Source organism: Orcinus orca, chromosome 4 (assembly GCF_937001465.1).
Source record: "Orcinus orca chromosome 4, mOrcOrc1.1, whole genome shotgun sequence".
Taxonomy (NCBI): Eukaryota; Metazoa; Chordata; class Mammalia; order Artiodactyla; family Delphinidae; genus Orcinus; species Orcinus orca.
The window spans coordinates 21,484,293-21,597,036 of record NC_064562.1 but is presented as its reverse complement, the minus strand read 5'-3'; the positions used below and the strand labels follow the sequence as shown (position 1 = coordinate 21,597,036).

The following is a 112,744-nucleotide window of genomic DNA, read 5'->3' as shown; positions in this document are numbered from 1 at the left end:
TTAGCCTAATTTTTGCATTTAAAAATACATAATGTTATATTCATTTGCTACTATTAAAAGAGTATTCAATATGAGATTTTAGAAAGTACAAGAAATATAAAAAAGAAAAGTATTATTGGTAATCTCATGCCAAAGATAACACTAGTAACTGTTAGTGTATATCCATACTCTTTTTTTAACCTAAATCTATATCTAGCTATATCTAGAACCTATATCTATGTCTACATATGCTTCTATTAATTCTTTAAAAACTTTGGTATCATACATATACATTATGTATGTTACTATATATAGCATATATGGTTTTGTATCTTAGTTTTTTCCCACGTAACATTATGTGTACATATTTTCAAATCTTTAAATTTTATTTTTGAGGAATATGATATTTAATAACTACACAGTGACTCATTATATTATAAGTGTTTTTAAAAATGAACTATATGTTCATTCTTCTCCTAGTAAAATATGAACTCTAAGAAGATAAGGGTTTTAGTCTGTTTTGTTTACAGGCAATCCTTCAGTACATAGAAGAGTGTCTGGCAGGCACATAAAAGGCACTCTAAAAAAAAACTTTCGTTGAATAAATGAAAGAATTGTGTTTTTGAAATTTGTATGATTTCGTTAACTACTCCTTAGAATCAACCCAGCACTTGGTTTTGGTGAAAGTTATTGCCTCCTAAATTGAGGATCAAAATAATTGTGCAGTCTCAAATATAGTGTTTTTAAGGAATGGTTTACTGTAGTGGCTTTTTCATATAGTTAGTGATGACAATATATCTACAACTGAGGGTTTTTCAGTGAAGCCCTATCTCTTCTCTTGAGAACAGTTAAACATTATTGTTAAGAGACTGGTAAGGAATAAAGCTTTGTCTTGAGCAGAGCAACTCTACCTGGATTATGCTGGAAGCAACTCTTGGTTGCAGTGATGCCCTGATGATAGGGTCTCAGCTAGGAAGTGCTTCTTGATACTTCCTGGATGGGAACCACTTACCCAGAGTGATTGGTGAGGTTACACATATTCCTGTAGATTGCCCAGGAAACCAACCTCTCCATTTTAGCTGATTGGAGATTCTTACTGATGTTCTCAAGTGTTGGCATTTACTTGTCCAACAAGACCAAGAGGCGTGGATTGGCAGTGATTACACGTTGTTTAGATAGTTGATAGCTGGAAAGGGCAGTTCACCAGGATATCCTGGCAATATTCTTAGATTTAGCAAGGGGCAGGGCAGTGAACAGACATAGGCGGCTTCTGATTTCAGAGCAAGGACTTGAGGTGGAAGCAGCAAGAGGAAAAATCATGGAGTCAAAGGCCTGGAACAGATTTTACTTCTCAGCCTTACTGAGAGGCTAATTCTGTTTAGCACCTCATTGTTTCATTGGGTGAGGTCTTACATTAAAGCCGTGTCATTAAAAGTCATTTAAAAATTTACTAGTTTATGGGATTGACTTAATTTTCCATTTGAAAATGCCTGCTTTGTATTACAAACATTTAAAATTGCTTTCTAAGTAATAGATTAAAAGAGTCTGAGTAGGCATGTATCCATGGTTACAGCAGTAATGGTATCAAAGATTTCTGAAGATGGCATTTTTGTCCTAGATTTTTATAGAGTCTATTTATTAATCTTCCTTCTGGTTTGCTTCAACACTTTCTATATGATTTGAAAACTTGTTTGCCAGTCTTTTTGTTATTAAAAATCTTTAGTAACACTATTTAACAATTTTACTTGTATTCATTAATTCATTTATTTTACCAATATTTATTGAATACCTAAAATATGTGAAGTTCTTTAGACACGGTGGGGAATAAAAACCCTCAAAAAGTAGGGCTTCCCTGGTGGCGCAGTGGTTGAGAGTCTGCCTGCCGATGCAGGGGATACGGGTTCGTGCCCCGGTCCGGGGAGATCCCACATGCCGCGGAGCGGCTGGGCCCGTGAGCCATGGCTGCTGAGCCTGCGCTCCGCAACGGGAGAGGCCACAACAGTGAGAGGCCCGCGTACCGCAAAATAAATAAATAAATAAAAAGTATATTGATTGTATGACCTGAACAAATAAACAGGCAATTAAAATATAGCATAATATGTTTTAGGAACACATAGGAGAGGCACCTAATCAAACAATTAACATCAGAGGTTTTTGAGGGTAAGTGCCAGCTAAACTAGGAAGGGTAAAGATGAGTGGTAGTGGTGACGAGGAGTGGAGAAGGACATTTCAAGAGGCAGGAGCCGCGTGTGCAAAGGCCCTGAGGTGAGAGATCGCATGGCTGGTCAGAGACCTAAAAACAGCTTAATCGGACTAGTCTAAGTGAAAAGTGAGAGACGAGATTGGGGAGGAAAACTAGGTCTAAAAGACCTTGCAAATCATGTTAAGGACATGATGCTAGAGACAATGGGAACTATTTGAAGGTTTTTATGAGTAAGTAGGATCAAATAGTCCATTTAGAAAGCACACACTGACTTCCCTGTGGAGAACAATTTGGTGAGGGGCAATTCACAAGGCAAAGAGATTAGTTAGAGATCGTAGTATTATCCAGGTCATAGTTGATGGTGGCTTGAACCCAGGATAAAGCCAGTGGGCTTGGAGAGAGTAGATTAATTTGAAAGCCGTGGTAGAATCACCAGAACTTAATAACTGATGGCCAGATAAAATGGATAAAGGAGAAAGCTAAGGGAATGACATTGACAGTCTTAGTGCGGGATCCCCTTACATGCAAGTCTGAGACAAGGACTGGGGTTCAGGAAGTTTATTTTAGAGGCAATCCCAGGAAGTAAGACTGAGGAAATGGAGAGAGTGAGTCAGGAAAGGAGAAAAGCCAGTTCTGCGAAGGAGGAAAGCCAATCAAGTGTGCCCTACTGAACTCTATTGCTGCAGAAACTGGAGCACAGTCTTTTAGGGGATCTTCTGAGGAACCATACTGAAATCTCTCAGAAGGGTCTCTCTGGAAGACAGCATACGGGTTCTTTATTCCCTCCTGTCTCTTTGGTTTGTTGCCTCCAGGGACGTTAACTCCTAGCTGCTGAGCAAGTTCTTAGAACTCTGGAGAAAACCCTGAGGCAGAAAATCTGAGAGAACTACTTGAGGTGAAACTGGAGTTAGAGATGGGCTGCGGGGATTTGACATGGGGCTCAAGTAGGGTCTACTACAGTGACCATGTTTTTGGTTCAGGCAACTAGATGCACTGGCATATGTAAAATTCTTGAAATGTTTTTGAGACGTCCGTGTGGTGAGACCCAGTAGGCAGTGGGATGTGATTTAGTGATTAGACCTGACACCACAGGGGTGAGTTGCGGAGCCATAGCCTAATCACAGGTCATGTATTAGTTTGCTAGGGCTGCCAAAGCAAAGTTCCCCAGACTGAGGGGCTGAAACAACAGGAATTATTTTCTCAGAGTTCTGGAAGCTAGAAGTCCAAGACCACAATGTTGAGAGGGGTGATTTCTTGTGAGGCTTCTCTCTTTGGCCGTCTTCTCCCTGTGTCATCACCTGGTCTTTCCTCTGTGTCTATCTGGGCCCGAATCTCCTCTTCTTATAACAACAGCAGTTATATATTGGATTAGGCCCACCTCAGTGATTTCATTTTAATTTAATTACCTCTTTAAAGACCCTAGCTCCAAATGAAGTCTCATTCTGAGGTACTGGGGGTTAGGGCTTCAACATATGGATTTTGATGGGACACAGTTCAGCCCATAACAGGTAGTAATCGACACGAGGGGAACAGATAAGCTTCTTCAAGAAATATGAATGAGAAAAAAAGGGCCTTGAACAGGGTTTGGAGGGAAACCATCAGGTAACAGGATTAACACAAACACTAACAGGACTAACCTTTAACACTAACAGAACAGATTGAAAAGGAGTTTAGAAAAGTAGGAGGAAACCAGGAGATTGTGGCTTCATGAAGGACAGGGCCGGATTGTTTCAAGAAGAAGAGAGTAGGCAGCCAATGCCAAAGGCTGCTGAGAGACATAGAGGAGGGAAGCCAGGAGGTTGCTGAGCCCGTGGGTTGATCATTGAAAAGAAGTTGCAAAACTTTGGCTAAGAGAAGAGTGAAATAGTGTGGTGGCTCCAGTGGAGCGTGGAGTAGGGGGCTGGGTTTGAGTACTACTACTGGGAAGAACCACCAGGGAGGAAAGGGCTGTGGGTGGAAGAGAGAGAGGTGAGTCATGCCTGAGGTGGAGGAAGAGAAAAGGATTCATAGCTCAGTTACAGGACTGGCCTTAGATAAGTGTAGGGACGCCTCTTCTCTTTGTCCAGGGTGGAAGGAGTAAGTGATGGGAAAAATGACTGGAAAGTAAGGAGTGGTTATGAAGGCAGAGTTTTGGGGGAGAGAAGATAGTTTGAGTTAAACAAAGAGTTGAAGTAAGATTTCATAAAATAGCATGCAAATGTATTTTTATAAATATTTTTATGTTGTTCAATGTAGTATCACTTTCAGTCTTGAAATTTCTGGAGTCCATTTTCTTCATGAAATCAGAAAGTAGATGTATTTTGTCAGAGATGACATTAACACAAATATGATACACAGTGTCATAGAATTTTTGTTATTGTGTGTATACATGGATGATTAAATGGTATTGTTACATTACTCTAGTCCAAAAAATAGCTTGAATAAAATACATAGCGCTCTTCTTCTAGGGAGGCCTTGATAGGAAGTGAAACAATGTAGCCCTGATGTCTGCAGTTAGCAAAGTTTCAGTATGTTTAATGTGCTGCCTTATCTTGCTGTAGAGCTACTCTTTACTACTGATAAGGAGGGTAGTGGAGAAATGGAAAGACAAGTTTATGTGGATATAGATGGTTGATTACTGTGAACTATCACATCATGGACTAATGTGATGATAGTCCTGTTCACACTTTAGATAATGCATTTTATGAATACGTTTAACAGCGCTCCTTAATTTTCGGTTCTAACCCAGTTCATTGTGCAAAACTTCTGCTTCTCTTCAGAGCATTGAACTGAGCAAGGAATCTTTATTAATCGCATTTGTTTGCATAATATCTCTGATTTCATATTCCTCATCTATAAATTGCCTTAATATCCAGGAGGAAGTTATTTTTTCTCATTTAATATAATTAAGATAATAATTTAATATAATTATAATATATTTAAGATAATTTTAAATGACAATGAAATTATAAGGTGGGGTTAGTAATGAGGGATTTTAGTGGAAATTAAACTGATTTGATAGTGAAAAGCTTTTATCCAAGTTTGCATTTTATCGTTTGCCCACTTAGATGTCACAGGACAGCCTTTTGGTTCTTAAGTCATTTAATTTCCAAATCTGTAAGATAAAAGTTAAAAAAACTCCTTTCCTTAATACATAGGATGAATATGAAGATTAATATCTGCTAATAGCTTTGGAAGTTATAAAATAAAGACATAACAGTTTACCTTAGGGTAAAATATTAGTGGTAACATATGCTTGCAAAACATAAAAACCCTTTTTATTAGTAACCTTCAAATTCTTGAAAAGTTATTACAAAATACTTGCAAAATTTATTGCATCCATAAATAAAGAGTGCTTTAAATCCAAGAGGAAATTTTATGTATCACATGTAATTAATAATCTAAAAGCAAATGCATTGCACTGTTCCACAAAATTTCACTAAGAACCTACTGAGTGCCAGGGCCTGGAGCATAGTAGTGAAAAAATACATCAATTCCCTGTTCTTTTGGAACTTAGAGTCCAGTGAGGCAGATAGACAATAGCGAAATTAAGAAATAAACATACAATATTATTTGTTTTGAAGAAAAACAAAGTACAATAAGTTACTTTGACAAAAGTGGTTTTGAGGAGTGGTGGGAGGAGGTGGGGATCCTGACCAGAATAAGTGGGTTAGAAAATGTGGGGGGGGGCAAGTGAGGACAGCAATTGAAAGTAACTCTTAAAAATATTTGCTATAAAAAGGAAGCAAAGGAATAGGATGCTAGTTTAAGGGAGTTTTAGGGTCAAGGGAATTTTTAAGTGATAAGATAATGTTTTCTGCTCATTGGGAATAATTTAGTATGAAGTGGAAATGATGTATTAGTTTCTAGGGCTGCTGTAACAAAGTACCACAAATTCGATGGCTTAGAACAACAGAAATTTATTGTCTCATGTGCAGTTCTGGAAGCTAGAAGTCTGAAAACAAGTTGTTGGCAGGGCTATACTCCCTCTGAAACCCTTAGGGGAAACTTTTCTTGCGTATTCCTAGCTTCTGGTGGTTTGTGGGTAATCTCTGACATTCCTTGGCTTCCTGTTGCATAGCTCCAATATCAGCCTTCATCATCCCAAGGTGCTCTTCTCTGTGTCTTCAAGTGTCCATCTTCTTATAAGGATGCCAATAATATTGGATCAGGGCCCACCCAACTCCAGCTAATTTCATCTGCAGTGATCTTATTTCCAAACAAGGTCATGTTCTGAGTTACTGAGGATTAGGACTTTAACATATCTTCTTTTGAGGAACACAATTCAACCTACATCAAATAGAGTGATAGCTCAAGAGGTACATAGTGGGAAAGGAACTTTTCAGACATAAGAGATAATGTTTTTTTTCTTGGGAATGATGTAGTACCAAGGGAAAAACTGATGATATTGTAGGAGAGAGAAGGTATAATTGTGGGAACAAAGACCTTGAGTAAGCAAGAGAGGATGGGAACCATTGTACCAGTGGAGGACTGGTCTTGGAAAAACGGATGGGAAGTTCATTGGCTCTAACAGAAGAGAAGGCAGAGCTTAGGGATTCAGGTAAGGGTGGACTGTAGATCTGTTGGTGGGAAAAGAAATTTCTTTTCTGAGTGTTTGTATTTTTGCAGTGAAAAAGAAACAAATGTTTCTGACTTGAACTTCGGATCAATATAATAATCACAGTTAGTATTGTTTTAGGGAACTGTGGTCCCTGTGAAAGTACAGTGCAGTGCTTGAGACAAATACACACAGACCCACACATTCTTATGTCTTTATGCTAGATACTTTACATATATTATTTACGTTAATCCTCACAACATTTGACAAAGGAATTTTCTGGCAAAAGAACTTTTTCTATATACCATAAAGGTTTAAAGTATTAAATATGTTTCCATAGTAGTTCAGAGGTTATCTAAGAGCACATTGTCAGTAGGTCCTTTGAAGTTTGAAATGTAATCAGTACAAAGTTCAGAAGAATAGTTTAAAAAATTCAATAGATTAAAATATAGATTTTTAATAGATTAAAATATGGGATATAGATTAAAGATAATTAGTGAGGGCTTCCCTGGTGGTGCAGTGGTTGAGAGTCCGCCTGCTGATGCAGGGGACATGGGTTCGTGCCCCGGTCCGGGAGGATCCCACATGCCGCGGAGCGGCTGGGCCTGTGAGCCACGGCCGCTGAGCCTGTGCGTTCGGAGCCTGTGCTCCACAACGGGAGAGGCCACAACAGTGAGAGGCCCGTGTACAGAAAAAAAAAAAAAAAAAAAAAAAAAAAAAAAAGATCAATTAGTGAATATTTACCCAAAACTAAATCATTTTATTAATATCACTGTTAATCAATAATCAGTTTTGTGTTAGCAGTAACAGGACCAAGAGACCTAAAAGCAAACCAAACCAAGTCTTTTGTCATTTAAAACTTTTAGGGAACTCTATATTGCTTGTTTGTCATGTATTTTGGATAATAATTAGCCGTTAGAAGAATCCAGGCTGAGAAAACCATTAGAAGAATCCAGCCATTAGAAGAATCCCCCAACACAAAAAACAAATGAAACGAAATAAACCAAACCCATGTTAACAGCTGTAAAAGAGTTGCAAGTAGAAATGCAGTGTGAACAAGCACACTTAGGGTCCTCATAACCGATTTCATGGGCTGATCAAACACCGAAGCCTCTTTGTACTTTAACCTGGCTTCTTGGCCAGAAGCCCAGTCCAGGAGGCATTCTCTTTCTGTTTTAGGTTCTCAAACCTAGATCCATTGTTAGTAGGTAGTGGTCTTTACCATCCTTTTCAGTATTTATATCAAAAGAAGATTACAAATTTAAAATGTATACTGTTTATGATTTTTAGTGTTAGCTCTTGTTTCATTTGAGTCAATACTTAAAAACCAGTTTACTTTTCTGTATTTAACCTACCTTTGATTTATAGTCACTCCTAATATTTAAGAATATAAACTATATGTGAAGTGTTCTTGTCTGATTAAGGCAATGAATTAATGTTCCAAATGTTCACACACTAGAATTAAAATTCAAGCCAAGATTATATAAGGAAAATAACATCTGTAAGAAAATGATGGTATTTAAACAACTACACATTAATCTGGATGAAAGAGTAAGAATGCTGTTATCTTCACTGTAGGCTTTCCCCAGACCTACTGCATAGACCGCATTGTCCCGGAGAGATCATGTCTTCATACTCACTGTGGATTGGAGAGAGTAATCACAGATATTAGTTTTGTTGATGGCAGTGGAGCTACAGTTATAAATATTGAATTCTATAGTGTCAGCGGAGTCATAGATGAGTAAAAAAAATGACAGTGATATAAATGTTCTCTAATTATCTTAAAACCCAGGCATCTTTGAACCTACTCTAGAAAGTGTTTTGATATGATCTGATCTGTGGTGACTCCCAGCCCCATTCTTTAGTTCTTAAACCTATGGTGCAGCCAGGCGCAGAGTATGCTGATGGTAATGCTGTGCACACCTCCTTCTTTTCTAATCCCAGTCACTTTGCTTTATCTCACTCTCCAGGGATGGCCAAAACAGAGCATTACAAACCTCTCTCAAGATAAGAGAGCAGAAAAGACACTAGGGTACAACTTTGAGCTTCAACTTTCTGTCTGAACTTTCTGAAAGACAAACTTATTTTGGCTCCAAGTTTGTTCCAAGATTATTCTATGCCTTCTTTAAAAATTCATATCCTAGAATCACAAAATGGTGAAGAATAAAATAGGCAGGGGCCTAATAGAAATAATTTTGCATTACAAAGATTGAAAATTTAAATGTAACATTGGCAAAAACTTGCTTTGTATTAACTTTCAGTGGATTAAGTAAGAAACAACTTGAGAAGTTACTTGTTCCTATTTTAGGTACTTTAGATTAAATTTTTAGTTTTATTTAGTTGTTTTAGTATTTATTTAGTAATATTTTAGAGTAAAAATCTCTAAAATATTAGTCCTATGCAATGTTTTAGATGAAAACTTGCAAAGTGGTAGCTACCCAGAATGCATTGGACCATTTATTGTATCTTAATCCTTTGGATTTTAAAGTTTTAGTCTACCTTTTATGTAGGAGGGTATAATTGCAGTTGGAAAGTTTCATGGAGTATAAAAATTCTGGCGTTGGGGGACTTTTTTCCCTACTAAATATTGAGTTTGCTGACTCAATTCTTGTTCTTGCTGTGAGTCTGTAATTAACCACATAGACAAGGAGAAAGCAGGGTTCTTTCCTCAAATTAAAGGAAATCCCACAGGCATGATATTCAGTGGAAAGTTTTAATGGCTTTTTTAATGAAAAGCTGTTTATATCCTCATTCTACTTAACTCTCTAACTTTTAATTTTGTTGTTGCTAGTTTAAAATTAATAGTAAAAACTTAACTGTGAAATCATTTTTCAGAAGATTTAGAAAATATAAAAAATTATAAAAATTTCATATTACAACCATCCGGAGATGATCATGTTGATGATTTTGTTCATTAAATTCTTTTCTTTATGCATCTTTATTTTATTTCTTACAAAAATGAATTCAACATCACTTAAAAATATTATGACTTTATCAGCAACGTTTCTTCATGACATTTAAAACAATGAAAACTGTATTTAAAGAACAACTACAGTGGGAGAGTGAGAGCTCAAATATATAATAAACCCTCAAGCTAGTTTGGAAATTACAGTTTGGAGACGTAATTTCATTTTTAATAATAAAACTAACTGGGAAATGTCAAAGGAAATATGAACTTAATTCAGTATATGAAACATATTATCAAATTCATACCATTATAGAACATTTCCTTCTACCCTCCTTCTTTCTCTTTCCTTCCCTCAAATTCATAAATGATAGATAATAAAGAAATGAAAAAAATCCATCTGAACTCTGTATTTTCCCGGAATTAACTCCATTATACCAATTCTTTTCTATTTTGTAGATGAGAGGAACCTAGGCGATAGTCCTGGGAGTTTGGAATAAAGCAACTACTTATTCCTCCTTATTACTTATTCCTGTATCAACCTTAAAAAGACTCACAATGTTTTTGTTTGAGCAAATATTTAGGCTTCTTTTAACACGAATTTTTTTCATATCTAACTTAGTTTCCAAACTGCAGTGGAAAATAGATTTTTCACTTGTGAGAACAAACATGTTTTGGGTAACTTGAATTAAGAATTAGGCTGGGTTTCTAGAAGACACCTAAGATCTATTAGTTGTCCATAGACTTTAAGAAATACACATGTACCAGATGAAGCATTTCTAGAGATTGTGCCTGGAACATAAAAATCCTGGACATTAGTAAATCCATCATTTTCTCAGTGGCATCAGATTTTATGTCTGAGGAATATTTCTTCTTTCACAAATACAAGTTGAACATTTCCCTACAGTTTCTAGGATATTAAGATTTTTTTTTGAACATTGTTTCCTGTGTTTTCGAATTAATATCTTTCCCTGTAACATCTATCCTGCTTTTACTTTACACTTGTGTACATTTTTATTCCAAGTACATTTATCTATGTTAAGACTTTCCCATAAGAATGGCTCATATTTAAGTGTAAAGCTGCAGGTACCAAAGCTTGATTTTTCATTTGCGTATGCCAAGAATAATTTTCGTCCTTCTGAAACATACCAAACAAAGGCATCAGAATAAGAAATCAAACTAGAAAACAAAGTTTTATGATTAAATGACAAATTCCATCCAAGTTTAAAAAAAAAAAAAGCAGTGTTTTCGAAAATGGGCTCTCTGGACCATGCTGTGGCCCTACAGACCAGTAATTTTCCAGTCTAGAGAGGATGAGCTGCCTGGCCTGTTTGATGTTGTTACATGTGTCAGACAGACAAGTTGTCACAGTGCTGTCAACCGTGCTCAAGAGGATATCTCAATCTGGTTTGGCTAGTTTGAAATTTTAGTCTTCCTTGGCTTTGTAGATTATAAAATACTTTAATTTGTTTATCTCAATGAACTATCAAAACAACCCTGTGAGGTATACAAAGAGCTAAGGGACTCAAACTACACAGACTACAAAACTGTGCACGCCGTTTCCGTTAAAATGAGAACTCAAGTCTTCTGATTCTTATTCCATTGTTCTTTCCCCAGTACTGCGCTGCCGGACCTTGGGTTGGTTAGTCTATGGTGCCACGCTTAGAGATCACACACATCTTTCAAACAAGAGTCATAGATGAATGCTTCATATAGTGAGAGTTCTTCTGCAGCAAGAATGTGGTATGAATGAGCCTCAGGGAAAAGACTAGAAGTGAAGCCGGTCAAAAGGATTCTTAGGTAGATTTAAGCTCCTCATACGGCACACATGCACCGTAGAGAGAACACTCGCTCTGTTTGCTTTTTTACTTCCAATAGTCTCATTTAAACTCTTAAGTTAAAAATGCTTTGTGAACTATCACTGCTTTATGCCAGTGATAACATTGGCATAAAAATATTGCAAATAGTGCCTGGGTCAGTTATCACTTTTTAATTCTTAATCTTTTGTATTTTAATGTGAATAGAGATATTTAATGTGAGTGGAAAATAAAATATTTGTAGGAAGGGAAGGCAAGGGAAGAGGACGTGGGTCCAGGTGTTAAGAGGTTGAGAAGTCAGAGGAGAAAACAGTTCCTTACCACAGTTTCATTTCATAAATTTGCCGGAGGCTAGGCTTTGTACTAAGATCTTATCTTGAAAACAAAATTCTTAACTGTTCTCACATGATGCAATTTCCTAGCAGCTCCATTTCACTCCAGCTTTGGGCCTCTGACCCTCAAGTGTTGGGAGAGTTGAGATATGCGAAGCCCTCATTCCAAGGAGAATTATTCATGCCTATGATTCAGCTGACCCCATCCGCCATCAAAGACTTGGGGCTGTTCCGGATTCACAGAGTGAAAGGAGTTGGATGCCTTTCAGGGCTATTTTTATAAACCCATGCTATTTTTGTTAGCTTTCTGTGATGAAAAAGCACGTCAACCCCACAGCAGGGCATCTCCGTGCCGCTCAGGACTCTCCTCCCTGGGCTCATGGAAGCACCTTGATTCTAACGCCTCGAGTGTCCACTTTAGAGGCTGCCTAGAGTTCTAACACCATCTACATTTCGACTTTTTTTTTTTTTTTTTGCGATACGTGGGCCTCTCACTGTTGGGGCCTCTCCCGTTGCGGAGCACAGGCTCCGGACGCGCAGGCTCAGCGGCCATAGCTCACGGGCCCAGCCGCACCGCGGCATGTGGGATCTTCCCGGACCGGGACACGAACCCGTGTCCCCTGCATCGGCAGGCGGACTCTCAACCACTGCGCCACCAGGGAAGCCCTCGACATTTTTTTTTTCTTTTAAAGTAAGACATACCTTTTGAGAAATTCAAACTCCATAGAAGTGTATAACGAAGATACACTAAAAAAAAAAAAAAAGAAGATACATTTTTCTCATTCTTCCCTCCACAGAAAGGTATTATTCTTCCGTCGGAATCCCTGCTCCCCAAACCTACTCTTTAGGAGGAAGACGTTGTAAACCCCCAGACATTTGATACTGTAAGTACAAACACACACACACACACACACATATATTGTTTATATTGTTTTACAACATATTCTGCTTCTACTTTTTTCATTAATTTATTCAACATCTTCCTGTGAGCGTGCATAACATTTTCCAAAAATTCTAAGAATATCTTTAAAAAATTGTATGGTATTATAGGTATTATAAAGCACAGAAAATATGGTGAGGTCATTGTGAGTGAGCTGAGCTGAATGGGAACAAAAGACCAATAGCAGGGATATTGGTCCATTACGAGGAAGAAGAGCTAGGAAGAACATAGGCTGCTATAATTTTCAGTTTCATTTACTCAGTTAAATTAAAGTCACATGCGTAATGCTCTCCAAACATTGACAGGTGTTTACTTTTGGTGGTAAAATGGAAAGAGGCAGATTTAGGCCTAGCGTTACTTACCCATGTCACTCAACGCTCCTGAGTTTTCCTTTCCTCACTCAAAAATGACCAGATTAGCGTCAATGATATCTATGGTTCTTTCCATTTCTGATTAGCACTTTAATTTCCTGGAAAAAACCTCAAGAATTTATTTAGATATAAAGTAGTCTTTGTTCCAAGGTTCTGGGTTGTTTTTGTCCATTTTCCAAAAGCAGTTCACTAGGCTGATTACACAGGTCACATTACCTTACCATTTTAAAAAGCTTATAATAATACCGACATTCTGTTTTACAGTTTATAAAGAGTTTTCACACACCTTACCATATCAGATTTTCACAGTTATTCAGTGACATAGATTGAGCGGATATGACTTTCATCCACAGTTTATAGACTAAGAGTTAAATTCAGAGACTTGCAGAAATCTGATTCCTACCTACGTTGTTTGTAGCATTGGTGGCTGAAGAGTCATACAATCTGGATAGAGTCATTATCTTGCTGCCATTTGAGAATTTTATGTGTGGCATGTTTGTAATAATAATGAATGAATATTATTTGATACTCGTCGTACGGGGAAAAAGGAGGTTTAAATTCGCTGAGGAGAATTTTACCACAGATGATCAGCAGGAAAGTTTTGGAGCATCACTAGGGGAGGACCTTTTTGACCCATTGGAACCTTGTGTTCCTGCTCCAGACTCTGCAGTTCCAAAGATCCTTTGTAGCTCTCCTTGCTTTTCAGGTCTCTCAGGGCTTTTTACTTGGCACTTCTTTGTCCTGGAATGTGCTTACTCCTGTCTTTCTGTCAAACTTCTACTTGTCTTTCAAGCTCAAGGGTTATTGCTCTGTGAATTATTTGCTCAGCATCTTCTGCAGACATAAGTTCTCCAATCTCTCTCCACCGCAACCTTTAAAATCTCCGTAATAGCAACCATCTCCCTTCTGTCTAACTTGAACTACAGGCTTCTTAAAGGTAAAACAAAATGCATGTTTTCATTTTTGTTTTCCCGGACATTATGGACTATGACACAGGTGCCAAAAATATGTCTTGAATGAGTCAATTAATTTTACGGAATATTATCAAGTTGGGATTTTAGCAAAATTTTAGTATTAATTTCTGTGTAATTTGTTGCAGGAACGTTCTCCTTTCCTTATTCATACTCAATATTTTATTTTTAAAGATTTGATGCAATTACAAGCTTACAGAAAAGTTGCAAGCACAGTACAAAGACCTTTCCCCTGCAAACCATTTGAGTGTAAGTTGCTGCTCTGATGCTCCATTATCTTGGAATACTTTACATGTATTTCCTACATTTTTTGACCACTTCCTTGTTTTTAGGCACAGCAGCAGATTCCAGGTCCATCTTGGTCTTGGCCTGCTCAGTCCTGGAACCAACCCTTTTTCTAAGGAGCTCTGATTCCCTACTAGTGGAGAATAGTTCTTAGAAGCCAAGCTCAGAGCCCTGTATATGCTTATTGCTATTAGGGCATCACCATTTCCAGCCCTTCCTGGTGGACAGAGCTAGGGGTTATTTACAGCAATATCTATTTTCATTTGTTTATATACTGAAAACCATGAACTAACACTGGTATCTCCAACACCTAATCATGGGCTCATTCTAGTTTTCTCCCTCTTGATGTTTGCAACTCCCTTTTCTGACAGTGAAAAAACTGGCTACTATTATCTTTAATATATTTACTTATTTAATGGATCCCTTTATACATGACTAATCTTCTATTTCTATGCCATCTCCTTTCCTCCTGAATCCCTCCTTCTCGTCCTTGGGTCCTCCTTCTATAATTCTGAAATTCCAAATTTCAATTTGGGGGATGGGTTTCCACACACACCCAAGCCATTCTCAGATACCAGCTGGGTGTCCTACAATTCAACTCAGTGCTAACACTATCTGCCTGGAGATAGAGTCAGAGCTCACAGTTTAAGGGCTTATTCCTACAAGACGGTCCCCCCACCCATGTCAGTCACAAAGTCCAGGTTGCCACTCGTGCTTCTGATAAACTGGCTATAGATCTGAGATTCCAATGACGCAGAGAACTCAAGAGAAATGTTTTACTTCCTCCATCCCCAGTTTATTATAAAAAAAAAACTCAGGAATAGCCAGATGGAAGAGATGCAAGGGGTAAGGTTTGGGGAAAGGGGGAGGAGCTTCTTTCCTCTCTGAACACACCACTCTCCATGAATCTCCACGTGTTCACCAACCTGTACTCTCTCCCAACCCAGTCCTTTTGGGTTTTTATGAAGGCTTCATTACATAGGCATGATTGATTAAACCATTGACTATTAGTGATTGATTCAACCTCCAGCTGCTCTCCTCTCCCCAGAGGGTCAAGAGGGTGGGATTGAAAGTTCTAAACTTCTTATCACATGGTTGGTTTCCTTGGCAACCAGCCCCATCCTTAGGTGGGGGTCCAAAAGTCACCTTTAACACTTGCATCACTTAGGAAATTCCAAGGGTTTTAGGAGCTCTGTGCCAGAAACAGAGATGAAGACCAAATATCTTTTTCTCATTATAAATCACACTAGCACACACCCCAGGTCAGGCTGCCCTCCTCACTGCACAGACCCTGGTACCTCGTGTTGCTGCGTGGCAGGGTCTGCCCCCGCACCCTGTCCATCTCAGACATTCTGTGCAGGGCCACAGTCAAGCACCAAGGCCCTCCTCACCCACCCAGCCTCTGACTTCACAATCGGCTGCTTCTCTTTCTCTCCTCTGACCCAAGGATGCCCTCCAATCTTTGCTCTGACTCTTGACACCCCACATCAGGGCACTGCTTTGTGTAGATGCCCTCCTTTCCAGCTTGGGCTCTGACAAACTGTACTAGGAAGGAAGCTTCACTCATCATACTTGGGTGCTGACATTCTGTGCTAGGGTGCATGAATATACTCTTACCTCATTAGGGATGCATCCTCTGATTTCCAAAGTTTCCTCCCTCAATCTTGACACCTTCGTCACCCTGCTTGGGCTCTAACAGCTCACGCTAAATTTCCCTCCCACTTGGATACCTTCTTCCCTTGTTCAGGTTCCAACACCCTTCTTTGGGCCACTGTGACTGCCCACCACACAGACACTATTTAGTATGCTATGCTTCCCCCTGATGGCTTTAGGACTGGGAGAGAGAGAAAGAGAAAAGGGGAAGAAAGGAAAAGACATACCATTTCCTAGGTTTACTGTTTAGTCCTTCCAGAGGAAAATGAATGCATGGAAAAGTTTAAAAGTGGCCAATTTGCTCCTTATTTGCAATAGTACAAAAAGATTTGGACTTAGAAAAATTTGAAAGAGATTAGAAAAATAACATTTGATGTTAAATGCCCTTTCAAGTGGAGAATTGAACTTTTATTTATCTTCTAGGTGTTTCATGTTTTGTTCTGATGACTTCTAGATTAGACATTTAGAAATGAAAAGGCTGGAATGAATATTTGTGCTTCTATCCCAATTTTTTTTTCATAGATGAGGGAATTGAGTCTTGGTTAGGTCAAATGACTTTCCCAGGTTTCCCAGGTGACATAGTCAGAAAGGAAAAGGACATGTTTCTACATCCTGGCCAGTGTTCTTGGCACTCTCCCTTCATTATGATCATTTAAAATTAGTTGACCTTTAAGGCAAATTTCTGAGAAAAATTAGTTTTTACATTACACCTTATGTTTTTAATTGGAAGTCCTTTTCTTCAGTAATGATATTGCTGGTAGAATGCTATATTTTTTTGGCCCTAAAACATTATCTAAGTAGTACTTTGGTGATTATATCTCACTAGAGTGGAAGGAATTAGCCTCACCAATTTGGTAGTTAGTAACTTGTAATTTTCTGAATACTCTCTTTTAATTGCATGCTTACATTATGTTAACTGTTTTTGGTAAAGATGCCAAGCAAGAAGATTATTATTTATTTTACTATTTATCATCTTGTGGCGTTGATGGACTGGCAAAATGTATATATATATAGACACAAATGGCTGATAAATAAAATTTTATTTGGAAAATCCACAATATAAAATTTGAAACCCATTTACATTTGTGGAAAGTCCAACATCTTATCAATGTTGCAGTTCAACCTGGGAAAGAATAGCTTGTTGGGTGTAGGTGAACCATCTAGAGTGTTCATTGATTTCCAAGATCACCTTGAGTTGCTGGGGTCAAAGGAAAAATAGGCAACAAACTATATTCAAGGATCCAAGAAAAATCTTGAAGAGTCCCCATCAGTTGTGTAATTTAAGAGCGGAAGTGTGACCTGAACTTATTTCTGGCCCTTGGGTGAGATACTTGCCCTTTTTGCACCAATGTAATTCTGTAAATTAGTATCAACGAATACACAGATTTTATAGTTGGAAAGGACACACCATCAAGATCATTTTGTTGATCTCCCTCCAAGGCAGGAATCCTACATACCCCTGAGTTTGAATCACTTTCAATCATGGGGAAATCACTACCTCCCAAAGAAGTTGTGCCTTATTTTCTGCAGAAACTTTCCTCTTGGTAACTTTGCCTTGTTACTGCTGCCTTCTGCCCTCTGTAGTTAAAACACAGTTAAACCCTCTCCATATGACAGCCCTGCAGTTATGTCCCCCTTGGATGTTCATCCTTCTGGAATTTTCTCTCCCTGTCTCTTTCTTCCATCATCTAAGTTCCTCATGGGAAATGAGATTCTTTCCCCTGCCTTTTGTCTGGACTAAGTGCCTCTTTTAAAATGTGCTATTTTAGGAGGCTGTGCACTCTCCCCCATGACAGACAAGAAGAACGCTTTGAGTTCCTCTTATTGTCCTTAGCCATGTAACAGTGATTCGTGGTTTCACTTTATTTCTGGACAGTTGTAGCCACTAGACACAACCTTTGCCCTCAAACACCGCATTCACTTTGCACAAGCTTGCTGACCTCACACCTAAGTCAGCTTTTCTTGAACCCTCATCTGAACAAACAAACATTCATTCTGATCTGCGGATATCCCTTGCGGCGTCAGGAAGGGCCGGCTTGAGCAGTGCCGGCTCAGAGAGCTCGCCACCACCGCTACAGATTTGGTTTCCCTTTTCTCCTGATGTTAAGTAAGACAAAAAACCAATTCCTTCTAATCTCTTAGACAATGCAAAGGGTTCCAGACTCTATTCCAGGAAGTTGGTTTCAACAAGCTAACAAAGAGACCATCGAGACCAGAAAGGAGGCTAGGAATACGGACCAGGAGGTGGCATTCAGGTAACCCCCAGGGGGGACGGCGGGGAGCTGGCTCTGCCGAGGGTGGGAATGCGCCACGGCAGCCAGGAGAGACGGCCAGAGGCTGTGCGCCCCGGCGTGGACGCGCGCGGGAGTTCAGGCCGGAGAATGTGTCACCACGTGCTGCAGGGAGGCGGGGACAGAGCCTCCAGTTATCAGTAAAGAGCGCAGGGCAGGATCTCGGAGTTTTACAGCGGACTTGCCTGGGATAGTGTTAGAGAGAGAGAGAGAGAGAGAGAGAGAGAGAGAGAGACTCACGTGGACATAAACAGACGGAGAAACAAACAGACGAGGTGAGAGCTTAGCAGGCTAGTTAACCTACTAGCTTGCCATTGCAGAGAAGAGATCTGGGAGAGGGAGGGTCCCGTTTAGACACTCAAACCCCAGGACACCGGAGGGGCCATTTCCTGCAGCTTCCTGGGGGCTACACGTCTCACCCCTTCTAAGTTTGCTGTGAGGGAATTAAGCAGAAAGAAAGAAGAGGAGGTAGGGTTCTACAGCCCATGTACTTTAAGTTCTTCCTAAGAAGTGGCGCGGTGTAGGGCTTTCTATCCGGAAAGAGCATGTGTCATCACACTGCACGCTAATCCTGGGACGTTTGCGAACCCGGCTCCGGGGCAGTTGGCCCCATGCCCGGCCGGGCGTTCGAGGGCTCAGGCCTCGCAGTGCTCCCGGGGACGGCCGGCGGTAGCCGGGTGGCCTTTATCTCTGTCCCCCTTTGTCCTCTTTATCTCAGGCTCTCCAGGAGGCCCGGGGGCCCGCTCTGTCTATCGCTCCCCACCCCCAGCGGCACCGCCACTTCAATGCCCGGCAGGTCGCGGGCTGCTGCTCTTTCGAAGGCGGCGGAGGACCAAGGGCGCCCCGCGCCACCGCTGACTCGGACCGGCGCCGACGCCTGACCCGCGCCCTTGGGCACCGACTCGGGTGCGCCCGGCGCTTCCCTGTGCGCTCCAGTCCGTTTCAGGCCCGCGAGGGGCAGCCCCGGCCAGGATGGCCCCGGGCCGGGCGGTGGCTGGGCTCTTGCTCCTGGCGGCCGCCGGCCTCGGAGGGGAGGCGGCGGGGCCCGCGCTCGCCTTCAGCGAGGATGTGCTGAGCGTGTTCGGCGCGAACCTGAGCCTGTCGGCGGCGCAGCTCGGGCGCTTGTTGGAGCAGCTGGGAGCCGCCCCTGTGGAGGGCGACCCCGAGCCCGGGCAGCTGCACTTCAACCAGGTAGGGCGTGGGCCCGGCCGCCCTTCCCCGCCGGGGTTTCCGGAGACGTCCATTTGCCCAGGAACGCTGTTTAATGGGGAAAAGTGCTGGAGAAAGAATTTCGTTACGTTTCTCCAGTGTGAGGCGGGTCCTGCTTTTCACTAGACCTGGCTCTCTGGCCGGGGTTAAAGTGCTGGCGGTGACGAGGAAGCCAGAAATTGCAGTTTTATGCCCGATGAACTGAGTCCTCAGACGCTTGTGGTTATAAGGTTTTATGCAAAAGTTTATGAAGTAGTCGAGAGCGGGAAGCATCTTAGATAGGAATGGCGTTTTAGATAGGAATGGCGTCCTGAAGTCTTCCCGGCAGAGACAGTGGCTCACAGGCCACCCTCGTTAACAGTAGCTCGGTGGGTAACGACTGCTATCGAGATGTAATGTAGTTGTGTCTTTCTGGTGTACGTTACCCGAGGCATTTGGGTCTGAAGGGCCTACTGTATAGAGATAGGGAGGCCGAGGGGGGCCCTGAGACCAAGATCAAGCATCCAGTCGGTGGGTCGAACTGGGTTTAAAGCCATAGCTTTTAGTCATCTGTCAGGTCAAGGGTTTGATTCGAATTTTCATTCATTCATTCAAAAACGAACAAACAAACCTATCTTAGGACATATTCACAGTATTATACAGGCATTTGGTAATTCCTAAAATTTAAGGGTCACCATGAGTTACCTAGGAGCAATTAAGACCATACCTGCTAGTAAACTGCAAAAAGGATGATATTATAGATTCTTCGTTATTTCCGTCATAAATATTCTATGATTATTTCTTAAAATTGTGAAGTAAGCGAAGTGTGCTTTTGGCATCCTCCCCCAAACTTCTCTCTACTTTTAAAAAACTGTTTACTCAGTGCTTTGATTTTTTTTTTTCCTTCTGCTCTGGTTCCAGTGACAACTGATGATGAATGGCAGTGTTCAGTATTTTCTGTATTGTCACTTCTGTGTGATATTAGTTTGTGTTACAAAAAGTTTTTGTGGTCCAAGATGCTTGGGAAATGCTGCATACTATACTCCACTCTTGGAAATCTAGCATTTCCCGATGTACTTGACCTTAGATTACAGTTAGGGAAACTTTAATCAGATAAATTCCTTGTTAATAACATTATAGTTTGGCATTCTTTTTGTTAGAAATATCTTACCTCATTTAAAACATGCAATATTCAAGAAGTATAAGGCTCTGATGCCATGAGGGATCAAAGTGACCTCCCTTTGATCTAGAAGGGTTTTGTGGTCCGCTTATGCATGTTCTTTAGTAAACTATAGATCCAGTTCTGGCATGGCATTACAGTTGGTTCAATGTCTAAAAAATGATACATTGGAAAAACTGAAATGACCCCATGTTATACTGATATTTTAGAAAATAAAGCAAACAACTTCCTAAGTATTTTCTGTCGAGCTGCAGTCTCTTCAAGTGGGGGAAACAGCTGACCTGACTAAAGCATTTCTAGGTAGGAGTAGGGGCGGTCATATGCTTGGAAAGAAGCTTGGGGACTTGACTTGCAGCTGCGTATCTGTAGCCCACACATTGTTTTGACTTAAATTATCTCCTTATGTTGCAATGTCTGGAGGTGTTGATGAATTATAAAGGAACAAAAGACCGCTGAGCCACGCAATGTCTGGAGGTGTTGATGAATTATGAAGGGACAATAGACCGCTGAGCCACGCCTTGGCAAAGACACCGGAAAATATACCTAAATAATTTAGGAAAATTGCTTAAGTTTATTAGCAGTATGAGTCCCAGTTTATGAGTAAGTAGGACACCTCAGTAGGTAAATTATAAGTATGTTGACACCTTGTTTCTCACTCTTCTGTTTGCATATTTAACTACCCTCATTATGGCCTCTGTGGGCATCAAAAAGAGATGGGAAGAAGCCCATGGTTTGGAAATAAAGGGAAGCCGTGGAAAATTTATCACTTAATCAGACCTAGCGAACATCTGTTGGATGTTCTAAAAAGTCCTAATGAAAACACCAATCATCAGTTAAATGGTGTCGAATGAAATGCCATTCCAGAAGAATCTATTAATTTGCTGACATTTATTTCTGCTCCAGTAGGAAGTCATCCAGTTTGGAGGAAAATTTAGGGCTGTTAATATCTCCATACCTTAAAGAATGCAATTTTAGTTTCCTTACCTGCAGCAAAGTAGAATAATAATATATGTGAAAAGCTTGATTTTCTGACTTTGCAGAAGGTTGAAAAGATAGAATTAATTTCTTTGGGCCAGGGATTTATTGAATCTTCTATGATATCTGTTTACAGATGACATTGTTCCTTTGGATGAGGGCTTAGGTCAGCTTTTCCCATGTAATAGGACTATTGTACTAAAAATTGAGACAATTTTGGAAGGTCTTCTAGTATTTTTTCAGTGTCCTTAAGTACTATTAAAAGAACTTGTTGCTTTGGGATATCAAAGTGACCTGAGTTCAAACTGGAAACAATAGAATAACTGAGTTTACTGTTTTGCTTCTTATGGTTTCTGAGGGTACAAAGAGCAGGTAGAAGAAGCAACCCAAACAAGTGAGAGGAGGGAGTTCTTTTATCTAAAGGGGTCTCTGGGGCCCATGACTGAGTGTAAGTCTGCTGTATCTCAGGGATTTTCTAAAATACAAAGGGAAGCCCCAGCTGAGTGAATGCCCTGAGTGATTAATTTAGGGGATTTAAGAATGGGCTCAGTGCCACCTTTTGTTTGTTCAGATGTTCCTTTCTCATTCTCCAAGTGGTCTTTTCTCTTAATTTCTCCTTCAGAACACCTCACCTCTAAATGATCACACTAAGCTGCAGTGGAAATGGCTCCATTTAAATAACTCAGTCTCCTGAGGAGGCTTAGTGGGCGTGATGGAGATGTGGGTGTGGGTGTGGCAGGTTGGCATGTGCGGCAACCTTTGTTTCCCACCATCACTCAACCTTAAGACTTTTGCTTCTCTCTCCTAACTTTATTTTTTCATTTGATACGTATCCTGCAGCGCATCTTCTTTTTTTCTTTCACAGGTTGCCTGAACTTTGTTTTTAAATCCCTTTCAATTCACCTTCAATCTTCCTAAAGCAATACTTGGAGTATGCCTCTCTTCTTTCAGATCTCCTCCATGAACTGTCTCTTGGCTGGTGAAATCTAAATATGAAGGCTGACTTCTGAGGCTCTGCACCGCAAGGTTGACCCTGAGACGTTAAGCTGCCTGCCCAGACCTAGCACTCACTCAATTAAATTATTCATTCTTCTATGAAATCACTTATACTTCTACTCAACCACTTTTCTACCTCATCATCTTCCTTGCACCCTTCCTGTTTCCAACTGCAATGTCCTATTTTTCCTTGAATTGCCCTATCAAAATCTTAAATTTTAAAAAAACCCAGCTAAACTCCATAAAACCTTTCTGGGGCATCACAACCACCACTGATTTGCTGTCTTTTTGAATTCTTGAAATTTTTTATTATGCTAACGACACTTAGCTATTCATGTGTTCAACAAATATTTCAAATAACTACTATACTCTGATTAGAGTGGTCCCTTAAAAGTACAAATCTAATCATATTGCTCATTTTATTAAAACAATTAAATGCCTTCAAGATAAACTTTAAACACTTTAATGTGGCTTAAGCCTTTTTATGATCTGATTCCTGTATATTTCTCAAGCTTTATCCTTTGCTATTATTCCAGTCTTCATGGACTGCCGGTAGTTCCTGGTTCGCCATATATGTGTGCTTATGTTTTAGGTATCAGTTTAGACATGACTTCTTCCGAGAAGCCTTTCTTAGCCTGCTCAGGGTTTAGTAGGAGCCCCTTTTTATGTGACCCTATATTAATTGGTGCCTATGAAATCATAACATATTATATATTGCAATTATAATATGGACATAATTTTATACATATTATAAATTTCTGTTTATATGGCTTCTCCTCGACCCCAACACACACACCCAATATGATTTTGAACAGATTGAAGGGATTGATCTGACTCATCTCTCTAGGGGCTAGTGTAGTGCCTGGTACATAACATGTATTCATTATATATATTTTTGAATGAATGAGTGAAGACGGTTTAATATGAGTAAGGCAATTTGAGCCCTCACATGACTTTACAGTTAATAGGTAGACGTATGACATGTGCACGCGTAACTATAATGCACGATAGAAGGATATGTCTGATTAAAGAATTTCAGAGACAATGGAATGGGATCAGGCTTGTGTTTTTGGAAAATTCATCTGCATGAGGGTGTGGAAAGTGTCGGAGTGGGTCCAGAGAGGAGCTGAGGAGGAAACTGCAGTGGTTTGTAGGAGATGTAATGATTGCTTGATCCTGGAGGCCGTCAGGAGGTACATAAAAGCTCTGCCTTCTTCTGGAAGAGCAGCCGTGACTGAAGAGTAGGCAGAAGCCCCAAAGGTAGATATTTTCTACTTCAGTCTTTTGCCTGTAGCAGTCAGTCATTTAACTATTGTTAGATCTTTCCTTTCATTAGTTTATGGCCCAAGGATGCCAGAGGGAGAGGCAGTGAGGTAACTCTTGGCTTATTTCAATGGATGGCCAGGCTACCGGTCTGTAGCAAACAGAAGGGGTGTATGTGTGTGGTCATTACATGCATGTTGTGCGCATAGCTTGTTGTTGCTCAGTGTACTTTTTCTTGGGTTGGGGGGTTAACGGTGCATTAGATGAGGGAGGTTCTGGGAAGCACTGATCATGGAAGGAGGGGAGAAAGAGCATCTCTCTCCCTCTTTTTTTTTTCCTTTATATTCTGAGAAATGGGGGGGTAAATCTTCTAGGAATGCCTTCCAACCTGCTCGTTCAGGTGAGAAACTGGCAGGAAAGGCCGGACCGAAGGGCCAGGTTGTGCTTAGGTCTCCGGTGGCTTTTCCTTCAAGACAGTGGATCTATTTTGATATATTATATCACTCTCATTTAAGTTGACTGTGTACAGTGTGATCATTGTTTCCAGAAGGTTTTAGGAAAATGAGAGACACTCATAATTCATTTAACTGTGACGTCAAGAGCTTAGTTTGCTTTCGTGCCAGGGATGATTGAGACCCATATGAGAAAATACCCTTCATTCTTTCCATCTCTAACTCCCAAACTTGCATCTTTACCCACTACCCTAGGAGTCACATAGACCCTTTTGTCCATAACATAATTATATCTAGGATTTATTGGATTTTTCCTGTGCGACATAACTCTTAACCACTTTATCTGTATTAACGCATTTCAAAATCACAACAATCCTGTGATACAGATACCATTATTAACTTAATTTTACACATGAGAAATATGTGATGCTGAGAGATTAAGTACTTGACCAAAATCACACAGGAAGTGGTAAAACCTCAGGCAGTCCTAAATCCTAGAGTGGATTTTTTGAATTATAGTTTAGAAAATCATACTCTCCCTAGCCAGGGCGACTGTTAATCTCAGATTTTGATCTATGAGTAGAAGTTACAAATCATCAGTCGCTTATGTAGCTCCATTGCTTAGTCATGTTAAGGGAACAGTATTAAGACTACAGAAACTACAATGATGATAACAGGTCCTTGTCCTCAGAGAGCTTATAATCTAATTAAGAAATAAGGTGGAGGGCTTCCCTGGTGGCGCAGTGGTTGGGAGTCCGCCGGCCGATGCAGGGGACGCCGGTTCGTGCCCCGGTCCGGAAGGATCCCACATGCCGCGGAGCGGCTGGGCCCGTGAGCCATGGCCGCTGAGCCTGCGCGTCTGGAGCCTGTACTCCGCAACGGGAGAGGCCACAACAGTGAGAGGCCCGCGTACGGCGAAAAAAAAAAAAGAAAGAAGGTGGAAACTTGTGAAAAGTATGCAAGGCAAACTTCAGTAGTTAAGTAATCACTGAAAGAAATATTACAAGACGTATCACTAGGCTGCTGCCAAACAAATACTTTTGGGAGCCATGTTCTGTGGGAGGCTTCTGGGAAACACCTTGTGGAGGAGTTACAAGTCAGTCAATTCTCCTTTTGGAGGATTTTGCTTGTTTGTTTTGGTTTTTAAAATACTTACTGGATGAACATCTGCTTGTGCCAAATGTGTCTGTGCTGTTAATCACAAGAGGAATTTTCTTGTGGGTTACATGAATTCTCTTTTATAGAATGAAAATTTCTTTAATTCTTTCTTATACAATGAATTTTTCTTGGAGAAAATATTTTGGCAACAATAGTTTTCCTAATTCTGAGTTTCAGAAGTTTTCCTGGAGAAAGGCATATTAATCAGCTTCTTCTTCTATGGATAGACTGCAGGTAATGGGAGAAACATCCATGTCTAGTGTTAAATTTTTCAGTCCTGTTCTCACTTTTACTCTAGAAGAATTCTGCCAATGAATTCACTCTCTCTTCAGGCAGTTTAGAATGTAAGTCCTCCTTTTTTTTTTTTTTTTTTTTTTTTGCGGTACGCGGGCCTCTCACTGTTGTGGCCTCTCCCGTTGCGGAGCACAGGCTCCAGACGCGCAGGCTCAGCGGCCATGGCTCACGGGCCCAGCCGCTCTGCGGCATGTGGGATCTTCCCGGACCGGGGCACGAACCCGTGTCCCCTGCATCAGCAGGCGGACTCTCAACCACTGCGCCACCAGGGAAGCCCAGTCCTCCTTTTTTTAAAAAAAAATTCTGCCATCTTCTCTCTGGCAGATAATCCTTTTTTTTTTTTTTTTTTTTTAACGTGTTAATTATCTTTTTTCTTTTCGCGGTACGCGGGCCTCTCACTGCCGTGGCCTCTCCCGTTGCGGAGCACTTGCGGAGCACAGGCTCCGGACACGCAGGCTCAGCGGCCATGGCTCACGGGCCTAGCCGCTCCGCAGCATGTGGGATCTTCCCAGACCGGGGCATGAACTCGTCTTCCCTGCATCGGCAGGCGGACTCTCAACCACTGTGCCACCAGGGAAGCCCCTCTTTTTTCTTTTTTAATTGACGTATAGTTGATGTGCAGTATTATATAAGTTACAGGTGTACAATACAGTGATTCACAACTTTTAAAGATTATACTCTATTTATAGTTATTATAAAATATTGGCTGTATTTCCTGTGTTGTACAATACATCCTTGTAGCTTATTTTATACATAATAGTTTGTTCCTCTTAATCCTGTAAGTCCTTTTTCATGCCTGTGAAGCAGCTGCATTGCTGACTGCACAACACTGCAGAAAGCGGACTGTGCATCGGTGCTAGGGAATGAGTTGAAGCAATGAGGGAAGAGTAGGTGAGCAGATTACTTTAACAGAATTACTAACCCTAACAGAGGTACTAACTCTAACAGAATTACTAACTCTTAGAATCTCATTGCTGCTAGATGGGAGTTTGAGCTCTCACACAGTTACCAGGAGAGGGAGTGGTAAACTTTTCCCCTTCATTGAGATAGATCTTTATTTCTCTCTAGAGGTATTCAAAGTAGAGTAGCTGGGTGGGAGATTTTCAGCTTCTATGCTTTCCATGGTTCACACCATCTCTCTGTTTCCAGGTGATGCCCACATTGGGAGATGTTGATGGTCAGGGACTTTTTTTCCCCATCATAAAAACCCATTGCTTCTCAACTATGACTGCAGTTTAAGAGTTTTTTCTTTAAATTCAATATACATTTGAAACCTCTATGTTAAATTTCTTTTGGTGGTAGTAGAGGTCGGGGGTGGAAAATAGGAATGTAAATAGGCATGGAAAACAGGCCTGAAGTTGAGAAGGAATGGCATTCCTCAGGGTAAAGAAAAGCAACCCCCTAATGAGGGTAGCCTGATGTGATTGGTAACAAGAGTTTGCCAGTTATTTGGATTCACAGTGGCATGTCCTCAAGCGACTGTCCATATTACTAAGTGCACACAGTTAATATTAGGATCATTTACAATGCAATTTATTTAAAAAAAAAGAATGTTACTAAACTCTAGACAACCTAAGAAACTTGTAGTTTTCAGAGAGTGTTCCCATTTCCAACTTCAGATGATGGTAGGATTCCTGTTTGTAATTGAAACTAATTAATTTATTCTCAAACTATTCCCAGTTGTCTGTTTCAGGAGCCAAATGGGTTTGCCGAGCCTTGAGGTTTATTTTATAAAGAAATGAAACTATCACTGAATTACCTTTGTGATGATGGGATGTGGGAACATAGAAAATCTTCAGAATGGAGCCTTGTTTAGTTTGGTTTCTGTCTCCTTCCAAAAGTCCTCTGTTGTTTTTCTTGGCCTGAAGCTTAAGGAGAACAAAAACAAAAATCTGTGAATCTAGATCAAAGGTGTTAACCTGAAAAGTAGTATTATGCCTTTGAAGTCCAAATATTTAATACCTTGACTTTTTTTATACTTAACTAAATAGTTAGAGAAATAAAAAAACCAAGTGAGCATTGATAAGGCCTCTAAGACTTTAGTTCTGTTTTAGTTCTATTTTTGAACCTATTCAAAAATAATACACTTGTCATTGGTATATTCAATGGGCTTCTTAGGTCTCTAACTGTAGTAGGAATACAACATAATGGTTAACAATTTGTCCTTGGGGTTTAAACAGACCTGTGCTGAAATTCTAATCACTTATTAGCTGGGAATCACAGACAAATGACTTAGCCTCTTTAATCCTCAGTTTTCACGTCTTTGAATTGAAAAAATGAACCTTACTCATAGGATGGTTGTGAACGAAAATATAAGAACAATAATAATAATTACTGAGTATCGCTGTATTTTAGGCACTTCTATATTTACTACTATGTGTCTTACATGTAGTAACTCAAACAATCTGTTTTTTCCCATTACCTGTATTACTTAAAAAAATAATAACAAGAAAGACAATGCATGTAAAATACTTAGCATCATGCCTGGCTCAAACTGTATGCTCAATGCATAGTTATTATATTATAATACTGTATTAGTTGATATAGCTTAACAATAGCTTAACTACCCTTAACAAAATTGTCTTTCACTGGAGGCCTGAGCACCTTAGGGTTACTCAACTTTGAGGAAAGCAAGGCTATAAAAAGACAGTAAGGATTAATGAAATAAAAAGTTCAGTGAGAAATACATCCGTCCAGTGACTTTGGTTTCAGTGGTGACTCATCTTGAGAAAGGCTTTTACCATTTGTCTCTTCCTCCCTTTCATCAAGCACTAGTAATAAACTCCTGAAAAATGTGAACTCCTGAAAATGTAAACCTTAGGTCCTCCCAGAGGACTTCTGAGGCTATATTTAGGAGTTGGCTTTGTTTTATTATTTTTGTCCAAATTTTACATCAATACTGAAATGTGAATGATTGGAAATCCATATTATACTTGTAGAAATTGATGTAATTGTGCTTTTTTTTTTTTTTTTTTTTTAATTGCGGTACGCGGGCCTCTCACTGTTGTGGCCTCTCCCGTTGCGGAGCAACAGGCTCCGGACGCGCAGGCTCAGCGGCCATGGCTCACGGGCCCAGCCGCTCCGCGGCATGTGGGATCTTCCCAGACCGGGGCACGAACCCGTGTCCCCTGCATTGGCAGGCGGACTCTCAACCACTGCGCCACCAGGGAAGCCCTGTAATTGTGCTTTTAAATTTAGATTTACCTCAGGACCTCTGTATGGGTTTTGCAGGCCAGAAGAACCCAGGGTCCTCCACATTCAGCTGTGACCTTATTAGTTGGGAGGCAGGTAAGAGGACAGGAGCCACTTTGGTCTGACTATGATAAGTCAGGGATGTGTCTCTTCAGGGACAGGGAAAGAGAAGTTAGTCCAAACTTAAAACGAGAGAGGTAAAATCAGTAAGATGATTCTGAGTTGGGTAACAGATCCTGCTTTAAATGAATATTGAACACATATGCTAGAAAACACATGGACCCTTCTGTTAAGGGATGCACCCTACTGATGATACCAGGTACTTGAGTTTGAATATCAAATCATGATGCTCTGCAGTTTTCTTTAGGAGCAGGGATCTCAGAATTCATGTATATTCTTTGGTTACTTTACCTACACATCTTTTGAGAAAGTCTAGACACTGGCTCTGTCCCTAATCTTGGGATGAATGCCCTTTAAGTAAATGTTCAGGTAGGACCTTCACTCCAGCAGAGGGAGCAGGTCCTATCCTAATAGTAGTGATAGTTAACATTTATGGAGTACTTATCATGTACCAGGCATTGTGCTCAGTACCTTCTTATATACCATCCCATTAAGCCTCTTAATCTCACAGGGTGAGTACTCTAGGTATTCCCATGAGGAAACCCAGTCTCAGCGAGGTTGAATACCTCCCTCAGAGTCATAGCTCAGAAGTGGCAGAGTGAGGATTCCAGTCCAGAGTGACTAGACTTCAAAACCCAGGCTGTCTCTCCACTGTTGCTCCACATATACCGAAGAATATCCTCCCACGGAGGGGCTGGTTTATTTTCCAAAAATCTTAGTGCCTCAGATGTCATCCAAGTGCCTCGGTGTCAGAGTAGAACTGATGCTAGTTTCCTGAAGCCACTGGGAACAGTACAATCATTGAAAGCAGGAAGGTATGTTCTGCTGAGATTTCTTTTGTTTCAGGAAAACAAGAAAAAAAATTATTATTACTATTTTTCCTGCTGGAGCTGTCTCTGCAATAGTGAGGTCTAGCTCTAAAACAAGATTATTAATTTCTTCACAAGCTATTTTTCAACCTTGCAATGTTATTTCCTGATCATTGACATTTGATACTCCAAACAGTGTTGTGTGAGAGAATTGGGACATAGCAGTTTCCCCAGAAACTGAGGCACAAAGAAGTCTTTGGCAGAAGTCACCAGGTGCAAATTTGACTGGGAGAACAGAGGTGCCAATTTTGAATCCTCAGTTCTCCATTGTGCTGGTTTTAGGCAGGTGCTGCCTTAGCGTGGCCCCTGTGCTATGAATCCCCTGAATATCCCATGGTCTTCGTGCCTTACTTTCTTTATATAACTGGGTGGTGGACATGTATGAAGTCTATTCCATTATCTCACCTTCCAGACACTCCTCAGCACATTGCGGTATGGCTCTGTCCCCAATACGTCCTTAAAATTGCTCTATAGGACGTCACCCAGACCTTCTTATTGCTAAATACAATGAGAGATTCTCAGGCTTTACCTCTGTGTTAATTTTGACAGTGTTGAACACATCCTACTTGACACACATCCTCTCCTTGCCCACAGCTGTGTCTACCTTGGTTTGGTTTTCTTACCTCTCTGGCTGCTTCTTTTCAATTTCAGTGTCTTTTGCTCATCCTTTAAATATCGGTGTTCCTTGGGGTTCTATCCTAAGCACTCTTCCTTCTGATTTTGCACACTCTCTCTGTGCAACCTCAGTCGCTCCTCTGGCTGCAGTTATCACCTGTCTGTGGGTGCTTTCTGCTTAGGTTGGCTTGGTTCACATTCCTCTCCTGAGGCTTAGCCATGCACATCCTGGTTGCCGACTGATGTCTAACTCTCTCCCCTCTCCAACTCAGCAGGTCTAAACCTGTCCCACATGGAACTCATCAACTCCATCCTTTCTCCATCAACACCTTCTGGTACAGTAAGTCCCCTACATACAAATGAGTACTATTCCAGGAGCACGTTTGTAAGTCTAATTTGTTCGTAAGTCCAATAGAGTTAGCCTAGGTACCCAAGTAACACAATCGGCTATATAGTATACTTTTCACACAAATAATACATAAAAAAACCAACAAACACACAAAATAAAGAAAACATTTTTAATCTGACAGTACCTTGAAAAATACAGTAGTACAGTACAACAGCTGGCATCAGGGGCTGGCATCCAGTGAACAGGCAAGAAGAGTCACTGACTGGAGGAGAGAGAGGAGGTGGGAGATGGTAGAGCTGAAGGATCGTCAGCAACAGGAGACGGAGGGCAAGCTGCAATTTCACTCACGCCTGACACTGAGGCCTCAGGTTCTGGTTCCTTGTTGGATTCAACTCTATCTACCCTCTTGAAAAAGCGATCCAGTGATGTCTGGGTAGTAGCTCTTTTTTTCTCGTCATTGATGACATGGTAGCACTGGATTGCATTTTGAACGGCTGCTGCAACCTTTGTGCACCATTCTAAGTTTGGGTCCTGTGCCTTAAAAACTAACAGTGCCTCCTCAAATAAAGAAAATCCCTTTCCCATTTCCCGTGTTGTGAATCTCTTCGGTTCTTCAGTTACTTCTTCCTCTCATCTCTCTTTGTCCTTTCTCTGGGCCTCCAGTTCCGTCAGGTCTTCATTAGTAAGCTCCTTGTGTTGCACAGCAGGGAGTTCAGTGTTATTAGAATGCGCAACATCTACCATCTTGTAGCCTCACTCCACTCTCTCAATTATTTTCACTTTTGTTTTCATCGTCATCGCTTGGCGCTTCTTAGCAGCACCAGCTACATCACCGCTGCTTTTATGCTTGCTTCTGGACATCCTGGGCTTGAAATAAGGATACTGTACTACTGTACTCTATACAGTACTGTACAGTAAAGTACACAAAAGCACAACCACTTGTAGAGGATGCACGCACATGACAATGTACGCCAGACACGTGAACTAACTTATGTGATTGGACATGCGAATGCACTTGCGCATCTTTGAAAGTTCGCAACTTGAAGGTTCGTATGTAGAGGACTTATTGTAATCCTGTCTTGTCAGTCTCATTGATCAGTGTCACCATCCACTCCGCTGACTAAGCTGAAAAACGGGATGTTATTCTTGAGTCCTCTCTATCTCTACTTCCCATTTCAAACGCGCATAAGTCGTGTCACAGATGCTTAAGTGCTGCTTACTTAATATCTCTAAATTCCACTGTTCTCTTTAGTGTAGGGGGGATCATTTTATCTACTTTATGGGATTGTTGTGAGATTTAATTAGATACAGATCTTGCATTCTGTTTGTGCCTGGTGTTATGCTGCCCATGGCATTCCGTGCTGCCCTGTGTCCTATCTTTCACATTGCTGCCAGATTTATATCCCAATTACGTGAAACTGATCATTTCACCATCTTCAAATGGCTTCTAATTACTGTTAGAATAAAATCTAAACTTCTTGCCTGGTATTTAAGGCCCTGCAGTGCCTACCCTTACCCCCCATATTTCTCCAACTTTATTTCTCCTTTTTTCTTCACATCTCATCTTAGATGTTGTTTTCTCCAGGAATCCTTGGACAATCCCATTCCTTTAGGGTAGGTTAGTTATTCTGTCTTCTTCACATTCATGGATCCTACCCTAGCACTTACTGAGCCATACTGTAATTACTATTTTAAAAAAATCTGAACCCTGTACTAGTCTGTGATATCTATTGTGAGGTTAGGGACTGGGTTTATCTCAGTCACCTTCTTTATTCCTGTAACTAGCATAGTGTCTAGCATATAGTAGGTATTCAGGAAATATTTGTTAAATGAATGAATAACTTCAACCTTTTACAAGAAATTTTACACCAATATAACTTTTAAAATTATTTCAGTCAACCTAGATGTCTCATTTAGTTCAAAGTAAGCCAGCAATCCATTTATTTGATGCAGACGCATTAATAAAAAAATAGTAGAAAAGAAATAGTATGTTAAAATTGAACCTGTGTGTCATATCAGCAGAAGGAGATAATTAAGTTTTTATTCCTTCTAATTTCTGAAATTTTTAGAGTTCTTTGGTCATAATTTAGACTCAGATTTTCTCCATAGCCCATAGCTGTAATTTTTATGGCAACTTGGAAACATTGATGTCAGTATTAGTTTATTTGTAGTATCAGGGCTCTACTGAATTGATGCCGGGTAAGTTTTATAGAATGAACAAGGCAACTTGTGACTAGAAAATTTGATTCTTCAGAGTTCCTAGTAAATAAGTCTCAGGTTATCAATTTGTATTTCACAGAATTATATTCAGTCACTATGTGCTAGTTTCTAATCTTCTTTCATTCCCTGCGCTTTCCTTAATCTGTCATGTTAGTGATTGTTATAAGTTGAGTGACTTATGTGTCTGAAGCTTGCTAGGAGTTGAGGAAGATATGAAATAATACATCCTTCCTCTCTAGATGTTCATGATCTTATTAAAGAGATATCCACTTTCACGAGCAGATGGTAATACGAGGAAGCACACGGTAAGTGCTAAACATGTAAATCCTATGGGTAGGGGAATCTGGAGAGCATAGCAATATTAAGTAGAGGCAGTGGGGCCAAATATAGGACAGACAGAAGTGGATACTTTGAGAGGAGGTATCTCAGAATTCTAGGTAGGGCTCATGGGGCATGCAAAGTCAGAGTGAAGGTAAAATACAAGGCATTGGAACTGCTTGGTTAAAACAGAGAGTTTAAGGATGCTTTGGTGGAGGGCAAAAGGAGGAAGGAAGGTTGGGGACAGATAATTCTTCAGTGTTAGGTCTTTAGACTCTTGGCAGAAGGAAAGATTTTTTTTGGCGTGTGTGTTGGGGGCCAGTTTGAGCAGAAGATTGACAACGGCAATATTTCAGTAGAAATAGTCTTGTGTGTGGGGTGAGTAAGGATAAACAAGATGAGACATGTATTGGGTAAGGTTAGTTAGAAGTTCCCAACTTGTCAGTTAAATGCAAGGGCCCATCTGTCATTCTTATGCTCTAGGCCAAACCTGTTGGTCTCAGGACCCTTTTTTACTCTTAAAAATTATTGAGGACCCCAATATACTAAAGTACATGTGGTTTATATCTATTGATATCTACCATTATAGAAATTAATGTTAAGAAAAATTTAAAATATTTGTTTAACATGTAAAAAATAACAGTAATAAGGCCATGTCACGTTAACCTTGTTTTTCAAATGAAAAATAACTGTATTTACCATGACAAGAAATTAGTGAGGAGAATGGCATTGTCTTACATTTTTGCAAATCTCTAATGTCTGGCTTAGTAGAAGATAGTTGAATTCTCATATGTGCTTCTGTGTTCCATCTGTTGTGACATGTCATTTAGCCTCTGGAATATCCATTGTTCACTCATGAAAGAATGAGAGTGAAAAAGGAAAATGCAGTTTTAGAATTATTATGAAAATCATGTTGACCTTGCATTTTCTCTGGCAGAGTCTTGGTAACCCCTGGGCGGGGCGGGGGGGTGTCCTTGGACTGCACTTTGAGAACCACTGTGCCAAAGGGTTGTGATATGATTGGGTCTGTGATGGACAAGGTCATTCCACGTACGCAGAGGTTAGATGACTTTGAGGATGAGCTCACTTCTTGTGGCATCTGCCCCAGCCTTGAGTTGGAGAAGGGGCAAGCCTTCCACACTTTATCTCCCAGGGGACTTAGTGGGGAGCCCTTGGCGAGAAGCAAGGCCAAAAGACCTTTTGGTCTTGGCAGCAAAAGGGAGGAGGCCTAGGGGACTATCTTGCTGGTGATGGAAAGCAGAGTGGCCCCAGCCCCTGGAGCCAGGTCAGGATCATGAAGTCAAAAATCCAGATTACTTGTGCTCTGACACCACACCAGGCTTCTGGGGGTGAGAGAGCCTTGGAAACTGCACGTAGAGGGGGGGCAGGGCTGAGAACCTTGTCAGTAGCTGTGGTCATCAGAAAATGTTGTAAACCTCTTTTAAAGAGTGTATCACAGCTTTTAAAATTTCTTTTTCTTTAGTAAAAATTAAAAAAAAATTCCAGCCTGTCTTAATTGTGTTTGGAGGAACCTGTACAAAGATTGGAAAACCCTCATGATTTAACTTTATTTTCTTAATTAAAATAGGAATACATGCATATTGCCTAAAACTTTGGCAAATACAGAGAAGCAGAAAGGAAAAAACAAAAAAATCTTTCATAATTTCACCACCAGAGGTAAACACTGTTAACATTTTGAAGCATGTTATCTCCAGATTTTTTTTTTTAACATCTTTATTGGAGTATAATTGCTTTACAATGGTGTGTTAGTTTCTGCTGTATAACAAAGTGAATCAGTTATACATATACATATACCCCATATCTCCTCCCTCTTGCATCTCCGTTCCACCCTCCCTATCCCACCCCTCTAGGTGGACACAAAGCACCGAGCTGCTCTCCCTGTACTATGTGGCTGCTTCCCACTAGCTATCTATTTTACATTTGGTAGTGTATATATGTCCATGCCACTCTCTCACTTCGTCCCAGCTTACCCTTCCCCCTCCCTGTGTCCTTAAGCCCATTCTCTACGTGTGCCTCATTATTCCTGTTCTCCCCCTAAGTTCTTCAGAACCATTTTTTTTTTAAGATTCCATATATATGTGTTAGCATACTGTATTTGTTTTTCTCTTTCTGACTTACTTCACTCTGTATGACAGACTCTAGGTCCACCCACCTCACTACAAATAACTCACTTTCGTTTCTTTTTATGGCAGAGTAATATTCCATTGTGTATATGTGCCACATCTTCTTTATCCATTCATCTGTCGATGGACACTTAGGTTGCTTCCATGTCCTAGCTATTGTAGAGCTGCAATGAAGAAAATATTTGCAAATGAAGCAACTGACAAAAGATTAGTCTCTAAAATTTACAAGAAGCTCATGCAGCTCAATATGAAAAAAACAAACAACCCAATCCAAAAATGGGCAGAAGACGTAAATAGACATTTCTCCAAAGAAGATATACAGACTGCCAACAAACACATGAAAGGATGCTCAACATCACTAATGTGATGCAAATCAAAACTACAATGAGGTATCACCTCACACTGGTCAGAATGGCCATCATCAAAAAATCTACAAACAGTAAATGCTGGAGAGGGTGTGGAGAAAAGGGAACCCTCTTGCACCATATCTCCAGATTTTATTTAACCTTATTTAGAGCAGTGGTATCATTCTATACATACTGCTTTGTAATAATCTGTTTTTTCCCTTATCAATATATCATAAAGCATCTTTCTCCTTTAAATAATATATCCAGGAAAGGCTCTCTTTGTCTGCTCTTAAGGAAGAGCTTTGAGAATGTGTATAAGCACGTGTGTGTGTGCACGCCTGTGTACATTGTGGGAGGGACTGCATCAGCACCATAATGGCTTCAGTAAGAACTGTAAGGAAATCTGCAGGAAAAATGGAAGAACAAATCTTGGGGAAACAGAGCTGGGATCACTTGATTAGCCACCTTTTACACCTTAGAAGATCATCTTTCTAGAATGTTCTTTGCTCAAACCTTAGAAAACTCTTTTATCATGGCGAAATAATCATGAGTAAACTTTAAAGAGGAAATTAATTGGGAAAAAGAAAGTTGGTAGGGGGTGATTGAGCACATATATATGTTGTGCAAGAGCCAGGCGGTTTGGAAGTGGTATGCAAGTTCCTTGTAACAGCGGTTGGGTAGTTCCATTGTTGCGTCAGGAACAAACCTGGAAGCGATGCCCATGGTCACTCCCACTTTGCCGCTCCTGCTGCCAGAGTGGAGCATTTAAATCACCAATTCCTTGACGTTGTGCGGTCGCTCCTGAAGGGGAAAGTTAATGGGACTGTTCACTGGTTTCAGGGTCAGAAATGGCCTCCCAATTGTTAAACTCAAACCACCCTTTTAATCTTTAAATATTTACATTGTTCTCTTGGGATATTTGTCCAGTTGCCATATTTGAAACATTCTTGTGTATACTTCATCTTCTTTTGCTTTTATACTTGTTTTGCTTTTATATCATTTTGTTTAGGTTACTACTATGAACAGGTTTTGCAATTGGTTTTAAAAATTACTGTGAAGACAAGTGAGGGGTTGATTCATTCATGTACTAATTTGTTCATTCAACAAGTATTTACTAAGCCCTGCTGTGTGCCAGGCATACAGTATTATATTGTTAGTATTAGCATTAGTAAATACTGAGGTGGATATGAGCTCAAGGATTCCAGAAGTTTCTTTCCCATCACATAATGATTTTGTATCTTCAACTTTTCCGCTTCCTGATACACTCTTAACAATCTGAGACCAGTTCCTGGCCTCGTAGTTGTATGGTTATATGATGGTAGCTTAGAAGGATGAAGCAACATATTGGCTTCTCTGCTTGAAATGCAGGAATACTGGGTTTAAAAAAGTTTGTGTGACTCAATTACTTGACAACCCAGAAAAACTGACAGGACTTGATATTTCATTCTAATTTTGATCGTCACTGAGTCTAAATGCATCAGGAGAGCTCTCTCTCCCTGCCTTGAGAGCTCATGCATACCTGTAGCCATGGCCTTATTAGGAAGGTGAGCTGCTCAGCTTCCACAGAATCACAGGCCGTGCAAAACAGAATCTGAAACCACCTCTGGGGTGACCTTTGAGTGGGATGATATTTCATTTGTGGCATAGTGTGAAGGCCTAGGCTTAATGGGTACGGGATCATATGGTCTTATTGCTTTGTATTATTTAGTGGATGCCATTTGACTAGACGGCCAAGTAGAGAAGACAGCCCATGTGTTGGGAAAAGGAAGAAGGGTGGAGAAGCTTATCTTTTTGTTTTCACACAGGTTCTGGACGTAACATTCCTTTGCTAGCTTTAAAAATGTCTTTTAGGGCTTCCCTGGTGGCGCAGTGGTTGAGAGTCCACCTGCCGATGCAGGGGACACGGGTTCGTGCCCCAGTCCGGGAAGATCCCACATGTCACGGAGCGGCTGGGCCTGTGAGCCATGGCCGCTGAGCCTGCGCGTCTGGAGCCTGTGCTCCGCAACGGGAGAGGCCACAACAGTAAGAGGCCCGCGTACCGCAAAAAAAAAAAAAAAAAAGTATTTTAAATAATTACTTTATATATCGGTTAGGACTCTTTCATTTGTCAGTAAAAGAAGCTTAAGTGAAATTAGCTTAAGTCAAAAAGGAAATTCATTGACTCAGGTAACTGAAGATTCAAGGGCAGAAGCAGCTTTAGGCACAGATGTATCCAGGGGATTAGTGATGGTATTGGATACCTGCCTTTCTCTGCTTATTAGTTCACCTTCTTTCACATAGTGGAAAAGTGGCCTAAGGAGCCCACAGACTCGTAGCAATCCTAGTGGAAGAAGATTTCTTCAAATAGCTCCACCAGAGAGTGGACAAGTGTGGGTCCTATGTTCCCTGGTCAGCCCCGACTAAATCACATAGAGGGAGGCTCCCATCGCAGGCAGGTGGTCTGTTACTGGATGATGGGGAAGGAGTCTCAGGCAGGCAAAAATGATAAGCATTCACTGGCCTTAATTATTTCTTATGTTTTGGGCTTTTCTCGCTCTGTCTTATTTTCTGGCTCCCTTTCCTGCTTTTGCACAAATTATATGTGTATTCCCAAAGTTTCTCTCCTCTTTCTGTACTCTCTCTCCTGATGATCTCCTCCACTCCCACTTAACTGCTATCTCTTTACAGAAGACAGCCACATCCTTCTCTCCAGCCTCTAGCTGTCTCAGAGAAAGCTCACTCATCATTTCCATCCGGTGTCCCACAGGCACCACTGCAACTTTAAATGTCTAAAATGAAACTTGCCACCATCCTCCGAAATGCCTTTCTTTTCCTAGGTTCTCTAATCACACCAGTAGCAATATCCTCTTTCTACTTTCCCGGAATTCTAACCTCAAAGTCGTTTTTGACTATTTCCTCTGCATATTATTTCTGCTTTATATGAACTCTCATAGTTCTTTATAATTACTTTATCACTTTCTCTCTGGTTTTATAGATACTGGTGTATCTGATTTCTTTCTGCTGAAATTATTTTGGTTTCTTGATGGAAGGTATGACGACTTATTTTTCTCTGTACTATTTCTTTCTCTGTTGTCACCCTCCACCTTCCACTCCTTCCATCAGTGTCATACACAGAATTTTATGATGCAGTAAATACTTGTTGAATGAAGGAAAGAATTTATGTGATGCGTAGTATAATTACATGGTTATTATACTTGGTATTGTTAAAGAAAACCAGAGTCTGACAGTAAGGTAATAAAAACAGATTTTATTCAAGAACTATTGCAATAGGGGAAAAGGGACCTCAGTATAGAACTGGGCTCAGTTCTGAATACATCATGGACAAGTGGGGATGTATAGCCAAGGAACAGAGTGGGGGTCAGTGGATCGGAAGTTACTAAGAGGAAACATCAGGGGTAGGGAGGGAGTTTGGTTAAATAGACCTAACAGGATTCCTGCTGAAGCCAGGGTAATCAGATATCAGGGTGAGGAATGAAGAACTTGACCAGACATTGAGGATATTAAGATAATATCAAATATTAAGGCTAGGGGATTCTCTCTAAACAGACTTGGCAGGATTCTTGCTAAAACTGGGCAGTGCCAGCCCTACAAGGATGGATGCAAGGCCGAAGCCTAGAGGACTTAGAAGAACCTGACTAAAGTTTAGTCAAGTAGAGAGCCTGTGTCATTATCTACACTGTGTAATCTCAAATCTTGCCTAGCTCCTTGGCATTTATTATAAGCAGATTTCCACTGTATAAAATGTTGAGGGAGGAATTTGCCCTAATCATTCAACCTTCCCCCGTCCTCACTGTTCAGGCCCTGGGCGCTCATCCTGTTTGTCTCTGCTCTGGGAAGCACTGCCCTTTCTTAGACAACTGCTTTCTTTGTGTCAGGTTCAACTCTGTTAAATCAAAGCATAATAAAAATCAGTATTGTTTAAAGCCAAATAGGGTGCAGTATAAAACTATTTGCGTTCCACTTGCTGGTAGATAGCTATTTAATGAAACTAATTAATTAATTTTCACTCATAACTTCACTCCTTTATTTTTATTTATTTTTTAAATTAAAATATAGTTGACGTACAATATTATGTTAGTTTTAGGTGTCCTATGTAGTGATTTGACATTTGTAGACATTATAAAATGATCACCTTGATAAGTAGTAACTATCTGTCCCCACACAAAGTTATTACAATATTATTGACCATGTTCCTTATGTTGTATATTACAACCCCATGGCTAATTTATTTCATAACTGGAAGTTTGTACCTCTTAATCCCCTACACCTAATTCACGCCCCCCCAGCCCCCTTTCTGGCAACCTCTGTTTTCTGAAGGTAGATCGCTAATTTAAATAAGGCAGGCCTGTCGTTAATTCAGTTTTGTCACACTGTTAGTAGTCCATCCTCATTCTAAAATCATAAAGCAAGGCCTAGAGTTTTGTCATCTCTGTACCTTTTTGTTCTTTCTGAACAGATCATCAAGACTCTCAGCTATCTTTCAATATTGAGTATATGTTCCTTGATTGCATTGGTTTTTTTTTTTTTTCCCCTAACTGTATGTAGGACAGTGTCTTTAATGATGTACAATGGGCAGTCTGGGCATCCTTAAGGATAGTGACTTGAAAACTCTTGACTGCCACTTGTAGTAAAAAATGAACTTTATATTGTGGTCCAGTATACATGTGCATGGTATGTATAAAGTGTAACTGAAGCAAAAGTTTGACTAAGCAATACTCCTGTTATGTGTGATACAGTCTGTAGTTGCTATTATATTGTTTTTTACTTACTGATAAAATGCTCTCTGTGATGTTGTAAGTGGATTTTCTGATCCACTAATGGGTCACAATTAGAGTCTAAAAGGAACTGCTTAACAGTCATCAAGTTTTAGGAAGTCTTAGATTGTTCATTCTGAGAAGACTTTTTGCAAATTATCTATGGGCAACATCTGTTTTCCTCCTGTTTTGGAGTTGGAGGAACTTCCTTGCAGGGAAACAGTGCTGCTTTGTATTTTCACTTCTACACCTATTTATTCCTGGAATCATGCAGTGGGGCAGTCAAGCCACATGGACTCTGTAATTTTATTTTATTTTATTTTTTTTGGCAGCGCTGCACAGCTTGCGGGAATCTTAGTTCCCCAACCAGAGATTGAACCTGGGCCCTCAGCAGTGAAAGCACGGAGTCCTAACCACTGGACCACCAGGGAATTCCCTGGACTCTGTAATTTTTGAGCCTAGCATTTATGCTTCTGGGTGTCTTCACAGTAATGAATAAACTATACCCACTTTCTCTCCCTCCATTGGCTATCAAGATATTTTCTCCCTCCATTGGTTCATTATCCCTTATTCTTGGTCTTAGGGAAGACTGTTAACAGAACATTGAGTGTTGTCTCCTATTCTAGGGATGGCACACAGCTATCATGGTCACGAACCCAAAGGAGAGTTTAGGTTCAGTAAAGAACAGTTTTAGGCACATTCTTAGATGTTACAAAAATGGTGTGTACATGTGCATTTTCTTTAAGGCAATTGAAGTCGTCTTACCTTTTGACAACTCCATACAATTTGATATATTTGATGTTTTTCATCTTTCCTTCATAATCAGTAGTGATCTTTTACCAAATCTTACATTTTTAATTTGATTGTTTCTGTTGTGAGGGGAATTACAGCACTTTATGATGAAACAGTTAACAACAACTTTTGAGTTCTTGGTACGGTTCATAGTGTATCAGTGACTTTGGGCTGCCATAACAAAATACTGTAGCCTGGGTGGCTCAAACAAGAGAAATTTATTTTCTCACAGACTGGAGACTGCAAGTCCAAGATCAAGGTGCCAGAAGGGTTGGTGTCCGGTAAGAGCTCTCTCCTTGGATTGCAGATGGCTGCTTAAGACAAGGTGTCTCTTCTTATGAAGCCACTAATCCAGTTGGAGCAGGGCCTCCCCCTCATGACTTTATCTGACCCTAATTACTTTCCAAAGGCCCCATAACCAAATATCATCACATTGGGGGTTAGAGCTTCAATATATACATTTGCGGAGGACACAATCCAGTCTAGAGTACAAAGCTAAGGTCTTATTGGGGTTTAAATATTGGCTGAAGTATGCAAAGAAACGTTCTTTGCAGTTATTAAAGATAGACGTTTTTCTTTGAGTGAATGGGTATTTTTCATACTCTATAATTCTTATAACATTTATTAGCAGTAGTAACACATTTAATTTCTTTTATAGTCTTCTTAATAATGCAAGTATATAGAAGAAAGTTTACAGTTAAAATATGCCCAAGAGTAAAACGGTACTTTTAAAATGTTATTTCTGCAGAGAACTTTTTTCTAATGCAGAGTCTATTCCTTATTAACAGTTAAATGAACTTCTAAACAGCCTAGCACCATTATAATATAGAAATATTGTAATATAGAAAAGCTACCCGCCATCATTGAGAATAATAGATATTTTAGCAAGCAACAATTTGTTCTAAAGACAAATTGTCTCTCTCTCACTTCTATATTTTAAAACAACTTTTATGTATTGAGATTATTATTGCAGTCCAGGATGGATGAACTTCTTAACCATGAAGTTGTAAGGGAACCAGGTGTGTTTGTCTACAAGAAACGGTATACAGAGGTATTCCAATAGCCTCCACAAAATACCTATTCAAACTGAGGAAAAACAGAGATGGGAGATTGAGGACATAGAATTGTTTTAAAGCTCTTTGTGTGAATTGGTGTTGGTCCACTGATAATATATATATTTTAACATTTTTATTGGAGTATAATTGCTTTACAATGGTGTGTTAGTTTCTGCTTTATAGCAAAGTGAATCAGCTATACATATACATGCATCCTCATATCTCCTCCCTCTTGCATCTCCCTCTGACCCTCCCTATCCCACCCTTCTAGGTGGTCACAGAGCATGCAGCTGGTCTCCCTGTGCTATGCAGCTGCTTCCCACTAACTATTTTACATTTGGTAATGTATATATGTCCATGCCACTCTCTCACTTCGTCCCAGCTTACCCTTCCCCCCACCCCGTGTCCTCAAGGCCATTCTCTACATCTGCATCTTTATTCCTGTCCTGCCGCTAGGTTCTTCAGAACCATTTTTTTTTAAGATTCCATATATATGCGTTAGCATACTGTATTTATTTTTCTCTTCCTGACTTACTTCACTCTGTATGACAGACTCTAGGTCCATCCACCTCACTACAAATAACTCAATTTCGTTTCTTTTTATGGCTGAGTAATATTCCATTGTATATATGTACCACATCTTCTTTATCCATTCATCTGTTGATACATTTTTATAGTGACTTTTTGTAGAAGAGGTAGTGTTGGGCTTCCCTGTTGGCGCAGTGGTTAAGAATCCGCCTGCCAAGGCAGGGGACATGGGTTCCAGACCTGGTCTGGGAAGATCCCACATGCTGCGGAGCAACTAAGCCTGTGCGCCACAACTATTGAGCCTGTGCTCTAGAGCCTGTGAGCCACAACTACTGAAGCCCTCATGCCACAACTACTGAGCCCACACGCCTAGAGCCCGTGCTCCGCAACAGGAGAAGCCACTGCAATGAGAGGCCTGCACACCGCAACAAAGAGTAGCCCCCACTCGCCGCAACTAGAGAAAGCCCATGCGCAGCAACAAAGACCCAACGCAGCCAAAAATAAATAAATTAAAAAAAAAAAAGAGGTAGTGTTGTGTGTCTAGAGGAAGTAGTCCATGCCTCTTTACAGTATCTTTGCTTGCAGCCTTTTACTCTGTTGACACATATATGGTTACTTTGTTTCTTCTATTTCAGTGTTTATCGGCGGAAGAGATCTTTTCCCTTCATGGATTTTCAAATGCTACACAGATCACCAGCTCAGACTTCTCTGTCATCTGTCCAGCAGTCTTACAGCAATTGAACTTTCACCCTTGCAATGATCGGCCCAAACACAAAACAAAACCAAGTCTTTCAGAGGGTATGTTGCAAGCTTTTTCTCCCATTTGTTTGAAAACTCTGTGAGCTAGTCTAAAATGAAATTAAGATGCTTCTTTTTCTGCTTTATTGCTCTTAATTAATCTACATAGAATCCCTTGGTAAAAAAAATACTTATATTCTGGAAGTCTTTAGAATAAATATAATTAGAACTCATTTAAGCTTCAGAAGTTATGCTCTTTTATTTATGGAGTCAAAATTTTACTTGGTACCAATGGAAAATTTTATACAATTCAGTCCTTGATTTTAAGCAATACATGTTTTATGTTGTGTATATGGGATGGCACATTCACTATTTGGGTCATAATTGATCAATTTCCATTATGTTGTACTTATATTATTTTAAAACCTGTCAATTTATCTGTCATTGTCAGTAAAGAGATAAGGAAGCTAGTGTGGTTCTAGATTAAATCTTAAGGTACTGAGTTATTACTGCTTTAATTTTCATAAATAAAAGAAATGCCAGTGACTCTTTTAAGTGCCTTTAGTGGTGTTGCCATAGGTATTGTAAAGAAATTTTTAAATATAAGAAAGTAAGTGTATTCTTACTGTATAGTCCACATACTTAATTAAACAGGTAGAAGAGTTCTTTCACCAATGAGATAGATCAGTTGCTGAGGGGCAATTTCTTGGTATTCCCAAATTGCTACCTGCTCCACATGAGTATTTTAATTCTCATTTTTTTGGTTCCTTTATTTTCTGTGTATTAAGCATTCAGTAGTGAACAAGAAGAAAAATTCTCTGCCCTCTTAGGGCTTACAATGTAGCGAAGAAAAGAAATAGGAAACATTTATACAAACAAGCAAATAAATTATATAATTTCAGAGTGTTAAATGCTATGAAGAAAATAAAGTAGGTAAAGAATAGGAGATGGTGGGTGAGTGTGATTTTAGATGGGTCAAGGGAGGCCTCTCTGATGAGATTACATCTGAACAGAGTCCTGACTGAGGAGAGGGAGAGGGCCATGGCTAGATCTTCTCTGGGGGACAGCATTCTTCGTCCAGGGAACAGCAGCATAAGCTTGGGAATGAGCTTGACATGTGTAAGGGACAGCGAGAAAGCGTGTGTGTCTGGAGCACAGTGAGCGGGAAGCAGAGTAGGAGATGGTAGCCAGGGGCCAGAAAGGGAGGACTTGTAAGGTGTGGTAAACTGATTGAATTTTATTCTGAATGTGGTATGAAGACACTGTAGGGTCCTAAACAGGGGAGTGATGTGATTTTATTTGGATTTGTAAAAGATTATTCTACCTGCAGTTTGAAGAATAAATTGTGAAGGGGCAAGAGTAGAAGCAAGGAGATGGGTCCGGGGACTACGGCCAGGGCTGGTGCTCAGCTTGACGGGGGCTTGGTCTAAGGTGGGAGTGGAGGAGTAAGGAGATCTGGTCAGATTCAGGATGGATTTTGGAGACCGTGCTAATGTGGTTCGCCTCTGCACTGGATGTGTGGGAGGGAAAGATGAATCCAAGTTTAAGCCAGAGAAACTGCACAGATGGTTGCACCATATCCTGGGATGGACAAGACTGGGGAAGGAGCACTTTGCTGTGGAGGAAGCGAGTGGTGAGGACCAAGAGTATAATCTTTGATGTGGTTAGTCCGAGATGTCGATGTAGACCCACAAGGGGACGTGTCCAGTAGGCAGCGGCACACGCATACTTGGATTTCAGAGAATAGTCGAGGCTGGGGATTTGTCTTCTCAGAGATGGCGTTTGGAGCCACTGGTCTGAGTGAGCACATCTAACGTGAATATAGATGGAGAATATAAAGAGAGGAAAGATGAAGAAGGAAAGGGAAGCCTCAACAAAGGGAGTGCCTGTTTTATTGGGCTGGCCGAAAAGTTTGTTCTGTAACATGAAAAACCTGAACGAACTTTTTGGCCAGCCCGATACTAACTTTTGGATTCCTTTGTGTATATATGAGCATTTTAATCTCACTATATATGAATAAAAGGGGTAACAACAAAGACAAAAATAACGACAACAGCCAACTTTTACGTAGTCCTTTCTATAACCGATACTTTTCCAAGTTCTTTCATATGTTAACTCAATTAATCTTTGCACAACTGTGTGATGGAACAACTATTCCCATTTTACAGCCAAGTACACTGAGGTGCAGAGAGTTCAAAGTCATTTGCTCAAGATTTATACAGCTTGTACGTGGTAGAGCCAGGTTCAAACCCAGGCTGTCTCAGCTTCAGAACCCATGTTCTCTTTTGTATTCTGTATTTACATATACAAAGAATAGAAATTACCAACCATAATTTATCAATATAATTAGAGATTTTGTGAGTAACAATAATTTCAGAGCTCATTGTTCAAACAAATATTTTTTCTAGATATTTGCTATTTTAAATGATATTTTAAACAATGAAATGCCCTGGATTCTTTATATAATAGTTCACTTAATATAGAGTCAATTTTGAGCTCATTCAAGGGAATGGAAAACCAAAATAAAAGCAAGCCAAACTCTCATATTTCAATGGGCAGATAAAAGAATGTCACTTACCTGAGACCTTACAGTTTGTGATTTTGAAATTGCCTCTCAGGTACTTTATAAACTCATATTGATGAGTGCAATAAACTGATGGTAAATTAAATTCTCTAGGAGATTAATTACATTTTAGCAATAAGTTAATGGTCCAAAGTTGCCTCATTTTTTTTTTAAGATCACAGAATACCATTCAGTTCAAATAACAGATAAGAGTAATAGTATCTTATCCTTAATAGTATCCCTGAAAATCACACTGTCCAACTCTGTAATACAGTTGATGACATAAGTCTATGTTCCAGAGAGGTTAAATGGCTTCCTCTAGGTACATACCTGAGGGGGGATGAGAACCTAGGGCTCCTGACTCCTGGTTTGCTGATCTTTCATTGTATAACAGTGAGACAAATGAACTAAAATTTACATGATGTCTACTTACTAACTTAAAAAATATATATAATGGCATTTACTGAAGAGTTACTATATTACAGGGTCTGAATTAACTGGTTTTATTTCAATTCTTCTACAAACTCTATGAAATAGGAGAATTACATTTGCTTAAACAGGTGAAGTTCTTAGAAGAATCTTAACACATTGTGGGCATTCAATAAATGTTCGCTATTGTTACTAATATTCCTTGAAAATGTATTAAAATTCTTCAGAGTTCACTAAGAAGCGGAGAGAAAGAATTTTCTCTGAAACAGATCATTAGAGGGAGTCCTATGTGTATATGGAGAGGTCCAAGGAGTATTCTTATACTAATTCATTCTTTGGTGCTCAGACTGAGTGGATGAATGAACCTTTTTTTCCTGAATAATGTGCTAACAATGCAAGAAGGGGAGACTATGCTGTGTGCCTGGAGCATGATGGTTCCCACTCCCACAGTTCCCCAAGTGGTTCTGATGTGCACAATAATAGAAAGGAAGGTTAGAAATGTTGGACAAGCAAATGAGTTGGTATTTTTTTGACAGAGTTCTGGACTGCACCTTGAAAATATGGCATTCATTCATTGATCAAGATATGTGTGCTATTTGCTGGGCAACATTCTAGGCTCTGAGGAAGAATAAAACATAGCCCCTGTCCTTGAAAATCTTATAATTTGTATCATATAGACGAATATATAAGTGATAAAATGATGGTAGCACACAAGAAATGGTAAGTGGTCCAAATACCTTCAAAGAACTATGGGAAACTTGATAAGCAAGGGATTGCTGCCTGGAAAATCCAGAAAAGTTTCATGGAGGAGGTCTTTGCATTGGCTTGGAGAGCCGTGTGTAAGTTCATCAGGCAATGAAGATAGAAAAGGTGTTTTCAGATAAAGAACCACAGTGCAAAGGTAATTCTATATTTGGAAAACATTGTGTTTGCATAAAGGCCACGTTGATAAGGGGGTAAGTAACATTGGAGAGATTGTGTGGCAGTCCGTTGATGAAGGGCAGCTGCAAATAGGGGCACGGGATGATCAGAATTGTGTTTTAGGATAATAAGATTGGTGGCCATGTCAAGTAGGGGGAGGAAGACCAGACAGAAAGCTGTCAGTGCACCAGATGAGAAGTGGGAGGTGATGGGATGGAGAACGTGGAGTGAGATATCTCAAGCAAAATCATAGAGTTTGGTCACTAATTGTCTTTGGAATTGACTGTGGAGAGTGAGACGTTGAGATCCTGATGTTTCTGCTATTTACGGAGACAGTGGACAAGGGTAGTGAAATAAGATTTCTCAGGGGAAGCTGATGAGTTTAATATGCGTAGTGGCTTTGCCTCTGTTTGGTACTCAAAAAGTTCTTTGCATTTCGATTTTAATTTCCAACTTGTATATATCTTGTCTACCTAATTAGATTATAAATATTTGTTGAATGAATGAACACATGTAGGCTAGCGATGGGATAGAAGACTGTTTGTTTTAAGGGCAACTACACATAGATTATACCATGGAGGAAGAGGTGGGGTTGAGAACTTCTTCGAAGTGGAAATGCTAAGGGGAGTGGGTAGTATTGCTTTAGGTGATAAGGAAAGAAATGGGAATGAGGTGGACCTTTGTGAGTCCCGTGAGATGACTCTGGGGCATGGTTAGGGGCCTGGAACTGATAGGAAAGTATCTGCAGAAGATAAAGGCATGGTCGGTGCTGCGATGGTTCTTGTGGTAACATTGTAATGTGTATTATCTGTCCTTTTCATGTGGTACTCAGCACAAGCTACCTTGTTTTGCTTTGTGTATGTGTGTGCCCTCTAGTGTCCCCAAGCCAAAGGTCCAAGCTCCTTGTTGGCAGGAAGCACGGTTTTGTCTACAACCTAGGCTCCATAAATGTTTGCTAAGATGGCTTATTTGTAGTTAGAATCACAAGAATAATGGTGAGCAATCCTGTATTCATGAAGCACAATGTAAGATGTTCACAGTTTTGTTGAGTCTCTTGAGCTTTTTAAAAATTAGATTACCTCTAAGGGGTAATGAAACATATTGCTAATGAATGTGGGCCCTGGAGCCACACTGGGTTCAAAATCTTACATTCTATTCACATGACTTGGGCAGCTGATTTGAACTCCACGTACCTTGGTTTCCTCAGCTGCATGAAGGAGGTAGTAGTAGTACTTGCTTCGCAGGGTTTTGTGAAGATCCAATGAATTAGTACAGGTTAGTCACTTAGTATGGTGCCCGGCACATGGCAAACACTCTCCAAGCATTTGGTGTTACTACGTACTCCACTGACAGTGTCAATGAGGAAAGTGCCCCGACATTTAAAAATGTTTTGTGGGCATTTTAAAGAAGTGACAATGCAGAGGCAGCTTTCTAATCTTTCACACTGTCCTTAGTGCACAGTCAGTGGGGCTGCAGGCAAAGCCAACATCACACAGTTCTGGGGGCAGTTTGTATCTCAGCCTGCACTGCCACCTGCCCCTGTACGGTTCACAGTCTGTTTCACTCGCATTCCCATGTTTTTGTTTTGTTTTGTTTTGTTTTGTTTTTGCGGTACGCGGGCCTCTCACTGCTGTGGCCTCTCCCGTTGCGGAGCACAGGCTCCGGACGCGCAGGCTCAGCGGCCATGGCTCACGGGCCCAGCCGCTTCGCGGCATGTGGGATCTTCCCAGACCGGAGCACGAACCTGTGTCCCCTGCATCGGCAGGTGGACTCTCAACCACTGCGCCACCAGGGAAGCCCTCCCATGTTGTTTTTAAACCATCCCCTCTAGGATAACCGGGGAGATATTGACCTTAGGATGCCATCCCTTCATTTCATTTTAAGGAACATTTATTAAGCACCACTAGGGGGCCAGGCCCTAGGATGGAGACATGAAGAATGCTCCACGACCCTTTTCACCACTGTCTCCACCCTATGGGATATTGTTGCCTTTGTCCGAGCCTGGTAGGGTGAGTTGTGCAACGTATCCACTCTCTGCTGCTGCCATGTGCTCCCTTCTTGAGTGCTCACTGCACTGGGGCTCCCTGGAGGCCCAGGCAGGGGGCTGAGGTGCTGTCTTCCCTGAGGAGGTGCTGTCCACAGGGCCTGCAGACAAATGATTATGACGAGCTCAGTGTCAGCAACTATGGTCATCTTGAAGCTAACAACCCCACCCATCTGCTTGCCCTCGTCACCCCATACCTTCTCCCCGAAACCCACACTGCCTCTGTTAGTCCCCTGAAAGGCCTAGTTTTAAACTGGGCTTTGAGCCACAGATGCAGCTAGGTAGCTCGGAGCCTGTGGGCCTCGGGTGATCACTCTGCTAGATGTTCTTCAAATTCCCTGCAAGCTATAAAAGTCTGTAATCCCATAATGATGACTTAGGACTGAGGAAAGCATAGGCAGTGTTACTATTAATATTTATATTCTCAGTAATTTTCTATATAATTTTCAGTGAGAAGGTTTCGTTGTTTTAAAGAGGATACCTGTTTCAAGCTTTGAAAGGTGAAATGTGTTTCAGACTTAATGTACAGTAAGATGTCATTTGGCTCCTATGCTCTAATTAACTTCTACTCTTTTCCCTCTGATCCACAGTTTGGGGATATGGCTTCCTGTCAGTGACAGTTATTAATCTGGCATCTCTCCTCGGACTGATTTTGACTCCGTTGATAAAGAAATCTTACTTCCCTAAGATTTTGACCTATTTTGTGGGGCTGGCTATTGGGACTCTATTTTCAAATGCAATTTTCCAACTTATACCAGAGGTAAGGAGGTTGGCTGTTCGTTTCTGTGAATAATTGGTTCTTTGAATTGTTTCAGCACTTTGTACATTTTAAGCCTCCATAATTCTTGCAGCATTTTATGGTCTGGTTTATAGTGTTTTGGATAAGAGAAAGCTGAATCACAGCAAATGAAAAAACTTGTCCCAAGCTGCAGGGGAAGTCAACGTCAGAGAGAAAATTAATATTCTGGGAGGCCAGGCACCAGGACGTGCTCAGACAGCTCTGGGACACCTCGGAAGGCTTTACGACTCTATTCTGTCTCACATTTGGCAAATTTAATTTTTCTACACTCTTTTTATTATTTACTTATTTATTTCTGAAGTGTACGCAGTGTCAAATTTACTAAGATATACAACAGAATTCCTCCATGGATCAGTTCGGTGCTTTGTGACCACCTAGAGGGGTGGGATAGGGAGGGTGGGAAGGCAACGCAAGAGGGAGGGGATATGGGGATATATGTATATGTATAGCTGATTCACTTTGTGATAAAGCAGAAACTAACCATTGTAAAGCAATTATTCTCCAATAAAGATGTTAAAAAAAAATTCTTCCATGTATTTACTACAGCTAAAGAAGACTAGAGGGTAAATTAGAACATGGTTGACAAACCTTTTCATTCTTTTTGATTGTGGATAAAAATCAATCGAGGGCCGATAAATAAACAGCAGCTTATTTTTTCCTTTGGTAAAACGTATTATTGATCTGCCATTGACTACAGTGTGCTATTCAGTTTGTCAGCACATGATATATATGTTTTATTTCAAATCTATAATGTGGCCATATAAGGAAGAGAGATGGAGTGAGGAGAATAAGTGAGAGGAAAAGAGACAGGAAGGAGAAAGAGACATTAACAGGAGGGAGTCACAAAGGGCAACTAGAGAAACACATATACACGTGGACAGTATCTCCCCACTCATGCACACACAAAGATGGAGGGGCAAGCTCTGAACAAAAGGAAAACATACAGTATCACCTTCAGCTCATAAGTTTTAGAAAATTATAACTAAAGCTCCTTTTAGTTTTCGCAGCTATATATGAAAGTGGGGATGTAACTTCTTAAAGTCATAGTTTTTTTATTATTATTATATCTAGAAAGGACCTAGGAGAACGTCTACTTCAAAGCCTCAATTGTAGAGATGAAAAAATTAAAATCCAAGGGGATTAAATGACTTGATTACAGCCTTATAATCAGCTAGTAACAAAGCTAGGATGACAAAACAGATTTTCTGATTTTAAAAATTATATGTAATATATTTGATATAGTATTATATATATTAACTCACCTGATTTGTGGTGAGTCAAATTAAATTAAACAAACTGACATGGTATGTGGACTGAGGATTGTACATTTATGATTTTGATGTTTCCTGTTTTATTGAAAATGTAATAATACATTAAAATGTCTATTAGGAAAATAAGAAACTTCTTCAACAGCACTTATAGAGGTTCTTTTGCCTTTCTGTGATAATTAGGGAATTATGGATATGAGCAGAGAATTATGTAAACACTAGAGAATCTGTCTTTTTAATAATACCCCCAATTTACATAGTTATTTCTTTTTTAAAATATTTTTTAAAAATTTATTTACTTTTTATTTTTGGCTGTGTTGGGTCTTGGCTGCTGTGCATGGGCTTTCTCTAGTTGCAGCGAGCGGGGGCTACTCTTCATTGCAGTGCACGGGCTTCTCATTGCGGTGGCTTCTCTTGTTGCGGAGCGCGGTCTCTAGGTTGTGCGGGCTTCAGTAGTTGTGGCACGTGGTCTCAGTAGTTGTGGCTCGCGGGCTCTAGAGTACAGGCTCAGTAGTTGTGGTGCATGGGCTTAGTTGCTCCGCAGCATGTGGGATCTTCCCTGACCAGGGCTCAAACCCGTGTCCCCTGCATTGGCAGGCGGATTCTTAACCACTGAGCCACCAGGGAAGTCCTGATAGTTATTTCTTTTGTGGCAAAATTATTTCCCCTTTGCTATTTTATTTTATAACCACCGTGTTAGTTATATAGAGTAGGTATTTTTATGCCATTTTTGTACTGTGTAAATAGGTCCGGAGAAGTCACTGAAAAGAAGATGTGGCATGAGGTCTCCCCAGAGACAGATGTAGAACAAGAACCCAGGCATTTTCTATTCTAGACTGCTGTTCAGAGGGGACATTGACAATGTGTGGAATGGTATAAAGCTGTGGCTTTTCACATGTTATGCTCCCCTGCTATTTTACTTATTTTAAGTTTGTATTTCTTGTCTGCCTAGAACATCATGACTCTATAATTTCAAGCTCCAGCTCTTGTCCTGTGTCCTTTAAACAATGAATTGTTTCATTCTCATCATTTGTGAGTGTGTGTATATGTGTGTGTGTGAGTGCCTGGTACCTTATATCTTTTCTTCCTTACTCTGGGGCTCAGTCCTTGATTTATTTATCTCTTTAGGACTTATTAGGATCCTCTAAGTTCAAGGGGCTCTCTCTTGGGAAAACAGTAATCCAAGTGACCTACCATATTTGCTTTAAAAAGTTGACTCTGGAAATTATGGGCAAATATATTACTTTTAGAAAAAGTGGATAATCAATGTCTCATTTGTCTTAATTACCCATGTCTAATATTATCTTATAAATATAGGAATCAGTGCTGCTTTTTTATTGATAAAAGTTTACTTTCTCAAGGCGAGTATCGCTGAAGGTGTTACAGCTAGGAAACTATAAGGTACTCTGGGGGCTTTATTTAATAGGACTTCCTCTGGTTATAAGACTTCAGTGCTATCTCTTACAGTTTGATTACTCAGATTTCAGAGTTTTTGTTTTATGATTTTGGCAGGTAAATCCCCAATATTAACTGGATGTGAAGGATGGACTTAGGACTGTGGTGAAAATTATTTACTGAATCAAATTAAATTACTTGGTCTTACCTGAATTGCCTTTTTTTTCTCCCTTAGGCATTTGGATTCAATCCCAAAATTGACAACTATGTTGAGAAGGCAGTTGCCGTGTTTGGTGGATTTTACATACTTTTCTTTTTTGAAAGAACGCTTAAGATGTTATTGAAGACGTATGGTCAGGTAAATGGACTTTATTTAAAATGTTTGATGTTTTACCCACTAAAGCTACTTTATATAGGCAAATAAAGGCAGGAATTTTATTCTTACAATTATGTGAACAGTTCAGTTATTAGACTTGTGAATGTGAGGAGAGAAAGATAAAGATCAATATATTGATAAGTATAAGAGGAACACTTGATTCTTACTGTAGAATTTGGAGTAAATACTAACAATTTAATGTCCAATAACAGATGCACATAATTTGTATTCCATTCATATCCATCAACATAAGAAGGTATATGTACCCTAACATGAAAAAACAAAAACAGGAGAATCTAATAAATGAAGATACATTTAAAGGAAGAGAAATTTTATAAATCTAAAAAGATTATACTACATACGGAATAGATACAAAATTTTTCTCTTATAAATAAAAACCATTACATTCTCTATTTTCTTACCTGTATGAGCCATCTTTGTTTCTTCTTATAACCTTTTCCTCCCTTATTTTTCTTGTAGGATGGTCATACCCACTTTGGAAATGATGACTTTGGTTCTTCTCGAGAAAAAACTCATCAACCTAAAACGTTACCTGCCATCAATGGTGTGACATGTTATGCAAATCCAGCTGTCACAGAGCCTAATGGACACATCCATTTTGATAACGTCAGTGTGGTATCCCTACAGGTATTGTAATTCTCTTTACTGCGTCCTTCACACTATGTGAAGACTGCTGTGCATGCAGCCAGTCAGTATTTTGCACATTTAATTGTATCAGACTTATTCCTGCATGTGTGGGATAAGTGGAATGTAAGTTTGTTTCTTTTTCCACTTTCCCTCTGTCAGTTTACTGCAAATATGCGAGTTTAGCAATAAATTGTAGGCTGCTGGGTTGGAGGCTTTAGTATTCTCTAAGATTGTTTAACTATGTAAGAGTTACTAAGATTTATACAATGATATGTTGCAAAATTAATTTAGAGCATTTCTCTTACTTTGCAATCCTTTCGAGATACAAAACCAAAGAATCCCTTTGGGTGATTTTGAAACTGAAAGAAGACTTGTAAGCTATTAAAATTGTGTTCATTAATTAATTGATTTAGAATTTTCATTCCCATTTTCTAAATAATGTTAATAGATATTATTTCTTGAGCAAGTATTATATGCCAGGTAATAAGCCAGCACTTATTTTATCTCATTTACTTTTTTTTTTTTTTTTTTGTGGTACGCGGGCCTCTCACTGCTGTGGCCTCTCCCGTTGCGGAGCAAAGGCTCTGGAAGCGCAGGCTCAGCGGCCATGGCTTACGGGCCCAGCCGCTCCGCGGCATGTGGGTTCTTCCCGGACCGGGGCACGAACCCGCGTCCCCTGCATCGGCAGGCGGACTCTCAACCACTGCGCCACCAGGGAAGCCCTCATTTACTTTTTATAACAACTATTAAAAGTAGGGATTCTTTTCTACATATTAGAACTACATATTAGAACTATTAGAACTAAAAGTAGGGATTATTTTCTATGTATTGGAATTATTTGGAAATCAAACCCAAATTATGTATGCAAAAATGAGAAGTTATTGGAAAGATAGTGGCTATCTAATGGGATAACCAAGCTATAGGAAGATCAACAACCCTGGAACCATTAGAATTATTAGGACTCCCACTCCCTTCTCCTCTCTGCATCTTAGAGTCATTCTCTTTTTTCACTGTGGACGGGCTCCTTCATAAACGGGAAACATAGCCACTAGCAACTCCTGGGATTTACGTTTTATAATTTCGGCTACTAGAAGGAAACTGACCTGCCTCCTTAAGTCCTAAATCCAAAATTTCTGGCGAGTGTCTCCTTGGTCCAGCTTGAATTAGATGTCCACTTCTAGACTAATCTAAGTGCTTAGAGGATTGGGCCCTTTGTATGGCCCCAAGGGAATATGGATGCGGTAGAAGAGTGGTCATTAAAAGGGAGACTTGGGATGCTAGTGTCATGGGTGTCCACACATGTCTCATTTGACAGATTAAGAAAGTGGAGCTTTGGATGCCAAATAACCTCTCCAGGGTCTCTCAGCTCATAAATGACAGATCCAAAAGCTATAAAGTTAAATACAATATAAAAGATGATAATTAAAAATAAAATCAGAAGGAAGTCAGCTAAGAAACAAAAGCAGAGAAAAGTTATTTGGAAGAGGTTATTAACGCAAATGATCTGAGTTTCCTTCTGGAAAGAAAATATGATTGGTCCTATACTTCTTCCCACCCGATTAAGGAAAATCTCAGGAGGGATTGAAAAGACAGTTTTATGTGAGCACTAAGCTAAGAGAGGAAATTATTTCATGCAATATAATGAATGATGCTTTTAGGGAAGACTTTGCAAAGAATAAGTAAATGTTCAAATAGATAATTTCCTTTAATAATTACAGCTAACCTTTATTAAATGTTCAAGGACTATGCCTAGAAATTTAGATGAGTGATCTCATTTGATTCTCATAGTAGCCTAGGAGACAAGCACTCTTATAATTAGGAGATTGTGGCTTAGAGAGGTTAAATAAACCCAAGGACACACATCTTCTAATGACGAAGCTTCTATCAGGACTGAGGCCATCTGATGCGGAAGCTTGCACTTGCCTTGCTGGATTGCCTTCATTATGTCACTGCTCTGCTAGGATCAAGATGATAACATTAACTCTTAATAAATATTAAGTTTTGTAGAGGGAAGAAGATAATTTTGGCCCATGGTCAGTGCTTTCTGAGAACAAATAAAATTGATCTGCTCAGAAGTTTGACTTTAGTTTTAAAGTTTTAGGACTCCTGGTTTCTGATTCACAGTGGCCAGAAGACATGTTTGCCGTAAACACAAACACCGTGGCAAAGATGGGGTCCTAGACGTGATCCTGTTTTACGTAATTTAGAAATATCAATCAAATGGCCCTTCTTTCTCTGCTTCTGGTAGTAATGCTAATATACAGGCTTTCATTCATTTATTTAATAAACATTTATTGAGTACTTGCTCACTGTCCTAGGCACTGGGGATTCAGAAGCAAACAAATTCTTGTGAAGCTTATAGTTTATTCAGCAGAAAGAGATAATATAGAAAAGAGTAAAACAAGAAAATATCAGGTAGCATTAACTATTTTGATGAAAATAAAACATGGTGATGTGGCAGTGACATGTGGAGGCTTCTTTGATCTATCAAGAACGGTCCCTTAAGAGGTCAGCGGAGAATTGGATAATGAGAGAGAAGAACCAGCCATGAAAATATCTGGGAAAATAATGTTCCAAGAGCTTTGAGAATAATCAGATGGGTCCCATACAAGGGAACTGGAAGCTGAATGGCGTTGGATTTCCTGACATCAATGCTGGAGACCAGTGGCACAGTACCTTCAATATTCTGAACAGAGGCAACTGTGGAATTGTAAACCTGGGTAAACTACCAATCTAGTGAGAGAGCAGAATGAAGCTAGGAGTCTTGAAATCTACTTCTAGGAATGAGAAGTCCACCTGAAGTAGAGAAGGTGTGTGCCAGGATGACAGCCATGAACCAGGCCTTGACATGAGCCACATAAAAAGTCCTGATGCTAATTTCCTCTGGGGACTATTTTCTGGCCGTTTTGGTTGTAGGTATAATCTCTAGTGAAGAGAGATTTAAACAAATTGAGCAACGCACTGTTGTTTTCAGTTTTCTCTTCACATCGCATTAAAAACAACGGAAAGAAAGAGACATTTAAGAAATGCTATCAGGGTCCAGATATTGCTTTAAGAGACAATAGGTAGAGAAATATGAGTGATATTGATTTTAATAATAAAATTAGAATATTTTCTAGTATTTTATATGATGAGAATATATTTAACCTGGGTGACCCCATTACAATGATTGAACGTGACATGTAAAATTCATGGTTTGTTTCGAAGCCCAAGCATTGCCCTGAGAATTTTGTTGACGATGCCTGTTTTTACTGTTTTGACACAGTGAAGTTTTTCCAAATTGAAGATAATAAGAAACCATCTAAGAGTGAGTTAAGAAAAGTAGTTTAATTTGACATTGCTATCAAAAGAACACAAATTATATGACAATCTGGATTAAAACAACATGATTCTTGGTTTTTCTGGAATATAGGAAGAACAAAAGAAATGTTATAGAATAATTAAAATGCATGACTTAGGGATGTCTTTATCAATATTCATCCAGACAATTTTGGTTCATCACCGAATACTCAGAAATGCAATAATGTTTAAGTTTAGTTGCCTTTGGTATTTTGTCTATATTCACTCATATAAAAACTATAGTTTTGGGGCTTCCCTGGTGGCGCAGTGGTTGAGAGTCCGCCTGCAGATGCAGGGGACACGGGTTCGTGCCCCGGTCCGGGAAGATCGGGCATGTAGGAGCATTCATGTTCTGGGGGGAAGGTAGCAGTGATAGAGGCATAATAAGGAAGCAGTTATGAGGGACAGACTGGAGCTCAGGATTCCATTTCTCCAGTTATCCCGTTATTGCCTCTAAGTAATGTTTTACATCTCACCCTGTGACACTCGCTGTGTTCCTTTCTCTCTCTGACTACTACGCAAACACAGGGAAAAGTCATTGCAGTAACTCTGCAGCAGGGTGGGTCTTTTCCCCGTGAGTCTACAGCTTCAGAAAGACTGTGTTTAATAGACGTTGATTCCTCAGGAATGTCAGGTACTTCGGGGAGTTTTAGCTCTTCAAGGCCACTAGAGGGCCCATCTAGCTCATTCCTCCAGTAATACAAAATCAGTGTCTTTTTCTAAATGAAACCTCCTGTGCTTTCATTTAAGAATGAATGTTATTAAATATGAAGTGATATGAGCCACTTATTCTTCCTAATAGAAGAACAATTAATATCAGCCATTTTTAGAAACTGACTATTGTGAATTATATGTTTAAAATCGAGGTGCAATGAAGTGGAATTTAACTGCGAAGTGTGGTGATGTTATTACTTTGTCAATAACTGAAAGGAAGTGATGCTCTACAAATATAAAGATAACATCTTTGAGGTGCTTGGGGTATCCATGAGAGTCCAAGAGATTTTAAAAACACTTCATTCATTCAAGTATTTATTGAGTACCTAATATGTACTTGGCATTATTCTAAGTACTGAGAATTCATCAGTGGGGCGGAACAAACTTTCTGCCCTTCCATAGCATAACTGAAGTATTGTATAATATACCAAAATATTATACACAAAAGTGGAAAGCATCCTTTTTTCAAGTCCCAAAAAACCAAATCAGAAGCTCTGTGTATATGTATGGGGCTGGCCTACTGCTCTTTCCTCTTGCGTGATGGGTTTTTCTCCGTTCTTGCCCAGAGATGGGAAGGATGGTGCCCATATTGGGAAGGAGGGTGGGAGAGGAAGGGGTTGAAGCACTGTGAATATCTGACTTGATACCCTTGTCTTCAGTGCTTTGTGTCCTTGAATCGAGGGCCTCTTCTGGTTCAGTTTCCCCAGTGGGTAGATCTCTAGTCATCATTTGGAGTGGCTGCCTTGCTGAATTGGTTTGGGAGCAATAATCTGGGGTTTTTATTGCTCCCTGAATAAATGTACAACTGATTTCCTTTTTCTAATTCCGCTCTTTCTCTCGGAGGCAGTTGCCGCCTCCATTTTCTAAACTTTTCTGATGTTTTGGGCCCTGCATCACTTCGTTCCTTTTGACTTTCTTCCTCTGTGGAGTCAGAACTCATCCTCCTCTTTTCATCTGCAAAATAAATATCTCAGCGCTCTCGTCTTCCGTTCTTTCTGTCCTTGTGACTTATGTCATTTTTAGTCTTTAATTTTAGGAACTCTCAGGAGGGACTAGAGAAAAATATGTATGTCTAGTGTGCCATGTTTCACCAAAGACCTATTCACTACTTTAAATAATATAGTTATTTTTTTTAAATGCATCTCTATTGGAGTATAATTGCTTCACAATACTGTGTTAGTGTCTGTTGTACGACGAAGTGAGTCAGCCATTTGCATACATATATCCCCATATCCCCTCCCTCTTGCGCCTCCCTCCCACCCTCCCTATCCCACCCCTCTAGGTCATCACAAAGCACCGAGCTGATCTCCCTGTGCTGTGCGGCTGCTCCCCACTAGCTACCTGTTTTACATTTGGTAGTTTTTGAATATCACAAGATTTAAAAACAGAAGTCAGTTACTTCCTTTTATGGGGTTATACTAACAATTAGTTAAAATTGAAAATGATACCTGTAATAAATTATATAAGAAGTGGTTTTCATTGGTCCTGATTGACAGATGCTTACAAAAAAGCTGGTTGAGTTAGAGGCAAACACTGCCCTACACAATCATGAGGAGGAACTCTGAGTACACCTTGGTTGTTGGTGGCATTTGTTTTCTCACTGGATCCGTCTCCATGCTTCCTTGCACCCCACAGACTATTTAATCAAGCTGCAGTCTGTGTGTTTTGAAAGTCATAAAAATTTGTACTTGAATCTGCTCTGAGTTTAGCCCACGCTTTACTAAGTCCACTTTTATTCATTTTTAGTGAACACCTTTTCACATTTTCAAGAATAACTGTTCCAAAAAATTTTTCATTACTCCACAAAATTCTCACTACAACCTTTTCTTCCTTTAAGGAGGAGACTGCGAAGATTATTTGGAATCTCTGTGAACTTTGCTGTCTCACCCCATCTGTTACTTCCTGAAAAGTGCTCTGTGCATCTGCTCTCTACCTTCCCTTTTGTGTCAGAACTTGTATCCTTTCTCTTCTTTTAAGGCCAGTTCCTCCACATGCGCTCATCTTTCCCATGGCCTCTTCCTGTTTCACTTATCTCTCCTGAATCTTTCCTTCTCCCCGTGTCTACAAACATTGAAAGTCTGTTCTTCCTTAAACTATTCTTTTTTCCTGACTCTGCTGCTCCCTAAGATTTCTCAAATCTTCTCCTTCTCTACACTGTCCAACTCCTTGAAACATCAGCTAATACTGAAATAAGAATATGTGTCAGACATTGTCTTAAATGCTTTACATATATTAACTCATTTACTGCTCAGAGTAACAACTGTATGAAGTGAGTACAGTAACTATCTCCATCTTAAGGATGTGAAACTGATATACAGAGAAGTTGAGTAACTTAGCCAAGGTCACATGGGTACCAAGTTAGGATTTAAGCCCAGGCTTCCTGGCTCCTGGGATGGTTAACCATTACCCTGACTACACTGCCTATTATTTCCATTTGTTGACTAGTTTTTATGTGCTCCCTGCTCTTATTCATCATCTCCTGAAATGTTTGTTGTAATTCAGAAATTCACTACCTATTCTCTGAAATTTCTCTCTGGAATGATACAAGTGATTTTTCTAGGCAGCAGGCTGTATTCTTAACACTCATTCTCATCCTTTCTGAGGCATTCCTGTAGTTTAGCACACATCTGAGTACCTATTATTGGCTAAATGCTAGGAATATAAAGGCAGATTTTTTACTGGAACTTACTTCCTCCCTTTTGGAATTACTCATTAGATAGTTTCTGTGACACGATACTATTTTTCTCCTGCCATTTTAGCTACCATTTTCTTGGTGCTTTCTCAGAATCTCCTTTTCTTGGCAGGACAGCTGGGAGGAGGGAGCAAGGGTTTTGGAGTTACATGGGGCCAATGTTAACGTCTCGGCAATAAAATACGTTGCGTGATTTGGGGAAAGTTAGTTAACATCTCTGAGTCTTTGTTCACTCATCTGTAAAATGAGGAGCAAAAATCCTTAAATTAATAAGTTTTTGTGAAAATTATTTACTATAGGCCAACTATGTAACAATGTGTCTGACATTATATGTGCACAATCAATGTATATTTCCCTCCCTCTTCCATTCACCAAATTTTTTTCTTCGCTTTCCTACATTTTTAATCATAGTGATCTCATCAGATCCTATCGCTTCACTTTTCATTCCTGTGGGATTAACTTTTAAATCTATGTGCATAATTATTTGCAGATCATCATTTAGAAGAGGGCTTCTTATACTAAGCCATAAAGGCTTTTGTATTGATTTGTATTTTTTTCAGTGGGATAGAGTACCACAATGAAAGGATAAAAACATATAGAATTCCATGCTTTCTCATCTTTATTATTTACCCTTTAAAACATTTGAGTGCCTTTTCTAGAAATTAAAGTTTGATTTTTAAAACTTGAAGGCTGTTTGGTAGTAAAGAAAACTTTCCGAAAGCAAATGCCTGCAAGGTTGCCACTGACTTCTGTCAGACTAAGAGAACTTGAAACATTTACTCACCCTGGAATAAAACTTTAAAGCCCAACGTAACTTGCCACTGGAATGATATTATCAGTTTTTGCATTGCAGATTCTCTATCCGAGTTGTTCAGCTACACACTCATCCATCCAGTTGTATCTGTCATACTCTGACACATTCAGTTCATTTGAAAGGACATGAAAGTAATGGCACCTTAATTATGCAGGGAAGATATTTGATTGTCGTGTTATTGAAATAATTGGGCTGCATAAAATCTTTTAAAATTGAGTTAAAAGTTGTAGTTAGTGCTGTTAACTTTTTAAATCTGGATACAGACATTTTATACAGATAAATTCTAAAGATGAAAAATTTAGTGATACAAAATGTAAAAATGATAATTTGAAAGATGAGATAGAGCACCAGTGAATCAAGTCACGTGACTAGAGATGGTACCTGCAATCTAAATTAAATCAGAACTAAAGTGGAGAGGTTTGGAATGTCAACCAGAGCAACTTGCCAGAAAGGGGAGCTATCCATTAAGTACCACGTTTGCTCTTCCAGATAAGACCATGTCCCAAATACATAAATTTGGGGCTTCCCTGGTGGCACAGTGGTTGAGAATCTGCCTGTCAATGCAGGGGACACGGGTTCGAGCCCTGGTCTGGGAGGATCCCACGTGCCGCGGAGCAACTAGGCCCGTGAGCCACAATTACTGAGCCTGCGCGTCTGGAGCCTGTGCTCCGCAACAAGACAGGCCACGATAGTGAGAGGCCCGCGCACTGCGATGAAGAGTGGCCCCCACTTGCTGCAACTAGAGAAAGCCCTCGCACAGAAACGAAGACCCAACACAGCCAAAAATAAATAAATTAATTAATTAAAAAAAAAAAGCACCAAATACGTAAATTTGGCAGAAACATTTTAGTTGATACCAAGTGTAAGGAAGGATTTAGGGTTATCTGTTGTTCCTTAAATTAGCCAGTCATTTGGCCAGCTAAGACATCCCTGTTTTCACACAGGGAGGCTGGTAGCATCACCATTGACACAGCAAATTCATAGAGAAAGAGTCTGTACTACCGACTCTTAGGTCAGCTGGGAGAATCGAATAAGGTAATGTACAGTACGTGAAAGTGCTTTGAAATGTACCCAAATCTGTACTATTTAATCTGTTTGAAGGACAAACAGTTGCTTAAGGGTCTCAGTCAGGGACTGCTATGATATCCAAATGAAAAGGGAATATTTTAGTTACTCATAAACATTTATACGGTTAATACTTTTTGTAGAGTTTATAATTTTAACCATTTGTATGCAAACATAATTAAAATGTTATGAAATTTTGAGTTCTGGGTATAACTTTTAGAGTTTTAGGGTTTTCTTTTGCCTTTGTAAATGGACCACACACACAATTTAATTTCTGTTAAATAATGAATATCTTAAAGTAAAAAAAAGAAAGAAAAGGCATTCAAAAGTGAGACATTCCCAGAGAAGTCTTCTCAACCTCCCTAGAAATTGCCAGAGAAATCCTGACTGATTTCTGTCCCACATACTGTTTGCCAAAGAATCATTAAAAATTCACTCAAAAAGAGTACTACTCATAGTGGACAGAAACCTTTTATGACTTATCAGGATAAGATGCCAAAAACTGCTTGGTTTCCAACTTGATTTACAAAATGCAGAGTGAGAGAGAAAACAGAAGATCTGTTTGATGTTGGTGGGAAAAAAAGAAAGACATATTTGATAAGAGTTCCAGATAGTATTGGCCTGTCTTGGCAAGAGTTGGTCTTCTGGGATGGAAAGACCGAAAATGAGTGCATGAGCCTGTGTTTCAGAAAAAATTATAGTGTGATTAACAGAAATGAAGCAGTTGGAAAGAGAACTCTGGAAGAAGGAGGGGAGGAGGAAAGATGATTACTTCTTCTCTAAATGAAAACATTTTTATGGAGGCAAAACATATGTATGGAAAAGTGCACAGAAAAGAAAATAATTTATTGTTATATACTATGGATGCCTTAAGGCACTAGTGTTTAACTGTCTCACAGAAACTCTGTGAGAAAGGTTGGGGTACATAGCTAGACTTGTAAGAAATGGGTCATACAGTACACACATATGTAATTTTATTGAAGAACAACAAGTTGCTCTCTAAACTGTTATGCTTATTTACACTCTCAGCAGCAGCACAATTCACATTTTCTCCACCTCTTTAGCAATTGTTGGAAATTTTAGACTTCAAAAAATCTATTGCTTATTTAATGAATTTGGAACGGTATCTTTCTGTGATTAACCTTTGTATGTTTCTGATTACTAGTGAAGTTGAGCATCTCTTCATATGCTTATTGGCCATTTTACTTTTGTGTTTCCTGTTCATCTATGTCACAGATTTTTAGTTGAGTTGCTTATCTTTTTTCTTATTGATTTGTATGAAAGAAAATTTATTCTGAGTCTTGTTAAAATGGCAAGGAAGACTTTATTCAAGATTATAGAGATAGGGGTCAACTCTATTACAGTAGAGTAGAGAGATGGGGCTCAACTCAGAATATAGCAAAGACAGCTGAGGATTTATGGCTAACAAGCAGAGTGAGGTTGTCAGTGGATAGAGAATTACTAAGAGGAGACATCAAGAGTAAGAGGGATCCTTGTTAAACCAACTTGACAGCATTCTTGCTAAAGGCAGGCCAAGATGATCAGATATCAAGAATATGGGGATTCTTACTAAATTGACTTAGCAGGATTCTTGCTACAACTGGACTCTGGAAGGAGGGGCAAAGAAGCCCATGCATGAGGTCTAGTTGAGAACAGGGCTCAGAGGATCCTGACTAAAGTTTAGTCAAGGATAATCTTTGTCATTTGTAGGAGTTTTGTATATATTCTGGGTGCTAATCTTCATTGATTAAATGGATTACAAATATATTCTCAAAGTCTCTGACTTCTCTTTTCACTTTGTTTATATTTTAATTTTTAAAAGTTTTAATTTTAATGTAGTCAAACATATCAATACTTTTATTCAAGCTTTCTACTTTCTGTATTTTGCTTAAGATAGCTTCCCTTTGCCAAAGTAAAGAAGATATTCTTCTGTATTTTTTTCCAAAAGGTTTAATATTCCATGTGGAATTTATTTTTGTATATAAAAAAAGAGACACTTTTTGCTTTCTGTATAGATAAGCAGTTAGCCTAGCTTCTTTTATTGAATAGATCATCTTATTTCTGCCATATGTCAAGTTTCTATATATCAATGTGTTTATATCTAGACTTTTTATTGTTTCATTTGTCTATTAAAAAATTTCTGCCGTATGACCACAGTACCTTAATTATTATAATTTGTAGTGAACATAGAATGCCCCAAGACAAGGCTCTTCACTTGTTGTTTTCACTGAAAGTTATCTTTGTTCTTCCCTATCAATATTTTGGGGATTTTTATTAACATTGCATTGAACCTAGAGATCAGTTGAGGGGCAGCTAACATCTTTATGGGATTTCAGATTTTCTTTGTTTTGTAATTTTCTATAAAAATGTCTTTAGAGTGTTCTGTTAGATTTATTCCTAATTACTTTGTAGCTCTGCAAGTATTATACAAGGTGTTGTTTCCTATTCCATTTTCTAATTAGTTATTATATAGTAGTACATTGAATTCAGTATATTGATTTTAAACCTGCAGTATTGCTGAACTCTCCTGCAATTCTTTGTATTTTATTTATTTACTCTTTTGGATTTTCTGTGTAGATGTCAATGAGCAAAGAAGCAAATTTTTTCTTCTTTTACAATTGTTACAACTCTTTTTTTCTTATTACAATGGCAAGGATTCACAGGATAATGCTGAGTAGAAGTAGTGATAGCTGGTGTTTCATCTTGTTTCTGACTTTGATGGGTACACTTCTAAGTTCAGTAGGTTGCTGGCTTTAGTTTTTTTTTTTTTTTTCAATAGATACCATTAATTAGATCAAGAAAGTTCTCTCATATTCAGAATTTACTAAGAGTTTTTCTCAATGTTGAATTTTATTGGAATTTTTTTCTTTTTCTGTACTATAAAGTATGGATAATCTATACTTAATTTTTTTATTTTAATTTTTTTATTTTATAAATTTTAATTAAAAACTTTAAAAAAATGTTTGTTATTTAAAAATTTTAGAAATCCAGGAGGAAAAATGTATCTCTGTTAAGAATCTGCAATGCTTCTCTCTTTCTGAGAAGAATGTTTTTTTTTTACTTTTACAATTGAGGACTCTTAAAGCAGAGTGAAAGACTAAATGAATAAATAAGAATATTTTCTGGCAAAAATTGTGTCATTTCCGAACTACAGTATTATTCAGTAGGTGTTAATTGATTAGTAACATGAAAGTTAGAGCAACTTTGTTTTGTCAAAAGAACTTGAGTCAAAATAATGCCATTTGCAGCAACATGGATGGACCTAGAGATGATCATACTAAGTGAAGTAAGTCAGACCGAGAAGGACAAATATCATATATCACTTATATGTGGAATCTAAAAAATGATACAAATGAACTTATTTACAAAACAGAAATAGACTCAGAAACACAGAAAACAAACTTATGGTTGCTAAAGGGGAGGGAAGGGAAAGGGATAAATTGGGAGTTTGGATTAACAGGCACAAACTACTATATATAAAATAGATAAACAACAAGGACCTACTGTATAGCATAGGGAACTATATTCAATATCTTGTAATAACCTATAATGGAAGCGACTTTGTAAAAGAATATACATATATGTTTACACACACATATATCTGAATCACTTTGCTGTACACCTGAAACTAACACATCATTGTAAATCAACTATACTTTACCACTAATCGGGTTACTTTACTTTTCTAAAACTATTTCTTTTCATCTTTAAATTGGCAAAAGTCTCTACCAATCCGGATTATTACAAACAAAATGAAATATTTTAAAAGTAATGAAAACGTACAGCTATGAAGTAAATATTAAATCTTATTACAACCACGTCCATACTACCAAACATGACCATCTTCCTGAGAAGTTATGGGGATTAAGTGAGAGCAGCAATAGCCAACCTTGTGTGTGGCCTGAAAGCCACAACGTTCTCTATTTCAGTGGCAGAATATTGATTGGGCAGCTCTTGATTTCGAGCAGGGAGCCTGGTACAAAGTTGTGGGCTCATATGTCAGGTGTATAAGCACAAGTCAACTGGAAGGAGGAAAGCATTTTATGCAGTGGGTTTTCTGTGAAAATATGGTGGGGTACATTTTGAAGGTTCAAAAAATAGATGGATTACTTCAGTGCAGGAGCAATTTATAGTCAAGAGTTATATTAATGAAGGTTTCCAGAAGAGTTGAGAACAGGGTTTTCATGGAAGTTTGCAGAGAATAAAACCAAATAGCAAGTTTGAATAAAGGATAAGGGAGGCAGTTGACTTTTGAGGTTGATTTGCTTTCCCTTTAGACCAAAACTTCTCAGCGTCGAAGTTCATTAGAAGACACTTTGGTGCACAAAATCCCGTGCAGTGGGCAGTGCTGTCCTCAGGGACATTGGAGAGGAATGTAGAAGAAAATGGCCAGGGTCTGGGGTGGGATGGAGTGGTGCTATGTTTCCAGCAGTAAAGAGAAGAAACCTCATAGACCTTCAGTATACTGCAGACTCTCCTTGATAATATGTCTTTGTTTGCATTGCCCCAGCACAGAGTAATGATTGAGAATAATCAATCAGCTTCCATAATAATAAGTTTATCTGAAGATGGAGAACTGCTGTGTGGGGGGGGCGGGGGGAGAGAAAAATTTGGAAGAATTTTCAAGAAAGTAGAGATTGGAGGTTCTGCCCTGACAGCTGAAACTATGGCCAGGAGGAGAGGTCTGGAGGGTATTTAGAATGGTTCTGTGTGTAGTAAGTAGTCTTTCCTTGGTGTTTTCAAAAAGTTCTTAGTAAAGAATTTATAAATTTTCAATGCTTCTGAAGTCAGATATAGCTACTTTTTAGGGATTACTTTGCTGCAGTAGGCTATAAGGAGAGGAAATGCCAGATTTAATAAATAGATGCAGAAAAAGACTAGAGAAGTGAATTATTTCAAGGAGTTTGTCATCAAAGGGAAGAAGAATGAGGAAGAACAGCAGTTCAGGGGAGGATGACGATTCAGGAATTCATTAATCTAAAGGAGATTGCAGACAGAGAGGAAAGGCTGGAGTGGACAGCCAGAGGTTGGGGAAGCAGAGAACAATGGAAGTCCTGGCAAGAAGGTCTGATGCAGCAAATTCTTAGAGGAGAAACTAAAAGGGGATTAGAACACGAGTGGAACTGCTGATCTTCAAAAGGAGAAGGGTTTTTATGCTAAGATCTAGTGGAAGGTGGAGAATGTGTTTGTGGGCGGAGGGGTGTGTATGTGTCAGATGCCTCCATCTCAGGCAGGTGGGAAGTAGCAGTAAGGAGCATGGGGTTGGCGAAGAGAGGAAAAGCTTGGAATAGGTTCTCTGTTAATGTAGTTAAGAGGGGATTAGAGATGATAAAAGATTGCTGGGTAGAAAGGCAGATTTCTCAACCCTGAGCCTGTGTCCTTACTTTCAGGGGTGGAAATGTTGACCTTTACATCCTGGACTCACAAACTCAAGCAATACTCTGCATAGGTGCAAGGCGGAGACGGTGATACTCCACCTGGGTAGACTCCCACACTGTTGCAGACCCCGAGAACAGCATGCCTGCAACCTTTGGAGGGTTCTGGGAACCAGGGGGTCACATATGAAAGTAGCTTGCTCCTGTGTATGAAGTTCCAGAAATATCATTTTGTGCTCCGCCTCCTGAAAGCTGTCCCCGCACAGATTTTCTTTTCTCTGGTCTGAGCCATAGTCAGTATCAGGTAGAGCAATTCATCAATAAGCATGTTAGATTTCTGTTACCTGTCACTCCTGAATAATTAACAGCAATAATTGTGATGGTGGTAGTTAGTGGTGTGATGTTGGTGGTGTAGATCTTGTGCAGGGAATATACTCAGTACTAGACAAATGTTATTCATGTACAACCTCGATTGGTAGGTGTGATTATCTCCATTTCACAGATGAGGAAACTGAATTTCAGAGAGGTTAGGATTTTTTTGAAATTAGATCTGTCAAACTCAAAGTTCTTTTACCAAAGCCATGTTGCTTTCTGATGTGCATGTTTCTCATCAGTTAAAATGACTACTTTTTAAAAACAATTTTTTTGTTGAATGAAAGGTTCTTTAAATTCTATAGTGCTTTTTAATTTTCAAAAGTTTCACACAGATGTCTTCATATAATCCCATAATAACCCTTTTTTTGGTCTCTTACCCCTATTATATTGCCCCTCCACCCATTCTCTCTCCCCACTGGTAACTGCTAGTTTGTTCTCTGTATCTGTGAGTCTGCTTCTTTTTTGTTATTTTCACTAGTTTGTTGTGTATTTTAGATTTCACATATGAGTGATGTCACACAGCATTTGTCTTTCTCTGTCTGACTTATTTCACTTAGCATAATGCCTTCCAAATCCTTCCATGTTGCTGCAAATGGCAAAATTTCATTATTTTTTATGGCTGAGTAGTATTCCATCATGTGTATGTATGTATGTATGTATCTATCTATCATCTATCTCACATAATCTTTATCCATTCATCTGTTGATAGACATTTAGGTTGCTTCCATGTCTTGGCTGTTGTAAATAGTGCTGCTATGAACATTGTGGTACATTTACCTTTTTGAATTAGTGTTTTTTGACTACTTTTAATGAACAAATATAAATACATTTTTTGTGGGAAAAAATTCTGTCCACTTATTAAGAATCTACCATGTACTTGGAATTCCTTAAAGGTAGGTATATCCATGTAAAAATAGTTATAGTGTGGTGTGATGAGTACTCTAGTAGACGTATACACAAGTTGCTGTGCTGAGAAAGATGTGGCACATGTTGGAGTGGGAAGTGATGCAGATGAAGTGGTCCCAGATGCTTTCCTGAGAAGATGATGCTTGTACCAATTGTGAAGGATAGGTGTGAGATTGCTAAGTAAATAAGATAGGATGAAATAGGTGCAGAGGGTACTTCCAATTATTATTTGTAAGCATTTGGCCATTTCTAATTTTTAAAAATTTAAGCAAGTACCCCTGTAGAACAGGTCTTAAGAATCCCCCTTAGGAAGCTGTTTGATGAAATGCATGAACTTTTGCAACAGAAGAATATACAGACCCACCAATTATTACATCCAATTTAAAGTATGTACACCCCTACAACTGAAACACCCTTACAACCTCCCAGCTAATCGTCTCTGATATAGAGAGATACTTGATAAAAGAAAATAAATGCCCAGGAGTGGGAGTAGAGAGCACTGTAGTAGGTGCCTTACAGCTATTATGTTTAATTCCTACAGAAGTCCTGGGAAATAGGTATTAAGTCTATTTACAGATTTAATTAAGACTCAGTTAAGTTAAAAAACTCACACAGGTTCACACAGATAATAAATGGCAAAGTTATGATGAGATCCCCTCCTGGGGTCTTGAGTTCCAAACCCATGTTCCTTCCGTATATAGGCATGACACGACCTTCCTAACGGGAACATTGCTCTAATCAGTTCTGATTTCTAACCATGAACTTACAAATGAACTTTTGCAGTGCAACTTGAGGATTGCCTGCAGAGTGAAACCTCATTAAATTTGACTCTGCTAACCTGTCATAGCTAATAACGTATGATTTGTTATACATTTTGCTTGTAGACTGGGCCGTAGAGTACTTTGGCATCCTCTATAAAAATTGCTTTTGAAATAATTTGTTAGGAAGATGCGCCTAAAGTTTTCAAGTTATCTCAAGAAACACCAAGTTGTTATTTGTAATTGAGATGCTACATTAATCTTATGCATACAACGTGGCAGGTTTTCTGAAGGCCCTCTACCACACCCCGTGCTTGCTGTGGAAGCTATTTGTGAGTGTGAATTCTGGAAAGCTATAAAAGTGTATTTATCTAAACATGTTCTATACTAAATTGCTTTCACTAAACAGGCAGGACTTATCCCTATTTAAAATTAGTGAGGTTTTACTCAATTAGGCTTGATGTCAAGTTAATTTTTCCCCCATTAGTATAATGAAGAATTGCTGTGTTGCTTTGTTGTGCATATGCTGATTGATAAAAAAAATTGAGGATGAATGCCAATACATTTTTCTTTTGAAAAATGAGGAAAAAAATTACGAGGTTCAAGTAAATTATTCCGGGCATCAGAAAGAGTTGCTTAATTTTATTATGCAAACTAGCATAAGCAATGGAAAAATGTAAATATATATTCTATTGCTGGTGTCCCTTTAACATCAGCTTTTTCAGGCTTTTTTAAAGGTTGAATTATAAAAGATGTCCATGTCATAAACACTGGGCTTGCCAAAATTGGTCTCTTTTTAAAAAAAATTTTGCTGTTTGCTCATTTGAAAATATTTATGTGGTGCTGTATTTTTTACATGCTGCATCTTGCAGTTTGGGAATACTGGATCAAGACCCGGTGAGTAATTTTTACTCAGTGGATTGCATAATGGAAAATTTGCCAAAGCATGAGATGTTTTATTGTAATAAGTAAAATTCATGTCCCAAGGAGAGGCTATTGGGGAGGCAGAATTTATTCTATATTCTAGTATTACATATTTTATTTATTCTATATATTTCAAAAATAAGAATCCTAAATTAGAAAGATCACAAAGCTAAAGTATCTTGCAAATGAAGTGTGGTCTTGCCAAGATGTTTTCTGAGTTTAACACTACTACACTCTGTAGTAGAGCATTAGCAGATTGTCACACACACACACACACACACACACACACACACACAGATGTTTATCTGCCTATATATTCCTATCTATTCAGTTTTATGTCTCAGGCAAATGTCCAGATCACACAAAACACTTTTATAACTAGAAATACTTCACTGATTATCTTAGTGAATAGAAAATAATTGAAGGTGTTTAAAGACCAAATTAGGTGTTCAGTCTTAATAAATTACCATCAGGTTGCAGTCAGATCATTGACTGGGTGGTGGAATTTGATTTTACCGTGTGCTTGCTTTTTAGATAGGGGATTTCAGTCCCTTTTTGAGGATCTCAGTGCAATTAAGTTAATGACTCTTCATTTTTGTTAATTAAGTGGTGACTTTCTCAAACTGTCTTTAACTTTGTTCACCGTGTTGATCAGTGGCCCAATTTATTCAGATCTATTGTATGTTTGAGTTCTTATCAGTGAAAAGGAGAAACCTCAATGTGTGAGCCCCCATTTCTTTTTTTTTTTTTTTTTTTGTGGTACGCGGGCCTCTCACTGTTGTGGCCTCTCCCGTTGCGGAGCACAGGCTCCGGACGCGCAGGCTCAGCAGCCATGGCTCACGGGCCCAGCCGCTCCGCGGCATGTGGGATCTTCCCGGACCGGGGCACGAACCCGTGTCCCCTGCATCGGCAGGCGGACTCTCAACCACCGTGCCACCAGGGAAAACCCCCCCATTTCTTTTTAAAGTGGTTCTTTTTGCTTCTTATTTCTGATATCAGGTATCAGAGCATTAAAAGTAAAAAAAAGAACAAACTTTATTGAATCTTCTTCTACTGAGGATATCAAATTGCTTAATGAGCATGACTTTATTAAACCTTTATAGCAACTCAGTGAAGGCAGATTAAAGAAAAAAATTCAATGGCCGAGAAAGCACCAATAAAGATCACCTTTGAAGTTTCAGTAAACCATGCAGGTCTCTGGTTTGATGCTTTCTAGTTTATCTACTTTTATCACTAGGTTATAAAATACATATCAGAAAAACTGAAGTGAGGGATCATCAATAGTTTTCTAGGCTGCAAAACAAACAAATCTAGAGATTGTTTTACATTTGGAAAGTAAAATTTCAAAGATCCTTTACTGGGAGGGCATCATTTTGCAGAAAATTTCTCTGGATTCTTTGTAGTTTTTCTGACTTGGACCAAAATTTCAGTCATGCAACTTATATATTAAAACAATAAAGGCAGTCTTAAACCGAGCCTTCTTTTGTGGTAACATTTCACATTCTGAATGACATCCTGGTCTGTAGGTCAAATCAGTAAAGCTGTATTAATGGGCAGGAGTATGGTATTTAGTTTTTCATTCTGTCGCTCATTCACTTGTCATGTATCCTGTGATCACATGCCTAATGCCAGTCTCTGTTCCACCCCCTGGAGATATTGTGGCAAATTAGACAGAAAATGTCTCTGATCTCTGGCACTGTTTTTGTTCCAGTGGGTACATAGCCCAACATTATAGGGTTACAGACGCTGTGCAGGGAATTGAAATGTGGTGATGTCTGGGCAGCTCGTTTGGGTGGTCAGGAACGTATTTAAGCTAAAATCTGAACTGTAGGAAGCAGCTCTCTATGCAAAGATCAGGGAGAAGACGGTCATGGCTGTGGAAACAGCCAGCACAAAGTCTCCAGGGTGGGAAAGAGTTTGGTGGGTTTTAGGAATTGAAAGAGGTCAGAGTAGCCAAGGCACAAGGGATGCTGGCATGAAATGACATTGGAGAAAATTTTAGATGGAACTCCTTCAAAGTAAGTGTTACTGTGTTTTAACGTTTAAATAAGTATCGATAATCTCAAATAAGCCTCTGGTTCTAAAATTACATTTTATTAAATTAAATGTAACAGATTCAGGAAGAGACAGTCAAAAAACAACTGTATAGTTCCTATCCATACTGCAGTCTGTAAACAACAGATTATATGGAGTAGATTTGAAAGCCCGAGATGGTGTTTTATTCCCTCAGTGATTGGAGGTATTATTTTAAGTGTGTCTGAAGTGTTAGCAAACCCCAAAACATCAGCTTAGTGTATTCTACTCAAAACCAGAGGTATGGGCTTCCCTGGTGGCGCACTGGTTGAGAGTCCGCCTACCGATGCAGGGAACACGGGTTCGTGCCCCGGTCCGGGAAGATCCCACATGCCGCGGAGCGGCTGGGCCCATGAGCCATGGCCGCTGAGCCTGCGCGTCCGGAGCCTGTGCTCCGCAACGGGAGAGGCCACGACAGTGAGAGGCCCGCGTACCGCAAAAAAAACCCCAAAAAACAAAAACCCAGAGGTACTTGAATTACTGGCACCTTCCATTATGGAGACTGGCAACAACAATAAAATAACCCATTATCATAGGAATAAATTACTGAACACAGAATTTCTTATCTGGAAAAACTCAGTCCTTTTGAGCAGTCTTCTCTGCCTTTTATTGCGTGGGCTTAGGAGTCAAATCATCTGGGTTCAATGGCTTTTCCATCTCTAGCTGTGTGGTTTTGGTCCAGCCCTTACCTCTAGTACCTGCATTACTGCATCTGTGATTGGATGTTAGAGGTGCTCAGCTCATGGCGTTTAGCAGAGTACCTTGCAAATGGTAAGCACTCAACAGTGTTAGTCACCTTTGTTGCTACTATGATATTTTGCCCCCTTCCTCCAACAATCTTCTGAAAAACGTGTAAATATCCTCGAGTTAGATGCAAGGCGGCTGCTGGTAAAAGTCTTCTGCCCTTTGGAGGTCACCGGGACGGATGTGGAGGCACTGATGTCTGCTGACTAGGATGTGATTTGGCATCCCATTACTCCATCCAGTTCAGCAAAACAAGACCCCCCCCCCCTTGATTTATTTAAAAGAAAAATTTACTGAACACCTACTAATGTTAAACTTTGGGCTGAAATGAAAAAAAAAATCCTTGTCCACAAGGAGCTTTTGATCTGGCTCCACGACGTTAAAGAATTGGTGACAAAACAAGCAAAGAAAAAAACACTTCTGCACTTTCAGAGTGTTTTTTTTTAATGTAGATGAACCAGTTTGGAATTGATTAATGAACATTTTTCCATGTACCCTTTACCCATGTTGTGTAACTGCCCTTATGTTTGTTCTTTGGAAAGACTGGAATAGATGCTTCATGTGACAATGATTTGTGAACCTGTCATGAGAGAAAATGTACTTTTACTATTACTTGACCTTCATTTATTCAGACAACAAATGTTCAGAGTGCCTGCAGTGCTAGATACTGGATGAACAAGAGTGAATAAGAGAAAATAAAACCCCATATTTTCTGGAGATCACAGGTGTAGTTTGTTTGGCATAGAAGGTTAAATCCTGTCTCTCCTCCTTTCTAGAGGTGTGACTTTGGGCAAGTTACTTAATTAACCTCTTTATAACTCAATTTCCTCATCTATAAAATGGAACTAATAACCTCATGGGGTTATTGTGAAGATTAAATGACTTTACTACTAATGACTTGTGCTACTACTATTATCACTTTACTGTTCTGAGTTCCCTGAGTACATCCTGTGTCTTTCATGCTCAATTCCTCACTATCAAATGTCTTTTCTTGAATATAAAAAAAGAATGTATATATATATATGTATAACTGAATCACTTTGCCATACAGCAGAAATTAACACAATATTGTAAATCAACTATACCTCAATACAAATTTCTTTTCTTAAACTGGTGAGCAAATCTTCAGAGTATCCCTTTGCATCTTTAAGAGGGAATGAGGTTCTGGTACCCTTATCCCCTTTGTCGTTCTCACCCCTCACTCTCCACATACAAAGTAGAGATGCTCTGTTTTTCTAAACTGTTGAAATATAGACCGGGGCCGGCTGCCTCTTCAGAGAACAGGGTTATTTCTAACCCTCTGTTGCTCGCCTTCTTCTCTACTGGCAGACTGCCTGTTTCTTAGTGGCCCGCCTGTGGTCCTCATCACCTCTTCTGTCGCGGTGACTGCGGTTGGTACTTGCTCTTGTCCCTCTTGTCACCTGTCACCCCTTGCCTCTTATCACTTTCCCAGACTTCTTGCTCTAAGAGGCTTGCGTTTCTAGATCTCTGCCAATCAGACAGCCTGCCCTCGTCTTTTGCAGGGCTCGATAGTCAATCACTTGTAGGACACTGGGTGGGATCTTCTTTATTTCAGTTCTTTTCACATAATTCATGTCAAATGGTAATTACAACACAGGCAGCTGCTGCATGGCGTTGGTTCCTCTACCACATCCCACCCTACTCCTGTTTCCTCCTCTGAATTATTCTGGGAGACTTGATGCTGAGCAATGTAGATATCCCTGCCGTTGGGGAACCCCATTTTTCAGGAGCCCCGCAACAAATTTCTCCAACTTAAATGAAAATTTAACCAATTTCCTGGTGCTCTGACTTCCTTTAAGGCTTCTCAGTAACAATGAGAGTTGTGCGGGCTGGGGAGTACATCATGTAAGCTTTTTCTAAGAAACGATATCCTGCTTCTCAAATGTATCAGAGCACTAATGCCCTCCTCCATCTGTAGTAACAGTAGGCATCCTTTTAGAGAGGCGTAAGTAGTCCATTAGGGTAACTGTAAATACTTAATTAGTATATACTCTAAGTTCCATTGGCAAAATAGTAACATAATTTCTTGAAAACCCCTCAGATTTCTCCTAAATTATTTTTATCAGGACAGTAAAATGATATGGTCCCAACTGCAAATGAAAGACAATTATTTCAACTCCTAAAGAGCTAAATAACTTCAATCACCTCTCACAGAAGGGATGGAGGGAAAGGAAACAATTTTCAAGCTTTCGGGAAATTATTATTTTCTCGTTAATGGTTATTTTCATTGGCAAAGAGAGTTTTGAAAATAGTTATGAGGTTTGTCTTGAAACCAAATGACTAGAGACTAAGTGCATTTGAATTATATTTGGTTATATGCATTAAAGATAAAATTAATTTCTCTTTTCTCATATGAAGTCTGATTTTGGTTATAGCGAGCTGAGACTGACCCTTAAGGGCTAGAGGAAGGACAAAGGAACCACCAGCTATAAAGTCCATTGAAATCTCTTGAAAATATAGCCATAAAAGCAAAGCCCATCGAAATTTTATATTTGTATAGTGCCTTTAACTCTTTATATCTTTGTGTCTATTTAATCCTTTTTGTAAGTTTTCCTGTTCAAATATACATGATAGTATATGAAGAGTCTGTGAGTGTTGTGTGTGGAGTGAGCATTTAACTTTGAATCAGTCGTGTCCTTTCCAGAATGAGGTGGCACTTTCAAGGATAAATAAAAAATAGAAAAAGGGCAGTTTACAAAACTCTGGGCAAGTTGTGGGTGAACCACAGGGGAGAGTACAGTAAACCTGGGGCTTGAAATGGTGGAGCAGTTAGCAATCTTATGTCCAAAGGGAAAGGGGAAGGAAGAAGCTACTAGAACTGGGAGGGAACTAATCTTGGACAGAAAGCCACTGTTCAGTGGAGCAGTGACCTTTAATTAGGGACATAGCCAGCCTAAGTTGCCCCTCAAGGAGGGAGCCTGGGGGATAAATTAAGCAAACATTGGGATGGCCAATGAAAGATACCAAGTGACATTTATAGTCAGGTCTTCTCGCTCACTTTATTACTGAGAGCATCCTCAGTGATAGGCTCTTATGAGATTTAATGGAATAGAATTGTCTTCATATTCTGTGCCTTTTACAAGAGGTCCATCTATATATTTTTTCCAGATCTCTGCCAGCAGTTTCCAATTTTGTTTTTTGAAAGTCTCTGATCACCTGGCCAACTCTTTTAGCACCCACCCATGAGTTAGAGTAGATGTATATCTCAGGCCATTACTTCTACAGGAAGTTCAACACAACACTCAAAAGTTCTGCCCACTTGGAGGATTTATCTTTATTGTTTTAAGTTCATTGTGAGTAAGATTGTATAGCTGGTTGGTGCTGGAACACTCACTATTCACAGTTAACTGGCTATAGGAAATGCCCCATGTAGCCTTATTGTTGTTAAGGGAAAAGAGATGAACTATGAGGTTTAGATTATGAGAGTCTGAATCGACTGCCATTGCAATTTGTGTCTTCAAGACTGGTGTGGGCTTGTACTCGTATATACAATTTAATGATGGAATGCTGGTGGGAACAGCTGATTTATGGCTTGCTGGGAATGATCTCAGGGCCACTAGATGTTCCATGGGCACAAGGTAAGTCTCTAGAAGGACCTAGGAACAAGCAAGGAACTGCTTTTGAGATAAAGAATAGTTTATGGCAAAAAAGGTCATGGCTTTAACCTAACATCTTAAGGGTCTGCACTGTGATTCTCTGATCAGGGATTGCCAGAAGGCTCCTTTCAGCATCTCTGTCTGCCACAGATTATTCCAATTCCACTGGCTCTGCTGGGTCCTAAGAACCAACTGGCAGGAAAGCTTGCAATATAGCCTAGAGCTTGCAGAGTGCTTTCATGTTCTGGGCTTCATTGAAAATTGAAGCCCACCCATGGGTAACCAATGTCCCACTTCCCCATACTTTGAATATATGAAAAACCCAATTAAATTCCATTTTTGGGGGTCTGTTTTTTATGGCCACTTCCAGTACCAGTGATTCTATCAGGATCCCAATGGGAAACAGATGGATTACTCAGATTAGAATAATTTGAGGAAGATTTATTTATAAGGTGTGAGTGGGTTATAAGAGTAGCGCATGAACCAGGGACCAGTAATGGTAAAGTTGTTACCACCCCTGGGCCCAAAGGATGGCGAAGAAGGAGCAGTTACTAGAACCTGGGAAGAGAGTTGTCTTGAGAAGAGCTGTATTCTCCATTTGAGGGTCACTGACAGCTTGAGGTGACCACACAAAGGGGTATCAGAGGAATAAGTACCCTGACTTCTCCTTTCTTTCTCCCCCTAAGCTCCCTCTGGGGCTTCCCAGTGGTCTATCTCAAATGGAAACCAGAGGATAAGAAGCCTGTAGCAGTGGCCCATTCAGGAAAACAGCTTCAGGACAGAGAGCGGGGCGAGAGCGTGGAGAGTCATTCTAAAAGGGCAGAGGGGAATTAATTGTCATGGGCCTGAAGTTTGAGTTTGGACTATAAATTCCAGCAACATGGAGATTCTTTTATTTATATTTCTGTCCTCGGTTCCTAGCACCATTCCTGCCTGCTTTAAAATAGGTGTTTGGTAACTAATTAAGGAGCCTAATCCCAACACCTCCTGTGTGATGTCGAGCAAGTCATTTATATTCTTAGACAGTCATTCTCCTCATCTCTAAAATTAGGATACTACTATCTGTTCTGTTTTACTCATGAGGATGTTGTAAAGGTCAACAGGAAACGAAGACACTAATATATGTGAGTGCTTTGTAAACTGTGAAATGCTGAATACGCAAGATACTACTTTACATCTTAGAGATTCCTTTCTTCCTATACCAGTCAGTTATCTGACTCATATAAACTTACTAATTTAGATTGCATACATTTCACAGTGGGTTTTACCTTCTGGCTAATTAACCTCCTGACTCTTTCATACACCTTGAACTCCAGTAGTTGAAAGCTCAATAGCTTTCTTCAAGTGTATATTTATGTCCAAGCTCAAGCATCCTTGTTAAAAGTTTTCCTTGTTTATTTTTAACACGTGTCACTGCACCCTCTCACTTCTCTAAAGCTCTTTTTTGGGTAGATTTACTTTTTCTCCTATTTTCTCCAATCATCTTGATCAGTATGCTCCTGAATTTATTCAAGGATCATATGTGAGCAATCTTCTGTCTTGCACACTTTTCTCTTAGGCAGTTTTTGTTTTTCTTCCTTTTAATAATGCTGTGTTCATCTGTACTTTGTTAGGTAAAATGATCTGTGTGACACAGTAATAACTATTCACGGAGCACTTAGCAGTTCATAAACATCTTATTTAATCATCACAACAATCCTATGAAGTTAGTAGTAGTATTTTCTCCATTCTACAGATAAGGAATCTGAAGTCAGATTCCAAGTAATTTTTTTTTAAGAGCAGTTTTAAGTTCATAGCAAAATTGAGAAGAAAGTACAGAGATTTCCCATATATCCCCTTCCTCACACTTGCCTAGCCTCCCCCATTATCAATATCCCCCAGCAAGTCAGTACCTTTGTTACAATTGATGAACCTGCATTGACACATCATAAGCGCCCAAAGTCCATAGTTTATAGTTCACTCTTGGTGTTGTACATTCCATGGGTTTCGACAAATGTGTAATATAGCCACCATTGTAGTATCATATAGAGTATGTTCACTGCCCTAAAAATTCTCTGTGCTCCACCTATCCATCCCTTTCTTTTTCCCCAGCTCCTGGCAACCACTGATCTTTTTACTGTCTCCCGTTTTGCCATTTTCAGAATGTCAAATAGTTGGAATCATAGAATGTAGCCTTTTCAGATTGGCCTCTTTCACTTAGTAATATGCATTTAAGATTCATCCATGTCTTTTCATGGCTTGATAGCTCATTTGGGGGTGTGTGTAACAAGATTCCGTTGTCTGGATGTACCATAGTTTATTTATCCATTCACCTAATTAAGGAGATCTTAGTTGCTTCCAAGTTTTTGCAATTAGGAATAAAGGTGCTGTAAACAACAGGTTTTGATGTGGACATAAGTCTCCAACTTCTTTGGGTAAACACCAAGGAGCATAATTTCTGAATCATATGGGAAGGGTATGTTTCGTTTTATAAGAAACTGACAAAATGTCTTCCAAAGTGGCTGCACCATTTTGCATTCCCTCCAGCAATGAATGAGAGTACCTGTTGCTCCACATCCTTGCCAGTATTTGGTGTTGTCAGTGTTCCTGAGTTTGGCCATTCTAATAGGTGTGTAGTGTTATCTTGCTTTAATTTGCATTTTCCTGATGACATATGATGTCATATCCTTATCTGCCATCTGTATGTCTTCTTTGATGAAGTGTCTGTTAAAGTCTTTAGCCCATTGTTTAATAGGGTTTTGTGTTTTCTTATTGTTTAGTTTTAAGACCTCCTTGTATATTTTGTTTAAGTCCTTTATCAGATGTGTCTTTTACAAATATTTTCTCACATTCTGTGGCTTGTCTTCTCATTCTATTGACATTGTCTTTTGCAAAGCAGAAGTTTTAAAATTTTAATAAAGTCCAGGCTATCAATTATTTCTTTCATGGATTATGCTTTTGGTGTTATATCTAAAGAGTCATGGCCATACTCAGGGTCATCTAGGTTTTCTCCTGTGTTATCTTCTAGGAGTTTTAGAGTTTTGCATTTGCATTTAGGTCTGTGATCCATTTTGAGTTCATTTTTGTGAAGGGTGTCAAACCTGTGTCTAGGTTTATTTATTTATTTTTATTCATGTGGATGTCCACTTCTTCCAGTACTATTTGTTGAAAAGACTCTTTCTCCATTGTATTGCTTTTGCTTCTTTGTCAAAGACAAGTTGACCGTATTTATATGCGTCTACTTCTGGGCTCTCTATTCTGTTCCATTGATGTTTGTCTACTCTTTCATCAGTACCACACCATCTTGATTACTGTAGGTTTATAGTAAGTCTTGAAATCAGATAGTGTCAGTTCTCCAAATTCGTTTCTTTCCTTCAATGTTGTGTTAGCTGTTCTAGGTATTTTGCGTTTTCATATAAACTTTAGAATCACAAAATATCCACAAAATAACTTGCTGGGATTTTGACTGGGATTGTACTGAATCTATAGATCAAATTGGGAAGGACTGACATCTTGACAATTCTATGTTGAGTCCTCTAATGCATGAACAGAATAGTTTTTCTTTGGTTTCTTTCATTATAGTTTTGTGCTTTTCCTCATATAGATCTTCTACATATTTTGTTAGATTTATACCTAAGTATTTCATTTTTAGGGGGTGCTAATGTAAATGGTATTATGATTTTAATTTCAGATTCCACTTATTCATTGCTGGTTTATTGGAAAGCAACTATTATATATTAACCTGTGTCCTGCAACCTTGCTATACTTGCTTATTATATTCTAGGAGCTTTTTTAAAAAATTCTTTTGCATTTTCTACATAGACATATGCCAACAAAAACAGTTTTATTTATTTCTTCCCTATGTGTGTATACCTTTTATTTCCTTTTCTTGTCTTATGTTAGCTAGGACCCAAGTAACTTTCCAAATGACACAGAGCTGTTAAGTAGCAGAGCCATTACTTAATCTCACAGCCATTTTGTGCCAAAGCCCATACCCTTTAATCATTAAGCTAGCTTGCATTCAGTGCCCCTTTCTTTAACTCTCACCTCTCTTTATTTGCAGCCTCTTAAAATAATATTTTATTGTTTTTATTTATATTACATTCACTTCTCTTTTATGGGCATAGATTTTATGTTCCTTTGCATACAATTTTCAGCTCTTGTTTGTTTACTTATACTTCCTTTTGCCATCTTTGATGTTTTTTGAAGTGTTTCTACTTTCCTTTTTGACGTTTTTTTTTTTTTTTTTACCAGAGTTCTTGCTCTGCAAAATTCTTTCAGCATGGGATGTAGAATTTGAAATTTAACTTTCACCTGCAGTGGTTGCTCACTTTTACCTTCTTTTCAAGAAAATATATAGACAATAAACCACAAAACCATTTTTATTAATCATGACTCACCTTGCCTCCTCCAATGCACAGTGAGGTCTGACAGTGCTCATGCCATTAACTTAACAAAAGAAGTTGCACTTAGTGGGACAATACACCCTCTTTTTAATGCAGACCAAACCGGCCAGGCAGCTTGCTTCTCCAGCTTTACCTTGTTCGATGATGATAACTCCTGAGTCATCACAGGTTCACTTTTCCCTCTCCTGAGGTTCTCACCCCATGGCTTTAATGTTTTGTTTTCTGAGTATTGAAATAATATATAATAAGTGCAAAAAAAAAATAAAATCCAGGACACACATAAAAGATAAAAGAAAAAAACCAAGGATTATCCACAGTATTATCTCCTAGGGAGAACCGTGATTCGCATTTTTGTATATATCTTTCCAAGTATGTTTGTGCTTTAGACCATCATGAAATTATATTAATAATTTTTACAAAAAGGTGCCCACTAGACATGTTTTATATATATATATAAACCTCAATGCTATGTTTTGGACATCTTTACATGTGGAAAAATAAAATATTAATCATCTCCACTACTCTGCATAGTATTTCACCGCAGCTGTAAGCCATATTTATATGATCTGTGTCCTATGCACAGAGCTAAGTTCTTTTTTTTTGCGGTACGCGGGCCTCTCACCGCTGTGGCCTCTCCCATTGCGGAGCACAGGCTCCGGACGCACAGGCTCCGGACGCGCAGGCTCAGTGGCCATGGCTCACGGGCCCAGCCGCTCCGCGGCATATGGAATCTTCCCGGACCGGGGCACGAACCCGTGTCCCCTCATCGGCAGGCGGACTCTCAACCACTGCGCCACCAGGGAAGCCCCTCGTCTTCCTCTTTTGATTTCTCTTCCTTTTCCTCCCAACTCGTGCCACTCCTCCTTCTCCTTGCGTCCCTCTTTGGTCTTCTTCCTCCTTGCTTAAACTCAGACTGCTCTGCAATACGCATACCTGCTTTCCTCCATTTGATTTCTTAGTACGTTTTTTCCTTTTACTTTGTGCTTCTTCCCCTCCGTACTTGTGTTGGGATTCTACTCAGTGTCCTCTCTCCTCTCATAACTTTGTTCCATGCTATTCTTTCCCCCCCATTCTGATTAGTCTGCACTTTGCTTTGACTTTCATTTTCATTAATTACTAAGGTGAGCAATGTTAAGAGCCTTGCTGATGATTACACAGTAATTCTTGTCAGAGCCGAGCGAGAACTTGGTTCTCCCGGACCATCTAGTGATGGTCTTTTCACTAGATTGCGTTGCCTTATCCTGGCTGAGGTTAGAAAGAGCCTCACATTTAGTATACAAGTCAAACAAGGAAGAACGCAAGCAAGCAACAACAGCAAAGAAAAATAAAAAATAAAGGGAAAGAGAAGAATAGTCCCTAATTTAACTAAAGGGATTTGACTTAATTGTCTCTCTGCACAGTGACTTTGTTCCAGCTGAATTAAAAGAGAACTGTTTGTGAATGTTTGCCTTCTTTCATTTGTTCTAAGACTATTAAAAATGTATAACTGTCAACCTACCCAACAGTGTCATTTGAGACCTAAGATTATAAGGCTAAAAGGAAGCATAATAAATAGAGTCAGTAATATCTGTACTCAGAGGTAAGAGAACCATGCCTGATATATTAATTTAATTTCTTTTTCCAAATTAAAGGAGTTTGTATACAGACTCTGTACAAAATATCAGGCAGTCAAGACTTGGTCTTATAATCTTTCCCCTAAATCATCACAAGTAAATAAGGAAATTATAAATATGTGATTAGGTAAACCAAGCTGGAAGAGGAAAACAAGTGGTCTTATTAAATGTATCTTGGCAGTAGGTTTTTGCAAAGCCAAGGTCACTTCCTCTGTGGCTTTTTCTCATGACTGCCTTTGTTTCTCTTTTGGCAATAATTGCTTCCTGATCCGGAGCATTTCTTATCCAAGCTACCCATTTGACATGAACTAAGTCACTGTTGTTTATTATGTTGTGCATTTAAGATATATCAATTAATTAAATTAATTAAACAAGGAGACAATTAAGCTGAGGTGGCTGTAATGTCATACACAAGCAATCCAAAATCTAAGCCTGTAAATGTCTCAATGTTACAAAATCAAAACCTAAGGACAATCCATTGCAAACAGCCATCTAGGCTTTAAGCCGCAGCCAGTCAATAATTTTCTTGCTTTGCTTCCGTCTTTTCTCAGTAAAAGTGTCTCCCTGCGCTTCCTGTCCATGGAATGCTCCTAACCACTTCTGGTTTGACACTGCCAGATTGGAATCCATTCTTGATCAAATAAGATCTTAAGCTTTTTCATTTGCCTCAGTTTATGTTTTTAACACTATACGGTAAAAAGACCACATTTGAAAACCAGATGGAATTCTTTTTATGCGGATGAGAATTGCCTTTTAAAGTAAAAGGAGGTTAAATACTTATTCCAACGTTGCTTCCAGTGTTTTTGAGAGAAAGGGGGTATTCTCCTTGCAAATTGCCTTCAGGCTTTACCACAAACAGGAGGTGTTCCCTACCCCCCACCATAAGTTTGGAGTAGTAGAACAGTTACTAGAAAAAGCACACTTCTTTCTTTTGTATCCCTAGGAAGTTCACCAGCCTTTCTGTGCTTTAGTGTCCTCAACCATAAAATGATGGATAATAGCAGTACTTAACTCATAGAATGGCTCTAAAGGAATTAAATATCTAAATTGCTTAGTACAGTGCCTGGCACATAATAAACACCATATGCCTTTGCTATTACTGTTTCTACCGCTACTAACAGCTAGCAACTACTACTGACAATCCTCCCTCCTTTCATATTAATTTAAGAATTTATTGGCTCCAGGGCTTCCCTGGTGGCGCAGTGGTTGGGAGTCCGCCTGCCGATGCAGGGGACACGGGTTCCTGCCCCGGTCCGGGAAGATCCCACATGCCGCGGAGCGGCTGGGCCCGTGAGCCATGGCCGCTGAGCCTGCGCGTCTGGAGCCTGTGCTCCGCAACGGGAGAGGCCACAACAGTGAGAGGCTCGCGTACCGCAAAAAAAAAAAAAAAAAAAAAAGATGATGGGGTCTTAAAACAAAATCTGCTAAATACTGCAGTATCTCATTACACTAAAGTTGAACTGTGGTGTCCTCGGGCCCCAGGTAAGAGGAGCTCCTACTTCTTATTGCCATCATCATGTTCTCCCTCCTGCCATTCCACTCAGGACTTTTTCACTTTCTTTCTCCTGACTGTCACCCTGGTCCTAATTAGATATTTCTCACCTTCATACCTCAGCATCAATGTCACCTCTTCAGAGAAGCCTTCCCAGACCACCCTATCAAAAGGACCCAAACTAAGAAATGTGCCCTATCCAGCGACCTGGTCCTTCATCCCACATATAAAAAGTTGTAACGGGCTTCCCTGGTGGCGCAGTGGCTGAGAGTCCGCCTGCCGATGCAGGGGACACGGGTTCGTGTCCCGGTCCGGGGAGATCCCACATGCAGCAGAGCGGCTGGGCCCGTGAGCCATGGCCGCTGAGCCTGCGCATCCGGAGCCTGTGCTCCGCAACGGGAGAGGCCACAACAGTGAGAGGCTCGCGTAACGCAAAAAAAAAAAAAAAAAAAAAAAAAAAAAGAATTTATTGGCGCCAAATGACTTTTGGCTGTGTCTACAAACAAAAAACATCCCTCAAAGCTGAAGATTTGCCACTAATGAAACAGTGAAAAGATGTGTGGCAGGATCTACCTTCAATTCTGAAAGGAGGTCCCCAAACAGTTTTGAGCGATGAAGTGACGTCAGAGTACACGCACAACCGCGCACATGATTGCTCTGAAGGAAGCCCTTTTCAGCTGATATATGTTGCACATTTTTAAAAGAGTCAGTCGTATACTTTACATCTTGTTTCTCCAAGGTAAATACGCTTCTTGAAGATAGAAGCTGTATTTTCCACTTCTGTGCACTTTGCATAGCATACAGTACACTGTTGTACAAATTGCAGGTGTTCAATAAATATGTTGATTAGCTGCTGAGGTAGAGTTGCAGGAAGGAGAATTAGGAATAAAATGTTCTCCAGTTAATTGCAAATTGCTTCCCTGCTTAAAAATGAATTTGCCTTTTATTATCTTTTTCCACAGTTTCTGGAAGATGTTACAGTTGGCATTTGTCATTTGATTTTATACAATTTTGTAAATTTGATTGAAATTTGAATTCTTGCAAAGGGTCTGTTGTAGGGTTTTCTATTTTTATTTTTGTTTCAAAGTGGAAAGAAGTGTTGTGTAAAAGCAAGCCTGTTCCAATCACACTTCATGGAATTTGTTAAGAGAATCATTGAAATTTAGAGCTTGTAGGGACCACGTTGTTACAGCCTAAACACGCAGCACACTACCTGAATACCGTGGAAACTTAATAAGTCATTGAAAAATAAATGAACCATTGAGTACACTCTCTTCACTTCACAATTGAAGAAACTGAGGCCCAGATTCCTTGCCCGCAGTCACACAGTGGCATAAGATAGATTAAAATAAATGTTCCTTGATATCATCATGCTTTAAATATGGATCTCACATTTAAATTGTAACATGGAAGAGACTTTAAATTTAGTCTTTGACAAACTTCTTTTACTTTAAAGAACGTGAATAAATCAAATTCTTGGTTAGCATCAGTTACACTTGAGGAAGGCAGTCGTAAGAATTTGTTCATACAAGTCGAAAGGATTGTTTGAAGGTGAAACCAAAGCGAAATGTTTTTCAAGTGGTTTGTTCAAGGCCTGTCAATCTCTTCCTTTCCTTTCTCCCTCCCATAAGTTTTTTTCTCTGTTTTTATATGATTAGGGGTTCCTATCTACTATGAAAGACTTTCTGGTGGAGACATTTGTCTCTCTCAACACGGTAACACATCCACTTCTGTGCATCGCTTAGACTTTCAAGAAATATTGGTGGTATCCTGTTGACTGATTTTCTGTTATTTCGCAGGATGGAAAAAAAGAGTCAAGCTCATGTACCTGTATGAAGGGGCCGAAGCTCTCAGAAATAGGGACCATTGCCTGGATGATAACGCTCAGTGATGCCCTCCACAATTTCATCGACGGCCTGGCCATCGGGGCCTCCTGCACCTTGTCTCTTCTGCAGGGACTCAGCACTTCGATCGCCATCCTGTGCGAGGAGTTCCCTCATGAGTTAGGTAAGGGACTCTGCTCTTGTTCTCCAAGTCCGGTGCTTCTTGGTTTCAGGGGAGGGAGACGTTTCAGGTGACACACTCTTAAAAATCCTGCTGATGCCTCAAAAAGACGGAGCCCTTTTTTAGACAATGATGATTTTCTTTTATTTCATCCCCAAATAGGAAAGTACCCCTACTCACTTGATGTGTTCTTCTTCTTTTAGGGGACTTTGTGATCCTACTCAATGCAGGAATGAGTACTCGACAAGCCTTATTATTCAATTTCCTTTCTGCGTGTTCCTGCTATGTTGGGCTGGCTTTTGGCATCTTGGTGGGCAATAATTTTGCTCCAAATATTATATTTGCCCTTGCTGGAGGCATGTTCCTCTATATTTCTCTGGCGGATATGGTAAGAAATTTTAAGATTTTTATCTTGTTTTAATTTAAATTTGGAATGACACATCTGGGTTATGAATTGACTAAGGGTGACCTTTTGCTTTCCACAGTGTGGAAGGCCTTTCTGTTGTAGTTTAAAATATTCCTGGTCCAACAGATAACTCTTTTTCAGTAGTTTGTACTAATAGTGATCTGAAAGTGATTCTCCTTGATTGTTTGATCTAGGATCTCCTTGACAGAGGATGAAATGACTTATTTTTGCTGAAGGAGAGATATCTTCCTGGGTGTTTTGCCTTGTGGGTAAAGCTTGTATTCTATAGTATGTCTCCATGGGACTTTCCTCTCTTCTTTTGTTAGGATGTCACATTCAGAAGGGAATAACTTGTTAAAGTAAATAGCATTTTGTTATTTCAAAGTTCTGAACAGTGAGAGCCTTTTGAGTTAAACTAAAACTGGTAAATTAAAATTGAACGGTATTTACTTGGGACGGTATATATTTGTATCTATGTTTATGTCTATGCTGTGTCTGTCTTTATGTCTGTGTGTGTGTAAGAGAGAGAATACCAATGGTCCTGTGCATTTTCAAATAAATCGTGGACAGCTTTCTAGAAAATGAAAATGTGCTAAGTGGATGCAACTCAAGGACTGTTTCTTTTGCATTTGGAACTGAGGATGTATTACATACATAATTTAATAATTTAATGTCCTTCATCTGCGTTCTTAGTTCCAAATGATAACTGTCTAGCTCTGTTCATTGTTCTGTGCAATCCCTTATAAGTGCAAGGATTTCATCTCTTAGAACCATCACTGCATTTACGTTTTTCTTCACAGAATTAATGGCTCATAGCATATTTTATGCTAGGTCATCACTTCTCCTTTTTGTAATGTAAGAACAGAATCTATTAGAGTTATTCAATTTAAAGAAATAATACTAATAAATGATGCTGTATATACTTACTTGCTTTTTTCAGAACGCATACTTGCTTCTTTCAGAGCGGTTTCATAAATGTCATCCATTTTATCCCAGTAAGTTTTCTCAAATCAGGCAGGTGGATTGACAGTGGATTCTGGAGACCTCTTGGATGCTTTGGTACAATGCACCGCTGTATGCATTGCATGTATAGCAAATCAATGTGTGTATAGCAGATCACTTTGAAATATGTTTTGAAATGATGGCATTTACAGATCTCCTCATGAAGCCTTTTCAGTAGAAGCTATATGCTGAGAAAGGATAGCTTTTAAGTACAGAACTTGGGGTTTTAATTGCTTTCACTGCAATAAGATTGTTTTAGTCTTCAAGAACAGAGCACAGTTTATTTAAAAACCTTATGATTTTGCAAGCAAAAGGAAACAAATTGAAGAGAACAGGAATTAAATATATAGTGATTTCTAAAAATGTATTTAATCAGCTACTATTGATTGATATTTTTGTATCAGGCTTGGAAATTGTGGACCCTGGAGGGAGCAAAAAAGGCACAGTCCCCGTGTTCCTGGGGCTTCTGTCTACAAAGAGGGGAACCTGAAATTCAACAAGCAAACAAAATCACACACATGATTACATAATTACAAATAAAAAAACTGTGAAATGAAAGGAAAAACAATATATATGATGAAAGATGATAATAAGGGAACCTAAATTAGGAGGGCCTAAGAGAAGCCTTCCGAGGAAAGTAAGATTTAAGCTGAAACTTCAAAGATTTAGCTCATTGAACATTTTGAGGGAAAAGCGTTCAGATAGAGGTTTTGGTGGGTGTGAAGATGTTGAGGATGGAAAGAGGCTGGATGCATTTGAGGTCCAAAAAGAATGGTGTGGACGGAGCACAGAGAGCAAAGAAGAGAGCTGGGGGGGAGAGAGAGAGAGAGAGAGAGAGAGAGAGAGACATAAAATGAGGTACATCCCATCCCACTGTATTGACTCACTTGGGGAACACTATTTTCGTACTTTTCTTCTTGTTGATGTCTAGTAGGGCTGGATATCACTGTTATGCTCTCTATACTAAAACATCTAAACAACTCAGAGAAATGCTCGTCCCCTCCCACCTCCACAGGAATCTATCAGTGACAGTTTTATGTTCTCCCACAAGATGGCAACAGTTATCTAACAATATATCTTTCCTCTAGTTTCCAGAGATGAATGATATGCTGAGAGAAAAGGTAACTGGAAGAAAAACCGATTTCACCTTCTTCATGATTCAGAATGCTGGGGTATTAACTGGATTCACAGCCATTCTGCTCATTACTTTGTATGCAGGAGAAATTGAATTGGAGTAATGGGAAGTGAAAGATGGTGTTGTTAACGAAGGCATTTAATAAATAAAACAGCTCCTATTTGGTTAAAAGATAATTTTGTTTTCAGCTGTAGGTCAAGAAAGCTGATTGTTGGTTTTCTGATCTGTGACATAGGCCATTATTTGTTGTTAAAAATCCTTCAAAAAGCTTTTCAGTTCCAGCCTGAGAAGCCTGATACATGAGGTATTTGTTAAATACTCACTTTTTTTTATGTTTCATGCACACTAAAAATCATCACAGAGCAAGAAACGACGCATTCTATAATCATTTTGACACCAAGACTTGGAGAAAAATACAGACTAGGCCGTATAAGCCTTTGAACCTCTATGGTTGTATCAAATGTTCAAGTAGTTTCAGAGTGGTTTTCTTTGAATTAATTTGTTTTAGTGCTTTCACAAGCAAGTACACAGATACAAATGATTCCAAGGCCTTAGTGAACCCAGGAGAGAAAGATTGCTCATAACTTTTGTTTTGTTTTATATTTCAGTTACGGACTTCTAGGATTGTTTTGGAAACCATCCTGAAATAATATGAATTTTGAAATCAGTAAAGTTTTGTTAGCCCTACTAAGTCCAGACTCAGTGTAAACTCCACCAGATTCCGTAAAAAGCCAGAATTGCTTTCTTATGACTTACGTTATGGTTGTACCATGGCAAACGGCAGAACAGTATGTAAAGCTGGTGACAACAACGTTTCAGTATCCAATGTGTTTGCTTGTGAAGGTGAAGAAAATGTTCGTTTACAGAAAGAAATTGAATGTAATTTTAAGCAATTTACTTTTAAAGATGAACACAACTATTTAGCAGAGGATATTTTAAGTAAATGCGAAATAACAGCTGGACGGCTGTATGCCAAAGACTGATTGGCTAGGAAATCTATGTTCCTTATGGGTGATTGAGAGACATTCAGAAAATACTTCTTTTGTGTTCAGCCTACATTTTTCCTATATTGTATACCTTGCAAAATAATTCCACACACCATGGTTATTTTTCTACCCTTTATAAAAGATAGAGCCTGTTTATTCATTTAGGAGATACAAAAAGTTGGTCTATAATTGAAACTTCTAACCCCAATTCACACTCCCAAGTCGTTTAAGGAAAGATGATTTGACAGTGAGGAAAATGATTGAAAGAAGCCAACAATGATCTCAGGAATTATATTTTTCTACAGACCATAAAATGATGTCACATAGCAATAATGCAGATGGGATGAATATTTAACATGTATGTTAATGTACATTTCACTCTATGACTGACAATTAAAGAATATTGTTTGACCAAACAGTAAACACCATTGAATCCATGTATTGTGTCATTCGTTATTCATTTTAATATGTATTTTTTGTGTGACTTCCATGTACTTGGTATTATGAGGGAGAGAAATAGCTATGTTTATTTCAAAGATATTCAGCAAATAAATACTGTAAATATTAATCATTGTTCATTAAAATCAGTAAACATAGAATCTATTTTTATCATTTCACCTGTTTACATTCAATCTTTTGTTTTTTGGTCTCTCCCCTTGTGGAGCACAGGCTCCGGACGTGCAGGCTCAGCGGCCATGGCTCACGGGCCCAGCCGCTCCGCAGCATGTGGGATCTTCCCGGACTGGGGCACGAACCCGTGTGCCCTGCAGCGGCAGGCAGACTCTCAACCACTGCGCCACCAGGGAAGCCCTACATTCAATCTTAAGAAATAATCTTTACCTCTTTAAAGCACAGATTGTATGTCTGGGTTAAGAAGCTATTTGCAACATGGTATTAAAACAAGATAGTTTGGGCTTCCGTGGTGGCGCAGTGGTTGAGAGTCCGCCTGCCGATGCAGGGCACACGGGTTCGTGCCCCAGTCCGGGAAGATCCCACATGCCGCGGAGCGGCTGGGCCCGTGAGCCATGGCCGCTGAGCCTGCGCGTCCGGAGCCTGTGCTCCGCAAGGAGAGAGACCACAGCAGTGAGAGGCCCACGTACTGCAAAAAAAAAAAAAAAACAAGATAGTTTAACAAACTCTCATTTGGTGTAGATCAGCGTATATGTGGACTGTCTGGGTGCTTCATGTTACTCTCTCCATGTGTTGATCTTTTGGCCATTTTCCTCAACTCTGAGGAGAACAGAGGCAATAGGGTATGAAGACCAAAAAAGCAAAACAGAAAATTTCTACTTATTAGAGGCTATGGTTCCAGGTAGAAGGTAGGATATGGGAAGCCGTGCTTAAATTTAAATTATCCTAGATAACAAAATGTAAACCTATCAGTCAACATACCTTATCCTGAGACATTCATTATACCAGTTGAATATTTTATAATTTCAGGCTTTAAAGATGCTAGTATGGCAAACCAAAAATGATTTCAATGCGTTATATGGGCGTGTATACTTTTATTTTTGCGTTATTGAACTTTATAACAATGATTACTAATTTGGCATTTTTTGAGTACTGAATCAGACCCTGTCTTAGTCTGTTTAGGCTGCTATAGCAAAATACCACAGACTGAATAGGTTATAAACAACCGAAATATATCTCTTACAGTTCTGGAGGCTGGAAGTCCAAGCTCAAGGCACAGGCGGGTTTGGTGTCTGGTTTGTAGATGGCGCCTTCTAGCTGTGTCCTCAGGTGGTGGAAGGGCAAGGGATCTCTCTGGAGCCTCTTTTATAAGAGCACTAATCCCGTTCATGAGGGCACCACCCTTTTGATGTAAGTATTTCCCAAAGCCCTTACCTCCTAATATCATCATCTTTTGGGGGTTAGGATTTCAACATATGAGTTTTGGGGGGACGTAAACATTCAGACCATAGGAGACCTCTATTACCATACTCATGTGGAGTAACAACCAACCCGAAGAATCTGAAGACCCCAGGCTCATAGCGACAGGTTATTTTCATGCCCACGGGTCTGATGAGCAGATCCAGCCTGGGCTCTGCTGGGTTGCTCCACTTCAGGCTCATGTCGGTTGGGCCAGTGTAGTAAGAGGTGCTGCAGAGTCAAGTGGCAGATAGACATGCAATTCTAACGCAGGAGGAGAGTGAAGAGTGCAAATGGGTTCAATCTACCCTATGCAGATTTATTATTTCATTTTCCTTAGAAAATATCTAATACAAATTCACCCAAAGTTTCCAGAACTACTTTCATGTTTGAACTTAGTATTTAATACCAACTCCTTTTTATGAGAATATTATTTTCTTTCCCTTACCAGTGTAAGTTATTGTGTGTAGATGTATGGATGTCACACTGGTTTGCTGTAAGTCAGGATAATCTGTGTTTCTTCAGTTTGCAAGTCTGACCCTGTGAGGTTCACTTCTATAGCAGTTGCTTAGCAGTGCCAGTGTGAGAGTCCAGTTGTATAATAGCCCCTGAATAGCATTTCATAATGACCTCTAGATGTTTAGTATTTCCAACCTACCAACCCAACATCTAAGAGGGTTTAACTAGGAGCTTAAATTTTTGAAAAATGAATTAATTGTGAAGAACCAAAGAGCGCTCTGATTTACCAGGTAATTAGTGTAGGTGTATTAACAGAACTAATTATTGATGGTCTGTGCCAGGGGAACATTAACTACCAATGTGTCCTCCATGCTCTGATTGGCATTGTCTTCACTTTGTTTCTTAACAGTAGGCTACCGTGATTTCCAGACTCCCTCTGTTTTATATAAGGTCCATCACAGTACAAGAGGTTGACAATACAAGAGGTTCTAACTCTGTGATAAATAAATTCCTTAGCACTGATGTTGCTGCATCTGCTTTCTCACTGACACTCTGCCTTCCCCCAACTATGGGTTGAAATACCTGTGTAAGATTGCATTGCCCTTAACTTCCTTTCTGTGCTGAGTGCTCACAGAGCCTTCTCTCATGGTCATTTAACTCCTTATACTGGAGGCTCCCAATCAGGGACTTTACTAGTAAAATTTCAGGTAAGCTAAGGCAGCGGGATAAACTGAAAACTCCAAATTCCTGTTCCATTAATTCTGAGACATTCTTGAGGAACTTACAGCTGTGTGAAAAGGAAAATCGTCTGTTGGAATCTGGTAAGGCCAAGAAAATGCCAGCATCGTTGCATTTAGGATTCGCTAGCATAGAATAACAGGCATGTAAACATGTTAGGTTCACTTTCCTTCCTATAAAAGGAGTGTGGAAGAAGCAGTGCAGGGCTGGCATTGCGGGTCCTTGGTCATTGGGAATCCCGGCTCCTTTGACTTGTAATCTTTGGCTTCTGACTTTAAGATTACTTTATATGCTAAAGTGTTTGCTAGAGAGATCCCACCTAAATTCCACATAGCAGGAAGGAGGAAGGGGTAGAAAGGCAAAAACTTCACACCTAGCTCTTCATCCCCCTTAAAGGAGCTTTATCAGAAGTAATATACAGCAATCTCCACTTATAGTCACGTATCAGATTTAGTCGCAGGCCACACCAACTTGCAGGGGAAGCTGGGAAATGATGCTTTTAGCTGGATATACTACCACTGATAAAGTCAGGGTTCTGTTTCCAAGAAGAAGCGAAGGATGGATATTGGGTAGCAGAGTGACTGTGTCAGGTAAAGACAGGCTTGCATCTGGTTCACTTGGGGAACTTATCATTCTAGGTGGTTCTGACACAGCCAGCTCAGGGAACTGCTGCTTTTAGGGATTCTCATGACTTCTTTCAGATTAATTCCTTGATACTTTGACCATTTTAATTATACTGGGCCACCTGACCAATCTTACCTTACAAACAGTATTGTTCATACACACTTGTACTTTCTAGTTTCTCTGTCGCAGCCTGTTGTATTATTTATTTACCTTGAAGACATCTTGTGTTTTTCACAGGACGGTCTACCTTCTAAGGAAACAAACAGAAAACCAGAAACCCCAAAACAAAAAAGAAACCTCTTTCTTTCTATGGACGTTCATCTTTCTATTTGAAACTCTTCTGATTATGGGGCTCAAACCCAGAACTGTAAAACTAAGTACTGTCAGCAGAAATTGGCAAAAACAAATTTAAAAAGTCATTTGTTTTTTTCCTCTCTCGTTATGGGTCATTACAGCTATGTAGCATAAGCTAAGTTGGATCAGAAATGTTATCTGATTTTTGTAGATAATTAAATGAGCTACTGGTGGCACCAAATCTTACATCGCTTAGTTTGGATATATACAGCAAGAATATTTTTCATGGGTAGGACTTGCATGTTTTAAACTTTATATAATGGTTTAATTCCTGTTGCAGCGGTTGTGCATGGGAGTCCAACAACTGTATACACCTATCTGTGGGAAAACCCCAATAGGGCAACACGTGGGTAATTTATGACCATGCTTGTGGTCACCAAAGGGATATTTGATCAGGGGTCATGGGAGAGAAAAATAAAATGAAATATTTTGAATTACAGGGGCAGGTCTTATAGGAAGATTTCAAATCAGAACTAGTTCCCTCCCTCACAAAGCTGAGGAAGTTTACAAAACCTGTCTGCTTCTGGATTTTGTGGTAACTCCATCAGAAGGCCCTGCAGACAGCCCAGGAGGGGCCACTGCAGTTATGGACACAGTGGACTGGTGTCTGACTCCCTTCCTGAAAACAGAGAGACTGAGAGGAGGCTGGCAGGCGGCTTTGGCGGCCACTCTCTCAGGTGAGAGTTGTTGGTGCATTCAGCTTGAACTTCAGCCCTAGAGTGTGTTGGGACAAAGGACACATGAATATCCTCCTTGGCCTAGTGTGATCTAATGGGAGATGAGAGATCTGGTCTGGAACAATTTAAAATCGTGTGTAAGAAGGGTGCCATGTTGAGGACAGAGAAGGTCGGTACTGAGTGGACTTCTAGAAAAGCCAAGGACTGAATTTCGTGGGACAACTGGAGAATTAGGATACATCATTGGGGAGGAGACCCTCTGAAGAATCCTAAACGTGCCAATAAGAAAAAGGGTTAGCTTTAAGTACTCAGACAGCTTTAAGTCAAACCAGACGGCACGGAGTCATATTTTGACTGTACCCATCAAATAAGAACTTTTCTGTGCCTCCTTTCCCCGGGTCCATCAAAGCACTTAACCCTTGTGGCGCCAGATGCCATGTTAGCAAACGGGGAGTAAGAGAGAAGAAAGAAAAGGATTCCTTCCTAAAAGTCTTATCTTTGATTAAAGGTTGAAGTACTGATTGGTATATTGGACTGGATACTTTCAATAATCGACCTGAGACTATATATATTTTTTAATTTTTAAAAAATTTTTATTGAACTATAATTGATTTACTGTGTTGTGTTAGTTTCAGGTGTACAGCAAAGTGGTTCAGTATATATATACACACATACATTCTCCTCCATTATAGGTTATTACAAGATATTGAGTATAGTTCCCTGTGCTGTACAGTAGGTCTTTATTGGTTATCTATTTTATATAGAGTGCTGTGTATATTTTATGATCTGAGACTATATTAAAGCGATTGTAGGACTTTATATTCCTCCAGAGTTTTGTGTCAGAACAGTCATTGTTCCAGATCAAGTTTCATTCAGGGGTAGAAAGGCTACCTGGTCCCATCCCCCAAGCAAGTGGGGAATAAAATCAAAGTTGTTACTGGTTTACCCTGAGAGAACTGCAGGTCAATATATGGATTACACATGCACTTTTAAAACAGCCCTGTGAAATCGGTTCTAGTTTTAATACCAGGCACGGCTGGGGCTGAGCCCTTGCAGAGGGACCACATGCTCTGGGTATGTGGTTGGAGCAGAGTGTGACCAAAGTCCTCCCACTCTCACCGCTGACCCCATGCAGCACCTGCAAACAAAAGGAGAGCCCCTTCCTCTTGCTATATCCCCCAGGGCTCTCTGGTGAGAAAGTTCAATGTGCTGTTCACTGCACAGGAGAGATGCTAAGGGAATTCTGTCTGTTAGGGCAGAGGATGTATTGAAGGGTGAATCTGGAGCTGAGAGGCAATACATTGATAAGTGGCACACAGAGTGTGACCAAAATGACATTCTCTGTGATGATGGGACTTTATGCATTTGCTATGTTTGGGCCATAAACTTTTCAATTGCACAGAAAAGAGATTCACTCTCCGCCCTTCTGTATCCTGCTCTTTGTCTCAGAGGACTGACCTATGTGGACCTCAAAGTGTTTAGACAATGGGGAACTTAACAGGAGATTGGAGGGAGAAAGGAGAGTGAGGGTAGGGCATCAATTTCCTTGACTATCTTTCCACTGGGTTCCCTTGGGCTGTCTGTTGCTCAACTGAAGGGCAGCTCCTCTCCAGAAATCCTTCTCCAGAACTATCTTTGGTTCTGGAGATCCAGATCTTCTACTCTCTGTGGTGAAGGGCCACTTTCTTATTTCCAATTTGCCACAGGTTGGTACTTTTGTAAATAGAATGCAAAGGAATTACTAGAAAAATGAAATAAAATTTAAAATAAAGACATAATCAAAACCATTTTTATTATGGGAAACATCAGATATACAATTATTTTATTGGATTGCTATTGAAAATTATAAATGCTTACTCAATTTCTATACCTAGCTCATCTAACCAATAGTTGCTGGACCAACACCAGTCTATGGCTCCTTTCCTTTGCTTCTGGCAATTATGCTCTCTCTATCCCTTTGACCCAGGGGTAGTAACCGTTCTGCTGCGGTTTGCCCTAGATTCATGCTGGGGTTTCCCCAAGTCCCACTTGAATTTTTTATAATTAGATCATTTGTAAGTAAATGGACCTGTCTCACCTTATCCTAGTTTGAGTGGGCCATTTGTTTTTGTTGTGACTGACTGATCAGCAGTAGATGTCTTATTGTGAATTGGGGGGGGAGAGTAAGACACTAAAGTGGGTAAATGGAAGTAGAGTTAGTATGATTTGAGAGCAAACTGAAAATTTGTAGGAACTAAAGATGATTGGAAAATATGCATTAAATGCTCTTAAGTTAACTGGATGGAATTAGGTTAGATTAATTTGTATGAGTAATTATTCAAACAAAGAAAAATATCTAGGATTTTTGAGAGACTAGCTATGAAGTAGATTTATACTTCCGGCAGATACATATCTTTAAAATTGATAAAAGATTCCAACTATTTATGAGGCAACAGTTCCTTAAATATCACTTAAAACAAAGACAGATTCTAGGTGGGGAAGAGTGAATATATTTCTGTAAATGCTTACTGAATAAACAGTTTGTGACTTATGAGATTTTTTCCCATGTAGATGTAACATATTCCTTCCCTTAAAATGTACTCTGGGGCTTCCCTGGTGGCGCAGTGGTTGAGAGTCCGCCTGCCGATGCAGGGGACACGGGTTCGTGCCCCAGTCCGGGAAGATCCCACGTGCCGCGGAGCGGCTGGGACCGTGAGCCATGGCCGCTGAGCCTGCGCGTCCGGAGCCTGTGCTCCGCAACGGAAGAGGCCACAACAGTGAGAAATCCGCATACCGCAAAAAAAAAAAAGTACTCTGAATTATTATGAGGCCTATCTGAGTGATAAAACAGGGACCCAGCTTATAACCATAGAGCTGAGGGGAGGCTCCTCCTGCTTGCAGCAGACACCTCTGAATAATATTTTTCCTTTGGGAGTCATTCTCCCAAAGGAATAACGTTGTTATTCTTATAATGAAATGTGGGATTGTTAATGAACTTAGAAACACTGATTTTGGAAATCTTAGAAATTGTTGGGAAGGTATGTCATATACATTTTTCTCCTTTCTCCACCTTTGCTTTTTGTCTTTCAATAAAAAGTCTTTTAATTTGCAAAAACTAAACCTCAAAATTTTACGTAAGCATTTTATAGAAGGACACATGGGAGAACAATCACCTGTGCTATCATAGCGAGTCCTTGGTGTTTTAGGGTGAAAAATGTTCAAAACATTTTAGAATAGTGAATGTTAGAGACAATATTTATAAAATAAGGGTGGAGTTGCCCTCTACCTTTGCAGTGACAAAACTGGTGAAAGTGATATTAAATTACCAACATGTTTGGAGTCAGGGACTTCTGTTGATTTTCTTACTCATGTTGACTCTGCCTTTCTTGTAATGGCTTCATTCTTCCTCACAGAACCTGGCGGCTCCATCCTCAGTGGTTCCAGAGGGCCTTCCAACCACTGCCCACCCCGCTGTGCCCCGCACGAGCTAGGAGGTCACCTAGGCTAGGTCAATCATAACCTTTCCGTAGAACTTCCCACATTGGAGGGGAACAGCCAGAGCTCTTGCCTTTGAATGTGGCTCCGGTGCTCCTTGGCATGAGGAGAAACCTGGGAAAATGAAACTGAAGCTCAGAGAGAAGATGACAGAGTAGAGACTGGGGTAGAGAGAGAGAGTTGTCATTAAGTTGTCCATGGTTGTAGTCTCTGACATCCCCAATGTGTTTCTATTTTCTCTGCAGTTCCTTCAATTTTGTGAGTTATCCAAGTTATTTCAATATTAAGTCCTTTTTTCTTTTGGCTTTAGATAATTTGAGTTTGTGTTACTCGAAATGAAAACTTTCTTTTTTTATTGAAGCATACTTGATTTACAATGCTGTGTTAGTTTCTGGTGTACAGCAAAGTGATTCGGTTATTGATATATATTCTTTTTCATACTCTTTTCCATTATGGTTTATAACAGGATATTGAATATAGTTCCTTGTGCTTTACCAAACTTTGTAACTAATACAGCAGTTAAATATTGAGATATTTATTTTAAACACAATTTCTAGCACTTAAATTTAGCACAGTCCCTAAGTACTTTTTGGACAACATCCCCCCTGCCCCCTGCCGTCAAGATATGGAGTCAACTTCCTATTTGGGGCAGAATATAGCAAAATCTCCATTATGTTCCTCTAGTGGTGAACAAAAGTCCTTCAAAACTTGCAGATAACCTCGTTCATTATTATTTCACTTTGGAATACAGAAACATTGTAGATATTTTAATTTTTGTGTTTAGCACTGCTAGTCCGTCAGAAGCCGTGGTTGTTCCTCAGTGGTGACCAAAGGAGAGGGTAACATTTGATGTCACTGATATGTTTGGAGCTGAAGAGGGCCTTAGTCTGTAATTTAAACAACCTGGAGTCCAGAACAGGTCATGGTGATGAAATAATATTCTATGTATAGAATCATGATTTTTAATAGCAGGAGCAGGACAGCAGAAAAAGTCACTTATATGCCTTGACAAGCCATGCAAAATGAGACTCTTTAGATAACTCTGAGGAAGATGTTTTATGTAGGATATGAATCTAGGCCATACTTCATACACCATGTGTTCACAGAAAAATGCAGTTTCTTAGCAACCATCACCTGGTTGTCAAGTTATCACTTGATTTTTATAGACACCTGGCTTTTTTAGGCACATGCATCACTAATACTTAAGCATAATATCCAGGTTAGTGTTGGAATAATTACATTTCACTTTTTTCCAACTAAAACTTTAAAAGTTTACCATTCAAACTTTAACTGTTTTTGTAAAAATAAGGTAGACCATTGCAGAGAATGAGAAAAAAATTTCTGAGCTTGTCCTGTGAATGAAAGAATTCGTTCATTTGTTCAATAAAGCATACATTCAAGGCCCAGAGGATACAAAGATGAATCATCTCATGTTTGCTCTCAGGAGGATCGTGAGGGAATAGTCACATAAAAACCAATGATACCACAACTCATAGGTGTCACGATAGAGGACACCAGCAATCAGACAGACAGACACGCAGCAAATAGTAATTGAGCACAAGTGGGAGAATTCTCTTTAGGCTGGAGTGGGAATCAGTCAGGCAATTCTTCACAGAGGACGTTGTGTTTGACTATTTGACTTTGGTTTTAGTGAATAAGTCTAATTCCTTTCTGGCTAGACCGTTTTTCCCTTCCCATCACTCGAATCAAGAACTTCCCTCCGTGACTTAACTTGAGATGGAACACTTTTGCAATTAATGATACTAAATGATGTTTTGGGATCACCAGAATGATACTTTTGATATCAATACACTGCTGTCATTTACACTGTATCTACTTAATTGATTTCCCTTGATCCCAAGTGCATACATTTTGGTATCATTTACACCACTGTAGAGTGTAAATATACTGGAGGTGGGGTGTTTCTAGATAATACGATTACTTCTAATACACTGAGAAAGGCAATGTAAACAATTAAATTAATATTAACTGAAAAAAAGCAGAGGCTACTCAGCAGTATGCCCTCTGTAATCCCAATTTTTCTTTATATATGGATGTATGTATAGTATATACAGATGGGAAAGATATTTTCTAATGTGTTAGTAGGGGGTATCTCTGTTTGTGGGATTATGAGCTATTTTAAATTGGTTCTTGGTAAAATATTAACATTTTCTCAATTTTCTTCAATAAACATGCATATATATACCAGTGTTTTAGAAGAAGAAATCTCAGCTGATGGGATATGAATCATTAAAAACTTGTTTTTTTTTTAATACTTTCTCGATTTTCTTCAGTGAACATTTATTCTAAAAAAACCTAATAAATGCAATCAGAAAAAAAGGAGAAAAGTTCATAACTCAGAGGACAGAAAAATTTAGAGAACATAATAACTGACACGCCTAATATCTTGCGATGTTACTTCCCTTTGGCTGTCAGTCAAAGTGGTCATTGTATTCTCTGGAGCATCCCACCTCCAAATCCCAGCAACAGTCACTTCACCAGTGACTGTTTAGGCATATGACACAGTTTCTGATCCCTGAGACAGGACAGTGTGTGCTGGGAAGTTTCTTAAAAAGAAGAGATACCCTTTACTTCTTTGAGACATTGTGTGTAGATGTGATGTCTGGAGCAGCTGTTTTACTACTGTTACAAGTTGAATTGTGTCCCCACAAAAAAAGATATGTTGCAGTTCTAATCCTCAGTATCTCAGAATGTGATCTTATTTAAAAATAGGGTCATTGCAGGTGTAATTAGTTAAAATGAGGTCAGACGGGAGAAGAGTGTGTTCCTAATCCACTATGACTAGTGTTCTTATGAAAAGGGGAAATTTGGGCACAGATCCGCCCACAGGAAGAATGCTAAGAGAAGATGAAAGCAGATTGGGGTGATGCTTCTACAAGCCAAGGAATGCTGATTGCCATCAAACCACCAAAAGCTAGGAAAGAGACGTGACACAGATTTTCCCTCACAGCCCTTAGAAAGAACTAACGCTATGCACACCTTGATCTTGGGCTTCTAGCCTTAAGAACCGTGAGACCATACATTTCTGTTGTTTAAACCCCCTAGTGGGTGGTACTTTGTTATGGCAGCCCCGGCAAATGAAAACAGTTACCTTGAGAGGTAATAACATGAGGACCCAGGTGATGTGCTAAGGATGCAAGATAGTATATGGAACTATGGTCTAGGATGACATCCTTAGCAGCTGAATTAACAAACCTCCTCCTTGGAGTCCCATTTCCTTGGGACTTCCTGACATGGGTAACAATCACTTTTCCTAGTCATGAAAACCCTTTTGAGTTGCTTTCGACTGCTAACAATGAAAACAAACGAACTGATTCAGCCCTCCTGCGTATTCCCTTTTGTAATCCAAATTCTGATGTCCAACTCTGCCTGCGGGCCACCCTCCTCCACTAGTCCCCAGATGCCTCTCTATATGTCTAAACTCAAGAGGAATCGTGTAGCACTTGTCTTCTGCGACAGGATGATTTCACTGAGCATATTGTCCTCCAGGTTCATCCATGTTGTCACAGATTGCAGAATTTCCTCCATTTTTCAAGGCTGAATAATATTTCATTGTATGTATATAGTGTATTTTCTTTATCCAGTCACCCATCAATGGACATTTACGTGTTCTCATATCTTGGCTGTTGTGAATAATGCTGCTATGAAAATGGCAGTGCTAACATCTCTTCAAGATCTTGATTTCAATTCTTTTCGATAAATACCTAGAAGTGGGATTGCTAGATCACAGTAATTCTATTTTTAATTTTTTTTATACAACAGGTTCTTATTAGTTATCTATTTTATACATATTAGTGTATATATGTCGATCCCAATATTTTTAATTTTTTGAAGAAGTTCCATACTCCTTTCCAAAATGACTGCACCATTTTGCATTCCCAACAACAGTGTACAAAGGCCCCAATCTCTCCACATGCTTGCCAACACTTGGTGTCTTTTGTTTCTGCATGATTCCATTTATCTAAAAGTATCTTATCTAGAGGCATCTAAAATAGTCAAAATTGTAGAATCAAAGAGTGGAGAGGTGGTTGCCAGGGGCTAGGGCGTGGGGGAAATAGGGATTGTTTATCAATGGGCATAAAGTTTCAGTTAAGCAAGAGGAAGAAGTTCAAGAGAACTGCCGTACAACGTTGCACCTAGAGTTAACGATACTGTACACTTAAAAATTTGTTGAGAGGGTAGATCTCATGTTCATGGTTCTTACCACACACACACACACACACAAAAATCAAGAGGAAAAGAGGGCTAACTCATGTTTTTTCTCCCAAGATTTCCTACTTCTGTGAAAACCAGAAGGAAGTGTGTTATCTAACTCTTGTCACCCGTAGGAGCCCAGCCAGCCATGACCCCTGTCATGACATTTAAATAGCTAAATTTTATGAGAAAAGCCAAACAGACAGACCGGTCTGTTAGTTTTCTCATAGTTTTCCCGTGTTAATGGTGCTTCAGGGATTGCCTGATTGTTCCAGGGTAGCAGAGGAAGAAGCAGTTTCTGGCTGATTCTCTGGCTCCTCACTTTTTGGAGTTGGCTTTTGGGACTGGAATCTGGAACCAAAGAAACATTGCCATTTCCAATCTCTGCTTTGGTGGGGAGATGCTTCGGTGAGGATGAGAGGTTGGGATCATCTCCAAGAGGAAGAGAGAAAAGGAAGATGCTTAATACCAGGAGGCCTGGGAAATCAAAGAGGGTGGGATTTCCTGGACTTGGAGGTGGGCAGTGGGTGTGAAAGCTGGCCCTGTGGAACTTCCTGTCCTTGAACAGCCCCACTGCCCATGGAGCTGTCCCTGTGCAGGCGCTGCATCCCCCTGCCTTCTGCTGATGGGGTTAAGATTCCCTCATCTTCATGGGGCTTCCCTGTGTCTTTAAGCTGTTAAAATAACTCACACCTCCACTGGGGAATGGGTTATGGACTTGGGGGAAGAGGATAATTCATTATACTCACATAAGCTACCTAGCTCTTAATTTCCAGGTGGAAATCCTAACTGGCTGTCCTGCTTCCATTTGCATTGTGAGTCATGGGCTTGAATGATCTCCTCACAACACTTTGGAGTTTCCAACCTGTGATGCTGGTATGGAATCTCATTTACTCATTCATTGGAGAAATGGTGGTGGATGGATATTCAGGGAAAGGTATTTTTGAAGGTGGTATTTCTCTGCTGACAAATAAAGAATGGGAAGTGTCTTCCTTGAATGGTTTGTTTATCAAACTGAAATAAATGATTTGTGAGTTACCCTCACAGAACTAGTGAAGGTAAAAAACTTTCTTAAGAAGGACTAAGGGTGCAAAGAAACTAGATCATCCTTCAACCTGGTTTTAAAATACAGAACTTGCCATTGCTATTTCAAGATCTGTATAAAAATAGGTAATATTGAGCAGAGAACATATTATTAAATATAACACTTGTATGTTTTTCAGTGCTGGTCTATTGCCAATCAATCAATAAATACTAGCCATTAAGCGCTTCTGCTGTTTTAAATTATGTTATATTATTTCTTTCATTTACCACTTATACTGCCACTTACTATGTGGTACTTCTATTAAAAGTAATTTTCCTTTTGAAGTTTCTCCTATGGATGTAATTATAAAAATAACTATAGAAATATTTCCTTATTAAAAATTTACTGTGAACTTATTTCAGGTATTTAAGTTTTTAGATTTGATCTTATATCACTAAAAATATTTCTCTACAGTTTATTTTTTAGTTTATTAATTTTAATTATTTAGTTTTTAAAAAATCATAGAAGGAACAGATGCGTTGAAGGGGAAAGGATTTTGGAATCAGAGAGATCGGACTTTTACTCTTACCTCTGATATCTACCTGCTATGTGAGCTTGGTTATACCTCTCTGAACTTCAGTTTCCTTATCTGCAAAACAGGGATAATAATTTCTGTCTTGCAGGGTTAAAAGTGGCCATGCATGAAATATGTCTGGTAAGTGGTAAACACTCAACTTGTATTATTTTATCAGCTTCTCCATTTTCCGAATATCACCTAGAGATAACAAATAGTTTCTATTTCATGGTAACAAGATCATAGAGCTTATTATTGTTTACAAAGAATTTTAATGGTTTAGCTATTACCCTAGATTTGCTTTCTTTGAAAGTATATACGTGTAGCAGGAATATTACTAATATTATTTTAGAAGAGAAATACTTAAATGTTATTTTCACTTAAAATGTTGGTGTTTTGTAATAGGTACTTAAGATCAGTGGAATTCCTGCCTGGATTCAGATGGATTCATGAAATGACTTAATTGTCATGTTGACCTTGCCTGACAGAGAACTTTGCTTTGGTTTTAATTCTTCTTTGATAATTTCCTCTTTCTTTGTAGTTTGTGGTGGTTTTCAGACGCACATTACTCAGAATGCTACAGATTTTTTTCCTTTCCTATACTGCCTCTGATAGAGGAAATATGATTCAATGTTATAATAATAATAATAGAAGCACTTTATGCTCATCAAAGTTTGAAACATATTCCTGTGTCTTCTCATTTTGTTTAACTTTCTCTGTCTCTAAGAAATTACCTGAAACAGTTACCTATCCCAGTCTTGACGCTTGTGTCCTTGTGTGGGAGTGTCCCTGTGTGGGAGTGTCACACAGACTGCATCTGTGTGAGCCCAGTGACTGTGGTGGACGAGCTGGATGTGGAGTGAGCATGGGCTGTGTCTTCCCCTGGGATGTGCCGGCAGCTACCGCCTTGGTGGAAGTCACGGCTGGAACTGGAGGGGCTGAGGCCAGAGCCAGGGGTAAGCCAGGGCTTCTCCCATGCTCAGTGGTTGTCTCAGCCCTATTGGGGAAGAGATCGGGGCCTGAGGGGCTGGGCTAGGAGCCCTGAGGGAGTTGGGCTTCTCCTGGGTGGGACGGCAGTCTCTGCCTTGGTTTTGGGCCATTGCCAAGGCCTGAGGTTTCGGGGCTGCACTTCTGCGCTGGTTTCACTTTCCCCGCAGTGTGCGTGCCTTAGCTAGAGGCGGGGCTGGAGCCAGAGGCGTTGTCCTCACTTCCTCCCAAATGTGCACAGGGAGGCACTCACCTGCGAGGGTAGTCTCCTCCCTGGAGCTAATTTTGCCCCTCCCCGTTGTGCACAGTGACGTGCACGCTGACAACGGCTGCCTCTACTGTGATCAGAGGCAGGGCCGGGGTCTGAGCCGGCCCTGTTCTCTCCAGGCGTGCACAGCGTCTTTGGCAATGGTGGTCCTTGCCTCCGTGGGGTGCAGTAACGGTGCTACAGGGGCTGGAGCACGAGCCCTGAGTGGGCTGGGGGAGGGGCCCCCTGTGGCAGTCCTGACAAGCCAGCAGAGCCCCACGTAGTCTTTTATCTTCTGCTTCCATGTTGTGATTGGGAGTAAGCAAGTCTACGTGTGCACGCTTTAAGAGCCGAGTCTTGGGTACTTACAGCTCTCTAGTAAGCCCCACTGGGTTTCAAACCAGCTGAGGGCACTCGTCTTCCCAGTGTCAGACCCCAGGGCTGGGATGCCTAACAAGTGGCTCTCACCCCTTGCTTCCCAGGGAGGATGCCCAAGCCTATGGTATCCCCCGTTTCTTCTGGGTCCCCTGGTAGGGGTGTGGGTCTTGGCCAGACTGCTTCTCCTCCATGACTATCTGACTCCATAGAGATCTTTCTTTACCGCCTTGGTTATGGAAGAGCTGCTGTGCTAGTCCCCAAGTTGATTTTAGTGGGAGTTGCTATATATGCAAGTTGTAGTGTTTCATGTTTGTGAGGGGAGGGGAGGCCAGTATCCTCCTACTCCGCCATCTTGATTTCGGCCCTCCTGGGATTCAGTGTTAACATCACCTTTGCAAAGATTATTTTTACTAGGTAAAGTACAGTTGGTTCTTAAACTTTTTTGGATCCTGGAATCCTTTGAATTTTGGATGAACGTGAGGGCACCTCTCTCCATATACAGCAGAAATAATACGTACACACATTGTCTACAGTTAATCTCCCCTTCCCAGCTCAGCTAGTTAAGAGAACCTCTAGATTCAACGGTACTGTTTATGGATCACATTGCAGTGCACCTGATGGATCACATTGCAGTGCAGCTGGTTTTGCTGATTTATAACACTAATTTACATGTCAAGTGTGTGTGGATGTGAACACCTGGGACACACAGCACAAAGCCTTCCCCCAGCAATGCACTCTGATAATTTCACCACAGAGAGAGAATAAAGGTTGATTAATCATTCAAACTGTGTTCCATGGAAAAAAGGGTAAGCTACAAAATGTTAACATCTTTTTCTAAGAAGAAAGAATTCTGTGTTCAAAAGGTTTAAGAAGTGTTGCATATTGTAGTTATCCCATGGAGTTTCACTTGAGTCTATCAAAGACTCTAGAAGTCCTGCAGTAAAGAAGCCCTTGTAACTCTTTTTGACCCAGCGTCTCCCCATATTATCAAACCACATAGCCTTTTTTTTCCCCCCATATTTGGATAATTCTTATTAGGATCACTTAGAATACACCTTTGGAAATGGTGACTACTTTCATTCATTTTTTTGTGATTCTTATAACATCTGCCACTTATCCCGGTGCCTATTGGCAATGCTGTGGTTGGATCAGCATTTGGGAGGAACCGCTAGGTCCTTAGCTCTTGCCCTTCTCGTGGTCATCCCTTCCATGTAGGCCAGATCTGAGGACTCTGGCCCTCTTCGTCTACTGGTCCAATATATTGAGACTGATATCGAGCTCAGCTTTCTGGTTTTTATTCTAGAAGCTTTTGAAGATCACAGAGGTCAAATGCACCCTTTGTAGTAGTTACCTCCTATTTCATTCTCAGCAGTTTCTATTTCTTTTTTTTTTTAGCTGTTCTTTTCAGTATTTCAGTGACAGCTAAGACTAGAGCTTACCTTACTATAATCTCACCTTCCATCATCAGGCAGGTTTGAGAGGCAAAAGAATGTCATGGACGAGCACCATTGTGGATGGCTCTGGGATTAAGAGACCCAGGCTCAAATCCAGCTCCATAAGCATGGCGATCTGCTAAACCACATCTGTAAAATGGTGATAATAATGGCATCTACCTCATTGGTGCCATTACCTTGAAGCAGTTAATACACACAGTGGAGTTAGAACAGGGCATGGTTATAACAAGTGAGTGTTATTATTATTGAAAGTCAATCGAATCTGGTTCTCATGACCTGTTCACGGCCTGCTATACAGTAAGCACCCAAACATTAGTTATTCTTGCCATTATCATGTTACTCTTTTGACAGTTTTATTGATTCTATTCTCATTGTCTTGACTTACCTGATTCCAGAATGAAGATATTTGATATAAACTGATTACAGAAATTTAAATTCTAGTACCCAGAGTTCCTGTTATGGAACTGATAGGCGATTTTGTTGTTGACTTTCAATAGCGTGAACCCAGTAAAGAACAGACTATTTTCTTTCTTGCTTAGTTGAAAGAATTTCTCTGCCAAACTGCACCCAGAGGGTAGAAGAGCTATGCGTGTGGGAATGTGTCAGGATGTATCTAAAAGAGCTTCAGGAAGGAAGAAGAAGCAATTATGTTAAACCTTCTGGAAATGCACAATCATCAAGAAAGTCACAGTTAATGGAAAAACAACCCAGTCCTTATTCCTGTGTTTATTTTTTCGCTCCTAACCATTGCATTACATTTTGCCACAGAGAGAAGGAACAGCGTCAATGTAAGTTTATTCTCACAGCCTAAATAAATGGCTCAGAAAACTGAAAGAAAGTTAGGCTTAACATTTTCTGTTCTGTGCTTATTCGCTCCTTGTACATTCTATCTTGCCTCCCTTGCTGTGGGAATAGTTGCTTAACAGTTTTAAGTGTGAAATAGTTTGCATGAATCAAGATTAGTCTCCTCCTGAAAGGAGAAAATGTGACTAGTACTAATTTAGACTTATTTGCATTGATCATTAGTTATTTTATCAATCAGAAATATAACCACTTAAGAAGTGGAGCAGTTTGATATGAAAGCAGGTGGGCTGGGCCTGCTGGGAACTGTCTCCTGTCAACAGGCCCTAGATGAGAATATACAGAAGCAGCCTGTGGCGTAAGCGAAGCCCTGTTCCGTATTTGGAAGCAGCTTTCAGACTCTTCTTTTAAATAGTGAGATTAATTTTTACATGAAATGTTATTTGGGACCCAGATGTGAAAGAAAAGGCAATAGAAATGGTTCAAGTACGGGGACTTGGCTTCTCTTGCCCTCATTTTCCTCCTGAGATCGTCTCTGGGACACCTGAAAACTGCAGGTTTGGAAAGTACTGACATCAGAATAAACGAATGCCCTTGTTAAATTTGTCACTCTAGTATATTAGGTGAAATACTTAAAAATATATTTAAATTTTTGTATTTTTAATGAACACTCTAGACAAGGGGTTGACAAATTTTTCTGTAAACAGCCAGAGAGTAAATATTTTGCACTTTGTGGGCCAAGATACAAAATTGAGACGATTACATACTTATATAACATGAGAGAAAACAAATATCCACAAAATATCTTTTTTTTTTTTACAAAATTCAAAATATAATGATAAGGATTATTGAGTACATACAAGGTTTTGTAATACAGGTTGGCTAATGAGAAGAATTGAATTTTTTCCAGTAACATTTTGCTGAATTGGAGTTCAAGGTAGCATTTCCTGCCATCAAATCAATTGCAAATGCTCATCTGTAAAAACAGGTCTTAGCTTGTGGGATGTACAAAAATAGATTGTGGGTTAGATTTGGCCTGTGGGCCATAGTTTGTCGATTCCTCCTCTAGAATAAACTTCAACTGGAAAATAGTAATTAGGAGATTTCAATTAATATTTAAAGAGCTTTTGTTTTTTAGTGACAGCAGTGAACCACTTTCTCATTGCTACGATATTGGCAGTGCTTTTTCTCTTTGAAAGTAAAATTGCAATACCCAGTGTTGCTGACAGTTTCAGGAAAAGTGAATTTCATGTATTCTCAGTGAGAAACTTTTCTGCGAGAGAATTTGTCATAATGTGTCAAAAAATCTAAAACAGCGCACGTACACTTTGTTTGACCCAGTGATTTCACTTCTAGGAATTTAACCCAGTGAGGATTATATTGAGGTATTTATGTGCAACAATCATGGGATTGTTTATCATGGCAAAAATTTGGGTGCATCCTAAATGCTTAGCGTTAAGGGGATCAGTGAAATAAATGATTGCAGATATACAAAAGAGATTATTATGAAGCCACTGGAAATTGTATTGTGAAACTTTATTGACATGGAAAGATTGTTTTAAAAAAGCAAGCTGCAGGGCTTCCCTGGTGGCGCAGTGGTTGAGAGTCCGCCTGCCGATGCAGGGGACACGGGTTCGTGCCCCGGTCCTGGAAGATCCCACATGCTGCGGAGCGGCTGTGCCCGTGAGCCATGGCCGCTGAGCCTGCGCGTCCGGAGCCTGTTGCTCCGCAACGGGAGAGGCCACAACAGTGAGAGGCCCGCGTACCGCAAAAAAAAAAAAAAAAAAAAAAAAAGCAAGCTGCAGACATTAAGCATACTATGATCTCCATTATTGAATAAAACATATGGGGAGCTTACACATAGAAAACTAAATGAAAGACTACATGCTAAAATGTTGACAGTGCTTCTTTGTGAGATGCGAATATAGGTCATTATTGGTGGTAGCATAATCGTAAGTACTATTTCTCGAGTGCTTCCAACTGCAGGCACTCTGGGAATGCTTTACATACATAATCTCGTGTGATCTTTAAATCCATGCTGTGAAATAGGAACGCTTATCTCCGCTAACGTACAGGGAGCACTGAGGCTTGGAGAACGTAAGTAGCTTCCCCAGTAGACACAGTAAAAATGGGGAGCCTGGGTTTTGTACTCAGATGGGTCTCATTTCAGAATTTGCACTGCTGTCTTGCATGCCATACTGACTCTTCTTTTCTCCGTGCTAATTTATATTTCTAATCTTGCTCTGAAATGCCAGTGGGTGTTTTTTAAGAAAGTTGAAGATGAGATCACTGGGTGTAATTACATTAAAAACACTGAATTGCCATGTAGAAGGTTTAACCGTTTCTTGTTCCATTACTGCTGATTCTGCCTGTCCTTTCTACTGGCCCAGATGGGCTTCCATGAAGATTTGGAAGGGCAGAAGTTATTAATCCAGGCTACTGCAAAGAATGGGCATTCCAGTTGCCTCTAAGTCTATAACCTAGCCAAGAAATATTTGTTTGCCTCCTAGGTGAAGAATAATCTTCCATATTTTAATTAAATTCCTTTGCTCCAAGAGACAATCTGACTCTAAGAGCTTTTTAGAATCAGTGCCAAAATAGGGCGTGGTTATCCGTTGATGACCAAGAGCCTTTCTCTCACTCCCCCCACTATCCCCTGCCTTCACTCTTTTTTTTTTTTTTTTTTCGCTTGGTAAATGTTTTATTTATTTATTTATTTATTTTTTAAACATCTTTATTGGAGTATAACTGCTTTACAATGGTGTGTTAGTTTCTGCTGTATAACAAAGTGAATCAGCTATATGTATACATACATCCCCATATATCCTCTCCCTCTTGCGTCTCCCTCCCCCAGAGTAACTGTTAATTCAGAGCCAGGCTGTGGAGTCTTCCTTGAGGGTTGTTATAGCTTGTAATTGGTCTGTTCATATTTTCTATTTCTTCCTGATTCAGTCTTGGCAGGTTGTGCCTTTCTAAGAATTTGTCCATTTCTTCCAGGTTGTCCATTTTATTGGCATAGAGTTGCTTGTAGTAATCTCTCATGATCTTTTGTATTTCTGCAGTGTCAGTTGTTAGTTCTCCTTTTTCATTTCTAATTCTATTGATTTGAGTCTTCTCCCTTTTTTTCTTGATGAGTCTGGCTAATGGTTTATCAATTTTGTTTATCCTTTCAAAGAACCAGCTTTTAGTTTTATTGATCTTTGCTATCATTTCCTTCATTTCTTTTTCATTTATTTCTGATCTGATTTTTATGATTTCTTTCCTCCTGCTAACTTTGGGGTTTTTTTGTTCTTCTTTCTCTAATTGCTTTTGGTGCAAGGTTAGGTTGTTTATTCGAGATGTTTCCTGTTTCTTAAGGTAAGATTGTATTGCTATAAACTTCCCTCTTAGAACTGCTTTTGCTGCATCCCATAGATTTTGAGTCGTCGTGTCTCCATTGTCATTTGTTTCTAGGTATTTTTTGATTTCCTCTTTGATTTCTTCAGTGATCACTTCGTTATTAAGTAGTGTATTGTTTAGCCTCCATGTGTTTGTATTTTTTACAGATCTTCTCCTGTAATTGATATCAAGTCTCATAGCGTTGTGGTCGGAAAAGATACTTGATACAATTTCAATTTTCTTAAATTTACCAAGGCTTGATTTGTGACCCAAGATATGATCTATCCTGGAGAATGTTCCATGAGCACTTGAGAAAAATGTGTATTCTGTTGTTTTTGGATGGAATGTCCTATAAATATCAATTAACTCCATCTCGTTTAATGTATCATTTAAAGCTTGTGTTTCCTTATTTATTTTCATTTTGGATGATCTGTCCATTGGTGAAAGTGGGGTGTTAAAGTCCCCTACTATGAATGTGTTACTGTCGATTTCCCCTTTTATGGTTGTCAGTATTTGCCTTATGTATTGAGGTGCACCTATGTTGGGTGCATAAATATTTACAATTGTTATATCTTCCTCTTGGATCGATCCCTTGATCATTATGTAGTGTCCTTCTTTGTCTCTTCTAATAGTCTTTATTTTAAAGTTTATTTTGTCTGATATGAGAATTGCTACTCCAGCTTTCTTTTGGTTTCCATTTGCATGAAATACCTTTTTCCATCCCCTTACTTTCAGTCTGTATGTGTCTCTAGGTCTGAAATGGGTCTCTTGGAGACAGCAAATATATGGGTCTTGTTT

At 39.6% G+C, this 112,744-nt stretch overlaps 1 protein-coding gene across 1 annotated transcript; it reads left to right on the top strand.

Annotated features, from left to right (window-relative positions):
- The first annotated feature begins 18,402 nt into the window (after positions 1 to 18,402).
- Positions 18,403 to 91,130, top strand: SLC39A8 (solute carrier family 39 member 8). The gene is made up of 9 exons (XM_004263569.3): positions 18,403 to 18,559; positions 19,003 to 19,475; positions 43,729 to 43,891; positions 50,379 to 50,548; positions 53,486 to 53,608; positions 54,107 to 54,274; positions 86,960 to 87,167; positions 87,368 to 87,552; positions 89,661 to 91,130. Exons 2-9 carry the CDS (start codon positions 19,257 to 19,259, stop codon positions 89,808 to 89,810), a joined length of 1,386 nt encoding a protein of 461 aa, XP_004263617.2. The 5' UTR covers positions 18,403 to 18,559; positions 19,003 to 19,256; the 3' UTR covers positions 89,811 to 91,130.
- The last annotated feature ends 21,614 nt before the right edge of the window (positions 91,131 to 112,744 follow it).

Coding starts and splice junctions, on each gene's coding strand:
- SLC39A8 (XM_004263569.3), top strand. CDS start 19,257: ATGGCCCCGGGCCGGGCGGTGGCTGGGCTCTTGCTCCTGGCGGCCGCC. Junction 50,549..53,485: donor TTTTCCAACTTATACCAGAG/GTAAGGAGGTTG, acceptor TTTCTCCCTTAG/GCATTTGGATTCAATCCCAA. Junction 53,609..54,106: donor TATTGAAGACGTATGGTCAG/GTAAATGGACTT, acceptor TTTTTCTTGTAG/GATGGTCATACCCACTTTGG.